At 46.6% G+C, this 121,896-nt stretch overlaps 2 protein-coding genes, 1 non-coding gene and 1 pseudogene across 7 annotated transcripts in view; 3 read left to right on the top strand and 1 right to left on the bottom strand.

The window, feature by feature from the left end:
• Window positions 1-3,397: 3,397 nt before the first annotated feature.
• On the bottom strand, window positions 3,398-65,112 carry Grb2 (growth factor receptor bound protein 2). Of its 2 annotated transcripts, none has more exons than XM_052197829.1 (6): window positions 64,907-65,112; window positions 56,115-56,317; window positions 15,027-15,124; window positions 9,441-9,563; window positions 5,933-6,101; window positions 3,398-5,284 (listed from the first exon to the last, which is right to left on the bottom strand). In XM_052197829.1, the coding sequence occupies exons 2-6, from the start codon at window positions 56,190-56,192 to the stop codon at window positions 5,099-5,101; spliced, it is 654 nt and encodes a 217-aa protein (XP_052053789.1). In that variant the 5' UTR covers window positions 56,193-56,317; window positions 64,907-65,112; the 3' UTR covers window positions 3,398-5,098. The 2 variants fall into 2 exon arrangements, with proteins under 2 accessions (XP_052053789.1, XP_052053791.1); XM_052197831.1 differs by lacking the exon at window positions 64,907-65,112 and adding an exon at window positions 64,420-64,566.
• A 17,521-nt stretch (window positions 65,113-82,633) lies between these two features.
• Window positions 82,634-82,764, top strand: LOC127695660 (small nucleolar RNA SNORA70). The gene has a single exon (XR_007980035.1). It is a non-coding gene; the product is annotated as a small nucleolar RNA SNORA70 (small nucleolar RNA).
• A 3,447-nt stretch (window positions 82,765-86,211) lies between these two features.
• On the top strand, window positions 86,212-87,742 carry LOC127693529 (polypyrimidine tract-binding protein 1-like; annotated as a pseudogene).
• Window positions 87,743-120,142: 32,400 nt separating this feature from the next.
• Window positions 120,143-121,896, top strand: part of Tmem94 (transmembrane protein 94) — a 33,821-nt gene continuing 32,067 nt past the window's right edge. For all 4 annotated transcript variants that reach the window (XM_052197960.1, XM_052197959.1, XM_052197958.1 and 1 more), the window contains exon 1: window positions 120,143-120,244. The gene's annotated coding sequence lies outside the window, so the exon portion shown is untranslated. The remainder of the gene's footprint in view (window positions 120,245-121,896) is intronic.

The raw sequence follows: 121,896 nt of genomic DNA, 5'->3' as shown, positions 1-121,896 counted from the left end.
CTGCTCAAAACCCACAAGGTCAAGTATACGTACAGTCTAGCCTGACCACCCAAGAGAGAACCAGGCCAGGAGATGGGCAGGCCTCCCTACGTCCTAAGCTAATGCCACCTTTGGCCTCTGGTGGGCTTCCCTAACTTTCTTCTGTGAACTTGGTAGTAAGCCGGGTGTTGTAGAACTTGGCTTCCATCTTGACACTGTCACTTGTCAGGACAGAGGAAGCCTCTGGTGTGCCTAAAGGATAAGTAAGGCAGCTGGGATCACAGCTCCACTGTCCCAGCCAGGCTGTCTGCCCTGCAGGGCAGCTCGGGACACTTCTGAGTTGGCCCACGGCATTCAGCCAATTCTCCCGCACACCCCCACCAGCCGTGCTCCATGTTCCCTGCGGGTCTGTCGTCTGGTGCTGGCACGGAACTCAGGGCTTTGACTACACGAAGCACATGCTCCAGCTATTTGTAACTGTCCAAATAACCACGATCTGACGGTGTCTTCTTCCTTAACCACCCATCCTTACCCCATCTGCATCCCCCACTTCCTGTCTGAATTAACCCAGCTCACGGCTCACACCAAAGTTTAAGAATCCGGGTAGAAGAGCACCTCTCTGGCGGTGCACCCAAATGTGGTGATTTCCAGTCTCGGGATGACTCAGCGGGGCAGGCTGCTCATCTGTGGGGGATGAACACAGCTCTCCTCAGCCTGTTCTTCATAGGGGAAGTCCCCTAGTTCCAGAGCAGAAGGGGCTGTGTGCCCTCCGGAGGACTCGGTCCCCAGGGGTCCTGAAGATGCCCCAAGGAGATGGGAGAGACTGATGTGTGTCGGGTCCTCAGGCCTTGAGCCGCACAGAGTCAGGAAGCAGAGTCGGAGTCGGGAAGTGGAGGTAGACAGGTTGCCGTGCTGACTCAGACTGAGAGCTTCCGAGCTTTCTAAGCCCTAAGGCAAGAGTGCTGAAAAGACTGTTTCAGAAGCCCCAAACCCCTTACGGCAGGGTGGGGCAGGAGTCCAGTCTGGATCTTCTCTCAGTGGTCTCTATTTGAACAGGGTACAGTATACCTTATAAACCGGCTTCTTGAATTGTGCTTTTGAGACCTGGTCTCCTCAGGTAGCCAGGGCTGGCCTAGGAGCCTTCGTCTTATCACACAGCTCAGACTGACCTACAAGTCTCCATCCTCCTCAGTACTGGGATTATCAGCAAGTTCCATCTCTCCTAGCTTCTGCAGCCTCCCTATGTAGCTCGGCCTGGCCTGGCCTGGTGGCCGATACAAGGAGCAGGCTGGCCTTGAATCCAGAGATCCCACCTGTCTCCAGAGTACTGTGCTTACAGGTGTGTGCTGTCATGCCTGGTAATTATGTATGTATATGTGTGTGTATATAAATTTAGGGGTGTGTTTTTGGGTGGGAGCACATGAGTGTCATAGTGTATAAAAAGTCAGAGGCCAACGAGTGGTGGTGTGACAGTTCCTGCCCTCCATTAGATGGCTCTGAGGGCTTGGTACCAAGTACCCTCACCTGCTGGGCCAACTCGACTAGGTTTACTTTTAAGTGGGCTGGCTAAACGCCGGTATTCAGTCGTCAGCCCACGGGATTGCCATCTCGACCATCAACAGCCTCCTCCCTTGACACTTGCAGGAGACAAGGGAGTATCTCAGTGCTGTAGCCCAGAGTGGCCTGGATTCAACCTCATCCTCCTTCCTCAGCCTCTGGCGTGCTGGATCGCTCGCAGGTGTGAACAGCCATCCCATGTTTTTCTTAGGTTTGTGACAGTTTCCACCACAGAGAGGCTGGAGGGACCCCAGGACTCCACACTGGGCTCCAGGGTACAGGCCTGTAGCCTTGGCTCTTAGGAGGCAGAAGCATCAGGAGGAAGTCAAGGCCAGCCTTGTCTGCTTAGTGAGTCTGGAGCTAGGATGAGCCAGCATCTCATACGCCTCCTTCCCTAAAGAAGAAAGAAGGGAAAAAGACAGGGGAAAGGGGGGGGGGGAGGGAAAAACAAAACAAAACACCCCACAGGGTGTGGTGGAGTCTTAAATGAGGTGCTCCTAGTGCTCCATGGATATCATCCCAGCATTTGGGAAAGGAAGGGAATAGGAACAGGAATCCAAGGCAGGCTAGCCTCGGCTACATAGCAACTACATAGCCAGCCTATGCGACATGACACCTTCCCTCAAAAAACAGGTCAGGATGTGAAGTGCTGCCCTCTTCCAGGGGACCCTGTTTTCGTTCCCAGGCTCCACATGGCAGCTTTAGAACCGTCTGTAACTCCTTTTGGGTCTGGTCCTGTAGGGCACCATCCTCACACAGTACACAGACATATATTCAAACACTCATGCACATAAAATGAAAACATTTTATAGATCTCTGATTTTTTTGGAAACAAAAGCCAGCATCTAGGGCTAGAGAAATGGCTCAGCGGTTAGGAGCACTGACTGCTCTTCCAGAGGTCCTGAGTTCAATTCCCAGCAACCACATGGTGGCTCACAACCATCTGTAAGGGGATCCGATGTCCTCTTCTGGGGTGTCTGAAGACAGCTACAGTGTACCCATGTACATAAAAGAAATAATTGTTTGCTTGTTTGTTTTGGTTTTTCGAGACAGGGTTTCTCTGTGTAGCCCTGGCTATCCTAGAACTCACTCTGTAGACCAGGCTGGCCTCGAACTCAGAAGAAATAATTCTTAAAATAAAATAAAATAAAATAAAATAAAAACGGCCAGAAGGCCACCTAGCAGGCCCCGGGGACAGTGTCAAGAGGAAGACAGCTGGCTGGTGCTATGGGATGGCCTGGAAGCATTTAGCAGTCCATCCTAGCATTTACGATGACCTCATCCTACACATGGGTCCTTGTGCTCCTGCTCAATGAAGTCTTGGAACCAGGAGGGACCAGCAGGGCCACTATGATGGGCCAGGTTGGTTAGTGGCACCCTCAAGGTCTTGCAGAGTCTAGCCTTTACCACATGTGACAGCTGAGGTGGTCTAGCTCAGTGTAATTCTCCAGCCTTCTAGCTTTAACCCTCACTGCGTGCGTCACAGCCAGTACTGTGCGGTTATCCGCTGTCCCTCCCCCCCCTCGAGACCGCCAGCATGGCTATCACATAGCTGCCTCAGGTACTTCCTCAGAGATTAGCTTTTCCACATCCTCAGCAGAGAGGAGCCTTGAGAGCCCAGCTCAGGGTTCCTGGAAGTTCTTATCTAAACCATTTTCCAGATAATGAACAACATCTTTGGTCCTAGGGTCACAGGATCCGGATGCGCCAGCCAGTGTTCACACACTCTAGGCCTTTATCCCAGCATTTGGGAGCAGAGGCAGGGGGATCTCTATGTGTTTCCTGGTAGCCAGGGCAACCAAATGAGACCTTGTCTATAAAATAAAATCAGACATCATCAGGGAGAAATGAAGATACACGGTTAAGAATCCATTGTATGTTTATTCACAGTTAATCACTACCTACCAAATTGCTATCTGCAGAAGTTAGAGGAGTTAAGTACATAGGTTTTTTTTATTATTTAAACACTGATCTTTAAATATATACACACAAAACTTAGTTCAGCAAGGCTTCATGATATACACCAATTCCAAAATAAAACAATCAAATGGCCCAGGTGTAACTCCAGAGATTATTTCTGTCATCAGCAGGGAGAGCAGCAGCAGAACCTGGAGGGGAGGGAGCACGCTCCGCCCAGAAGGCCGACTCCAGTCCATCTCACAAAGTCCAGGGAGACCCCACCCTCAAGAGCCTAGCAGTCCACAGACTCCGCCAACTCCGAGGGAGGGCCTGGGGGTAGCCTTGCTTCTGCTGTGGGAAGGAGGCTGGGTGGAGAGAGGTGGTGTACAGGCACACCACTACAGAGCTCACAAGAGACAAGATTTAAAAACTGCATGGGTCTGGGTCTTTCCTACCTCAGAAGGCTTCACGGGATGGGGGTGGCAGAGCAGTTGCCAACACAACCCACTGGGAACAGAGATGCAACCGACCCCACAATCCTGCTATCTGCACTCTTGGACAGGGGGAAAATACACAGTTGAGAGCGAGGACTTAATTGCAAGAGCAAGAGAAGCGAAGGGCCAGTCTCTTCAGCTCCCACCTGCGTGGAGGCCGGTGAGCGTGAAGGGTGCCAAGGCTCCTCTGCGCCCTGTGCTGACGCTGGGTGGCTCCAGGCACAGAGAGAGCAGCGGGAACTGTGACCCGGAGGGCAGGGACGCTGATGTCCACTGAGTGTGAGCTGACGCAAGTGTCACAGCTCATGATGTAGAAGCTGAAGCTTCCACACCTCCGGCCCAGTCAAGATGGAAACACACCCTCTGCTTCTACCAGCTCTGTCTCTGTCCTCTTTCCCCTGCCCTGAGAAGAAAATATTTACACAGGATAGGAGACTAATCAACTGAAAAGCTCTGGACTGTCTTTATTAAAAAAAAAAAAAAAAAAAAAAAGGGTACAAACACCACTCATGAACACCCTTGAAATAAGACAAAGGCACTACAGAAAAAAAAAAAAAAAATCAAGACACCGGAAGAGAAGCACTGGAGGGAGGGGCAGGTCTGCAGTCTGACTCTCAAGAGACCAAGGATGGGCAGCGGGCCTCCTTCAGCTAATTCCAACTTTGATGGAATGCTCCAGGCCTGAGGCTGGAGGCAGATGCCCTCAGGCATCTCTGGTGAAACCCAACCAGGGCCCCAGAAGCACTGGCTGCCCCTGGGTGTGAGGAATCCGGCTCTTTTAGTGCATCCATCTCCACAGACATTTTGCATAGAGAAAATACCAGCCCACTTGGTTTCTTTTCTTTTATTATTGGCATCAGCTGGACTATATGTGGCCTTAAACATCATGCACTGGACAGGAAAGAAAGAAAAAGAACACAGGAGGGGAACAGGAGTAGCGGCGAGATTCTGTAATAAAAATTGTAATTCATTCAATAGGTTAAGTTTTGGCATTATGAAATCAAACACCCCTCCCCACCCCCCAAAGTTGCAACCTAAGTGAGAGGCTCGCCCGTGGGACCCAGCCAGGTGTTCTGCGTTCCCTCACAGGCTGTGACAGGCAGCGTGTGGGTGTAATTCTTGTGAACGGTCTCAACTTTTCACTTTCTTTAAATAATCTCTTTTGCTTCTTAGACGTTCCGGTTCACTGGGGTGACATAATTGCGGGGAAACATGCCGGTCTGCCCGTGGCAGGCACCTTTCCACCAATTGGGATCTGAGTTATCCATGACATGAATGAAGTCTCCTCTGCGAAAGCCCAGCTCGCCATCTTCCTGGGGGTCAAAGTCAAAGAGCGCCTGGACATATGTCGGCTGCTGCAAGAGAGAGCAGGGAGTGGTGTTTCTCATGGCGGCCACCTGCATGCCTGGGCAGCAAGTGGGGCTCCGGGCAAGGCGAGCATGTGGGACCCGCCCACTTTCCCACTTTCCATTTTTCTGTCTCACTCCCTCCACTCTGACAAGTTCCCAAGTCCTCCCAGGTGGGCTTAGAGGAGTCCTTTGTTAATATTTAAAACCCACAAGGGCACATACACCCATGCCACTAAGAATAGCCAATATTGGCTATCGGGGAGCAGCAAACACTTTGGGCTATGTGTGCCAGAGTTCTTCCCCGCCCCCCCCCCCCCCAGATGGGGTTTCTCTGTGTAGCCCTGGCTGTCTTGGAGCTCACTCTGTAGACCAGGCTGGCCTCCAACTCAGAAATCCGCCTGCCTCTGCCTCCCAAGTGCTGGGATTAAAGGCGTGCACCACCACTGCCTGGCCAGAGTTCTCTTAATAGGTTTAAAAATATTATCTGTGCTCTCGTCACTTAGACTGTAAGTGAGGCACTCCTACCCAGAACTCCTGCTCGTACGTGAGGAGTGAGTGCAGACAGCATCCCTCACAGGCTGCTGGGACACAACTACCGTGGTGGCCATGCCTGGGCCTTCACACTGGCTGGAAGGGAGCAAAGCTCTTGCTTACCTGTGGCATCTGCTCTATGTCCCTTAGGAATATCTGCTGGTTCCTGGACACGGATGTTGATCTGTGGTAATCCACCAGCTCATTCAAAGAATTAAACTTCACCACCCACAGGAAATACTTTCCGGCCCCGTCACGAAGCACCTTGAAGTGCTGCACGTCATTTCCAAACCTGCAGATGGGGACAACAGGTGTGAGGCAGCCACAGGGCTCCGTGGGGCTGCCCCAAAGCTGAAGGTGTCCAGGGAACTGCTGTCTGGCGTAGCTTTTCGGAGCTTGGGGACACAATAGCTGCACAGCACCCTGAGTATCCGGCTGGAGAGAATGTGGACCATCCCAGGAGCCTCCCCTAAACCCTTCCTGACTGCCGGTCACTAGTGACAGAAAAAAACACAAAGTGGAAGCCACCCGCCAGTCTAACCCTGAGATGTCTGTGGATCTACTACCATAGCCCATCTGTGAAGCTACAGCCTTATCTGCCTTAAGGGTTCAAATAGTGCTGTGATATTGAGACACTAGCTCAGGTTGGCTTTGAGCTCACTGTCTAAGCTGGTCTAGCACTCATGGTGATCCTCCTGAATCAGCCTCTCATTGCTGAGGTTACAGGTATGCCAAAGCCATGCTTCTTACCGAGGAATTTTCATATTGCTTTTCTTTTACAGTAACAAGACCTAAGTATAAAGAAACAAATACTCCATCACTGGAACAACACGCTTTTGCACCAGTCAGCAGGACTGTCCAATGTCACTGACTGTTGCTGATGGCTTTGCCCTGGTGTCATCTGGACAGCACCCTGCTTCCTGTTCACTGCCAAGCCTTTGAATTTCTTGCAGTAGTCTCTTCAGTCTAAAGGCTTAAAGAAGGTAAAGGAGTTCTGAAGGGAGACCAGCAGATGGCAGCACAGAGCCTGCAGCTGGGGCTCCCAGGACCCTAGTGCTTCCAAACACCCAGGGCAGGTGTGAAGCCAGATACCAAACTCCAGATGCACCATGTTCCCCTAGAGACACATATAATCTGATAAAGTTTATTTTCACTAAAACAATTACAACAATATGCCAACACAAAAGTTATCTAAAATCCAGGAGTTGTTTCTGGACTTTAGCTGGCCTGTGGTAACTGAAATGGTGGAAAGGAAGACCAGAGCAGCCTGCAGCGCCACCGTGGCTTCACTGAGAGGTGATAGTGGTGGTTTCCAGAGGACTGTGGCTTAGGATCCAAAGGTCCTGTCTGGCTCCAAAGGCCCCAGGGCCTTCTGTGATGCACCTGCTTCCCATGCAGTGTCACTTCTACCACATCTTTCCACAGACTCTGAAGATCTGGAAACTAGTGCACTGTGTTAACAGTCTGGGCTGATGGAAGCCCCTTGTGAAGACACTTCACAAAGGCAGCAGTTTGTGGTTTCCTTGTTCACGTACCCATGGGGTGTGGATGCACATGTAGGAGCACCTGTGGAAAGCTAATGTCGACACTGGTTGTTTCAAGTGCGTCTCACTGAACCTGGGGCTCAATGATTAGGCCTGGTGAGCTGCTGCAGCTCCAGGGAACCCCCTCTCTAGCGTGTGCACTGTGGACCCTAGCTCAGGTTCTCGTTTGCAAGGCAGTTACCAACTGAGCCATCTACTGCTTATAGTTTACTCCTAAAGTGATGACAAGTCAACATCTTGGAATGTTTTCTGTTTAAGATTACAGTTCTATAGATATGCATGTGCGTGGTAGGCATGCATGGGCATGGGTCAGGGGACTCCCGTGGAAATCAGTTCTCTCCTTCCACTAAGTGGGTCCTAGGAATTAAACACAGGTCACCTGGCTGGATGACAAGTACCTGTACCCACTGAGCCATGCTATTAGCAAGGGTCTCATGTAACCCAGCTTGACCCAGAACTTATAACCGTCCTGTTTCAACCTCCTAAGTGCTGGGATTACACTCGGTTGCTGGAACCCAAGACCTCACACCTGCTAAAGCAAGCACTCTATTCTACCTGCTGCCATAGGTCTCCATCCACCCGGTTTTCTTTGATGAAGTAATAGCTGGTTTTCCTGATGTCATCACATCACTGAACACAGGCTGCTCTCTAGCCCAGCACTGCCCAGGGGTCTGGTCACCACCTACTGACTAATCACTTACCTCCCCCTCCTGAGCTGTTTTACTGCTACTTGGAGCAGTTCAGGCAAAGGAAAGTGGATGACACACATGCTACTGAGAAGCCTAAAAATGCTAATTCTCCAAACCCAGACATGCTGTATGTGATCCTTACTTGCATGTATTTTATCAAAAACATCAAAAAACCTGGTTATAAGAGGAAATTGTTATCATACTCAGTTGAAAAAAGAAAGTTTGAGGCCAGCCTGGTCTACAGATATAAGTTTCAGGACAGCCAAGGCTACACAGAGAAATCTTGTCTTAATAAACCAAGAAAGAAGGAAGAAGGGAAGTGTTGCAGACCCCACCCAAGCCTCAGCCCCGCGCTGACAGAGAGCACATCTGGGCTCTGGTGCCTGGTGCTGAAGGCCTGGCACTCCTCCCTACTTCAGGGAAGTGAAGACAGAGGCCTCAGAGTTCCAGCTGGTCTGGGCCAGTCACTTCTTCACTCGTTTATCATGGTGCTGGCGATGGAAACCTGGTCCTCAGCGGCTACACCTGAGATCCCAGTGTGGGCCATTTAGTGAGACACTGGCTGGTGTATTTAAAAGATAACAGCCAGGACTGGTAGGGTGGTTCGGTGAGTGGGGGCACTTGTGACAAGTTGGGGTTTAAACTTCAGACCCCACAAGGCAGCAGAGAAAGCAAGCTGACTCCTGAGAGTCTGTCCTCTCACTTCCCTGGCACTCACTCGGGTTGAAGACCCTGGGATCCCTAACCTCATTATAGAAAAATAATGAGGAGGACGAGGTAGACACTCATGCCTGTAATCCCAGTGGCCTGAGACAGGCAGGCTGCCATCAATTTGAGGACAGTTTTTGCTGCCTAGCCAGTTCCTGGACAGCCTGTGTACAGAGTCTGTTTTAAAAAAAAAAAAAAAAAAAGATGACTTTTGGGGTAGGCTTATGCAGTAACACATTGACTAGAAAAGGATGATTGGCCAGACTGTGCGAGGTCATTCTTTCTTTTAGTCAGGATCTCACTGTGTAACTCTGGCTGGCCTGGAACTCACAGAGATCCACCTGTCTTTGCCTCTCAATGCTGGGATTAAGGGCATGTGATATCACGCCCAATTCCTGGGATTTTTGAGACAACACCCACTAGGCTCGTGGAAAGCCTGTCGGGTCCAGATGAGCGACAGGAGCAGAGATGCCTGGGCTAGGGCGGCTGTGGGAGAGCAGTAGAAGCTGCAGTGAGGGCGGGGAAGGCAGGGTGAGGAGGGCTGGATTCATCCAGCCCTGAGTGCTGTCAGTCCCACAGGTTAATGCCACTGTGAACCTGAAACTCAGATCTCCTACACCCAGGCTTTAGAGCGAACACTAGGATTTCCACAGGAAAAGACATTAACATCTTCCCCACAGCCTTACTTACTTGACAGACAGGGAGAAGTCCCCGGGAGCGCTCTCACTCTCTCGGATTAGGAAGGCCCCATCGTGCCGCTGTTTGCTAAGCATTTCTTCTGCCTTGGCTCTGGGGATTTTGCCAAAAAACCACCTAAGGAAGGAAGGCAAGCTGGTTAACATCTGCTTCCCCACAAAGAAACGGGATGTACAACCTGGTATGTAAGTGGGAGCGCTCGTCAGTCAGAGAGAGGGGAGAGCTTTACCTGCTGGTCTCCCACCCACGGCTCCCTGGGGCTGCTGTGTGGTTCAGGGGCCTGAGAGCCAGAGTTTTCAAACAGCTTCTCTTACTCCACTCTAGACAAGGCAGTACCACAGGCCACTCCAGTCTACACAGCATGCAGTCTGAGAGCTGGTTCCTGAGGCCAAAGCCCTCCTGCCTCTCACTCACTCATCAGGAGGGATCTAGGAAAGTTCCAACACCCAGGATAAGAGCAGAGGGAAGACAGGCCTTCTGAGGCCACTTTATGTAGGAGTCAAGTGCAGGGGAGGGCTGGGAAGGCCTACAACTTCACAGTTGCAGAAGGCGTGGATTCTGCGAAAGCACAAAGGGGGGGCTTGGATTGTGAGAAAGTAGGCTCTAGGTGTGGCAGTGGTGTAAGCCTTTATTCCCAGCACCCAGAAGGCAAAGGTGGATCTCTGTGGTTCAAGGTCAGCCTGGCCTACACAGCTTCAGGATAGCCAGAGATACACAGTAAGACTGTCTCGACAAACCAAAGCCCCACCTTACCTTATGATATCGGAAATTTTTTTTTTTTTTAAAGAGTCACTCTGTGTAGCCCTGGCTATCCTGGAATTCACTCTGTAGAGCAGGCCTGAAATTCTTTTTTTTTGTTTTTTGTTTTTTTTTTTTTGCTTTTTAGATTTGGTTTTTCAAGACAGAGTTTCTCTCTGTATAGCCCTGGCTGTCCTGGAACTCACTCTGTAGACCAGGCTGTCCTCAAACTCAGAAATCCGTCTGCCTCTGCCTCCCTGAGTGCTGGGATTACAGCCGCCGCCACCACACACACACACACACACACACACACACACACACACACACAGTAAGCCACCAAGGCTGCTGCTTGTCTTGAGTCAGAGTTTATGTCTGGTCCACAAAGGCCTACCAAGTACTGAGAATTATGGGCATTTGCCTCAGGCAGAGCTCATGGCTATTTTAATACCCAGGAAAGTATTTTTAAAAAAAACTCTGCTAGACTAAAACTAAAATTCAGGTAGAAGCCATGAAGTTGCTAGGAGGGGTACCCCAGCAACTGCCTGAATGACTCTAAATACACCCAAATCTAGGTTTCCGATCTTCTTCACTTTGCATCTCTGACTCCACACTGTGGAGATTCACCCCCCTTCCATGAGAATGAAGCCTGCGGAGCCTGCTGTGCTGGGGGGCAGCCACACCAGGGAATTCCTTACTAACAGAAAGAATCACCTGGGAAGACACCAGGGAGGCTCTGAGGACATAGCCCATGTCTAGTGGTCTCTGGCACTCTAAGGGCTCCCTGCGGGCATGCTACAGTGGCAGATGCCGTGGCCACAGGCCGATCCCCAGCCACAGGCCTCTCCCTCCACACCCACCAGGGAAGGGGGAAAGACTCTCCACAGCCGCTTCCTCTCCCTTCCCCAACACCAAGCACATACTTTTGGTTTATTTTTTAAAGACTTCTTTATTTTTATGTAGATGAGTACACTGTAGCTGTCTTCAGACACACCAGAAGAGGGAATTGGATCCTATTACAGATGGCTGTGAGCCACCATGTAGTTGCTGGGATTTGAACTCAGCACCTTCAGAAGAGCAGTCAGTGCTCTTAACCACTGAGTCATCTCTTCAGCCCAGCACATACTTTTGAACAATTACTTTTTTGATAATTTCAAATAATGCTTTCTGGCCATATTCGCCCTCTTTTTTTTTTTTTTTTTGAAGCTATAAAGCAGTGGATTTAAAGTGGCCTAAATGTGCATTAAGGAAGAATAAAAAGGAACACTTACCCCAAACGCCCGCCCTTTGGCAGGAATTCCTGGCAGCAGGCAGTGTGTGCATCTAGACCTTCTCTTACGGCCATGAAGCCTACAGTTGTGTAAGCCCCAGTGCCTTCTTATTCACAGCTTAAGAGTCTATACAATTTTATTTTATTTTATTTGTTTTTTTGGACTTGGTTTTTTTGAGACAGGGTTTCTCTATGTAGCCCTGGTTGTCCTGGAACTCACTCTGTAGACCAGGCTGGCCTCGAACTTAGAAATCCGCCTGCCTCTGCCTCCCTGAGTGCTGGGATTACAGGTGTGCGCCACCACCACCTGGCCCACAATTTTATTTTCAATGTAAAAATTTTAGTTCTAGAATTATACCTGTAATTCTACTGCTGAGAAGGAAGAGGCAGGAAGATTACTGTAACTTCAAGGCTTGTCTGGGTTATATAGTGAAACCCTGTTTCAAAAACTAAAACAGAACAAAAACATTAGTTTGTAAATCATTTCACAGATCAAAACTTTGCCTGCCTGCTCCTGGCTCACTAAGCACACACAATCTTGAGTTTGCAGCAGCAGGAGGAACCACACACAGCGCTGATCACCAACGCTCTTTCACAGGCTATTTACAAGCCCGATAAGCTTCTAAAAGTCTTGCTGGTTTGCAGTGCTAGAGGCAGATACCAGGGCCTTGTGCACACTGGGCTAGTCCTTGAACACCGAGCGACACTCTGAGCCTGATGGTCTCTTTTAATGAGGATATTTATGTATGACTACATGCCTACAGACAAATGTTCTGCTAATCTTTAAAAGACTGGACTGGTGTGTACTACCTAGAAATAGCAAGCAAGGGAGGCAGGGGTAGGAGACATGTATTTTCCAATGCAGTATTTATAGCAAGTCACAGGCCCCACCCACATGCACTTACTATGAAGCGTGTGTCACCTATGGGGAACACAACTCTCACTGCAGCACTGCAGCGGCAGCCACTGTAGCTGGTCTTCATTGGCCCCAAGGGCATCATTAGGTGGCTGGCAGTCTAGTGTATAACTGCCCTCCTCCCTCCTCTCCTAACAAAGGGGGAGGGAGGGCTGAGCTCTGGCCCACTGCACTGTGGTGCCACACTGACATGTACCTTATTAGACCACATGGAAGTTGCAGGGTGGAGACTGAACCTGTGAAGTCACAGAAACAATCAGAAGAAGCAGCCTTCACAGCAGTGTGACCTGGAGAAAGGCTCCAGAATGTCCAACTTCCTTCTGCAGAGTTCAGAGCGGGAGTGGAGCAGAGCCCACCGACTGTCCTTCAGCCAGCTTCAAATACCCAGCCGAGCACACTGGCTTCCTGCTTGGTTAGTCATGGAGAGCAGGAAGGTCTGACCCCAGTGCCCGCCTCACTGGAGCTGCCTAAGTGTTCTAGCACTCAGCTTACACCCCCATGTCCTTCCCATTGTCCAGGCCTCTGACCAATGCTTCTGCCTCAACCTCAAGTGATGGGGTCATACGTACGGATGCATACCCCCACCTCAAAACATTTTATGTAAAGGGGAAAAGGCAAAGCCTGAGTAGCAGTCAGGAAACCATGGCTCTCAGCCCAAGCGTACCCCATCTTTTTAATGTCCCACAACTCAACTGTTCAATTTGAGGCTGCCCTATTCTTTAATTTTTATGGTTGTGAACCTAGCCTTTAACGGCTGAGCCATCTATCTCTCCAGCCCGTTCTTTAATTTTCAAAAATGTATTATTGTATGCCCATGCACATACACAGGCACTCACACGACAGGAAGCACTGTGGATGTCAGAGGACAACTTTTAAGATTCAGTTCCCTCTTTCTGCCCTGAGTTAGAGAGTTTACTTCAGTTCTCAGGCCAGTCAGCCCCAAGGCTGACCTGACATTTGAGGACTGCCAACAGAGATAAGCGCTCACTGCTCCACTCTAGTGTCGAGAATCCAGGGCCTCATTAATTTGAGGCAAACCTTCTACCGTGAAACCACACCCCTTTACGGTCTTCCTTCCTTCCTTCCTTCCTTTCTTTCTTTCCCTCGAGACAGGGTTTCTCTGTGTAGCCTTGGCTGTCCTGGAACTCACTCTGTAGACCAGGCTGGCCTCGAACTCAGAAATCCGCCTGCCTCTGCCTCCCAAGTGCTGGGATTACAGGCGTGCGCCACCACCGCCCGGCTTTTTCTTACCCACATTGGTGGCTCACAACCACCCATAACTTCCCTTCTAGAGGAACGGTCTTTTGATGTCTGTGAGCTCGTGCACACAAAACACATGAAGACACATACACAATTTACTGTTTGTTTTGTTTTCAAGATAGGGTTTGTTTGTGTATCCTTGGCGGTCTATCTGCCTCTGCCTCTGCCTCCCGAGCACTGGGATCAGAGATGCATGTCACTGCTGCCCGGCCAGTTTACTTTTTAAAAGAAGGCAGGACGTATGTGCTGGCACTGACCTTTAATAATAAAAACATTTGGAAGGCAGAGGCAGGCAGATCTTTGAGTTTAAGGACAGCATGGTCTACAGAGGAAGTTTTAGTCAGAGCCACACACATGGTAAGGCCCTGACCTTAAGTAAGAAATAAACAAAGGGAAGGACAGAGAAGAAAACCTTCGCTATCTAGTCCTTTATAAACTGTCTGACCTTCTGTTTTTCTTTCATTTTTATTAAAAAAAGAACTTTATATACATAAGTGTTATGTCTGCATGTTTATTTGTAGCTGGCATCTGGTGACTTTGGTGGCTAGAAGAGGTCTTGGGTCCCCCAGAACTTAAATTATAGATGGCTGTGAGCCCTGATGTTGGTGCTGGGATTCAAACCTACTTTTTTTTTTTTTAAAGATTTGTTTATTATATATAAGTACACTGTAGCTGTCTTCAGACACACCAGAAGAGGGCATCAGATCTCATTAAGGATAGTTGTGAGCCACCACGTGGTTGCTGGGATTTGAACTCATGACCTCGCAGTCAGTGCTCTTAACGACTGAGCCATCTCTCCAGCCTGTGTTTTTCCCATGTATACTTTTTATATTCTCCCTCATCTCCCCCACCCCTTTTTTTAAAGACAGGGTCTTACTATGCACCGCTGACTAATCCTGATACTATAGACAAGGCTAGTTTCAACTCCCAGGTTCCACCTGCTTCTGCCCAGCATCAGAACTTCTTCAGGTTTACCCCATTCAAGTCTGCCTTTGAGTGACCTGGACTGCCTCTACTGTACGTTGGTCCCCAATCTTAGGCTGCAGAGATCTCAGTTAAAGAGCATTCTTAACTAAGGACAGAGATCCAGTAATCCAATGTGTATTTGCCATTTAAACTGATTTTGATTTCATTACTGCTATTATTATTTTGATTCCATTAAGTCTTTAAGCCTTTCTCATAAAACCAAACCAACCCAGGCATGCTGAAACAGTAGGGAGGTAGAGGCAGGTGGGTCTCTGTGAGGCCAGCCTGGTCTACAGAGCAAGCTTAGGAGCAACAACAGCTACATAGTGAGACACTCTCTCCTCCAGCATCCCCTCAAAAATCCAAATCAAAATTGTAGCTTGAGATGAGCAGGCAAGCTCCTTGCATAGGGGGACCATAGAATCTGACTTACGGATGTGGTTTCATTTCTATGTAGTTCTTGGGGATGAAGCCATCTTTCCCATTGAGTTCTGCCTTATACCAGTTCTGATCACATTCTTCATTCAAAACCTGAAAAATAGTAAGACAAGAAAAAAGATCAATCATTTTCCCAATTATGTTGTTTGGGCTTATGGAAGACTTATTTGAGTATCAGAATTCTTTTAACTTCAACAGCCAACATTAAACACTAAACTGTGAAAGTTACAGAAAAAGAAACTCTAGAAATGAAAGGTCAGGCTTTTTTTCTCAACACCTAGAATTAAACCTCGATGGGAAGGCAAAGGAAGGGGGCATCAGAGGGAGCCGAGGAGCTAAGTGCCAGCCAGCCAGCTTCCCACCAGATCCCAGCAGCTTCCCACCAGATCCCAGCAGCTTCCCACCAGATCCCAGCAGCTGCCCTCCAGATCCTAGCAGCTTCCCACCAGATCCCAGCAGCTGCCCACCAGACCCCAGCAGCTACCCCAAGTGCCGCCGCTGCCCACAGACGCATCCAGAGACAGTGCAGGAACCATCTGATAAGCAGGCAAGCTGATGACCACGGTCAGGTCAGGTGCCCTAGAGGCAGACCAACCAGCACAACTCTGGCCCAAGACTCCAAGCCACAGAGGGCAAAGAGCAGCCGGTCTGTGTAGCCTAGGTTAAACTGGAATCTTGTGGCTGGGGCGACCTTGAATTTTTGATCCTGCTGCCTTCATTTCCCAAGTGCTAGGATCACAAGCTGTTTGGGTTGCTTTTTGAGACTGAGGCTCAGCTGTAGAATAGGCGGGTTAGAACTCCCAATGCTCACCCTCCCAAATTCTAGGATTCCAGGTGTGTACCGGTATGCTTGGTTTAAAGTTGGTATCAAGAAAAAAATGGAGCTGGGTGGTGATGGTGCTCACCTTTAACCCCAGACTCCAGAGCCAGAGGCAGGAAGATCGTTGTGAGTTTTAGGCTAGCCAGGGTTACAATGAGAAACTGTATATACACACACACACACACACACACACACACACACACACACACACACACACAAAGAGGCGAGGGGGAGTACGTGGTGGCTTCCACCTCCAATTCTAGAAATTGAAGAGTAGAAGCTGTTACTTCGCTAAAGTTCTGAGGTCCCCAAAAGAAAAAATGGAAGAGAAAGCTCAGGTGTGAGTTCACCTCCAAATGGGAGCAAAGGAAACGCCGGCCCAGACCATGGTGGTTAGCACAGCTACACCAAGACCTTCTAAAAGGAAGTTGGTAAGATTTTTTAAATTTTTTTTAATAAAGTGACTTTGAGACAGTGAACACCAGTCAAGTTAGAAATCAGAAACTTTAATCTGGCTGATGTTTACATGTGACGTTTTAAAGTGACATAAAACATCAAAAGGGGCATCAGCCTGCCAGCTGCAACAGCGCCATGGACATCAATGAAGGTTGCAGGCGGAGGAGCCTCATTGTGCTGCCGCCTGTGTACCACACCGGCCAGCTTCTAGTCACAGGGAATGGTCACTGATTTTCAACATGTGTAAATGTCAATATAGTTGGTGTGGTAGCACCGACATTCAATCCCAGCACTCAGAAGGCAAAGGCGTGCTGAGTCCTAGGAGTCTGAGGCCAGCCAGAGCTACATAGTGAGACCCTCGTCCCAAAAAACCAAAACAAAGCTAACACGGCCAATTTTGCAAATGCTAATAAATTAACGGTAAACATTCAACTCAATGAGAGAGCCTCAAATTCCCAAGTCTCATGCTAAATTCTCTATCTGAAGGTCTAGGCCTGAGTAAATTCTCATACATGCAAGCTTTGGTTGTGCAAACCTCGTTCCTTGATTTAAAACTATTGGGTATATAAAATTGGCTATACTCAATTATTAGATAGACAGGTGGGTTTGAGTTATCTGATTTGGGGAAGAGAGGAGAGATTAGGAGGAGGAGGAGGAGGAGGAGACCATGAGAGGAGATGTATCATAAGCACACGGCCAGGGGAACAGCAAATATCTGGGGTATACTGCTGGGGAGAAACCAGGTCAGCAGTTACAAGAGTATCTCAGGGGTGACCCCCCCCCCCCCCAGTAACTGTCAAAGCCAAATAACCACAGTCTGCATCTCATTCATTTGTAAGCTAGTCAGAGACAAGCTTGTCTCACACACCATAGTGCAGTAGTAACACATCACTACTTTGTTTTATTCCACAGGGGGTTTACAGCCTTGGCTGGCCTTGAACTGCGAACCTCAGGCTGGTCCTAAGGGCAGTCTTCTTATGTTAGCCTCCTATATACTGGAATTAGAGGCTTAAGCTACCACACCGAATTTAAAACTTGTTTTTTATTTCCCCTTAAACAATCAAGCATTTATGGGCTGGTGAGATGGTTCAGTGGTGGGAGCAGTTGCCAGGCAAGCCTGAGGAGCTGGAACTCCAGAACCCAAGGTAAAGCAAACCCAGTACTTCACTCCCAGCACTCGGGAGCAGAGGCAGGCAGATCTCTGTGCATGAAAGGTCCGCCTCGTCTATGGAGTGAGTTCCAGAAAATCCAAACAAACAAACAAACAAACACAAAACAAAACTAAGAGAACCAAATACCTGCAGGTGTTCTCTATATACAGAACCACATTCGCGCGCGCACGCGCACACACACAATAATAAAAATTAAGAACAGGGTTTGGGCTGTGCATGGTGTGCTGGTGCACGCCTTTAATCCCAGCATTTAGGAGGCAGAGGCAGGTGGATCTCTGAATTTGAGCCTAGCCTGATCTACACTTGAGTCCAGGACAGTCAGAGCTGGACAGACGGTTCGGCAGTTACTTCCCACGCTTGCTTCTCTCGAAGGGGACCCAGGCGTGACTGCCAGCGCCCACACCGGGCAGCCCACGCACGGCCTGTGACCCCAGCTCTGGAGATTTGAAGTCTCTTCTGGCCTCCAAGAGCATTTTCATGTGTGTGGACCATGCACGCCCAGGAACACACATAAAATCTTAAAACAAACAATTCACATTTCATTAAAGATTGTGATGATGCACTGTATTTCGCACAGGCATAATTTAAAAGCCTTCATCAGCAAACACTGGCCTGTGCAGTGGCCAGCAGAAGTGTGTTTTGCTGCTCGAACAGGTACACTGAATACAGGATTAGGAATAAGAGGCTCCTGACCCCAACACTCATCTATGAAGCAGAGTTCTCTGAAGCCCACCAGGAGAGGCACTACTTTATTTTCTTCCTTTCTTCCTTTTTAAAAGTAGCTTAAGGCCAGCACTATTATCAACCAAAGCTAAAGGCCTGGCTGGTGATGAGAAAGCAGAGGGCAAGCGTGGGCAAGAGCTGCCGGGGCAAAGCCACACGCTCTGGCGGAGGAACACCGGTAAGCCAGGCTGACAAGGCGCTGACTGTGACCGATCTGTGCATTAGAGAGAAGGGATTCTCTTAGCAAAGGCCAGGTTGACTGCACCCAGAGCCTTGTAGAAAACGAAAACAAAAAACAAACAACAAGACATCCATGACATGCTACGAGTCCCCAAAGCTGAGTGTTCTTACTGCCATCTTCACCAAGGCAGAGGCCAGTGCCCCTCAAAGTATCCTTCTGTTAAAGCACGAGATACCAAGGCAACTCCCAGTTCTGGAGACAAGTTACAGTGGCCACAGTTCTCCTCAGCACTGAACTGTCACTGGGTGTCAGCACACCTCTGTTGCCCAGATGTCAGGGAAATACGATGCTTGGCACAAGAATGATTACAATTTCGGTTATCTGCAAACACCAAATGACCAGGGTCCTACTCTATGTCTGTACACTAGAATTTAAGAACAGCTGGCTCTGCAGGTGGTGGGAGGACAGAAGAAGTCACTGAGAGTCGGAACGTCAGAATAACATTAATTCAACAAGTAACTTTTTAGGCATAGAGAGATGACTCAGTGGTTATGGCCAGTGGCTGCTCTTCCAAAGGACCTGTGTTCAATTCCCAACACCCACAAGGATGCTCACAACAGTCTGTAACTCCAGTTCTAGGGGATCCAATGCCACCTTCTAGATCGGCTGTCACCAGGAATGAATGTGGGGACAGACATACATGCAGGCAAAACATGCATAAACAAAGGAATGAAGGAGGGAATGAGCAAATGAGAGAGAGAGAGAGAGAGAGAGAGAGAGAGAGAGCGCTAGCTCCAAGAGTAAGATCTGTCTCTGCAGAAGGCACTTGGGGATGGCTCATCCATCTCCTCAACAGGCGATCTCAGCAGCCCACACAGCTTCTCTGTAACCACTCCAGGGAGTCTCTCTCGCAGTACCCACAGCTGCACTTGTCTAGCCTCTGCATTGCTTTGACTTACGACTCAACCTACATACACACACACATAGACACAGACACACACACACACACACACACACACACACACACACACACACAACCACACACGCATGCCCACACTTTGGCCTAGCAGAAGCCAACTGATCAAGAGATGAGATTGTGAAAGGAGGAAGAGCCAGTTTCACTCCCCAGCCCCACTTCCAGAGACTCATTCCAGACACATTATGGTACTCAGATGCATACACATATATAGACAGACAGACACACACACAGACACAAAGACACAGACACACACAGACACATACAGACACACACAGACACACACAATAAAAATTTCAACAACCAAGTTAGGCAGTGGTAGTGCATGCCTTTAATCCCAGCACTTAGCAGGTAGAGGCAGGGGGATTTCTGGTCTACAAAGTGAGTTCCAGGACAGTCAGGGCTACACAGAAAAACCCTGTCTCAAAAATTCAAACAATAAACAAAAACAAACCACTATTTAAACTCTCAATCTATAAAAACTAAAAATAACAGATACAGTTAGTCCTCAAATTGCAGAAATTTAACATCAGACGTTCAGTCTAGGTCTTGACAAGCCAACCAATTAAGCAACCTCAACAGAAGAATACTTAGTACCATGACATCTAGACACACTCACTGTATGTTCACTCACACATATACTTTCATGCACACACATGCTCACACTCCCATGCGGAGGCGAGGAAGGAGGGCATTAGCGTCTTCCCTTATCAACTTCCCTATCTCATTCCTCTTAGACAGGGGTCTCACTGTAGCAGAAGTGTGCCATCTTGGCTTAGCTGGCAGTTGGGACCAGAAGCCCCCTATTGCCACTGATCAGTCCTGGGGTTTTAGGCACACACAGCCATGCCTAATATTTTATGTGGGTGCTGGGATTTGAACTCCGGTCCTTGGGTTGGCAAGACAAGTATTCTTACCTGCTGAGCCATCTCCCCAGCCTTACATAGCATACACCTTCACCAGAACACAAACATGCTTTTTAAAGGTTTTTATCTTGCAAACTCTATTGGCCCCTCTCATAAGTAAAAGTTCTGAGAGCTATTAAAAATTAGTTGCTTTCAGCTGCTGCACATACTACATAGAAACAATGGGAACGCTCACCAAGCTCCCAGCAGCACAGCACTGACTCAGTGCTGGGCCACACTGATTCACTGCCGACACTGAGTAAGAGCCTTGCAATCACCACCTCCATCTGCTGCAGGTTTTGCTCAGGAAGAAAACTATCTTGGCCACGTTGCCTGTTATCCTGTATGCCAAACCATGTAAAATGCCCACACTGCAGATAAGCCATTATGAACCTTTTCTATCCCCCCCCCCCAAGACAGAGTCTTGCAATGCACCATAGACACGCTTTGAACTCAAGATCCTGCTGTCTCTGTGGCCTAGTGTTAGGATGAAATGTTCAAGCGTAATTCCCAACACTTGGCTCACTATAGAGCATCAAGTGATATCGAACTTGGAGGAACTGGACGAGAATGGTCCCTGGCTCCACAGCAGCTTCCGCCTGCTTACTAAGCACACAAAGGCCCACACCTCCAGGCTGCCGGGCGGGACTCTCAGGATGACTGCTGCAAGTCCACAGCTCTGTGAGGAGACGCAGAGGAGTAAAGCCAGGCCTTCCACGAACTCAAGTAAAACAAACAAAAAACCCAAACTATCCTGACTGTGGTATTGATAAAATTTTATATATATGTAACTTCGGTAGTTTTTCTCCCAAACTATGTTGTTTTATTAAACAATTTTCAGTAACCTATTCACTAAAATAGGTTAATTATGCAATGTCATCCAATAAAGAAAGAAGAGAGCCCAGAAAGGTGGGATAAAATCCCCACTCTGGAGAGATGGCTCAGCAGTTAAGAGCACTGTCTGTGCTTCCAAAGGTCCTGAGTTCAAAGCCCAGCAACCACATGGTGGCTCACAACCATCCTTAAAGAGTTCTGACACCTTTTTCTGGTGCATCTGAAGACAGCTACAGTGTACTTAGACATAATAATAAATAAATCTTTAAAAAAATGCCCCACTCCCCAAACTCATATATTGCCATCATTTTTGGTGTCTCCCTCACAACTGTCAACTCCCTAAGCAGCCCACTTAGCTGGGCTCAGTCCAGCAAGGCCCACCAATGTTCAGGCATCATGGTGCAAGACTGAACTGGCCCCCACAGGCTCGTGTATGTGACTGGTTAGTCACTAGGGAGCGGCACTACTTGAGAAGGATTAGGAAGTATGGCCTTGCTGGAGCACTGGGGTAGGCTTTGAGGTTTCAAGGGCTAAGAGTTGCTGTGGTCATAGTGTCTCTTCACAGCAGTGGAGCACTGACCAAGCCTCTCATTTTACCCACTAACTCTCCAAATGAATCCTTAGTTCAGACAAACTAGTCAATTCAGCAATCTGTAAGCAAGTATCACCTCTGTTCTGTCCTGTGCTGTGGCTTCCTTGTTCTTATCAAGTTAGCTCTTCCTAGGTGGATTTCAGAGCTCATAAAACATTAACTGGCCTTCTCTCTCAGCTTTAGTTTTACAGTATTTAGTTAAGGATTAGTCAGTAACTACACAATCATTTAGAATGTCTCATTACCACTACTCTGTAATGTGTATTGGCTCAACTGTGTTTCTCTCAGAATGGCATATGGTGTATTTTGAGGCAGTGACTTGTATATATGGGCTTTGTTCTGAGTGGTGCCCAGAGTGCAGAAGAGCCAAGGGACCCAAGGATTACCAGAAGATCTGCACGTGTTCTTCACTAGATAATTGACAAGAAACAAGAATCTCTTTTCTGGGAGTAGAGGTGGGTGGGTGGAAGATTTTGAGACAGAGTCTTGCTATGTGGCCCAGGTTGGCCCTAAGCTCACAGCACCTTTCCCACCTCATTCTCCCAGGGAAGGGCCACAGGGCCACAGGAACCATCATGCCCTGCAGAACCTCTTAAATGCTAAAAAGAAGACACATCCCCTAAATTTGTTCCAAAGAGGATGAGGCAAAATAAAGGAAGAGACAGGTAATCCGCCTGCTTGTTATTCTCAAAAGGTCGCCATGTTCCTCAAAGTGAGAAGTCACAGAATCCTCTCATAGGCTTGCTAGTGTGGTGTGCATGGTCTCTAAAACAGGAAGGACTCAGGGTGGATATGTGAGCATGGAGGGAACTAGTGACTGCGACATGGATAAAGGAGGCAGTGTTTGATTAGTTTAGGGCAGAATAAGTGTGTTGATTTCTCCAGTTCTGATCCCACTTCCTTCTTGGAGCGGGGTGCTGCGTGGACACCTGAAGATGCCATCTTCTACGGGCATGTGTAACCTGTGACTGGCTTTTGCAGTTTTTCCTTTTTCAGTGTTAGAGGGCCGTACACAGTGCTACATCCCCTGCCTAAGCACTTGTATTTTATAGCTACAATTCTTTCAGAAACATTCTCCATCTCCAGTCTGAAAGATCCTGGAACTTTATTCTTTCACTAAATTGCAACAAGATCGATGCAGAGATAGCCGTGCTTCAGATACCCAAGAGTCATCACAGTAGAAGCCCAGGACCTCAGAGGCATCTTCAAATGTGAGGGCCCCTTTAGGTGTTCAGAGACAGCCAGTGGTAATCCCAGCATTCAGAAGGCAGAAAAAGGTGGATCACTTGAGTTCAAGACTAGCCTGGTCTATAGAATGAGTTTCAGGACAAGGGAACATGGAGAAAACCCTGTCTCTAAAATAAACAAACAAAACAATAACAACAAAAGAAGTTCAAAGATGTCCAAGTGGAACAACTAAGAGTCACTGCAATTACTAGAAGATCCGTAAGAAAAGTGAACAGCAGCCCTGTCCAGAGTCACTGTCACCCAGAGTGATGATTACTGACATCAAACTGGCAGAATGGAGATGTTGGCATCTGAATGTGTGGTCTCCATCTCACCAGGTTATAGCTACAGATTGGAGAGAAAAGTGTGTGTGTGTGTGTGTGTGTGTGTGTGTGTGTGTGTCTGTCTGTCTGTCTGTGATGGGTTAGGGCACTAACATAACACATTCTTGCTGTCTCTGAGCTGTCTAAAATAGTTTGTGTCCTGCACTCTTATGGACATTGATTTCATATTAAGAAATAAAAAGGCTTTTCTCTCATGGGTGTCTTTTTGTGCTGTATCAGGCCAGTTCTGGGCCTCTCTTTAACAGCTGGTGAGCCCAGAGGCCCTGGGGACTTCTCATTTGAGTTTTAGGGTGTCATTAAAATAAAATAAAATGCCTGTTATTGTGTAGATTGCTCTCACAATGCTAGAACTTCAACTGCACCGGTGGGGAGGGGGGGAAGGGAGCATCACATCATGGAGACAGCAGCACACAGAAACATCTGGGAGCTTCAAGAGGACAAAATGTACACTGGGAGTCCCAGGGAGCTGGGGCTACAGAGCTCTGTCCAGGCTGGCTGCCTAAAATGCTCCAGACACTTTTTCCAATCTTGCCACAGTCTGTACTAGACAAGCTCTGTACAATCCCAATGTCACACCAGACCAAGGTGAACTAACAGAAGGGACACACTCCGAAGGGCTCTAGAATCACACACTGCCATGTGTACCAGGTAGGGTGGTACAGTAATGGATGCCAGGGCCACACCAAACCTCAGCTAAACCTCAGCTGTTACTCTGCCACTATGCAGAAGCCATGTGCAGACTCCTCAGCTCGCTGTCAAGTGGAAGGACAGACCTCTTGGGCAAAGTTAGCAGCAGAGTTTCCTTAATGAATGGCATCAGACCTTCCTAACTGATGAAAAAAACAAAACAACCACAGTTAACTCCTCAACAGCATTTTTTGTTTGTTATATTTTTGAAACAAGGTCTCTCTGTGTAGCCCTGACTGTTGTAGAGATCACTCTGTAGACTGTAGATCAGGCTGGTCTCAAACTCAGAGATCTGCCTGCCTCTGCCTCCTGAGAACTGGGATTAAAGGTGGGCATCATCATGTTTGGCTTTTAAACATCCCATTTTTAGCTACTGCTCTTTTTCATCTTGCTCCCAAACACAAGGCTTTTGTCTTATGCAAACCTTTTTGGTCTTAAAACATTAAAACCAATCCCACACCAAGGTAAAGGTGAGCAAGCACTTGTTTTCTGACCCTGACAACCTTACCTGTGTCAATCATTTCCTCCACCCTGCAGAACTCCTCCCACCCAATTAACTACAACAGAAACAGTCCATTTAGTTCAACTTGAGATCTTCTTGATTCAAGGGATGAGCTGTAAAATCCATTGATTTATAGTGTGAAACTCAATGATGAGGGTCCTAAGGCCTAACAGCAGACAGCCATCATTTACAACAAAGGGCAGGTAGTTCCACCCAGGAACTGGGACAGAAGTTGTAAATCCCAGGCCAGCCTGGGCTACTGCTAAGGCAGGAGAGTAGATGGCGGATCAGTGCAGGCGTGCTGTGCTCACTGTACTAAACAGAGAAGGCCACTGGCAGGTATCTAGCCCCCTCCCAGGGTGGAGATGAACACGGATGGTTAGCAGGGGGAGACGACACTCAGGTGCAAATGTGGGTCATGGTTAAAACCGAGAACCCATGCGCTCTGGTGAGCTGAAAGACTTCAAGCGTGTCTGAGTCACCCAGAGGGCCGTGAGCTTTGCACCCTCAAACACTGCGTCTGCTGTGAGGTTAGCATCTGGGCACTGGGGTTACAGTCCAGGGGAGAGGTGAGGAGACAAGGGTGCTTTCTGGGGTCTGGGGGGTCACAAGGGGCCTGAGAAAGCAGTTTCTCTTTGAAGAAAATGCCTTACAGAAACTGTATATAGCCAGATGTGGCTTTTTCTTTCTTTTTGGGTTTTTTGTTTTGTTTTGGTTTTTTTGTGCTTTTTTTGGGGATTTGGTTTTTTTCGAGATGGTTTCTCTGTATAGCCCTAGCTGTCCTGGAACTCACTCTGTAGACCAGGCTGGCCTCGAACTCAGAAAGCCACCTGCCTCTGCCTCTCAGAGTGCTGGAATTACAGGCGTGTGCCACCACCGCCCAGTTTTTTGTTTTTTGTTTTTGTAACAATTCCAGTACTAGAGAGGCAGGAGTAGGTGATCTTTGTGAGTTGTAAGCCAGGAAGGCTTACATAGTAAGATGCTATATTTAAAAAAAAAAATTAGAAACCAGCTGTGTAGTAGTAGGACACACCTTTAATCCCCAGCAGTTAGGGGGCAGGGCAGGCAGATATCTAAACTCAAGGCCAGCCTGGTCTACAAAGTTAAGTTCCAGGACAGCCAAGGTTATACAGTGAAACACTGTATCAAAAGAACAAACAACAAAATAAATAAAAATGTAAAATATGTGCATATTTTTAAAAAACCCTATTTCCCCAAACAAGCAGATGGCAGTCGTCTTTTGTGCCCTGGGTCTGTGTGAACCGCACAGGCTCCCCATGATCTCTCTTACTCAGTGCGGAAGGTGGAGCCAATGTCAGGTCTGTCTCCTTCTCCTGGCTCCTTCCCTATGGTGTCTGTGCACAGTGCTGGCTCCTGACAGTCCTGGCCCTTTTCAGCTTTAGGCTGGAAATTCTACCCCATCTCCCCACCCACAGCCTCCATTCCCTATGGCTCCTACAGTGACCCTGCCAACACCTGGCAGCCTTCCAGTGTTCCCTACCAGACCATGGTATGGCTTCTAGAAGGCTGTAAGGATCAACTGTAAACAGTGATGTGTGCTATGGGGCAAGGGAAGTATTGGAAAACTACAGTAGAGGAAAACTATAGAAAAGAAGATTTAAGAGGTCCTCAACTCTTGAGACAGGGGTCTTTCTCTGTTCCCTAGGTAGCCTTGATTCCAAAACCCTAGCCATCCTCAGGCCTCATTCTCCTGAGGAGAGCTGAGACTTCTCAGGCAGCTCCATATCCAACTGCATACCCTCTAACAGTAAGCAGAGCAATGCTGTTTAGGTAACACTTGGAGCTGAGCATGGCGGCTCTTTGGGTGGTGAGATGGGCCCGGAGTCACAGGTCCATTTGGGCAAGCTGGTGAGTGAGACTTCACCTCCCTCTCCAGTCCCCCTGATGCTGTGTGCTGGGGACTGAGCCCAGGGCCTGACACAGGTAGGAAGTGCTGTATCCTTAGAGTATTTTTCTGCCCCAACACCTTGCTTTGTCTTAAAAGAACAAACAAATGAACAAACAAACAAACAAACCCAAAAAAACAAGTTGGTACAGTGGGCCATGCACAAAGATTTGGAAAGTGTAGCCGGCTATAATGGACTGCTGCATTAGGTCACGGTTACATCAGGAAGTGCCTCTGAACTACACTTCAGCTGACATTTAATTGTCTATCACACTGAAAAGGTTCATCTAGGAAGCTACAGTGGCAATGAGGAAGAAGAAAAGCCAATCCTAGTTCTCAGACGCATTTATGAACATGAAAACTAAAAGAATAAACAATGAGATAAATGAATTACTGAATCTGAGCTGAACATGAGTTCAGATTAATGACACCAAATCAGCCAGATAAAGGAACAACTTGAAGTAGTTCAAAACAGCAAGACAGAGGCAGAGCGGCTCAATGAGTGAGGGGGCCAGGAAGCTAAACAGTCACCCCTCTAAGACAGTGCTCCTCAACCTTCTTAACACTGTGACCCTTTAATACAGATAGTCATGTTCTAGTAGGCACCAACCATAATTTCCCCCCCCCCCCCCAGCCCCCGAAGACAGGGTTTCTCTGTATAGCCCTGGCTGTCCTGGAACTCACTCTGTAGACCAGGCTGTCCTCAAACTCAGAAATCCGCCTGCCTTTGCCTCCTGAGTGCTGGGATTACACGCGTGCGCCACCACCACCCAGCTCATAATTATTTTTTTGTTGCTACTTTATAAGTATATTTTTGCTACTGATATAAATAATAATGTAAATATCTGTGTTTTCTGATGATCTAGGACCACCCCTATGAAAGGGTTGCTTGACATCCCTCCAAGAGGGTCACCACCCGCAGGTTAAGAGCTGCTGCTCGGGTACAGAAGAACACAGCTGCCTGACCACATTCTGTTTGCTGCTCTCTGCCAGGCTACACACAGCCGTCCTGTGATAGAGCTACTCAGGGTTTAAATGACAAATTCTGAGTACATACCTTTGGACAGCTGGCTGTGACTGGATCAAGCAGCCAGCATCTCTTACAACTAAATGATAAAACTGGTAATGTCACTGTAGTGCAGAGGCTCCTGCCTAAGAGACAGGCTGTCCGCTCTGTACCCACCAAGGGCGCCACTTCTGCAGGCCAGTCTGGGTAAAGGAGCTCACTTCAGATTTGTCCCCACCACACAGACATCTGAGACTTGTCCCCAGGAGACAATACAGATGAGCAGGAAAACAAAGCAAGAGCAGCAGCACGGCAAGCGCTGTAAGGACCAGGGAGCGCGGCAGACGAGTTTGTTGTCAGGCCTCCCAAACCCCACATGGTGGAAGAAAAGAACATTTTCTGTCCTCTGACCCGGACATGCGCATCACAGCACATGAGTGTATATGCGTGTCCCATAACTGTCTGTAAGTACAAGTGTCCTGGGGACCTGCTGCTCTTTATGGTTCTGAGGGCGTCAGCCATGCATGTGGTACGCACATGCATGCAGGTAAACATCCATACACAAAACATGAACAAATTAAAAAAAAAAAAGGTAATTACAACTTCAGAGGCCAGAGAGAGCAGTAAATAAGTCCTCCTCTCTTTGCAAGCCCTATAGCTAGAGGGCTATCCCCTGACAGGCACATAAAGCGGACTATAACTGATGGGCACATACACCTCACCTCCCAAGTAATAATTAGTAAAAGAACATAGAAACCTTCAGTATAATGAACTCTGTGATGAGAAAGTCAGGGTGTGGTGGAGAGCTTCAGACCTAATCACACACAAAGAAGGGAGTCAAAAGAAATCTCTCCAGAGCAGATGCTGTGAGGATGGTTTATATAGCTTAAGTCTAGGACAGAGGACAGAGAATTTAAGTGTGAACAAAAAGAAAGATCACAACTGAGGAAGAGGGCTGGAGAGATGTCTCAGCAATTAAGAGCACTGACTGCTCTTCCAGAGGTCCTGAGTTCAATTCCCAGCAACCACATGGTGGCTCACAACCATCTGTAATGGGATCTGACATCCTCTCTGAGTGTCTGAAGACAGCTACAGTGTACTCACATGCATAAAATAAATCTTTAAAACAACAACAACCACTACAACAAAAGAAGAAGAGTCATCCCTGGGCAAGAAGGGGTTAGCACAGCACACAGTGGCACCGAGCCGCACCCCTAGCCTCGCCCAGCCTGGGGACCGAAGTGGTAAATCTGAGTGAACAGGCAGCAAGCCAGAGTGGCCAGGAGACAGAGACAGGGATAGGGAACTGTACCGCAGTGTGTTGGCTTTAATACTTTAAAGATTTAAACCTGAGGGGGCCAAGGGGGCATTAGAAAGAAGTCCAGGTTATTAAGTAAGCATCCATGGCAGCAAACTAGGCAAGAGAGAAATCTCAGGGCTGAGAGACAGCTTGGAGGTGAAGAACACTGGCTACTTGGCCTTCCAGAGGTCCCAGGTTCAGTTCCCAGCACCCACTGGGTAGTTTAAAACCATGTGTAACTCCAATCTCAAGACACCTGACACCTTCTTCTGAGTGTAGTGGACACATACGTGGTACACATGCATATATGTAGACAAAACACAAACATAAATAAATCCTAAAGAAGATTTTTAAATGAAAAACTGACTAGGCACCTGTTTTGTATCCACAGCTAACTACATCCACTAAATACATCTGCCCCGTTTAAAGGATCTACAATTGCTTCTCTCCCTAACAAGCCCAGCACACCCACCCTATGACGGGCACAGTGCCCAGGGCCTGAGCACACCAAGCGACTGCTCCACTGCCAGGCGCATGCCCAGCACTCCTCTGTGCTGCACCACTGCAGCGCTTTAGAAAACAAAGCAGCATATTTTAACTACTGCGCCCTGCAAGCATCGTCACACATGACCATATAGTTGGTCATACTCAGCTCCCCACTTACCCACTGTCCCTCTCCCACTCCTGACGAGCCTCCTCTTCCTCTCGCCCAGTCTAGTTTGCTTCCTTCTGCTGTGAGAAAACACTGGCTGGAAGTTCTTTGGGGAGGAGAGGATGCGTGGCGAAGGAAAGGCAGGGAGCTGGAGGCAGGACCTGGAGAAGCATGAGGCCCACTGCTTACTGGCTTGCTCAGCCTTTCTCATACAGGCCGGGCCCACAGGACAGCCTCACTGAGTGTCCCCTTCTCAGGTATGTCAGGCTGACAAATGACACTACCCACAACACCAACTAACCCCAATCCTACTTTCATTTTCTGACTGGGGATGTGGGTGTGACCCAGTGTGTTTTACTGGGATTGGTTCACAGGAGCTTGGGTACCTGTCAGGGCCCACAGCAATGACGAGAATGTCTCTCCCTCCTTAGCAACCATTCGCATAAAGTCTCAGGGAACATGCACATCCACTACACCCATGTTCCTCTTCCTCCTCTACTTACTGTGTATGTACGAGTGCTCTGTCTGCACATATGTATGTATGTCTGCATGCAAGTGTATTCACAGTGCCTACGGAGGTCAGACAATGGCGTCAGAGCCTCTGGAACTGGAGTTACAAACATATATGAACCTTCCCTAGACCCCTGTAAAAACCATCAAGCCATCTCTCCAGCCTTCTGACACTGCTTTAAAGAAAAAGAAGCTGGGCAGTGGTGGCGTACGCCTTTGATCCCAGCACTTGGGAGGCAGAGGAAGGCGGATCTCTGGGTTCGAGGCCAGCCTGGTCTACGGAGTGAGTTCCAGGACAGCCAGGGCTACACAGAGAGACCATCTTGGAAAAACAAACAAATAAACCACACACACACACACACACACACACACACACACACACACACAGAAGAAAACCAATTTTAAAAGATGCAGCTGCTTTGAAATTCCTTTAAAATATATCTCTGAGCACTCCACTTTAACTAGTATACCCTAATCACATTGTGTCTTGTCACATATTCTTTCTGTTTTCAAAAACTAGACACTCAAGGCTTGTAAGACCATGAGCACATACCCTTTTCATGACGAAAATTCCGGCTGTGGCAACCCTTCCTCTGAGTGTCTCCGGAGGGACTATAGACAAACAGAAAGACTACCAGGCAGGTTAAATTACACCTTTTACTGCTGAAGGGGAGGCAGTCCTGCTAATTACCACATTTAGGGCCTCCTGCAGGCAGCTGCAGGGCCAGAAGGAGAGGAAGGAACAAAGTTCCTGATAGGCTGGGGGCAGGGCCACCAGAGAACGCCACACTGTACTTGACGTGTCCCAGATACGACAAGCCTCTCTGCTCCGTCTACAGTTCTAAGCACTTACACATTGGGAAGTGTAGGAAATCAGCACTTTGGGTGCACAGAAATGTCACAACCCACAGAGAAGACAAGGATTAGAAACACTAATAACAGGAGGTGTTAATGCAAACAGTGCTGTGCCAGACCCGCAATTCTAGGCTACAAGAACAACACCCTGATCTCGGGTCTGTCTCAGAGGGAACTGTGTGTGCCATTCCACGCTCTGGGTGGGCTATGGTGCTCAACAGAACAGCCACAAGGCCTGAAAGGCACAGGATGACCAGCACCAGTAATTCACTCTTGACTGAAATGACAAGTAGTCTCCCAAATCATAAGGATCATACAATGACCAACTACGATGAGGCTACTGAGTCCAGCTGCTTAGAACAGTCACTCAGCCTTTGTCACTCAGCCTTTGTCATCCCTCCTCAACAGAAAAGCGTTTTGTGTCATGAGTGTCTATTTTTAGGACACTTAGTTCAATTTTCATCATTAAGCTTATAGCCTACAGCACTGGGAAAGGGAAAAGAGTTAATCTCGTTTTCAAAATTGTGCCTCCATGGCCTTCTGTGCTTTAAGATTTCGAATGGCCTTTTTTTTCCCTGGCCTTATAGTCTCAAGCTATTACAGTTTTCAGGTATGGAGTAATCTTGGGATGCTAAATTTAACTTTTATTCACCCGAAGCAATTGTCTGCTAACCTAGGTTTAGTCCTGGAAGTTTCTAGCCTCTGTACAATCTAATCTAGGCCTAGAATGTTTCAGTCTCCCAAACCTGTGTAAACTCACTCTTCTAGCTCTTTCTGAACTATGGCTGGCTGATTATACTCAGCCCAAACTAACTCCTCTCCAAGTTGACTCCATCTGGGTGGTGTGTGTGTGTGTCTGTCTGTCTGTCTGTCTGTCCTGAACTGCTCTGCTTGGCCTCACACTAACTTTGGCAATCTGTTCTACTCTTCTGGGTCCTTTCCATCTCTGACTCCTTCTGTCTTCACACGTATTTAGCTTCTCTCTTCAAACTGTCTCTGTAAAATTCTCCCAGTAAAACTGCCTCTTCCTTCTTTCTATGATGGTCTCTCATAAGTAGCCTCCTCTTCCTCTCCTCTCCTGAGAGTTGAGTATATCGTATTCTGTCAAATCTTTCTCTGATTTGTCACTTTGCCACTCCATTAAGACATCACTTTCAAACATGGGTGCTCCCTTCTACAAACTAACTTAACCTTCATTGTTTGGAATTAAAATTGTGTATTGAAGGGCTGGAGAGGTGGCTCAGTGGTTAAGGGCACTGACTGCTCTTCTATAGGTCCTGAGTTCAATTTCCAGCAACTACATAATGGCCCACAACCATTTGTAATGGGATCCAACGTCCTCTTCTGATAATGTCTAAAGACAGCTACAGTATACTCACATATAAATAAAATAATTTTTTTAATAAAAGAAAAGAAAAAAAAAACAGAAAGAAAAAAAAAGTATGTGCTATGAGCTGAGTAACACCACAACTAGAAATCGTTTTTTTCAAGTAAATAACAGTCTCGAGGGTTCAGTGTGATGAAACGTCCTACAACAAAGTGAGGCTGAGGCAGGAATATCATCATCCCAAGTCCAAGACCAATAGGAGCTACCTAAAGACATTATCTCAACAGAAGCGCTCACGCATGCCACGCACAGGCACACACGCACACACCACTAGGGGGGCACTCCCACATGAACTGCTGCTTCAGGGGCAAATGTGTACACAGTTGTTTTATTTACAATTGAGAAAATGGCTCCACAGCTTAAATACATGTTTTCAACAGATAATTAATACTCACCTCCAAACTATGGGAAAAGTTTTTTGGGTTTTTTGTTGTTGTTTGGTTTTTTTTTTTGGCTTTTAAATTTTGTTTTGCTTTGTTTCAGAAAGACGTGTTTCTCTATGTATCCTTGTCTGTCCTAAAATTCACTCTATAGACCAGGCTGGCCTTGAACTCAAAGATGCACCTGCCTTTGTCTCTGGGTGCTGGGATTAAAGGTGTGCGCCACCACTACCCAGGGGGAATCAGCCTTTATATATGTTTGGAATACTCTTGTTAATTTTAAGCTCATCACCACACACAGTTTTTGGTTCTCACACATTTCTCAGCTCACACATACCTACACAGTAGCTCACAACCAGCTACAACTCTTAGCTGCAGATCAGAACTCCTCTTCTGGCCTCCTGGGCACTACATGTTGTGTACAGACATACACACAGGTAAAACACCCATATATAAAACAAATACATTTTCAAGGGTTGAAGACATGGTTCAGAGGTTAAGAGCACTTTTTGTCCTTGATAAGAACCCAGGCATGGCATGTACCTGGTGCAAACGCCTACACACATAAAAGTAAAAAAAAAAAAAAAAAAAAAAAAATTTAAAGGAGAAAACAAACTAAGCTGTTATGGGGCCAGGACCAAAGAAGGGCTGTGCTGTGGGAAGAGGAAGCCGTGAAGTGAAGGAGTGGGCCAGAACTGACTTTGTTGGGTTTGTTTGCTGTGGTTTTTGTTTTTTTTTTTTTTGAGACAGTCTCTCTGTAGCCCAGGCTGACTTTGAACTCAGAACAATTCTCTTGCCTCAGTCTCCAGAATGTAGGATTACAGTTGTAAGATGTCTACAGTTCAAACACTCAACTGACAGTTCATTTATTACCCGTGGCCCGATTACCAGGAAGCACTGCTTCCCGTGCAGGTCTAGGCCCATGTAACAAGGACTGTGCTGAGCTGTCCGTCTACAGTGAAGGCTGTGCGCTAAGCATCTGCATGCCCTTACAGAGGACCAAGAGCAAACTGTTCCAAGTCTGCCACAAACCAAGCAAGCTACCTATAAAGACTGTCAGTTAGGGGCTGCTGAACGGCTCACCGGGTAAAGGCGCTTGCTGCCAAGCCTGTGGACCTGAGTTCAAACCTCTGGAACCAACATGCAGGAAGGTGAGAAAGCCCTGAAGTGTTCTGACTGCCATACACACTCACAAACACCCCAAAGCAAGTAAATAAAAACACACAATTATAATGCAGTGACCAGCCTGCACTTCCAGCTCATGGATGGTATTTTTCATCTTATTTTCACAGACAATAAGGAGAGCACCTATAAGCTTGTTTTTTGTATTTACTTTTATGTATGAGTCTTTCGTCTGCGTGGATGGATGTATGTCCACCACAAGGATGCCTGAAACCCACAAAAATTTCAAGAAGTCTATTGGCTCCCATGTACCTCGAACTGCAGGTGATTGTGAGCTGCCATGTGTGGGGTGCCAGGGTCCAACACAGGTCATCACTTGAGCTGTCTTTCCTGTCCATTCATTCACTCAGTATGGTTTTCCCAAACAGGGTTTCTCTGTGTAGCCCTGGCTGTCCTAGAATGGGATTAAACGCATGTGCCACCGCCACCTGGCCCTTGTTTTATTTTTTTAAAGCAAGGTCTGACAATGTAACTTTGGCTGGCCTTGAACTCAGATCCGCATGCTTCTAACTACTAACTCATGGGCTTAAATGTGTATACCATCTCTTATAAAAATCAGCTATCAAAGATATACTCCTAATCTATTTATATATTGCTAGATATGTTATTTATGAATCATTTTTTCCCACCTCCAAACTCTAAGAAACAGATTTCACCCCTCAGTGGAGAACTCAACCTCGCCAAGAAGGCGAGCTCCAACTCATCACTGCCCAGTTACTCAGAACTGGGGTCAGGAAGCACTCCTGGAGAGGAGTTGATTTGACCAAGATGCTATAGCTACAAGCACTGAACGCTGTTCATGTTACAAGCCAAGTAAGTTGCTGGGTGTGAAGATCAATAGAACAGGAACATTGGCTTGGTCCTCAATTTAAATATTCTAAACTAAGCGTGCGCCCACGCACACCATCAACCATCTGAGTTCAGGATGCAGCCAGTTGCCTCTGCTCCAGCGTGGGGACCTAAGTACAGTGGTGTGGGCGCTGATCTTCAAAAGGGCAGAACAGCCCCCCGCCTCCAGTTGGGCTCACCCAGTCACTAATGTGACGACTGCTAACGGCTGAAGTACCACAATTAAATGCCAACTGTTCCCCATGTGGAGGGGGAAGAAGGAAAAATGAGTAAGTCTAGGGGATGGAGGAGAGAAAACCAGAGCTGCGTGAGACAGATAATAAAAGACAGCAGAGGACAATGGTAAAGCGATTGCTCTGCGTGCCCAACGGGGCAGTAGGGCCGTTGTTCCTTCCCCTTTAAAAGCCTGGGTTGGGGGTGCAAGCCCAGGACAGCACAGTCAGTCTATACTCTACCCTTGATACAAAACAGACACTTCACAGGTATAGAGGTGGTTTTCTAATTCAGGAGTCAAGAGACACTTGCAAAGATTTTAAGCATACTGCCTCTGCTAAATGTTCTCACCTGGTCAAAGTGTACCGTAATGCTCAGCCATGAACACATAACTTCAAGTCAACTCCAGAGCAGTGACAAAGGGGAAGTAGCTCTGGTCCCCATGCAGCAGCACCTCTGCTTTTCTTCCTTTGCCTTTTGTTTTTAATTTAATTTTTTATGTGTATGAGAGTTTTACTTGCTTGAATGTCTGCACTACATACATGCTCAGTGCCTTAATATTCAAGAGACGGTGTAGGTCCCTGGAACTAGTCAGACTATGGTGAGCTGCCATGTGGGGGTACTGGTATCGAACTCTTGTCCTCTGGGAGAGCAGCCAGTGCTCTTAAGCACCAAGCCATTAGCTGCAGTACTGCCTCCTCTGAGGCACTGTGTGGGCTGTGGTGAGGACATGGAAAGGCAGGACCACTTGGCTATTGTTCTGGGAATCCCAGAATACAATCAACACAGGACTACTTTTGCAACAAGCTTTACTACATCTTGGTCTTATGAGATCACGGGTATGAATTTCTGAGGAGTTTGTCCCATGAGGGGTGTTGTGATGGGCATAACAGAAAACTATTTAACACAGTGATAACGCACCAAAGAGTCACATGATCTACTTCTATATGATGAACTTTTGACGTGAGGGTAAGGAGGAATAGTCAGTGACACCACTTACCTCTTCTTGACACGTCCTGCGTTCCTCAAGGGTCCCTTTATCCTGTAAGTCCAGGCATCACACTTGCTACAAAGGCTCTTTCTGCTGAGCCACATCACCAGCCCCAGATTCTCTCTTGTGTCATTCTTGCTCTGTGATTTCACTTTGGCCAGGTGTGTGTCAGAAGCACATGCTTGTAATCCCAGTACTCAGCCAGGGAAGCTGGGTAAACTTACGGTTCAGGCAGATACACGCAGATAGATACACACACACACACACGAAAAGGTTCAGCCTTTTACAATCATCCCTTATTGTCTGCACTCCATGTGTGTGTATATGTATGTATGTATGTGCACATGTATACATGTATGTATGTATGTATGTGTGCATACATGTATTGCTCCTGTCCAGCAAGCAGCTCAAGCTTTACCAGAACCCATCGCAAAGCATGACATCCCAAAGAATGGCTATCCCACTGCCTTTCCCAGCTCGCAGTCTCTGCCAGTCTCCCTCGACTCCTTCCAAGACTAATCCTTTCTATCCTGAAAGTAGATGACCTGTTACATCATCTCCACAGAAGAACACAACAATCTTAGTGATTTCCTGCCCCTATCACTCTGCAGCGACAATTTCTTACTTAAAACATAAGTATGTGTTTTTTAAAATGTGTATGTTATCATTCCTATATTTAAACCACATCCTACCTTTAATGAATCAGGACTCAGCCAAGCGCAGTGATGTGCACTCACGACTGCACCCCTCTAAGGCAGAGGCACCCAGGCCACAGTGAGACCTTTTCTTAAAGTGAGGGTCAGTGGGTACCATGAAGAGAACCTCAAATCCTAACACTTGGGAAGCGAGAGAACCAGAGCTGAAGGCACACCGGGCAATAGGGCACAGCAAACAAACTAACTCATCTTGGGACCAGGGAGCGCCTTGATAGTGAACTTCCTGCTTTTCCAACTTCTGCTACCGCTTTCCCAAAGACAGCAGCTGTACATGCTCGGCTGCTGTGCTGCGGCATCTCTGCCTAGAATGCTGCTGTCTTTTCAGTGTTTGTTTAGCCACATCGCCCGTGACACCCACTGTCACCTCTCCCTTCCAGAACCCACATATACCACATTCAGTAAAGTAAAACCAACTGTACGCCACAGTGTGAGTCTCCAGTCATTCTTCCCAGTGCTCCTTATCTGATCATCCGCACTTTAGAAGAATGGGTTGATTTCTCTTGTAATAAAAAATATAATTTATACAGGGCATGGTGGTGTACATGGTAATTCCAGCACTTAAAAGACTGACAGGAAAATTTAAGTTTGGAGATAACCTTGGCTGCACAATTTGGCCAGTTTCAGCTATAATATGAGATACTGTCTCAAACCAAACAGAACACAATTTATTTTTCTCAGGAGCAGAGCTCATGACATGGTAGGCAGTTGCATCCTCAAGCTCTGTAAAGTGGTCAGTACCATCCTGTTTCTACAGATGAAGAATCTAAAATTCTTTGGGGATGGCAAGATTGTTCAACAGGTGAACTGACTGGCCAACCCTGGTAACCTGAGTTGAATCTTGTGACCTCCACGTATGGGCATGCTGAGTGTGCACCTGTGCATGCCCACAAAGGAGAGACATGTCACTCTACCTCCATGGGCCCTGTGTCTGAATACTGCTGTCCACAGGTCACACAGACTTTTGGTCACTAGGTCATCTGGCTGGTTTTTGGTAGTTTTATATTTTTGAGGGTCACAGGTAGGTGTGGGGTGGGGAGAGGGGGAGAGAGAGAGAAACAGACAGACAGACAGACATATTTATCAACTATTCCAAGTCCAACTTGAAAAGGGAGTACTCCTTTCACTTTCGGGAAGGCAAATCAGTCTAATCTATCATAACTAGTGTTTTGTGCTTTCTTTTCCCCATGAACCACTGTGTAGAAGAATTAAAATCCAGCAACATGGCTGCTCTGGCAAGGGATGTGATCCGGATAGAATGCAGACACATCACACACCTTAATCCTCCGCTAGAATCCTAAACAATGACGTTTAATGAAGGGGCACATAAAGTAACAAATCAGAGAGGTTTTTTGGTTTTTTTTTGTTGTTGTTGTTTTGTTTTTTTGTTTTTTTTTTCGAGACAGGGTTTCTCTGTATAGCCCTGGCTGTCCTGGAACTCACTCTGTAAACCAGGCTGTCCTTGAACTCAGAAATCCGCCTGCCTCTGCCTCCCAAGTGCTGGGATTACAGGCGTGCGCCACCACGCCCAGCCAGAGAGAGGTTTAAAAGAATGAGTCAGAAACAGGATATGTCCAACAGTTCTGAGAACAGATAGTTAAGAGGTTAAAGAGCAGTGAGGAAGAGAAAGGGGATGGGAGGGGAGGGGAAGGGCTTTAGTCTTTCCAAGCAGACCAGAGCAATTCAGTTGGAAGCTAAGAGAAGACAATTTGAATCAGTCAGCTTGACGAGGTGTTTGAGCCAGAACAGTTGAGTTGAACCAGCCACCCAGAGTTCAGAAAGAGCTAGAAAGAGAGAGCTTGGAGGCTGAAACATTCTAGGCCTAGGTTAACAGAGGCTGGAAATTAAAACCTTCAAGGTCATGGCTTGGAGAAGATTAGATTGTACAGAGGCTAGAAGCTTCCAGAGACAGAGAGAAACACTCTGGATCATCCACTTCATCTTAGAAAATAAATGCAACATTTCCACTTACACCACTGTACAGCTTATGCAATGCTGGGATGAACTCAGTCCTCGCATGTGCTGGACAGCCACTAGCGTGAGGGAGCTACAACCCCACCTTTTTTGTCATTCTTGGCAGATCTGCACCTGTACCTAAAACTTCTCACAGCAGATCATGAAAAAGGATCAAACTAATGTTTGCTTTTCCTCTCAATTGGCCATCTTTAGTTTGTACATTCTCTGGCAATTCTAGTAACAGGGGATTGCTATAATCAGAGTATGTGAGCCTCACACGCTGCCAGGGGTCTGACATCATCCTACTGCAGCCCTGTCTGGTGTCCGCCCAGATGCTCACACTGAAACTGGAAAAAGTCCAAGGAGAAGGCAGATACTAAGGCTTCACGTGACACTAAATCTGTTTGTAAGTCTCAAAAAAAAAAAAAAAAAAAAAAAAAAAAACCAAAAAACCAAAAAACCAAAAAAAAAAAACTCAAAAAAACTCAAAAATGCTGTTACAACCACCTAACATTATCTTTATCTTTGTGGATAGAGCCCTTATAACCACCAGATTCTAAAACCCAGAACTGTACTTTGTAAGGAGGTGTAACAATAAAGTCAACATTTTCTGAGAAAATATCAAGTTTAATAATCTTTAGGGAAGGTCATTTGAGTAAGATCTGCCTGGTTTCCACGGCCAATTCAAAGCTTGCTGACTGACCTATGGGTGGGACATGAAGAGCATCTGAGAAGTGTGCACGCCATGACTGAGATCCCAATGTTACAACTTATAGTCAGTCGGTCAGAGTTCCATGTATCCAATGGGACTGCGGCTCAGCGCAGAGCGCTATGGGAGGCCCCAGCTCAATCTCATCGACTACCAGGGCTAAGTCATTTAAATAAGGCTTGGCCAGAACAAGGACTGGAAAGCTAAAAGTACAGCAAGGCCAAGAACCAACAATAAAAACATAAAGAGAGCCCCAGCTACTCAAAAGGCTGAAAAAAGGAATGTGAGAGTTCATGGTCAGCCAGCATAACAGAGCACGGACCAACACAGTTTGGACCAGTCCAGATATCCAAAACAATGCCCCCACCCACGGCTGCTTACACTGACTCTGGGGTCCTAAGTTAAGTCCTTCTACAGCCGCTGAGCACCACACACAGGTACGCTAACTCGGGCCATCCACTGAGAAGCATCCAAGCTCCAAGTTTATCAGCAAAACATGTTCACTCCAAGGCCTGGGTCCTAGTAGACCCAAGGATCCTGTAGCCTGAAAGTAGCAAGGTTTTTTGTTTGTTTGTTTGTTTTCAAGACCGGGTTTTTCTCTATAGCCCTGGCTGTCCTGGAACTCACTCTGTAGACCAGGCTGGCCTCGAACTCAGAAATCCACCTGCCTCTGCCTCCCAAGTGCTGGGATTAAAGGTGTGTGCCACCACTGCCCAGCTTGAAAGTATCAAGTTTTGAAAGTACATCAGCTCTTCCTCTGTGATGGTCGAGTGTTACCAAGACAGAATGTCCGCCATATGTCCTTTCCTGGTTCCACTATCTTGTTTCGTATGGACATGGCTCAGGCTGACTAAACCTGTCTGACACAGCAGAGCCAGTCACACCAGGAAGCCGTCAAAGAGCACCTGTGCAAGTACCAGGTACAGCTCGGAGTTCAAACAGCTGTCAACTAACCTCGGCATTGGCAAGGCCCACGAAACATGGGGGAAATCCTTCCCTTCAACCCATCTCACGTAAAGCAGTGAGGTAAGCAACCGAGATTACATGAGAACAGACTCCTCTTCCTTCAACCCAGTCTCCAACAAAGCCGCTCTTTCCCAAAGCCCTGGGCTGCATCTGGAAGCACCTGGGACTGTTCTGATTTGTTTACACCTAAAGGATAAAAGGAAGAAGCTGCCAGGATTGGGGTGGGGGCTACATTTTAGACCCTTGTTTTATAGTTGTATTTTCTCATCTGTGCTGGAATACCACTAAAATAAAATGCTGCCACTATTTGGATCATTGTCCAATATAAAACTGGATGGAAATTGGGATTGTTTATTAAGTAACAAGCTAAAAAAATCAAGAGGCTGGAAAGATGGCTCAGCATTTAAGAGCTGGCTGCTCTTCCAGAGGTTCAGAGTTCAATTCCCAGCACCCTTGTGATGGGTCACAGCCATCTGTAATGAAATGTGATACCCTCTGCTGGTATGGAGGTATACATGCAGATAGAGCACTCATATACATAAAATAAATAAATCACTTAAAAAACATCAAGAGGCTTTTAGAGATGTCCTGCTCTTCCTACAGAGGGTCCAGCTCTGTACCCAGCATCCATGCAGGGTAGCTCACCACCACCGCTAACTCCAGGTGCAGGACATCTAATGGCTCTGGGAGCATCAGCTCTCACAGTCACACAGAGATACACAAACAAATTATGTATGTTTAAACTTAGTAACATTTTCTAACCTTTACTGTGACATGTATGGTATTTTGTTTGTACACATGTGTATGGACCATGTGAATGCAGTGACCAGAGGCCAGAGGTGTCAGATTGCTTGGGACTAGAGTTAAGATATTAGTCTTATGTAGCTCAGGCTGGCCTAGTATTAGCTATATAACCTATATGTGATTATATGGCCTAGAACTGATGACCTGGAACTCCTGATGTACTTAGTAATGAGTGATGTAAAGCATACTTGAATTTTTATTTCTAAAAAAATTAAGAAGAAAAGTAGTGAAGAAGCTAATCAAGGTATTCACAACAACAACAACAAAAAGAGGCAGCAAATTCCAGTGGCCAATATGTGTAACCCTAGTGCTCAGAAGGCAAAGGCAGGACTGCTGTGAGCTCAAAGCCAGCCTATGCTTCAGAATGAGACACACTTTCAAAAGCAACCCCCTGCCCCAAATCTTCCACTCAAAATTCAAGAGTTCTTATTTTATTTGGGGGGGGGGGGGTTCTGGGGGAGGTGGGGTAAGACAGGTATCTCTACATAGCCCTGGCTGTTCTGGAATTCACTATGTACACCTGGTTGGCCTTAAACTCACAGAGATCCACTTTCCTCCTAAGTACAGGAATTAGACAGGTGAGCTGCCACACCCCGAGAGTCCTTATTTCCTGTCTGGTGCCATTCAAACCAAACCCAGACTGTCAGCAACACTGCAGAACATAAAAATGACGACGTCAGCTCTCCATTTAGGCATGCTGGATGGGTGCAGGATGGGTATGCAGATTTCTTCCTTCCCCAAGGGTTAAACTATACCAAAAGGCATCTGACAAGGTTCCAGATACAGGACCTCGATCGCTCATCCAGGGAGAGAAAGAACCGAGGCCGTGCAAAGGCCACTGTGCTGGGGACAGCGGAGAGGCAGCTGAAGGCGAGAAATGCTGCATTCTGTGAGAGAGGAGAGATGTGGTTGCCACAGTTAGTTAGCTGAGTGAAAGGCTAAGCATATAACATTCAGGACGACAAAAGCAGTTTGAAAAGTTGTACAGGCAAAAAAAAAGCAATATGGCTGAAGACTAGAAACATGAAATCACTTGGTGAACCAGGAAACTGAGCACTTAACTGTGAGCATGTGTTGTGTATTGCTGACGCACCACTTCTGAATGACTGACAAAGGTGTTAGTTGGTGACAAACCACAGTCACTCTGGTTGAGAATATGAAACTGCAAATTTTTGGTGCATGTTGAACCCCACTCTAAATGAGTCTACAGTCAGGGTAAAGTTGTGCCTTGTTTTTGTGAGACAGTTCTGGAATAAAAACACAGTAATTATGGTTTTGGTGAATTCAAAGAAATGCTGCCTCTGCTCTCTTCTGGACAAGCCTCAGATGCTGCTGTCTGCACATTCGGCTGAAGACCACACTATACAGGCTGTGGCACATTCAGCTCAAGACCACATTACACTACACAGGCCGTGGCACAACCACCTAAGAGACAGCACTCTCAGGCCACTCCAGAAGGAAGGGCTGCACAGGAAACAACCAAAGAGGGCCACTCGGGGACTCTCTGGTCTTGCCACTTTATTTGGTTGTAAAGATACAGGGCTGGGTGATGGTGAATTTCCACACCAGCTTCTAAACAGGCCCTAGGCAAGAGGAGAGCAGGGCTGGGAGAGGAGGGTGTGAGGAGTTCAATGTCCAAAGGCAAGGAGGAGTGTGGACGAGAACAGACCTTAAGAAAGAAAACACGCCCCTGCTCCACCCAGGCCCAGCAACAGGGCTCTGCAGGGCGTTACCATAGCCATAGCCACCCAGCTAGCAAGGCCTGGCCATTCAGTCAGCACGAGTAAAGAACTAATTTTTATTTTATGTGTATAAATATTTGGCCTGAATGTATGTCTGTGTATGCACGCATGCCTGGTGCTAGGAAGCCAGAAGAGGAAACACGAGGCTGGGAACTGGAGCTACAGGCTGCTATGGGCCTCTATATGGGTGCTGGGAACAGAACTCAGGTCCTCTGCAAAAAAACAGCAAGCATGGCTGCACAGGGGACAGTGGTGGTGGACACCTTTAGTCCTAGCTCCCCACCCCACCAAACAAAACAAAACAAGCCCAGCAAGCATTTTTCAGTACCAAGTTTGAGACACTCATCGTTGCCCAAGCCAGCCCATAGACTCTATGTAGGCCAGGGAGCCCTTGACTTCTTAATAATCCTTCCTCGGCTTCCGAATTACAGGCATGTGATGCTGCGGGCTGGGCTAACAACGAAAGCACATAGCATTTAAAGCACAGCTGTCACAGTTTAGTCTAGAGAGACATAACTCAACAATATGACATTTGGAAATGGAAAAAGACTGAGCAATAGTGGCTGCACCCTCTTAATTCCAGCACTCAGGAGGCAGAAGCAGAGGCAGGCAGATCTCTGAGTTTGAGGCCAGCCTGATCTATAGAGTGAGTTCCAGGACAGCCAGGGCTACACAATAGACTCATCTCAAAAAAAAAAAAAGGAAAGCCAGGCTGCTCAGTCGGTGAAGTGTGTGCTGTGTGAACAGAAGGGCCCGAGTTTAGAACCCCCACACCAGGCCATGGGAAAGCTGGGAATGGCTGTAACCCCTGCTAGAGTGAGTGCGCAAAGACAGGCATGTTTCAGGGGTTAGCTGGCCATTCAGGTTAGTCAAATAGTGAGCTTCAGATTCTGAGACTCTGTATAAAAAAAGTGGAGAACAGTATTGGGGAAGACACACCTGATGTTGACCTCAGGTTTCTAACCCCTCCCCAGAACACACCATACCACACCCCTCCACACCCACCCCTCACCCACACCAAACCACCACCAAGCTCAGCAAGCATGTGCACACACACACACACACACACACAATACCACCACACAGAGAGACACACACCATTACCACACTCTTCACACACATACAAACTAAGGAAGTCTGAGAAGATCTGCATTAACAGTGGCTCACTCATTATATCTAATGAGCTACATTAACCTAAGAACAAGCAGAGGAAGCTCGATGTAAGGTCTACAAAACTGCAATCGACTTTATAAAAACTAAATGTTTGAAGATAACGTTTCTCCTTAAAAATCTATGTTGAGGGCTAGGCATAATGAGGCAGACACAGACAGATCTCTGAATTCGAGGCTGAGGCCAGACAGGGTATTTATATAGTAAGATCTTGCCTCAAAAAATAAACACACTTAAGTCCACCTATGCTCAGGGCCCGGCAAAATGGCTCCACGGGTACAAAGCTCTTCCGGTGTAAGCTGACAAGTTGTGCTTGAGCCCTCGACCAGAATGGACCAGATGAGCTGATGGATGAACTGTCCTAAGCCACACATGCTGACACATGTACGTACACTCGTGCATTGTATGAATGAACACACACACAAAAATTAGATTTAATTACATTTTAAAACTCTGAGTTCAGCCAGTCATGGTGAGTTCGCCTTTAATCACAGAAATCTGGAGGCAGAGGATCTCTGCTTTAAATTCTTGGGATAGCCAGGACTACACAGAGAGACCCTATCTGAAAGCAAAGAAACAAGTCTATGCTCAGAGACTGAGAAGTGATCAGTGGTAAACCATGTACTTCCCGAGTGGCAAGAGAGACACAAACTCTGGGTGCTCTCCTTCCCAGCAGTACTCTGAGGACGTGCTGCGCTTGCAGAGGAGAGCCTGGGTGGACTGCTAAGCAACTCAGACCTTCTGGTCAGCATGGCCTTGGAAGAGTCCACGCTTATACATGATAAGTAGCATTAACTTAGCAAATATGTTTGAGTTTCAATGAGTAAAATTTGGGACTTTTTAATGAACTCTGAGCAATTTCCCCCTTGCAATACTAAGCATAGAAACTAGGGCCTCATACACAGGAACCAGGCACATTCCACCCTGACCACACCCACAGCCCCACCTCCACTGCCACTAATCTCAATTTTGAAAATAACATCTATCTAGGAGTAGCAGAGGCTCATATACCCAGGAATATGAAGTAGGAGGATGCTGTGATTTCAGGAACGTGACAGCTTATTTAAAGAAAGAAAAAGAGAGGTAAGAATGGCGGGAGGAAGGGAGGGAGGCATGGAGGGAGCGAGGGACACTATCATCTACCAGCAGATAACAGGATCTTGGTTTAAACTACTCTGGCCTATGCACAAACTTCTAAAACAGGAAATTCTGCTGATGAAGGAAATAAAGGCTTACTTTTACTCCTTTGCATTTCTGAAGTTACTAAACCATCACTGGTGAAGCTAAATCTATTAGTATTTATTTTTTTAGAAGAGAAAACAGAGATAAGAAAAAAAACTACCAGGGCTGGAGAGATGGCTCAGTGGTTAAGAGCACTGTCTGCTCTTCCAGAGGTCCTGAGTTCAAATCCCAGCAACCACATGATGGCTCACAACCATCTGTAATAGGATCCAATGCCCTCTTCTGGTGTGTCTGAATATATGAAAGGGGGGGTGCTTCCAAGAGTAGGAGAGGTGCCAAGGAAGTTCAGGCTATTTTTGTTTTGTTTGTTTGAGACACAGTCTCACTACATAGCCCTGGCTGACCTGGAATTCACTACGTAGATCAGGCTGGCCTCAAATTCACAGAGAGATCTGCCTCCCCGAGTGTTAAGACTAAAGGCATATGCCGCCACGCCTAGTACAGGATATTTTTAACACAAAGAGAACTCTAGTTTTTAAACCAGCTCCAGGACTGGAGATGTTAGCTCACTGGCAAACCAAGTACTTAGCATTTGCCCGGCATGTGCAGGGCTTCACTCCAATCCCCAGGGACATACTAATGAATAAGTAAATAAATAAATCGCAGTCCCACCAAAGCATTATCCTCTGTTTTCTTCTCTTAAAAGAATGTGTTTGTATGAAAGTGTGTGGGACTGGGAGGTGGCATGTGTGTGTGCCATCGAGTGCATTCGAGGGCCCAGGACCTCTGGGAATAGCTCTCCCCACAGCAGAATCAGAGTTCGAACCCAGGGGGTCCGGCTTGCATAGCAAGAGCTTTTGCCCAGAGTCCTGTCCTAGTCTCTATTTTCTATATAGAAAGTTGTCCCATAAAGCATTTCCTTAAAGAGAGAGCATACGCAGGGAACCTGAAAGCACTGAATGAAGTATTTCTGGAAAACTAAAATAGTATCAAAATAAGTTCAAGGCTCTTGAGTGTACCATGTTATCAAGGGCTCATCTGCTTTCCTAACCACCAAACACGCTTCTCCTATAGAGCCGATTTCACGTTGGAGTGTTCTAGGACAGCTCCAGTAACGCTTCCAAGCTTTGCTAAATTTAGAAGCAAGTCCTTAGTAAGTCACGGATAGCTAGGCAGCCAAAATGCAGTCATGAACACTTCTAAATTAACTCAAAAATTTGTCCAATGCCTTACAAAGTTTGTTCCATTGAAAATATCCAACTATCTTCAGTAAGTTCTTACAACAGGGCATTAAGTATTTATTATTTAGACCTTGAAACCTGGTCTTTGAAGCAATCAGCACTAAATCACAGTACTCAGTGATTTCTTTAATGCCTTTTCAGAAAAACACTCTTCAATGTGTATGCATGCCACCGTCCATGTGCCACGTTAGCCCAGAAGTCAGAGGAGCCTTGTGGAAGTCAGTTCTCTCCTGCCACGTGGGTTCCAGGTATCAACTCAGTTGTCAGAGTTAGCAACAGTGCCTTTACACATCTCACCAGCTCTATAGTCTATGGGGATTTGTAGGTATACTTCATCAAGGTGGGTAGCTTAAAGAATTCATCAAAATGCCAGACTGGAACACAAGTATATAAGAAGGGACAAAAGTAGCTAGCCAGCTAAGTCACCTACAGCTGACCTCCCTCAACACCAAATCCTCCTCTCAATCACAAAGCAGGTCAGATTATACAATCATAAAACAACTCCAATGATCTAAACAGATTAGAGCCATACACATGTGTGACAGCCACAACAGAATTATAAGAGAAGCACCTAGGAATGAAACAGCATGCTCCTCAATAAATAACACACCAAAGAAGTAAGAGAATAATTTTTGGTTTTTAGTTTTTCAAGACAGGGTTTCTCTGTATTGCCCAGGCTGTCCTGGAACTCACTCTGTAGACCAGGCTGGCCTCAAACTAAGAAATCCACTTGCCTCTGCCTTCCAAGTGCTAAGATTAAAGGCATGCACCACCACTGCCCAACTGAGAGAATAATTTGAGATGAGAATAAAAACTAAGGGCCAGTGAGATGGTTTGGCCAGGGAAGGTACTTGCCACCAAGCCTGAAGAACTGAGTTAGAGACCCAGAACACAAGGTTGAAAGAGAATAAACTCTAGCAAGGTGTGCTCTGATGTCCATCCACACCCTTGTTGTAACAGACACACTGCTTTTGTAGAGGACCCGCGTTTAGGTCACAGCTCCAGCTCCACGTATCTGACACCTTCTTCTGGACTCTGAAGGTACTTCTGTGTGTGTGTATGTATGTATGTATGTATGTATGTATGTATGTATGTATACACACACACAACCATAATAAAAAAAAAAATTTTAGGGACAGGTCTTCCCGTGTAGCTCTGGCTATCTTAGAACTCACTCTGTAGACCAAGGTGGCCCAAAATTTAAGAGATCTCCCTGCCTTTGTCCCTTGAGTGCTGGGATTAAAGGTATGAGCCACCTGTGACACTATCACCACTACCTAGAAAAAAGTAAGTATTTTCTTAAAGAGACAATGAAAACAAATGGACACTGCAGTCAGCCATATTGTTAATGCCTGTAGTCCTAACACTGTAGAGGAAAGGCTGGAGTACCAGTTTTTCAGGGCTAACCTCAGCTACACAACTATCTTAGTTAGGGTTTCCACCGCCAGAAGAGACACCATGTCCAAGGCAACTCTTATAAGGAAAACATTTAATTGGGGCTGGTTTAAAGGTTCAGTCCATTTTCATCATGGCAGGAAACACATCAGAGTTCAGACAGGCATGGTGCTGGAGGAGCTGAGAGTTCTACATTGTCATCCAAAGGAAGCCAGGAGCAGACAGACTGTTTCCAGGAAGCTACATGGAGGGCCTTAAGCCCACCCCCAGTGACACACTTCCTCCAGAAGACCACCCCTACTTCAACAAGGTGTCACCTCCTAATAGTGCCACTCCCTGGGCCAAGCATATACAAAACAATAAAACAACCACAACAAAAAATTAGATGAAAACAGAACCCAGCAGACATGGTGGCTGCACTTAACACCCTAGGTACTCAGGTGCAGCTGTTCCAGAGCTGAGCTAACTCATCTAGTGTGCATCTTACTCCATTCAATGCAGACTGGGTTCGGCACAGCATGGGTGCAATCCTAGCACTTGGAGGCTGAGAGGGAGGTTGTGAATTCAAGGTCAGCCTGGGCTATACTTTTCTTTTAAGAAAGGAGAGAATAGTGGCACACAACTTTAATCACAGCACGGAGGAGAAACAGATGGCAGGCAGTTCCAGGCCAACCTTGTCTGTAGAGTGAGATCCAGACAACCCAGTTATATACAGTGAGACCCTCTCTCAAATAAACAGTACACACAAGAACAAAACAAAACAAAACAAAACAAAACAAAAAACAAAAGAGTCTAGACCAGGCATAGCAGTGTCCACCTTTAACCCTCACAGGAGAGGCGGAGGCAAATGGAAGTCCAAGGGCAGCCTGGTCTACATGGTGAGTTTCAGGGCAGCCTGGGGTACACAATGAGACCCTGTGTTAAAAACTAAAAAAGACACCAACAATTTCAGCAGAAGTAAAAGTGTGACCAGTAGCTGAGACCAGTCAGAGATATAAGGCAAGACTATGCTGGGAGGTGGTGGTGCACGCCTGTGATCCCAGCACTTGAGGCAGAGGAAGGCAGATCTCTGAATTCAAGGCCAGCCTGGTCTACAGAGCGAGTTCCAGGACAGTCAGGGCTACACAGAGAAACCTTGTCTTGAAAAACAAAAACCAAACCAAACCAAACCAAAACAAAAATATATCTCAAAACAAAACAGAACCTAGAGGTTCAGAAAGCCAGGTAGGGTGGCAAATGTGAGGGTGCCCCAGCTACCAGGCAGACAGGGCAGGAGGTCTGAAGCCAGTCTCAGATACATCAAGACTACATGCTAGTAGACAAGCGCCTCCAACCAAGCCTAGACCAGAAAATGGCTTGAGTAGGTGGCCTGAGGACCTGCAGATGAGGGACAATTCCTTCCTGCTGGGCCTTTCTGAAGGTGGGAAAGAAATGCGAAGGGCTGTGGTTCACGCAAGTCCTGAACAGCAGCCTGAGGCCAGTAAGCTCATGTCACCCAGCTGGGTGACAGAGGCACAGGTGAGGACTGAAGGAATCTTTAACTCCCCCTTCCCAACTCCAGGAACAACTGAAAGCTCGGCTGGTTCTCCTGCAGTTAACCTCACACAGGAAATGAAATCAATTAAGTAATAAACTTCAAGTAAGATTCATCGGGTCATCAGTGTCTACTTTGGTATTAGGTGAGGCCCTCAGTGAGACTCGCCTGCAAGGGTATCTCATGTAGATGATGTTACAGCGACTTTTCCAAAAACTGACAAATCTCAGGTGTGATCTTCTCTAATAAACCGACAGTCACAAAACCTCTCATTCTCTAGGGAGGTTCAGGACACTTGGTGTGAGGGGCCTGCTCACATTCATTCGTGCATCTGGACTTTGGTTTAATTGGTTTATTTCAGAAAGCACAGCAATCATGATGGTGTGTGTGAAGGGCAATGGAGACTGTACACACTAAAAGCTTTTTCCTGAAGTCTTTTGTTTTGTTTGGATTTGGTTTTTTCGAGACAGGGTTTCTCTGTATAGCTCTGGCTGTCCTGGAACTCACTCTGTAGACCAGGCTGCCCTCGAACTCAGAAATCCGCCTGCCTCTGCCTCCCAAATGCTGGGATTACAGGCGTGCGCCACCACCGTCTGGCTCTTCCTGAAGTCTTAGAAACATCAACATTGATGATGTGGGCGAGACTTTAATAAACTTTCAATGAGAACTTGAAATTTACTTAACTTCAAAAAAGTTATGTGGCCACAGGAGGGAGTATAACCTCACTTTCCTTACATTCTCCAGTTGAATTATTCTAATAAACATTGTAAAAATAAAATCATTTTATTTTAAATGTATTATTGAGAAGCTGTACATCATTCCAAGTCATTGATTACATTTCAAAGCCAAACATGCTGCAAAATTTGACATATAGTAAACCAGGGGCTGGGGCTGGACTAGAACTAAAACTGACCCCAAAAACAAGATAAAGAAACCTCTGGATTTTCAGTAGAACTAGTTGGGCTCTAACACTCATGCCTATATCTCTAGCCCTTGGTAAGCTGAGGGAGAAGTATGTCTATAACTTTCAGTCTAGAGAGAATTATAAGAGAGAGCTACACAGGGATATCCTTTCTAAAAAACAAAACAAAAACCCCAGTCAAACAAAAGAAGTTACTAGTGAATTACTGTCTGGAGAACTGTTAATCTATGCCTTTTTGAGATTACGAAAGTCATGTCCATGGTTAGCATTCTGTCTAAGCTCCGCCCCACGGTTACCTGGCAACAGCCAGGAAAGCCTGGCTCACTATAAAAGGGGCTGCTTGACCCTCTTCCCTCTCTTGCCTCTAGCTCCCTCTCTCCCCATTCTCTTCCCCTCTCTCTCCACGTGGTCATGACTGGCCAATACTTCTTTACTCTCTGCCTCTCTCTGCCTCTACTACCCTCTTATGCGGCTGGTACCTCAGGGGGAAGGGATGCCTTGGCATGGGCCCCCTGAGACATCTCCTTCCCCCATACCTCACCACACCCCCATAGAACATATTCTTTTATCTCATTATCTTTTTATAAACACATCATCCACAAATACACCTACTGTTAGAATGCTGGCCCGAGAGATTAAGAGTCCTCCACAGCCCCAAGCCCCAGCATCCAGACTACTGGAAATGCCAGTGCTCAAGAACGAGGAGGTCTCTCATCATCCTCTAGCACAGATCTGGAACTTTAAAGCACACCTGCAGTATAAACTTAACAAAACCCAGTTTTTTTTTCCTATCTTTTTCTAGGCATGAGCTAGGAGCCTGTTTAGAAGAGATTCGTTTGGTTCGAAGAAGGAAAACTAAGATAAACCACACACAGAGTGAGTGAGCATTAGTGGTCCATACCTTCAGTCCCAGCACTGGGGAGGCAGAGACAGATCTCCAGCCTGTTCTACATGGTTGGGGTCAAGCCAAACAGGTATATATATCGCAAGACCTTGTCTCAAAAACAAACTACAGTAGATAGAGAAAATCACACCAAATTCCTCTAGTATCATAATTACTTATTAACTTAATGTCAGAGCTAAGAAGGTGAATAATCATCTTAACAAACAGCACAAAATAAAACATGCCTCAGGAAACAAGCATTCTAGATCTCAAAAGATGTTTGCACATTTGACAAATCTGGTTATCATAGTCCCATAACACACTAGCAAACTCTGAAATAATGCCTTACTGTTATCCAGAAACTAAATGAGCAGACAGAGGTACAGTTAGATCTATTCTGGCTGAGAATTTAGGGGCCATTCTCTGGAACTGTCTAAAGTACGCATCAGACAACAGGACAACATAGTATTAAATGTCCCCCTGTGAGATTAAAAACTAAATTATTAATAGAAACAATCAAGAAACTGAGTAACAGGGAACTAGGAGAGTCAATTATAGAACATTATCTAGATGTATTATGTAACCACTAAAAATAATCAGTAAAATATGGAAAATACCAATGTATTAAAAGTTATGATTTAGCCAGGCACACGCCCTTGACCCCGGTGCTCAACAGGCAAAAGTAGGCAGCTTTCTGTGAGTTCTTGGCCAGCCTGGTCTACAGAGGAAGTTCCAGCACAGCCAAGGCTACACAGAGAAACCCTGCCTAAAAACCGACAATGAATGAGTGAGTGAACAAATGAATGAGTGTGTGACTGTGTGGTGTGTTTTCCCACAGTACTACAGAGGGACTATGGGGTTCTGCATGTTAGGCACACAGACTGCATGTTAGGCATGCACTTTGCACTGAGCTACATCTTCAGCTACCTGGTGTTTACACACATACTAAGGAGCTGGGTGTGGTGTCACAAGCCTCTAATCCCAGAACTTGAGAGGCAGAGAGAACTCACGAATCACAGATCTCTGTGAGTCCAAGGCCAAGTTCCAGTCTACAGGGAGTTCCAGAACATCCAGGGTTCCAGAGTGAGACCCTCAGTCAAACAAACCAAAAGTAAAACCAAATACCCGTATCTCAGTTGAGCTCTGAGACAGGCAATCCTGACTTTGAGGTAACAGCAGATAAGCATTTACCAGTTTGCTAGGTAGAGGCATAGGATTTAGGAGGTCCCCAACACTGCCTATGGTCCTGAATCATATTAGTAAAACTGACAGCAGCTAGCCAATTACTGTCTGTGTATGTTAGTCATTGCTTTGAGTACACTAATGTGTTAGCTCATCTAAACGTTATGGTGGCCCTAGGATGGAGGGTATTGCTATTCACATTTTACAGATGAGAGAACCAAAATGCAAAACTGCTAAGCAAGCGGTCCAAGATCATAAGTCCAACTGGCTAGTTAGTAAAGAATTAAGACTCAGAAGCTAGCCTGGAGTCTAACTCTTTATAACACAGGGAAACTGTTGTTTTTCATTCCACATGAGGAGGTGGTGAAATCAGAGAGTATCTGCCAAGTAGATCAAGACTTTCATTTTGGGTTTGTTTTGTTTTTTTTTTTAAGGTCTCAGAGTTTTGACAGTAAGCACAGACTATGGTGTTCTTTAGTCTAAAAAAGATTTAAAACTAGGGCTGGAGAGATGGCTCTGCTCTTAGAGTATGCCCTGCTCTTCCTAATGACCAGAGTTTGATTCCCAGCACCGATGTTGGGTGGCTCACAGCTCTAGAGGAAGCAGCACCCTCTTTTGGCCTTAGTTTCTGAGCTGCCTCTACACCTATATGATGGGGCAGCCCTCAGCCCTCACAGGGCCAGAAAACACTAAGAGCTTCACAAACAGTCTGCTGGCAGTGAGTCCAACCACTGTCAGAGGCAGGCTGGGAAGGAGAGCAGCATGTCGGCAGTCAGTTCTTTCCCCAGAAGAGGGAAGTGCGTCTCTCTCCCAGCTCCTCCAGACATGTAGGAACTGAAAGTTCATTCTCAGCACTCATGTGGAAACTGACATTCAGCTGACAAAGTGAACATAAGGGTCAGGAATCTACTTGCCTTGAAAGAACTCAAGCTGAGCATAGTGGCTCATATCTGTAATTCTAACAGGCTGAGGCAGGAGGATTGCCCATGAGTTTGAGCCCAGACTGACTACATAGTAATTTCTGTTAACAGCCTAGACTACAAAATGAGGCAATGTCTCGAGAAGAGAAGAGAAGAGAAGAGAAGAGAAGAGAAGAGAAGAGAAGAGAAGAGAAGAGAAGAGAAGAGAAGAGAAGAGACAGCACAGCTCACATCTAGGTTCTTCACAACTGTAATCCAGTACCCAGAAGGCTAACTCAAGAGGAAAACCTCAAGTTCAGACTATCCGCACTATACCATGAGGTCCAGGCCAAGCTAGATCCCAGAATGAGGCCTTTTCTTATACCTACACACAAAAGCAAAAATAAGTTGCAAAAAGTAAACAAGTCTCCTGGTCAACAAATGGACCAATGAAACAAGCAGTGAGCTCTCAATAGACAACAGGAACAAACCCCAAATGGTCAATAAAAATATGAACAAATATTATTCAACCTCACCAGCCATCAGAGAAATGAAAATTAAAACTGAAGAGATCTGGCTGGGTGGTGGTGGCGCACGCCTATAATCCCAGCACTCTGGGAGGCAGAGGCAGGTGGATTTCTGAGTTCGAGGCCAGTCTGGTCTACAGAGTGAGTTCCAGGACAGCCAGAGCTATACAGAGAAGTTTAGTGTTTTCTGGCCCTGTGAGGGCTGAGGGCTGCCCCATCATATAGGTGTAGAGGCAGCTCAGAAACTAAGGCCAAAAGAGGGTGCTGCTTCCTCTAGAGCTGTGAGCCACCCAACATCGGTACTGGGAATCAAACTCTGGCCATTAGGAAGAGCAGGCCATACTCTAAGAGCAGAGCCATCTCTCCAGCCCTAGTTTTTAATCTTTTTTAGACAGTCATCAGGGAGTGCTGTTGCTTAGAGTCCCTGGTTTTGTTTTAATTTGTTGATCCAGTGTTAACAGGCAATAGGATACATTAACAAGAATATAAACTGTCAGCCCTACAAGTTCAAGTTACTAGAATAAGTTAAATGGGGCCTTTATGTATTTAAGTAAGACAAACAGTGTCAGGCATGGTGGGTCTCACCTATAATCTTGGACTATATAGTGAGTTTTAAGCAGTCCTGGGTTACAGAGAGACCATGTCTCAAAAAACCAAAATCAAAACAAACAAACAAAAAACCCCAAATCAACAAGAACTGGCTCTAAAGAGCTTTTGTACAGGCTGCAGTTGCCTCCTGCCTGAGTAGGCAACCTCATTATGAGACAGCACAGTAACCAAAGACCTCTGCACCGATGGCCAACGGTCCCTCTAAGTTCTGCTCTATGAGGCACACATAGGACATCGGTGCTGTAAAGTCAGGTCTGCTTCTCTTCTGTCCGACTCTCAAAGAGTTTTGTGTCACCACCAAGTCTTCTAGTCTGGGAGTGGCCCTCCAGCACAACCTTCTGTGGCATTCAACTGACATTTCTTAGGCACGGGGGTGACTGCAGCAGCCACATCACAGGTGAACTTCGGAGCCAAGGTCCCTCATTTCAGAGCCCGTTGACTGGTGTGGGAAATCTACGAAATGCTCCTCTGAGATTGAAACATCCCATCCATCAGGGAAGCTCTTTAGGCAGGAAGGTAAACAACTCAAAATAGCTGCAGGAAGTCCCTGAAACTAACCAGATGCACAAGGGCCTCCCTGGCAAATTAAGTAATAAAAGCTCATCAATGTCTCCTTCTCAGAGCTGAGCTGTCAAGAAAAGACTCAAGGAAGAAGAGCTGTGAGAAGACTGAGTCCAGACCAGTTGCCTAGAGGAGGTTTAGGCCAGAGTCACTTTAAAAAGACACTCTCCAACCTGTTGAGCTGCCTGCGGGCTGTGCAGTGAGCTCCAGCTGTTGTGAGCTGTCACCCATGCTGGGGTGGGACCTGATGACACAGCTGTCTTTGAGTCATTTCTGCTCCTGTAAGTAACCCCTCACCCACATTCCTGTAACTCACTCCAATAAAACCCACTGGCTCACTGAGTTGAACTTTAGCTTGTCCATACTTCAGTCTGCTGTGAGCTCCCTATCTGGGCTGAGTGGCTGTGTGCTGCAGCTCCTGGAAAAGCTTTATCACGCAACACTCCCTCACTTTGAGCACTGAGGGCAAATGTTAACTATCGCTAGGCTATGTGAGTCTTTATACTTCTTCCTGAATCCTGCTTTTTCGCTGTCTCCCCCATAAGCAGAAGAGCATCACTCAGGGGTGGCAGTAAGGCAGCTGTTGAATCCCGACAATGTGGACCGAGGCTTCGAGGGAAGAACAGCACAGAGACATTCGCTCAAATTCACATGCTTAGACAAGACTCACCCCTATAGAGGAAACTGCTGTCCAGAAGGGCGACCTGCCCCAGCCAACTGGGGAAATGGCCGTGTGCAGGTGGGCCGCTGACGCTCACGTCAGAGCACGGCTCAATAAGCTGCAAACTGTGAGGTGACTGCTTCTAAACAAGATCAATTCTTTATGCAGTTAGATTTTAATGTGCAGGGATTGCTCAAGCTCCTCTAAAGAAAGTCAAAATCTGATGTGTATAAGGGCAGGTTAAACACTAGGATGTAGAATTCCATTGTTTGTTTGTTTTTTTTTCAGAAATAAGATGCTGAACTCTTCAGTGAGTTTAGGCAAATACTCCCAATCTTTCTAAGCAGCCTCTAACCCAGTAGGATCCTACCATGAAATGCAGATTCTTCTGACTATGCAGTTTTAAGACCAGAGGAATACTCTTACACTAAAAATTTCACATTTAGGATTTTTATTTATTTTTATGCATGTTTTTATTTTTAATGCAATTTCACATGGCTAAGCCTGTCACTCAAACCCCTTTCCTTTGACTTTTCCTGAATCAAAAACAAAAACAAACCCAGACATTCACACAAAGGCAGTTAGGACGACACAGCACAGCGACTCTCTTCTGTCACATTTAATAATCCACACAGTATCTACTGCAAGCTATCCAATCAGACCTGGTGACAAATGCTGAAAGTGTGCACTGACAAAAGAACAACACAGCTGCTTTGTGTGTTGGCACGGTGAGGGAAGGCAGCCAAGCCCGAGAAGCAAGCACACGAGCGAGCTTACCTTAAGGATGTCCCCCCTCTTGAAGCTCAGCTCATCGTCAGCAGTAGCTTTGAAGTCATATTTGGCGATGGCTTCCATTCTGAGCGCCGCTCAGTGCTCAGCAGCCTGAAGCAGGGGGAAGGGAATCTTCCCTCTGAAGAGCTCTGGGCTCAGCCTTTCCTCTTCTGGGGCTATTCTTGCACACTGGGACACACAATGCCACCCTGGATCAGAAGAGTGATGATTAAGAGAAGTGGCCAGATAGAAGGCAGCCCCGCCCTGCCAATTGGCCTACACTCCCAGCCCCCACGCCCCCTGGCTCCGTAGAGCTCAGCCCCCTCCTCCTTCCTTCCAGGCAACGGCTCTCCTTCCTCTTTTCAACCTCAGGCCGGGGCGACTGACAGGTCCAGCAGCCAATAGCAAGAGCTGCCTAAGCTATGCCAGAATACACTTCCTCTTCCTTCCCGCAGGCAGTAAACTCAGGAACCGGCAAGAGCCTCCTTCAGTCTTCAGTCTAAGCCTTTCCTCCAGCAGCCCTTCACACGTCTCCCCCACCCAAGGCAGTTCCTTCAGCCCACTTAACAGCAGGCCCCTTGGAGGTGGGGCCACCCCGTCCCTCCCATCCCTCGCCACCGGCTGGTCTCCTGAGAACCAAGATGCCCCCATATCCTGTCAGAAACCACGTAGGACTAGGGTCTCGAGAAGCTCTACTCTATTGAAATTAAACCTTGATCCGTTCCCATAAAGTGATGAGAGCAAGCGGAGAAACTTTCCGATTCCACTGACTGTGATACAACGAGCACTAGCTCTGTTCATGTCAGACTTGTCATCTGGTCACAGAGAAAGACAGCTTCAGCGCTCTGTGCTGGAGGGGGTGGTGGTAGAAATTCACTCTTGCACAAGATACCCACACACCTGGGGTCTGCCCAGTCCTTCAAATAGATGGCCTGGGTTTAACACCCAGGAATAGCCTGCCTCTACCTTATTTTTATCCAGCATGGCTGAAGTTCTCATTTATATTTAAAAAGAATCTGTTTCTGCGAATCTGGAGGTGCGGTGGGTTTTACAATGTAGTTTCAGCTGGCCTGGAACTCTTTATAAGTACACCAGATTGGTCCAGAATTTGAGGTGATCCTCCTGGATCGCCCCTGGAGTGCTGAGACAAGTACACACTATCAAGTCTCCCCCAAATATCTTCTCTGGGGACAGGTAAATACAGGCTAGTGCTGAATGGTCGACCCCAGCCTCTTCATGTTCCCTTCACACAACTGCTTTCCTCAGTCAGGAGAGTCCTAACCACGTAAGCAGTAGGTGGACAACTGACACTCCTCCACAGTGATTCCAGTGACAATGACCTGGGACAGAGTGATCATGAGCTTCACCTCTGTAGACCTAAGGGAAAATGAAGCCCGTTCCTGTTTGCAGACACAGTTCTCAAACAAACTAAACAAAGGTAGACACGACACCAAGGGCCCGGCAGAATGGGAGCAGATTATTTCCAGTGACACCTTTCTTGGATAATTACCACCACATTAGCAGCTCATTTGAGGGCCTGGGTGACTATTATTCTTGTTCTAAAGCAAACATCTGGGGCATTAGTCAAACATAACCACCAACAGCAAACCCAGGAATATTCAGACCGGTGGTGTGAGTGCTGCCGAGGGAACAAGAGCGCCTGGGAGGAGGTCCTCTAGCAAAGTCTGAGGACTCTGGCTTGCTCTTCAGGGTCATCCCTTGGCTATTCTATGGGTGCCAACTCTCAAGAGAAGAAACGAAAAAAAAAAAAAAACCCTAGCAAGTATAAAAGTATCAAATACAAAAAAGGTACACCCCAGTACCCTTAAATTCCCAATATATTTTCTGTAGTTATTTTTGATATCTACAATTTTCTAAAAACCTCAACTCTATCTGGGTGCCTTGAGTGATTGATGCCCAGTGCCCTAGGAGGCCAGAGAGGCTGTCAGATCCCCTGCAGCTAAAATTAAAGGTGCCCATAAGATGTCTTACATAAATGCAGATCTACACACAGGTCTCCTGGGAGAATTAATGAATGCTCTTAACCTCCTACATCTCCCCAGTCCTGATAGCTTTGCTTTTTTTTAAATTTCCAGTCTCTCTCTCTCTCTCTCTCTCTCTCTCTCTCTCTCTCTCTCTCTCACACACACACACACCTGGAAAGAGTGCCATATATGTGTGTGTGATGTGCCTATATGATTTAATGCTCATGTATCTTAGAAGGTAGCTATTAACACACCTTTCTAGTTAGAACACTGGGTCTTGTTTAAAAGGCTTACTCAGTATTATAGGTGCAACAGATAGAATATTTGAATGGGAGCTATTTCTCCTGTCTTCCCACACCAAGAAGGCTCTACATTAAGCTACGCTGGCCTAGTTCCATAGAGAGAGGAAGAGAGTGGAAGAGAGAAGAGGGGAGAGGGAGATAAAGAATGAGAATGTGAGAACTTAAATAAGAATAAATCTTACAATGTAGTCCTTTAGGCAACTTTTCAGATATAATCCCTATCACTTCAACAATTAAAACTCTTGTCTTAGACTTTACATATGTGCTACACAGTTCAGAGATGCTCTGATGTACTGTTAGCGCGCCCTGCCACTTCACCTTCTTAAGGAGTACAGTGCTGTCGACTGTATAGGAGCTGGAGTAACAGCTCAGTGGGAAAGAATATGCCCTAGCTCAGTCAGACGGAGTGTGCATGCGCCTGAAAAATCATGGCACACACATTTATCTTCAGATTCTTCCTTTAATAACGTTGTGCATAGTGTAGGATTTTTGTCGCCATCTTTAATGGAAGATTGGAATTCCTTTGTTATGGATAATCTAATACATTCGGGTTTTCTAAGTGAAATGCTAATTTTTATATGCTACATACATGGAAGTATTGATTTAACTTTCTCACATTTATCTATTTGTGTGTTTGCACACGTATACCTACCTACATGTGGAAGTCAGAAGAAAGTTTTGGGCAGTTATCTTTTATCTTTCCCTCCCCCCCCCCCCCCACGACAGGGTTTCTCTGTATAGCCCTGCCTGTCCTGGAACTCACTCTGTAGACCAGGCTGGCCCTTGAACTCAGAAATTTGCCCGCCTCTGCCTCCCAAGTGCTGGGATCAAAGGCATGCGCCACTACCGCCCAACGGTCAGTTCTCAATTCCCACCAAGTAGGTTCCAGGGACAGAACTCTCAGGTCACCAGGCTTGGCAGCAAGCACTCTTACTTGCTGATCTATCTCAATAGCCTCTGCTTTGATTTTCTGCATGTGACTGATTACTTAAACAGTTTAAACTTTCACAGGTTTAGACATGTGAGTTTTGGCATTTAAGACAAACTTACTGTGGCTTGTGCTGGCCCTAAATTCAGGTCGACAAGACCTCCCGGGTCTTATCTTTTCAGGTGCTAGGTATAACTCACAGGGCTTAGTGATAACTGCTGCGAATGAGTTGAATGTGGTGACAGATACTGAAAACTACCTTGCCTATGTTTGTGTTGAGATAGCATCTCTTGTAGCCCAGGCTGGTTTCCAACTCTATGTAGCACAGGATGACTTCCTAGTGCTGGGATTACAGGCTTGTATCACCACACCCTCTTAAAAACTAGTGCAGGGACCCACTCTAGAGCTCTTAAGCACTTGGCAAACAGGGTATGTACTAAGCCTCACGCCATGCCTGATCCCGTGGATTTTCTACTGCTGTACAGTTGTGCTGCAGGTGTCTATCTCAGCACATAAAATGTGATTGACATAAAATGTGTGGCATTCTGCTACATGGTATTTTGATAATGAGAGTTTTTTGAGTTTTATTGATTCCTGCTTTTCAAAGACAATGATATAATCCTAGCTCTTCATCCAATTTGTGTAACCTAATATAACACATGAATGTGTGTTAACAATTGTTCTCTTGCCTGGCAGTGGTGGCTCACGCCTTTAATCCCAGCACTTGGGAGGCAGAGGCAGGTGGATTTCTGAGTTCGAGGCCAGTCTGGTCTACAGAGTGAGTTCCAGGAGAGCCAGGGCTAAACAGAGAAACCCTGTCTGAAGGGGGGGTGGAAGGACAATTGTTCTCTCTACTAGTATATAACAAAATACTATTACTTTCTGTGTAGTACCCTTACTATTTTTCCTGTGGTGGTTTGAATCTCCTTGGCCCAGGGAGTGGCACTAATAGAGGTGTGGCCTTGTTAGAGTGGAGAAAGTAAGTCACTTTCTTTAGGGGTGGGCCTTGAGAACCTTCTCCTAGCCTCCTAGAAGCCAGTCTTTTCCTATTTACCTGCAGATGAAGACGTAGAACTCTCAGCTCCTTCTCCAGCACCACATCTGCCTGGACACTGCCATGCTTCCTGCCATGATGATAATGGACAGAACCTCTGATCCTGTAAGCCAGCCTAATTAAGGTTGTCCTTTATAAAAGTTGCCTTGGTCATAGTGTCTCTTTATAGCAATGGAAACCCTAGGAATTTATAGTGAGTTCGCAAACCAAAGGCCTTATAGATACTTTGGTATAATGCCCAGTATTCAACTATTTCTTTAGCATTTGCAAAGAACAGGTGAGGCCAGAGAAGAAACTTACATTTTCTAAATCCCAGTAACACCTCAAATGGAAAATAAAGCTAACGGCACCTAGCTAACAAACTACCTTGATGATTAAGATGTTAACTAGTATCATGGGTCCTTTTCAACTGCAAGTCTACATGCGACAGTAAATCTAGAACTGGTACCCACATATATGAACTCAGAAGAACTCTTATGACAGATACATACACAACCCTACTAACTACAAACTGGGACTGAGCCTGGAGTTGCTGATGACACTCCTGGTAAAGCACTTGCCTATCACACTGAAGGCCCTGGGTTGACGATGTGAAGGCATATGCCTGTCACCTCTGCGGCAGCGGAGTCAGGCTCAGTCTAAGCTATGGGGCAAGTTTCATGGAGAGTGGTAAAGCATTCCTGGGCACTCGGCCTCACACCACCGTGGCAGCAGACCCTCGGATACGTCTTAAAGTTAAATCACCCCTGTGCTCCTTTACATACATGAGAACTACTTATGCTGCCGGGTCGGTGGAGCACTGGCCTCACAAGCACACAGCTCAAATTTTGATCCCCGATGGGGTGTGGTGGTTTACATCTGCAATCCTGGCACTTCAGGATGTAACAGCAAAAGGATCAGAAATTCAAGGTCACACTCAATATATAATGAGGTTATAGAAGATAAACTAATAAACTGAGCCCCAAAAAACTGAGCACTGGCTTGAGGCATACAGCACAGTGGTACAGAGTTCATCTACCATGTGTACACCCCAGCACTAGGATCTAGCGGAACTGGATCATGGTAGAATATGAGCTTGACCATTGTGTATAGGGTTCTAGTTCAATTCTTCTCAAGGGGCCGGGGGAGGGTAGGGAGACTAAATCCAAGTATTTGTATGCAAACCTATTTTTAAACCACCGAATTCAGGGACTAATTTATTGTTGGGTGCCTGCTTGTAGTGTGACAACCTTTTCCTGGAGAGACACAACACACCGGTCTACTCAGCCCAGATAGGGAACCCACCAAAGCCCAACTCGGTGAACCACTAAGTTGTACTGCAGTGAGTTACAGATTGTGGGCGAGGGGTTGCTTACAGGAGCAGAAATGACTCAAAGACAGCTGCATCAACCAAATTCCACTCCAGATTGAGTGACAGCTCACAGAAGCTGGGAAATCTGGCGCTCACCGCACAGGCTGCAGGCAGCTCAACAGGTTGGAGAGTGTCTTTTCAAACTGACTCTGGCCTAAACCTCTTCCAAGCAGCTCAGCTGGTTTCTGCTTCTTCCAAGCACTTGGCGTGGTTGCAAATGTTCTTTGAAGTTTTGTTGGTTTGAAAGTCTTCTTCACAACTTGGAGGGACTCAGCTTCCATTGCTTAGTCTGGCCTAGTGAATCTGGTCAGTTTTAGGGGCTTCCTGCAGTATTTTGAGTTGTTTTGTTCCTGTTATGCAATCTTGGTGGACTTCTGCTGCTGCTTAACGGTGACAGGGTCCCCTACCAAGTAGCAGCAGAAGCACTGAGGCAAGGCTGAAGTAGGACGACTGAAGGCAAAACCAGGGCTAATGGTGGTGCACACCTTCAATCCCAGCACTTGGAAAGCAGAGGCAGGAAAATCTCTGTGAGTTTAAGGCCAGCCTAATTAGTCTACAGATAGAGTTCCAGGAAAGCCAGGACTAAACAGAGAAACCCTGACCCTGTCTCAAAAATAAATCAATACAGATATAGTTTGAGACCAACCTGGACAATATATCAAGACCCTGTCTCAAAAAAAATTGGATAAAAAATTTTTAATTAGCAGGTTATGTTCATACATACCTTAATTTTAAGAATCACTGCTAAAGCCGGGTGGTGGTGGCGCACACCTTTAATCCCAGCACTTGGGAGGCAGAGGCAGAGGCAGGTGGATTTCTGAGTTCGAGGCCAGTCTGGTCTACAGAGTGAGTTCCAGGACAGCCAGGACTATACAGAGAAACACTATCTTGAAAAAAAAAAGAAAAGAAAAGAAAAAGAAACACTGCTAAAATGAGGAAACACTAAACAAATTTTAAAATTTGCATTCCAGATAATGCACTATGTCTGAATGAAATGAAAATTATGAACAATAAATCTCAATAACCGTGGCCAATCAACAGGAAGCTACTGAGTGCCTGTCGGGAGAGTGGCAGGTCTGCCTTGCTGTCTCCTAAGTCTAACACTCTATAACTCTCCATAAGGGCTGCTGTACACATGTGACATAATGGAAATCATGAAAATATCCCTCAGTACCACAGTAAGCAGTGCATAAAACCAACTATTGAGCCAGAGAGAATAGAGCTCAAGCTGAGTGCTGAGCTATTCTGGCTGAGTGCTGGCTGCTCTCCCAAAGGACCTGGGTTCAATTCCTGACACCCATATGGCTGCTCACAACCCTCTGTAACTCCTATTCAAGGGTATTTGTTCTCCTTTAGCATCTGAGGGCACCAGGCATGCACATGGTGCAAATATACATATATATAATATATATTATAAAAATGGAGGCAAATACACTCAAGCATGTAAAAAAAATTAAAAATCACTTTTAAAAGCCTGATTAGAAGCCGGGCAGTGCTGGCACACGCCTGTAATCCCAGCACTCTGGGAGGCAGAAGCAGGCAGATTTCTGAGTTCGAGGCCAGCCTGGTCTACAGAGTGAGTTCCAGGACTGCAGGGCTATAAATAGAAACCCTGTCTCGGAAAAAAAAACAAATCCAAAAAAAACCAAAAAATAAAACAAAGACAAAAACAAACAAACAAAAAAGCCTGATTAGGACTAAATTATTAGTTAGGGCTTTAATTCACAAATACCCAAAGTTCTCTTCTATTTCAATCTCTTATTTCACAAACTGCACATATGATTTCTCACTTAACAGTAGTTGACCTCACTAAAAACTTAAAAAGGAGTCTCTCAGCTCCTGGACTGACTCAATCTCCCTTACTAACAGAGAAAAGAAACGGGAGGGAGAAAGGAGGAAAATACTAGGCACATAAGCATGGTCTGTGAAGAAAACTCCAAAATACAAATAACACAAGCAAACAGGCAGAATTCACTTGTGATCTGGTAGTACTATCGATTACTTAGGAATGAATTCAGTCCTTTGAGTTTCCTAGTTCCCAGGGGGAGAACTTAGCCACCCCCTACCGTCCCCACTACCCCTTGGCTCCCTAGTAGTCCTTCTGGAGGGCTGAAGAATACAGTGGACGTTTAAAAGGAATGCAAACAGGGAAGGTTATCTCCCTCCAAAAGAAAAAGGGGGAATCTTAGAACGACGGAGAAAATGAAGAGTGACCAAACTGGCAGAAACTTGAAAATTATAGCGGAGGTACTGCAAGAAGGGGAAGTAAGTTATTTTTTAGAAGGGGGTGGAGAGGCCAATGACTGGCGTTACAAATGCACTTCGTGTCCCTAGTAGAATGGGGACAGAAGGCAAAAACTGCAGAGCAAAGTGAAAGAGAGGTGAAGAAGCCGAGAGAGCGAATTTCTCTAGCCTCTTTTTGAGTGTCAGCAGCACCAAAAGATGACGTTAAACGCGCCTCGGCTCCCCGGCAATCTGCACTGCCATAGCTTTTAAAAACAGCCTAAAATCATTTTCTTACAAACCCACACGACCTAAGAGGGTTGTAAGCGGCCATGAACCAGCGGGGCTCTCTCCCCAAAAATCCTTCCTACCAGCATTCCCATCAGCTGCTGCTACTCCTCCTCCCCACACGCGAGTTTTTTTTTTCCCCCCTCAAGTACTTCTAAAGAAGAAGCTTCCAACTCTCACCAAGACCCGTTGACGGGTCCCGGTAACAATCATTCTAAGTCACGGTGGATTCCCGCACACAATTCAATCGCAAGATGCCAAGAAATGGTGACGTGGTTGCCTGGCAGGTCAAAGGAGCATCAATCACCACGTTAGCAGCCCGCACCGAATCCCCCGCCTCCCGGGCTCAGGCAGCCTGACTCAGAGCAGCACCCGGTGCCTGTCGGCGGCTCCGGCTCCTCTGCGCCCAGCCGGACGGCCGCCGCACCAGACCTCACAGGCGAGCCGGGTCTCTGCCCGGAGCGGGAGGAAGACCGGCACCAGGAAGGAAGCGCCCCAAAAGGGGAAACGAGGAGACGGCTGCGCAGCCGCTGCGCTCGGGTCCGAGCCTCCCTCAGCCCGCGAGCGGCCCTCCCGACAGCCCCGAGCAGACCGGGCCCGATCTGCCCGCTGCGGCGCGGGGACGACGGAGCTCCCGCTCACTTCCCGCCCGCTCTCCTGCACTCACCGTGACGCGCCGTCCACTCCGTCACCCGACCCGGCCCGCTCCGCGCTGCCGCCCGCGGCCGCCAACCTCACCGCTGCTCCCCGACTGCGGCGCCCGCTGCCCCGACCGCCGTCCCCGCCGCAGCCTCGCTCGCGCCGCCGCCACAGCCGCCCGATCGCAGAAGCGGCAGAGCAACCTAGCTTCCGCTCCTCGCCAGGGTCCCGCGAGAACTTCCCCACGCGGCCCCGCCCCGCCGCGCCCCGCCCCCGCGAGACTTTCCCCGGCGGAAAAGGCCCAGAGCGCAAGCGCTCCTCCTCCGCTCCGCCCCGCAGGTAACTGGGGGGAGGAGGGGGAAGAGAGGGGACTTCGCGCATGCGTCAGCTCGCCCGCAGCAGGTGGCACAGACTCGGCTCCGCCCCTGGGCCCTTGTAACCCTCTACATACAGGAGCAAGTGAATTACGGCTCTGCTCTAGAGGAACAGAGCTTTCCACACTGATCACGTCCTTTCTACCAAAGGAAAGCAAAGAGGCCTCGAGGAGTGGGGAGAGATCTCAGGATGGCTCAACCCAAATAGAGGACCAATTCTAGAAATGTTTGGGGATCTGGTTCGTACAACCTGCAGTGTCCGATGAATTGTCTGATTATTCTGTTCACCGAATGAACCTCCTACTGTAGGTAAGCACTGTGCTGGAAAGAAGAGCAGAAATCCTGGCCTTCAAGCGGTTAAAAAAAAAGAGAGAAGCATGCCAGGCGTTGGTGGCACACACCTGTAATCCCAGCACTCTGGGAGGCAGACAGAGGCAGGTGAGTTCGAGGCCAGCCTGGTCTACAGCGTGAGTTCCAGGACAGCCAGGGCTACACAGAGAAACCCTGTCTCGAAAAAAACAAAATACAAAAAATAAATAAATAAATAAATAAAATAAAATAAAAAAAAATAGGGGCTGGAGAGATGGCTCAGCGGCTAAGAGCACCGACTGTTCTTCCAGAGGTCCTGAGTTCAATTCCCAGCAACCACATGGTGCCTCATCTGAAATGGGATCTGATGCCCTCTCCTGGTGTGTCTGAAGATAGCTACAGTGTACTCATATAAATAAATAAAAATAGATTAATTAATTTAAATAAATAAATAAAGAGAAGCAGCAGAAGAGTAAACAAGTGATGTCTTGGGCTGGAGAGACCTCTCAGAGGTCAAAAATCCTTTGCTGCTCTTCCAGAGGACCTGAGTTCTGTTCGAAGCATCTACACCAGATGGCTCACAACTGTCTGTAACGCCAGCTCCAGGAGATTTAGTGCCGCTGGCCTCTGATAACACCAGAATTTACCTGCACACACCCTCATGCACACACTGGCGCGCACACACACACACACACACACACACACACACACACTACTATAACACTTACACACAGCTCTTAGGGGGAATGCTGAGGAAGTCAAAAAGATAGAGAAAGGCTGACTCTGTTCCTCTGCCCACTGTATAGAAGACTTAACAAAGAAGGTGATTTGGACCTGAGCACTGGAGGGTGAGTAGGAGTTCCACAGCCCAGGAGCCAGGGTAAGCTCATAGCGGGCAAACAGAATGGCACAGATTCCTATGCGGGGCTGCGGGTTATGGGGGAGTGGTAGATGAGGCTTGGAGAAGTATCTCTCAGTTCCAAAAGCTCTTCCAGTTAGAGGAGAGCAAGAACACGGCCAATGTTAATGTGTTCCCTAGAAGCCAACGAAATACAGTTAAGAATACCAAAGCCTCTGCTACACTAATGAGTCCGCTAAAATAAGGAAAGTGAATTTTTCTTTGGCCAAGTGTTTACTGAACATCCTTTGCATCGAAAGTGCCTTTCAAAGCAAAAAATGCAGTCACTGACTGCAGCAGTTTGCAATCTAGAGTTACTTAGGTTCAAAGAGAAGAGCTCTGGCCCTAAGTGCCAGGGACCTACATATTAGAATGACCAGTTAACAGAAGAGGGGGCGGCATTGGGTGGTTGAATGATGAGCGAGCTGTGAAGCCAGGTGACGCTCATCTTAGGTTTCAGTGTCAAGTGATGTACAACCTTGAAGGCTTGGGAGTCGGTATCTGTAGGAAGTGACAATATACCACCCGGATACCAGAGTCACAGCCACTCCACCGGACAGCTAATGTCTTCATTGCATTCTTAGATACAGACAGTGAGAAGATAGACCGCCTGTGCCCCACCACCTCTTAGCCCTTCACCAAGAGTTCTGAGGCATTAAGGATTCTGAGGATTAAGACTTTTGAGGTCATAAAACTAGACCGATGGCTCGGTGGTTAAGAGCACTTCAAAAGACTGAGGTTCTGTTCCCAGCATCTTCATGGCACTAACAATCATCTATAACAACAGTTCTGGGGAACTCAAGGCCATTTTTTTACACCATGCACACATATGGTACACATACATACTTGTAGGCAAAACACTCATACAAATAAAGTAAAAAATAATTTTAAGGGGTTTTGAGTCTATCCTGAGCTGTATGACAAGATCCTGTCACTAAAAACAAAACCATTTTTTTTTTGTTTGGTTTTTTCAAGACAGGGTTTCTCTGTGTAGCCCTGGCTGTCCTGGAACTCACTCTGTAGACCAGACTGGCCTCGAACTCAGAAATCTGCCTGCCTCTGCCTCCCAAGTGCTATTAAAAGCATGTTCCACCACTGCCCAGCCAAAACAAAATTTTCAAGGAAAAGATGTTAATAAGGAATACAAAATATAATATGCCCCAAATTAACCCAGTCCTACCTTTAAAATTGGAAGGAGGAAGAGGAGGACTTAGCTGCTCTGCAGAGAGAAGGGGAAAGAAGGGAGGGTAAGTTTCAATCCATTAAGTGTGTCTGCGTACTGAAGAGCAGCGTGGAAATCTGTCACAAAAGAGGTGTGGCTTGGGAATGAGTAGATTCTCACACAACACTCCAGTGTTAGGACTACTCAGATTCAGGGCATTCCAAATCTTCATCCTGACCAGACCATATTTATAGAGGGCAGAGGAAAGCCCCAGAAACGTGTCCACTGTCATCGCGTCCTGTCATCACATCCACCTGTCATCGCTGGATCCCAAATACTGAAAACTGGAGAAGGAGTATAATGAGGTCATTTGTAAAGTAACACTACCGTTCAGACTTAGAGTCCACAAATTTGTAGGACAGAATATGGGAATATGGGAGGCAGACCAGGACAGAGACTGGCGAGTGTAAGACCTGGGTCCTAGCTCTAACCCAGGGATTAAAAGGGAAGAAATTGAAGTGACATCACATGGTAACATATCTGGGCATAGCTGTGCCTGCATGGAGAAGTCAGGCAGGAAGATCAAGAGTTCTAGGTCATCCTCTACTATCAAACTTGAGACCAAACTGGACTATATAAAATTGTGTGTGTGTGTGTGTGTGTGTGTGTGTGTGTGTGTCTAGCCAACTGTGGTAATAGCACTCAGGAGGCAGAGGCAGACAGATTTCTAGGAGTTTGAGGTCAATCTGGTCTATATAATAAGTCACAGGATCTCCAGAGCTACACAGAGAGACCCAGTATATCAAAATAACTAGGTCTAGAGAAATGGCTCAGTAGTTGAAAGGCACACTGTAAAGAACCTGAGTTTGGTTCCCACCATTTACTCTAGGTGGCTCACGGCCACCTGTGATTCCAACTCTAGGAAGAGCCAATGCCTTTGATCTCTGAGAGCACCTCAGTGCATGCGCTCACACACACAGGCACAGGCACACACACACAGGCAGGCACACACACACAGGTACACACACATACTCAAAATTAAAACTTAACAAAAAACAGAGTCTGGCGAGATGAGCGAAAGGCTAAGGTCACACTCTGCTCTTTCAGAGGACCTGGGTTCAATTCCCGGCACCCACGTGTGGCTCACTCTTCTCTAGCTCCAGCTGCAGAGGATCTAACACCCTCTTTAGCTTCCTGAAGCACTGAGCATGCACAAATTACAGAGACAGGCAGGCAGGCAGACAGACAGACAGACAAAACACATATACACATAAAAATAGTAATAATAAATAATAATAAATTATTACTAGGTGTGTTGGTACACACCTATAATCCCAACACTCGGGTAGTGGAGTCAAGAGCATCTGGAGTTCAAAGCCATCCTGAGATACATAGGACATACAAAGCCAGCCTAGGCAATATAAGACCCTGTTCCAAGCAATAAACAAGAAAAGATCATGCTTCCATCAGACCTTGAGCATTAACTCCTCTTCTGTCTAGGCAAGTGTTTGCAATTATACTTATAGCAGATTGTACTGCCAGTCAAAGAGGATATTAGAGGAAAGGAGAAGTCTCCGAGTGGGCGGGTGGCACAGGAAGGGGAGGGGGAGGAAGCGAGGGTGTGCTGGCTTTTAAATGGAGGATGCAACCCTCCAGGACATACAGGTAGAAAGAGCCAGAATGTGCTTGCGTTTGTCCCCTACCGACATGAACTAAGCATCTTCCTTCGGTGAGCAGGATTTTTTCTGCCTAGGGTTTGACGCCGAATGTAAAAGACAGTTCTAAAAATATGACCCAGGCTGTGCTGGTGGCTTTGGGAGAACGCAACCGGGAACTTCTTCCAGAACCAACGAAGGCAGAGGAACTGGGGTTTAGGCTGGGACTCTGGTTAGCCTAAGAGGAAGTGAGGAGTGTAGGCTAAAGAAGCGTGCATGCAGTATGGGGTGGTCGAGACTGTTGGAGATTCCCCGGGCACCCTGCTCCATGGCGTGCTAAAGCAGGGCTGGGCCACAGCCTGATTTTCATCATCAAAACCACTTTATCACTGTGAGTGCAGAGTGGAAAACCAATTAGAACTAAGATATTTATCATCCACAAGATAATGTTTGAAGTCTGTTGCAAGCCTCTTAAGGCTCAGTGGCTGCCTGTGAGCCGTCCCTGCACAGTTCAAGGCTCCCACCATCTCCCTTAACACCATTGTGGTTTCCGGAAGGTGCCACATCTTTTGAACATCCATATCTTTGCTAATGCAATTTCCTCTCTTCAGTTGGCCTTTCCCCCTATATTTAGGTCCCCAAGTCAGTGTTTTCTTCTAAATTCCTGCCACACCCAGGTACGGTTGTGCACGCTTATAACTCAAGCACATAGAGGAAAGGGATTGGGAAGTTAGTTCAAGTCATTCTCCACTACATAGCAAGTTTAAGGCCAACCTGGGCTATATCAGACCCTTTCTCAGAATTAAATGAGGCATGGGGCTGGGCAGATAGTCCATTGGTTAAGAGTATGTAATGTTCTTATAAAGGACCTGAGTTTGATTCCAGCACCCATACAGGACAGCTCACAGCCTCCTGTTTACCTCTAGCTTCATGGTTATGTAAAGTCTCTGATTTCCATGGACATCCATCCTCACATGCATAAACCCTCCCAGTACATACACATAATTAAAAATAAAAATTTTTTTTAATAAAATTCACCGTTATACTTCTGGCTTAAGTCTACCTGGTCCAGAGCCTTGGGACAGACACGACTGCACACTTCCTTCCTTGTCTTCTTGGTACCCATTGTGAAAGAAGTAAGTGGACAGATAGGCACACGAATGGAGATGAGGGTGGGCCGCTTTTTGTGTGGTGGTAGCAGCTAAAGCTGAGGAAGTGGGTGATGGGTATCTCAGACAAACAGTAGGCACTGAAAAGGATTTTTTTAAATGTCCTTTTAGCTTACGTGCGCTGGTGCTTTGCCTGCATGCATATCTATGTGAGATGGTGTCAGATCTTGAAGTTACAGATGGTCATGAGCTGCCATGGGAATAGAACTTGGGAAGCACATTCAGTGCTCTTAATCACTGAGCCATCTTTCCAGCCCCTGAAACAAAAACAACAACAACAACAACAAAAACGAACTATGTATGTCTGTTTCAACTGTAGTTGTAATTAAAAAAATACTCTGAGGGTGTCTGTATAAAAATACATCTAAATATATCAGATCTGGAAAATAATATTTGAAAGGAATAGTAATCGTGCCAAAATGGGACGTGAAAACTTTGGCTGACCAAATCAACCACATCTGAATGTAAATTAGTCACCAGAAGTGTGTCTGCTGTGTCCCTCATGCCCTCCAGCTTCTGTGCACCCCGAACTTTGTTGCTGGAGGAGGGGCGAGGGGGGCCTTTGGAACCCTTAGAGAGAAAAGGTTTCTACCTGTGACTTTTATGAGTTATCATACTGCCACCTGCAGGTGAGACCTAGGCATTGCCCTGAAATTTACTGTTTTGTTGCCTGTCTCTGACCCTTTAGGAGCTGGCCTACATTGTACCAGGCGTTCAGGGGAGGCCGCCACCCCCACCCCCCAGACACCCACATCACCTTGCTTCTGTTTAGTGGTTGTTTAAAAATTCTGTTCACATTTTCTCTGCTGACCCTGTAAGCTCGACTGCCTTAAGGATCCCCCACCCCCACTCCTCCCATTCTTTCTCCGTGTTTCTCTACGTTCTGTCACTGAACCAGAAGTTTACAGTTCTGGCTCAGCTGGCTGGCCAGTGAGCTCATGGGATCTGTCTGACTTTACTCCCCAAAGCTGGGCTTAGAGACACAAAAAGCTATGTCCATTTTGCACGTGGCTGCTGGATGGAGATTTGATCTCAAACCCTCCTGCTTTCCTAGAAAGTGCTCTTGCTCATGAAGCCATCTCCCCAGCCCCACTATGCTTTCTTATGAGTCACTGTCCCCAATTACTTTGTGTGTGTGTGTGTGTGTGTGTTTGGTATTTTTCGAGGCAGGGTTTCTCTGTGTAGCCCTGGCTGTCCTGGAACTCACTCTGGAGACCAGGCTGGCCTCAAACTCAGAAATCCACCTGCCTCTGCCTCCCAGAGTGCTTGGATTACAGGTGTGTGCCACCACCACCCAGCTCCCAATTACTTTATTTTTTTTTCAAAGATTTATTTATTGTTTATATGTTAAGTACACTGTACTGTAGCTGTCTTCAGATATACCAGAAGAGGGTGCCAGATCTCATTACAGATGGTTGTAAACCACCATGTGGTTGCTGGGGTTTGAACTCAGGACCTTCAGAACTGCAGTCAGTGCTCTTAACCACTGAGCCATCCCTCCAGCCCTCCCAATTACTTTATAAAGTAGTAATAGTTGTAATAAAGTCTCACTTCCAAACAGTGGGCTACAGCAGAGCAAAGCTCTAAGAGCCCTGGCAGGATGGAAGTCTCACACACACACACACCTTTAATCCCGGCACTCAGGAGGCAGAGGTAGCCAGATTGAAGCCAGCCTGATCTACAGAGTGAGTGCCGGGCCAGCCTGGGCTACACACTGAGACTGGGTCTCAAAAAAAATTATTAAAAGCACAAATAGCCGGGCAGTGGTGGTACACACCTTCAATCCCAGCACTTGGAAGGCAGAGGCAGGTGGATTTCTGCATTTGAGGCCAGCCTGGTCTACAGAGTGAGTGCCAGGACAGCCAGGGCTACACAGAGAAACCCTGTCTCGAGAAAAAACAAAACAAAACACAAAAACACACACAAAAAAAAGCAGAAAGAAGGAGTCAGGTATATATAGTCGTCATGTACACCTTTAATCCAGTCCTCAGGAGGTAGAGGCAGGTGGGTATCTGAGTTAGAGGACAACCTGGTCTACAGAGTGAGTACCAGGCAGCCAGGGCTACACAGAGAAACCCTGTCTTGAGAAACCAAAATCAACCAAACAACAAAACAAAGCATAGAGAAAGAAAGGAGAGGCTGATGGTGTAGGCTCTGCAGAGGAAATGGGGCCTGAATGTTTAGAACAGCAGGCAGAGCCAGGCTGGAGGCCCTCTACACAGAGCAGGAAGCATGTAAGGTGGAGAAGAGGGCCAGTAATTCTTTTAAGTGCAACAAATCTCTAATGGAGGGTGTGTGCTGTGATTTGTTTGAAGTTCCAGGATCCCATAGATTTCCAATTATTAGTTCTGAGAAGGTTCCAGAAATATGAACTTAAACAGTTTCAGGTGACTCAGGCTTGTCACCTTTGTCACCTTTGGAACCGCCCCTGAATGGCAGTGCCTTCTGAATACTTCGGAATGACTCTTGGGAATCCCATTACAGGAATCAAATGTTAATAGCCCCGGATGGGAGGGAACTTGAGGGAATGACACTCAAGTGCTTCCCTAGGACTTCTTGCTGCCTGCAACTGGGAAATGCCAGGAAAGTGGTGTGGAGCTGGGCGGCTGATGCTTCTCAGTGCCAGAGTATAAATAAATTAATGCGTAAAAGCCTAATGAACAAGCAGACTTTGGTCTTGACAGCTCTCTGAAGAGAGAGGTTCCAAGGTCAAGTTTGGAAGAGGCTTGCCCTTTTTCTGTTTCTGGGTCCATAGCTCTCCAAGGACTCATTCTGATCATTAAACGGATAGAGTCAAGGGCTTAAGAGATGGCTCAGCGGTTAAGAGCACCAACTGTTCTTCCAGAGGTCCTGAGTTCAAATCCCAGCAACCACATGGTGGCTCACAACCATCCGTAATGAGATCTAATGCCCTCCTCTGGTGTGTGTGAAGACAGGTACAGTGAACTCATATATAATAAATAAATCTGAGAGAGAGAGAGAGAGAGAGAGAGAGAGAGAGAGAGAGAGAGAGAGAGAGAGAGATGGCTCACTATCATCTGCCATCACTGGGTAGTTCAGAAGCAACCTCTGCCACCATGCCCAGCTCAGAGTAGGCTGTGCATACTAAGCAAGCACCGTGCCAACGGAGCCACATCCCAGTCTTCAGTGAAGCAATAAACTCAAATGATCCTCCTGGTGCGCTAGGGGAACCGGGACACAGGACACGCTCAGGTTGCCCTCAGAGGTTTTCCTCATCTCTAATGGAAACTCTGTACCCGTTAAACACTGAGGCCCGATTCCTCCCTCTCCTGCTTTTTTCTCTTCTTCTAAGACAGAAGTAGGTTTTAAAATGCACTCAATAAGCTGAGTGACCCCCCCCCCCCCAAATCTGCAATTTCAAAGGCCAGAGAGATGGCTCTGTGGTTAAGAGCTCTGGCTGCTCTTGCAAAGTAACTTATGTTCGATTCCCAGCACCCCCCCTAACAGCTTACAACATCCAGTTCCAGGTGCTCCAAAGCCCACTGAAGACACAGATGTAGAGTCAGGCAAAACACCCACACTCATAAAGTAAAATAATGATAATTTAATTTTTTTTTAAATTTTCAACTTCAAATTTGAGTGGAACCTCATCCCTGGCTGTAGAACCTGTGGATCCTCTGCTGTTTCCTGCTTTGGGCTCTCAAGCTGCCATGTCCTCTCTTCTCATTCACAGGTGCTACTCTCTCTTACTCAGCTGAAGGAAAGAGCTCAGCCATGGGAGTACAATGACAACTCAGGGTGTCTCCCTGGGCTGCCTCCCTTCCTCCCTCCCTGTCTTCATCCTCTCTATCTGAAGTCCATGGAAACTGATAAAGAGTAAGGTTTTCCTCACTGATGCCCTCCCTCTCTCCTGCATCAACTTCCCCTTTCTCCAAGGCCATCATTTTTTGCGCACAAAATGCCACATTATCATCTTGCATTTAAAACCTCTTCCCTCCAAATCTGACAGAGCAAAACGATGTTCTGTTTGAAAGTCGAACTTCAGAAAGGTTGCTGGATTTGGAGAGATGACTCAGCGGTTAAGGTCCTGAGTTCAGTTCCCAGTAACCACACTGTGGTGGCTCACAACCATCTATACTGGGATCCAGTGACCTCTTCTGGCATGCAGACACAATACTGTATACATAATAGATAAATAAATCTTTAGGGAAAGAAAGGAAAAGTTGCCCTGGGTTTGGGGATTTTGCTCAGTGGTCGAGTATCTGCCTAGCATGCACCAGGCCCTGGGCTTGGTCCTTAGCTCCAGAAAAAGAAAAGCAAAGCAGTCTGCTGCTGATTCGTGTCCTCAATTCTGTGTGTGTTTGCCTACATGTATGTGCACCTCATGTGTACTTTGTACCTACAGAGTGGAAGGCATCAGATCCCCTGGAAAGGGAGGTAGAGATGGTTGCAAGCCACTCACACCTGCTAACTGAACCCAGGTCCTCTGCAAGAGCAACAACTGCTCTTAACCACTGAGCCACCTCTCCAGCCCTCTGATGTTGTCACTCTGTCTCTTTCTTCAAGCTCTCTCTGATCTGAACTATCAAGATTTTTTTTTTGAACCCTATCAGGGTAATCAACAATCCCCACTGGGCCAAAGCAGGTGGCTCCTTTTCCATTCTCCTCTTAGGCATCCTCTGTAGTAAGACTACACAGCAGTGAGGGACCCTTGCTTCTAGGAATAAATTTCCATCTACAAAATGAAAGACTATCTACTATGTATAGTTGCCAAGAGCTTTAAATGAAACAATGTATCTAAAAATCCTTAAACAAGTTCTCAACCTGTGGGTCCCAACTCCTTTGTGGGCCCCATATGAGATATCCTGAATATTGATATTTACATTATGACTCATAAATGTAGTAAAATTATACTTATGAAATAGCAACAAAATTATGTTTTTGGTTTTTCTTTTTTCTTTCTTTTTTTTTTGGGGGGGGGGAGGTTGGATTTTGTTTTTTACGAGACAGGGTTTCTCTGTATAGCCCTGGATGTCCTGGAACTCACTCTGTAGACCAGACTGGCCTCAAACTCAGAAATCCTCCTGCCTCTGCCTCCCAGAGTACTGGGATTACAGGCATGTGCCACCACTGCCCGGCTAGGTTTTTGCGTTTTCAAGACACGGTTCCTCTGTGTAGCCCTAGCTGCCCTGGAACTCACTCTGTAGACCATGTGGAACTCTGAAATCCACCTGTGTCTACCTCCCAAATACTGGGGTTAAAGGTGTGTGGCACCACAACAAACAAGAAAATAATTTTGGGGCTGGAGAGATGGCTCAGCGATTAAGAGCACCGACTGCTCTTCTGAAGGTCCTGAGTTCAAATCCCAGCAACCACATGGTGGCTCACAATCATTCATAATGAGATCTGGTGCCCTCTTCTGGAGTATCTCAAGACAGCTACAGTGTACTTACATATAATAAATACATTACAAAAAAAAAGAATTTTAAGGTTAGGGTCACCACAGCAGGGAACTGCCCTAAAGGGTTGTAGCACGAGGAAGACTGAGACTCTGGTTTTCTCAATACTTAGGGAGAGAAGGCAGGGGAATCATTTGAGTCCAGGAGCCTGGGTAAAAGGACAAAGCATTGCCTTAAAGAAACAAAGCAGGGTTGGCAAGATGGTTCAGCAGGGAAAGGTGCCTGCCACCAAGCCTGACCACTGGGCTTTTTAATACCTGGGACACAAGTAAGTGACGGAAGCAGAGACTCAGCTCCTACAAGAGTCCTTTAACACATGCATCCACCTCCCTGCCCCCCCCCACATCACACACACACATACCACATACACACATACACACCACATACACACATGCACCATACATACACACAAACCATATACACACACACCACACACATACTATACACACTACAAACACCACACATACACACATGCATCATACACACCACACATACATACATACATACATACACACACACACACACACACACACCCTAGTGCTTACCATTTGAACCAGACTGATCTGGAGCTGACGGTCATCATCACGCCTCTGCCTCCCAAGCACTGGGATCACAGGGCTGCCCTGCCACACCCAGCCGAAGACCACTAACCTGGATACATCTTCACCATCCACCATCCAGGATATGTTCATGGAATACTTGCTAAACTCTGATTCCCACATAAACGCTGTGGTATAAGTCCACATGTAGGAGCCCATATACAGGGACACACACATAAAATAAATGTGATAAAAACCAAACTGAAAATGTACAGGAGGCAGAGGCAGGCGGATTTCTGACTTCAAGGCCAGCCTGGTCTACAGAGTGAGTTCCAGGACAGCCAGGGCTCTACAGAGAAATCCTGTCTCAAAAAACCAAAAATGCAAAAAACCAAAAAAAAATTTACAGGTGACAGCACAAACTTTTTTCTTAAACCTCAATCATCGGATGATTGCAAATAAAACAGTTACACAGTTTGCAGACTATCACTATTGTTGCTGCTATTTTGGTGCTGGGGATAGACCTAGAGCCTCCTGTGTGCACTCGTTTAGGATTACCCACTGAGCTTACACCTCTGTTCCAGTTTTCTTTAGAAAAAAAGCACTATTTATTTACAGTGTGTGTGGAGGTCAAAGGCCAAGTTGTGGGAGCTGCCTCTCTCTCCTTCTACCCTGTGGGTCCCAGGGATCAAACTCAGAGGGTCAAGCATGACTGTAAGTTCCTGTACCCCATGAGACACCTCACTGGGCACCCCATTCTTTCATTCTACTTTCTTTTTTTTCAAGATTTATTGTTATATATGAGTACACTGTAGCTGTCTTCAGAAACTCCAGAAGAGGGCATCAGATCCTATTACAGATGGTTGTGAGCCACCATGTGGTTGCTGGGATTTGAACTCAGGACCTTCAGAAGAGCAGTCAGTGCTTTAACCACTGAGCCATCTCTCCAGTCTCCTTTATTTTTTTCCTTATTCCTTGTCTCTTTTGCTGTTGTTTTTAGACACAGTATCACTAAATAGACCAGGCTGACCTAGCACACGGGTGGGGCGCACCTGCCTCCCAAGCACTGGGATTAGAGGCGTGTGCCACCATTCTCAGCTCCATTGTTTATTATTTTCCCATGTCTCTCTGAGAGGGCACAGTCCGCTGCCAACCCACAGCCAAGCAACCTGCTTCCAGCAGACAAACGACTCACATAAAACTCAGGACAGTCACTGCCAAGACCTGGAGTTAGGTCTCTCTCTCCCTCTCTCCCCCTCCCGCCTCCCCTTCTCCCTCCTCCCTCCCTCCTTCCTCCTCTCCGCTCTCCCTTCTCCTCCTCCCTTTCCCCCTCCCCCTCCCCCTCCCCCTCCCCCTCCCCCCTCCCCCTCCCTCCAGCTCCTCCAGACATGTAGGAACTGAAAGTTCATTCTCAGCACTGATGTGGAAACTGACATTCAGCTGACAAAGTGGTGTGCGGTATGGGGTGGTGCACACCTTTGATCCCAGCACTCAGGAGGCAGAGGCAGGTAGATCTGAGTTTGAGGCCAGCCTGGTCTACAGAGTGAGTCCAGGACAGCAAGTACTAGGAGGAATCCTGTCTCGAAAAGAAAGAAAAAAAAAAAAAGAAGAAGGAAGAACAAAAAATAAAAATAAAAATAACGAAAGAAAGATAAGGAAGAAACAAACAAAAATAATTTCTGCAAGTCTGTGGATGTCATAGTACATACCATTAATCCCAGCACTTGGGAGGCAGGAGCAGATGGATCTCTGTCAGTTCAAGGCCAGCCTGGTCTACGAGTGTTTCCGGACAGCTAGGGCTACCCTGTCTCAAAAAGAAAACAAACAAAAAAACCAAAGCAAACAAAAATGTCTTAAAGCACACTTCAGGTTTTCTTGTGGTCTTTTGTTTATTGAGTCAAACTCTCAGGAGGTCACCAAGGCTAGCCTCAAACTCATGATCCTCCTGACAGCCTCCCAAGTGCTGGGATGACAGGCATGTGTGGCCACACCTGGCAATACAGCCTTTGTCTGTCAGTGTTGAGGTCTGTAGGCGGGAAGCCATGAGAGTCTTCCAATCAGCTAAGTCCCCAGTCCCTCCAGCATTCCCGAGGAACAACTTCAAGATGCTTACTGTCCAGGACAGTTTTATGTCAACTTCATACAAGCTAGAGAAGAGAGAACGTAAACAAACAGATGGCTCGGGTTGGAGAGATGGCTCAGCGGTTAAGAGCACTGACGGCTCTTCCAAAGGTCCTGAGTTCAAATCCTGATTAACACATGATGGCTCACAGCCATTGTGGTGATGAGATCTGATGCCCTCTTCTGGGGTGTCTGAAGACAGCTACAGTGTACTTACATAGAATAAATAATTTTTTTTTTAAAAAGAAATGTCTCCATACAATTGCGCTGTAAGCAGGCCTGTAGGGCATCTTTCTTTCTCTCTTTTTATCTATTCTTTTTGTTGTTGTTGTTTTGTATTTGTTTCAAGACAAAGTTTCTTTGTGTTACCTTAGCTCTCCTGGAACTTGCTCCGTAGACCAGGCTGGTCTTGAACTCAAAGAGATCTGCCTGCCTCTCTCTGCCTCCAGCTGGGCATTTTCTTAATTCACGATTGATGGCGAAGAAACCAGCTCAGTGAGGTGCCACGCCTGGGCTAGGGGTCCTTTCTATAAGAAAACATGGAGAGCAAGCCAGTAAGCAGCCCCCATAGAAACCCTAAGACATCATCAATTAGAGTGTAGTGAGGGATACAATCTGTCCGAACACGGAATTTTCACCTGTCTGGGCAATCGGGACAGTTCCCTTTGTTGCCGGTAGATGTCCCTCTAGACCAGGCGGGCAGGAGCGGCCTTGGCGGTTGTAAAGCTAACTAACTGTAAAGGAATGCTGCTCTTTGGCTCCAAAAATGGATTTGACCTCGCTGCTGGGACTTGCGGCTCTTCGAGTGCCAGGAAACAGTGCTTGCCAGGTCCCAGCCACGGAGGACGGAGGAAATATCCAGTTGCATCCCATGCAATGGAAATCCGATTTCCCTGGAACCAAAACAGAAACAGGATGAACAGGCCCCTCCCCTCTCACCTCAGAATCTTTGTTCCCCACAGTTTCAATACTTGGCGGTTCCTAAAGAACAGAACTAATGTTTTCCCCACTTGTTTAATAAGCCCCACGGCTGCATTTTCCCTGCCTGCTTGAGTGAATGAAACACAGCTTTGTTTGGTCTTTCTGGCTTTCGGGCCCAGAGCAGGGTCTCAGTCATTACAGGGTCTAGAAACCGCAGTGGCAAGATGTACGCCTATTGCCCTTTTCTTTCTCTGTCTGACATTTTTTTTGGTTTTTGGTTTTTCGAGACAGGGTTTCTCTGTATAGCCCTGGCTGTCCTGGAACTCACTCTGTAGACCAGGCTGGCCTCGAACTCAGAAATCCGCCTGCCTCTGCCTTCTAGGGTGCTGGGATTACAGGCGTGTGCTGCTGCCACTGCCCTGCTCATTCTCTTAAGAAAAGTTTCTATATATGTATCCATACACACAGGCATATGTCTATACAAACTGGCCTCAAATTTGTAGTTTGCCTTGGTGGAAGTGGTTGCTGTCTGGCAGGGTCTCACGTAATCCAGCATGACATCACACTCACTACGTGGTACGAGGAGTTGACTTTGAACTTCCCATCCCCCTGCCTCTACCTCCCAAGACCTGGGATCACAGGTTCGTACCACCATGACTAGTGCCCTTTTCTCTGGCAAGGATTTTCAGTGTCTGAAGGTTTTATTCCAAAATGAAATAATACACATTATGATGTTCATTTAGGATGTCACCCTGACGCAATAGAATGAAATAATTCATATTATGATGTTCTTAGATTATAATAATGATGTTCGTATTATAAGTTCTTTAAAAAGCTGTTCCTGTCCTCCCCCTGTAGCTTGGTTGGTAGGATGTTTGCCTGGTTTTGATCGCCAGCACCACACGTGAACCTAGCCATAGTGGTGCATGCCTATAATCCCAGCACCCAGGAGGTAGACAGGGAGGATCAGAAGCTCACGGCCATCCTTGGTTATGTAACTGGTTTAAGGGCCAGCCTGGAATACATAGATCCTTGACCACAAAAAAGTGAGGGGCCTCAATTAAAAAAAAAAATAGCACCAGGGGCTAGAGAGATGGCTCAGCAGTTAAGAGCACTGACTGTTCTTCCGAAGGTCCTGAGTTCAAATCCCAACAATCACATGGTGGCTCACAACCATCCATAATGAGATCTTCTCATTCTGGGGTATCTGAAGACAGCGACAGTGTGCTTACATATAATAAATAAATAAATCTTTAAAAAAAATAGCATCATTATTATTACAAGTAGGTCACGACAGGGACATGGCCAGTCAGGACCCTAAGGAAACTGAGCAACCTGGATCAGGCTGTCGCTAGGACTCACACCTGCCTGAGCAGCTCCATCACAGAGCCTGAGGTGACATAAGGAAAGCCAATCCCTTGGTGGTAACAGACATGATTTGTTGGCTGAGCTTTCTATAAAATATGGCTAGCGGCTTGAATTAGCAGCTAGAACGTCAAGTCCATTCCGTCTGCCTATGACCATCGCTATGGCTACAGAACCATTAAAGGAGAGAACTAACTATAGCAGGCTCTAGTGTGGGTGTATTTTTAAAAGTTTTTTCAAAGATTTATTTATTGTTATATCTAAGTACACTGTAGCTGTCTTCAGACACACCAGAAGAGGTTGTCAGATCTCATTACAGATGTTTGTGAGCCACCATGTGGTTGCTGGGATTTGAACTCAGGACCTTTGGAAGAGCAGTCAGTGCTTTTAGCCACTGAACCATCTCTCCAGGCCCTATTTTTGGCTTATGTGCATTCCTGAGGCCTTCAGCATGCAGAAGAGCACATTGGATCCCCTGGAGTGACAGACTGGAGTTACTGACAGTTGTGAGCCACCAGGTGAGTTCTGGGACCAAAACCCAGATCCTCCGCAAAGCAGCAAGGTTTCTTAACTGCTGAACTTAAAGGCTCCTTTTCACCAGCTTATTTTCTTTTAACCCTTGAGAGTCTCACAGTGTAGCCCTGACTGGTCTGAAAGTTATTATATAGATGAGGCTGCCTGAAAACTCACAAACATCCACCTGCAACTGACTCTTAAGAGCGTTGGGATTAGGGACTGGAGAGATGGCTCAGCGGTTGGGATCACTGGCTGCTCTTCTGAAGGTCCTGAGTTCAAATCCCAGTTCCACAATAGTGGCTCACAGCCATTGTGATGAGATCTGATGCCCTCTTCTGGAGTGTCTGAAAGACAGCTACAGTAGACTCACATATGATAATAAGTAATCTTAAAAAAAGTTTTTAAATAGAGGGTTGGGATTAAAGGCCCAGTACCTTGTTCAGCCTGTTTGTTTTTGTTTTGTTTGTAGGTCTGTTTCATCTGAAAATAAGCTAGAGGTAGGTATGGTGATAGAGGGATAGAGGCAGGGGGATTAGGAATTCAACATCACAGCCGGAGGTGGGGGCACACGCCTGTAATCCCAGCACTCTGGGAGGCAGAGGCAGGTGGATTTCTGAGTTCGAGGCCAGCCTGGTCTACAGAGTGAGTTCCAGGACAGCCGGGGCTATACAGAGAAACCCTGTCTCGAAAAAACCAAATCCCCCAAAAAAAAAAAAAAAAAAAAAAAAAAGGGAATTCAACAACAAGGTAAATTGAAGGCCTGGCTGAGCTACATAACACCTTTCACCTTTGCTTCAAACACAAAAACAATAGCAAGCTTGCTTACCTATCAGCTCCGAGGCTTTATGCTATTCTAACCCTCCAGTTTTTATCTAGCTGAATATTTCAGGTATCTTAGGAGCCTCCACAAACCTTTGGAAATTCAGGAATCCCCTCTCCATTCTGCCTCAGTTTGCAAGGGTGGAGCAGTTTGCCCCAGAGTTTTGCTGGCAGTTTTTCTGCAGCTACAAACCAAGCGGCTCTCAGATGTTTGGCTCTGCGTAAGAAATGGAGATCCTCTCATATATTAACACGAACATTAGATTTCTGGGATAATTAAATCTCTAAGTATCACGAGCTGAAATCAATATAAATACTAGAACTGCCTGGCAACCTGAAGGGACAGAATTAGTCAGCCTGATATTTACGTATGTCAGATGGGGATAACCTTTCCCTTTATATAGCTTATATATACACAAGCAAAGATGCACCAGGCAGCTTCCTTCTACACATGGAGGATGAAAGATGTGAGATCTACAGTCCATGTCTGCAGCCAATGAGGTCTCCAGGTTCCTTTCCTCATGGGGGCCTGGTATGCCATGGCTACAAGCAGAGACCTCCTTGGTACTGTTGGTACCCTATTGCCTGAGTTGCCCCTAAGGGAACTTGGAGACTTCAATGAATGTTTAGCTCTCTGATCACAATGCTGTCCTAATTTAGATTCTAGACAGGTATTCAGGGTCTTTGGGAGGCTCCGGGGCATGGTGGTTGGGCCAGGTCATCACATCTATCTCCACTAAGCTGAAGACTAAGGAATGTAAGACTGAGATCTTTTGCAGATCCAAGTTCAAGTTCTCTGGCCACCAGAATATCCATCTCTCAAAGAACCGAGGCTTTTCCAAGTTTAATGTATATGAAGTTGAAGACTCGGGAGCTGAGAAGCAGTTCGACTATCCTATGGACGAGTGGTAGCCCTGCACTTCAGAGGGCTTCCACTGTGCTGAGTCCCACATGCCACCAAGCCATGTTCACTAATAAATTTCACATCTAGTCTGCAAAGGAAGAGCACATGATCCTGAAATTCCGTCATTCAGGATGCTGCATCAGGAGGATTACTGCAAGCTTGAGGTTGGCCTGGGATGTATAATGTGATGTTTTAGATTTATTCATTTTATGTGTGAGTGTGTTTTGTCCATGTGTCTGTGCATCACCTGCTTGCTTGGTGTCTGCAGAGGTGAGAAGAGGCGCCAGACCTCCTGGAACTAACATTACAGATGGAGCTGGGTGCTGGCGCACCTGGGGGAGGGGGGTGGGGAGGCAGGTGGATCTCTGAGTCCGAGGTCAGCTTGTTCTATCAAGCAAGTTCCAGGACAGTCAAGAGTATACAGAGAATCCTGTTTCAAAACAACAACAAATGAGGGAAGGAAGGAAGGAAGGAAGGAAGGGAGGGAGAGAAGGAGGGAGGGAGGGAGGAAGGAAGGAAGGAAGGAAGGAAGGAAGGAAGGAAGGAAGGAAGGAAAGAACTTACAGATGGTTGTGAACCACCATGTGTGCCCTAGAAACTGAATCCAGATCCTCTGCAAGAGCAACAAGTGCTCTTAACCACTGAGCATTCTGACCTGTGCCAATGAAGCTAGAGTGTGTGCATGTGTATGTGTGTGTGTGTGTGTGTGTGATATGCTATAAGGTGTAACTCCGTGATAGAACATTTGTCTAGAATGCATGAGATTCTGGAGAAAAGGAGGAAAGAAAGAAGGAAGGAGAGAGAGCTATGGAGGAGGAGAGGCCTGATCCATGGGAGTTAGTTAGGAGTTAGACATGGCCGTCAATGAAGGACAGAAGAACTGGATGGGATTTCCTTCAGCATTAAAGGGAAAGGGTGCTCTGGGGAGATAGCTCGCCTATTAAAAAGAGCTTGCCACACAAAAAAAGAAGACCTAGGTTTGGATCACATATAAAAATCCAGGCAAGGGCTCTCTCCACCAGGTCACCACTGTCATGGACACGAGTCACAGGCAACCCATCAAGCTGGCTAGGGTAGCCAAAGCGCTGGGCAGGACCGGTTCGCAGGACAGTGCACACAGGTGCAAGTGGAACGACACCAGCTGCTCTATCATCCAAAATGTCAACGGCCCCGATCCAGAGGGTGATGTGCTCACCCTTATTGGAGTCAGGAAGGGAAGCTCAGAGGCGGTGCTGACCTTGCTGTTGGGTCCTGGATATCCACCACTTAGCCCATTGGAATGACCTGCAACTGTTAAATAAAGCATTTGTATTAATTCTTGTCTAGGAAAAAAAATCCAGGCAAGGAACTGCGCACCTATCACCTCATACCTGGAGAGGCAGGGACAGGAAGAGCCTGGAGGCTACTTGCTGGTTAACAAGGCCAGCCCAATTGCACTCAAGTGGCTCAAAGACTCAGTGTCTCAAAAAGGTGGAGAGCAACCTGAAAAAGGCATTGACCAGTGTCTTGGTGCACGCCTTCAATTCCAGCTCAGGAGGCAAAGGCAGTGAGTGGGAGCTCTGTGAGTTCAAGGCCAGCCTGGTCTACATAGGGAATTCCAGAACAGAAAGAAAGGGAGAAAGGGGGCATTTAGCATTAACCTGTGGCTTACATGTACACACACACATGAATAAATGCACAAAGCTTTAACCAGCATGTACATGTATAAGTAGTTGATAAAGAGGATCAGCACTCGTTCTTTTTCTGTTTGGCTTTGTTTTTGAGACAGGATCTCTCTATATAGCCCTGGCTGTCCTGGACCTCACTTTGTAGACCAGGCTGTCCTCAAACTCAGAGATCTTCCTGTCTCTGTATCCCAAGTGCTAAGATTAAAGGTGTGTGCCACTACTGCCCAGCCTATTTCTTATTGGGAACTAGACATAATCTACCTTAGTGGGTCAGGACAACTCTAAATAGGTGTTTTAGTCAAGGTTTCTTTTTGCACAAACATGACCAAGAAGCAGGTTGGGGAGGAAAGGGTTTATTCAGCTTACACTTCCATGTTGCTGTTCATCACCAATGGAAGTCAGAACTGGAACTCAAGCAGGTCAGGAAGCAGGAGCTGATGCAGAGGCCATGGAGGGATGTTCCTTACTGGCTTGCTTCCCCTGGCTTGCTCAGCTTGCTTTCTTATAGAACCCAAGACTACCAGCCCAGGGATGGCACCACCCACAGTGGCCTCCTCCCTTGATCACTAATTGAGAAAATGCCCCACAGCTGGATCTCATGGAGGCACTTCCTCAAGGGAGGCTCCTTTTTCTGGGATAACTCCAGCTTGTGTCAAGTTGACACAAAACCAGCCAGTACAATTGGGCTCTTGTCAACTTGACACACAAACACATTAAGCCTCAACACATACTTTCTCATTAATCCCCAAGATCTAAAAAGCTTTAAAAGTCCCACAGTCTTTGCACATTCTTGGATATTACATTTTTCTTTTTTTTCTTTTTTTTTTTTTAAGATTTTTTTTTTTTTTATGTAAGTACACCGTAGGTGTCTTCAGACACTCCAGAGGAGGGAGTCAGATCCCATGACAGATGGTTGTGAGCCACCATGTGGTTGCTGGGATTTGAACTCAGGACCTTCGGAAGAGCAGTCGGTGAGTGCTCTTAACCACTGAGCCATCTCTCCAGCCTCCCCCCTTTTTTTTGTTTTGTTTTGGTTTTTCGAGACAGGGTTTCTCTGTATAGCCCTGGCTGTCCTGGAACTCACTCTGTAGACCAGGCTGGCCTCAAACTCAGAAATCTGCCTGCCTCTGGACCTCCCAGAGTGCTGGGATTACAGGCATGCGCCATCACTGCCCAGTGATATTAGATTTTCAATCCCTTTAAAATATCCAATCTCTTTTAAAATTCAAAGTCTTTTTACAACTAAAATTCTCAGCTAGGGCCTGGAGCGATGGATCAGCAGTTAAGAGCACTGGCTGCTCTTCCAGAGGTCCTGAGTTCAATTCCCAGCAACTACATGGTGGCTCACAACCATCTGTAATGGGATCTGATGCCGTCTTCTGGTGTGTCTGAAGAGAGCAATGGTGTATTCATATATAAATACATCTTTTTTTAAAAAAAGTCTCAGCTATTCCTGCACCTCTGCTCCATGCCCCGTGGTCTCCACTGTGCGCCATGTATGGCATTGTCTCAGACATAGTAACGGGTTCAAAGCGGGGATCCGATGAGTTGTCTCCGAGTTTTTCAGCAACGGCCTCTTCATCAAGAGCAGCTCTGCCTCAGTAGCCAATAGAAATAATAGCAAGAAGTTCAAATGTGACAACAGGAGCTCCTTCCAGAGTCATCCATGTCTGCAAGCTACCCAGTTATGTCACCGAGGGCGAGGTCATCTCCCTGGGGCTGCCCTTTGGAAGGTTACCATCCTCCTTATGCTGAAGGGGAAGAACTAGGCCTTCATTGAAATGAACCCATCGGAGGCTGCCAATACTCTGGTTAATTACTACACGTCAGTGTCTATATCCAGTTTTCCAACCACAAAGAGCTCAGAAGCGATAGCTCGCCCAACCAGGCACATGCCCAGGCAGCCAGCCCTGCAGGCCGCAAACTCCCTCCAGTCTGGAAACCTGGCCTTGGCAGCTTCCACTGCCCAGTGCTCAGGATCGTTGTGGAAAACATTTTCTACCCTGTGACGCCGGACGTGTGGCACAGTCCTGAAGATCGTCACATTCACCAAGAACAACCAGTTCCAGGCGCTCCTGCGGGATGCTAACCTTGTGAGCACACAACGCGCCAAGCTGGCCCTGGATGGCCAGAACATCTACAATGCCTGCTGCACACTGCGCACTGACTTCTCCATGGTCACCAGTCTCAACGTCAAATACAACAATGATAAGAGGCAAGATTACACTCCTCCTGGCCTGCTCTCTGGAGACAGCCAGCCTTCACTGGACTAGACCTTGGCAGCAGCCTTTGGCCTCTCTGTCCCTAATATCCATGGAGCCCTGACTCCCTGGCCTTTCTATCTGCTGCTGATGCTATGGCTGTGCTGGCCACATTGCTATCCCAGGGCTGGCAGGCGCTGGGAATTCCGTCCTTTTGGTCAGCAACCTGAGCCCTGAGAGGGTCACACCCCAAAGCCTCTTTATTCTCTTCGGTGTCTACGGTAATGTGCTACGGGCTAAGATTCTGTTCAATAAGGAGAATGCGCTTGTGCAGATGGCAGACGGCAGCCAGGCCCAACTGGACATGAGCCACCCGAATGGTTACAAGCTTCATAGGATGTCGGTGCCCAGAGTGTGCAGCTGCCTCACAAGGGACAGGAGGACCAGGGCCTGACCAAGGGCTACGGCAACTCACCACACCACTTCAAGAAACCAGGCTCCAAGAACTTCCAGAACATCTTTCCACCATCAGCTACCCTGAACCTCTCCAACATCCCGCCCTCTGTGCCAGAGGATGACCTCAAGGGCCTCTTCTCCAGCAATGGTGGTGTGGTCAAAGGCTTCATGTTCTTCCAGAAGGACTGCAAGATGGCTCTGATCCAGATGGACTCCGTGCAGGAGGAAGGCAGGTGCTGATGGAACTGCACAACCATGACCTGGGCAAGACCCACCACCTACAAGTGTCCTTCTCCAAGTCTACCATCTGGGTGCCTGTGGGCCGGCGTCAGCTTTCACCATTCCAGAAAAAAAAGCAACTGAAGTGACCTTACAGACCAGAGATTTTTATTTTAAAGAGATATCAGTTTCCTGTTGTTTTTTTTAAATTAAATCTAGCCCCCTTTGCTGTGATGGGAAATGGCTTGGGCCATAGAGGCCCAGTCAGTCCCTGCACCATGACTGGAGGGGCTCAGGCATGAGGCCAAAGCAGTGCTCCAAACACAGCCACTTTCTGTGCCTTATAAACCAGCATGCCTCACGGCCGCATGCCCACCCTCTAAGGCCACCAGTTGTCTTTAGACCTGCAGGTGAGCCGGGTGGTCTATACATAGGCTCTGTGCCAGAGCTGGGGCCACTCCCCTACACCCTTAGTGACACGATTCTCCCATGCCCCTGGCCAGCCCAGAGAGCCTAGGCCACCCTCAGCTGCCGAGCCTCCTGTGACCTTTGTATTCTATTCCATGTGATCACAGACACCTGTGCTTAGCAATATTTCTACTTGACCAAATACCTGAATCTTTTCCATTACAGTTTTGTGGTTTTTGTTGTTTGGTTTTCGGTTTTTCAAGATAGGGTTTTGGGGCCTGGAGAGATGGTGGCTGACACGCATCTATCTTGGCATCTGATGACCTTGTCTGGCACGCATCTATCTATATACAGATAGAGCAATCACATACATAAAACGCATAAATCTTTTAACCAAAAAAAGACAGGGTTTCTCTGTACAGCCCTGGCTGTCCTGGAACTCACTCTGTAGACCAGGCTGGCTTCGAACTCAGAAATCTGCCTGCCTCTGCCTCCCAAGTGCTGGGATTAAAGGCGTGTGCCACCACTGCCCAGCCAAGAGATACAGTTTTAAGCCACTTTATATAGCAATGATAGATACAATCATAAGTGTGTACCCTAAGCTTCTGTGTCCCATGTGGTCCTTCCAGTGACCAACTTGCAGGTGGGCCTAGGACATGGCCAGAGAAAAAGCTGAGACTTGTGGATTTCTACCTTCAAATTTTGGACCAAAGTTTTGTTTTCTGCCCACCTCTGACTATGCCCAATTGAGGGGTTGACCTCTAGGCCTTAATGTCCCTCCCAGACACCCACCTCCATCCTAGCCTGTTTTTATGGGAGGGGCTCCCTGCACCCTGGTCCTATGAAAGGTGTGGAAGAGTGTAAATATTTATGACTTTATACCTGTGGGACTGAGGCAGTGCAGCAGTTTTTTTATGGTGACAGGTGTGTATTTTGGTAATGACCACAGACTCAGTATTGTCCTGAGGCCAGACCCTGGCCACATCTACCCCATCCCAGATGGTGTATTAGGGAGAGGGGCAGACCTTTCCATTAAATCAGTTTTATAATCTTTTAAAAAGTCTCTTAACTGTGGGCTCCACTAAAATACTTTCTTCCTTCAAGAGGGAAAAATATCAGGGCACAGTCACAATCAAAAGCATAGTCAAACTCCAACCGTTCAGTGTCTGAGATCTACTCACAATCTTCTGGGCTCCTCCAAGGGCTTGGGTCACTTCTCCAGCTCTGCCCTTTGTAGCACACACCTTGTCTTCTAGCCTCCAGCTGCCTGTACTCCACTGCTGCTGCTGTTCTTAGTGGTCATCTCATGGTACTGGCATCTCCAAAACATTGCTGTCTTCCACTGCAATGAGGTTTCACCAATAGCCTCTCACAGGCTCTCTTCATGGTGCCAAGCCTCAGCTCCTTTGCATGACCCCTTCAGTCCTGGGCCATCAATTCCAACTAAGGCTGCACCTTCACCAATGGCCTTCCATGGTCTCTCACAGTGCCAAGCCTCAGCTACTCTTCATGACCCCTTCATGCCTTCAAAACCAGTACCACCTGGGCAACTCTTACACAGTACCAAGTCCAGCCACAGCATGAAGTAAAACCTTGGCTATCTCTGGAACACAGCCTCTGTGTTCTCAGAAAACACTTCCCAGAAGAGGTCACTTCAATGATGCTGGTCACTTCTTAATCACCACTAAATTTTTAGCTCCAGATAACCAGCATTAATAGTCCCAGTAATACAAATGTTTCACTTTAGTAGTTCTGGTATCTTGTTAATCACAGTTGATTCTTCAGCTCCAGCTAATCAAAACCACAGAAACTTCACAATCAAAATAGCAATAGCCCTGATTAAGAGTCTTTAATCTTCCCTCTGAAATTTCACAAGCCAGGCCTCCATCTTCTGCACTGTTCTCAACATTATCTTCCAAGCTCCTACACAACATCCCACAGAGCTCTTAACATCCCAGTGGCTCTTCTAACTCAAAGTTCCAAAATCCTTCCACAGTCTTCCCCAAAACATGGTCAGTTTGTCACAGGAATACTCCACTATGCTGGTAATAATTTGTCTTAGTCAGGGTTTCTATTCCTGCAGAAACATCATGACCAAGAAGCAAGTTGGGGAGGAAAGGGTTTATTCAGCTTACAGTTCCACATTGCTGTTCATCACCAAAGGTGACAGCGCCCGCGCTGCCATGGTACTGAGTATCGGGCGTAGGCCTGGGGGATTGACAGAAAACACAGACACGGGTCATTCAGTAAGGAAAATGCCAAAGCTTTACTGAGAGACCTGCAATATATACTAAAGGCCAGGAAAAACAACAGGAAAAAATAATCATAGCCATAGGTCAGGCACCTGGGAAATCCCTACCACACCAGGTGGGAAAACAGGAATCAAGCTGAGGGCAGGATGTTCTTCTCTCACGAAACCTGTGCAAACAGCTCAGCTGGGGGTGTTGAGCTAAGCTCACTGATGCCTAACAGGTCTCCCTTTTTTATTTTATGAAAAGGAATAGCGTCTGTCTTAGGTCACCTTCCATCCAACTCCCATTACCCATCTCTGAGACTCTCTGCCAGTATCAGAGCCCCTGTCTTAGGTTGGTGTGGACTGCAAAGGAGTTGCCCGTCATAGACTATTCTTGATACAGGCTGAGCCAAATTTGAGCAGATAGATTATCCTGTGCCAAAGACATAAGCATTTTTTTTCAGTTACTGCTTTGGACTGGTTTTGTTGTTTGCACATACGGTTTAGCAGGAACAATCCCAACGCAGCAGCTCCACAAGCCAAAAACCCTAGCGCCATGGACCCAGCCTGTTCTTTACTCAGGGGTGGCAGTAATGCCAAAGTCTCTCTTATGGTGATACAAGGTGACAGGGAGTCCTCTTTCATCATTTAGAGGCATAGGCACAATTCCAGGAATTCTCATAACCACAACCGTATCTTCATACTCTCAGCAATTTGTCAATACAATCTGCTAAAACAACTCAATTTCCTGTCTTCTCCTGGTTCATTAGAGACTTTTCAAACTACAGAAAAGAGGGGGCTAAAACACATGGTTTAGTATTCAAGGAAGCATTGCAAAGCACAAGACAGGAACCAAAAAGTGAAGTTCTATCTAACTAACTCCTATTACTATTTTTAATAAAACAAACTATTCTCTAATGTAAAACGTAAGGTAATATTACTCTGTTATGCTTCCCATAGAAGAGCTGTTTATAAATACAGTAGATATATTCTTTATGGAATACATGTATAAATCTATAGGAAATATAAAAGCATACATGGAAGCAAATTTTAACAACTTGTCTTTTGGAGAACAATTAACAATTTTGCCTAAAAGGCTTGCCATGTAATAGGCCAAGTATCAATACTCTGCAATGACCAATTTGATAGCTGATTGAAACAAGGAACAAATGTTTCATCAGGTTCTTAAGACATTCTTTTCAAAATACTTTCATGATTCTATCCAACAATACTTTATTAATACACCAACAGCTTTAGAGTAGGATGTTAAAACTTTACCTGGAATTGAAAAAGGCTGACTCTACATTAATGCTCTCTTTGCTAAGGAACGGCTGTGAGCACATAACACAAACAACGGATCGCAGTAGCCGTCTCTACTATCTGTAAAGTTATTTGTCTTTTGCCAGTCAATTTGCATCCACCTTGAGAACAGAGGTTTAAGTCCTCCTGTGAGCTTAGAGCAATGTCTTAGCCAAAAACTGTTTTACAATTATCAGGATGCACAGCAAAAAACAACCTTCTGAATCCATAATAATTTTGTATGGAGTAGGCAGGCCAGATTTTAATGTCTTCATAAGTTTTCCATAGCCTTATTTTTTGTTTTGGTTTGGTTTTTGGTTTTTTCAAGACAGGGTTTCTCTGTGTAGCCCTGGCTGTCCTGGAACTTACTCTGTAGACCAGGCTGGCCTCGAACTCAGAAATCTGCCTGCCTCTGCCTCCCAAGTGCTGGGATTACAGGTGTGTACCACTACGCCCGGCTTCATAGCCTTATTAACCTTTGATAGATCTTAAGTTTGCATTATATTTTGAACCACACCTGGATAGATCTGTCAATAATGCTGTTTTTATCTGAAATTTCCTAGGTGGGGTTTGCAAGACAAAAACAGTGCCTCACAAGCCTCCATTGAGGCAGCTCTGAGCTTGTCATTTACTCAAATTTAAATTATTTTCTAATATGAGCCTCTTGCCCAAGACCAGGCCCAACACCCACCTGTCCTGTAGGGCAGTAGCCTGCATCTAGACCCCACTGTATGAGGGTTGAATAACAAAAGAAATCTGTAATTTGAGGGTTCCCGGAAAAATTCTACTAGCTGTTTTTAGTAGTCATTTCTCCAGGGGCTGGAGAGGTGGCTCAGAGGTTAAGTGCACTGATTGCTCTTCCGGAGGTCCTGAATTCAAATCCCAGTAACCACATGGTGGCTCACAACCATCTATAATGAGATCTGATGCCCTCTTCTGGTGTGTCTGAAGACAGCTACAGTGTTCTTACATAGAATAAATACATCTTAAAAAATAATTAAAAAAAACTTCTAAGTCAATACTCTATAGTCAAGACATGCAAAACATATTTATACCTTTAAGACCAACCAGAAACAAAAATGAAGCAACTACACAAATCTTATAAATTTAAACCAATTTTTTTCCTAGCTGTAATTTCAAGAGAAAAAGTACTTTGTACCCAATAATCACAACTGCAGAGATTTTTCTAGGAGAAATAACCATCAGCCTACTTGTCCTAGAATTTGAGAAGCTACTAGCCCTTTTTTTTTTTTTCTTTTTTTGGTTTTTCAAGACAGGGTTTCTCTGTATAGCCCTGGCTGTCCTGGAACTCACTCTGTGGACCAGAGTGGCCTCGAACTCAGAAATCCTCCTGTCGGGGCTGGAGGGATGGCTTGGTGGTTAAGAGCACTGACTGCAGTTCTGAAGGTCCCGAGTTCAAACCCCAGCAACCACATGGTGGTTTACAACCATCCGTAATGAGATCTGGCACCCTCTTCTGGTGTGTCTGAAGTACAGCTACAGTGTACTTAACATATAACAATAAATAAATCTTTAAAAAAAAAAAAGAAATCCTCCTGCCTCTGTCTCCCAGAGTGTAGGGATTACAGGTGTGCACCACTACTGCCTCCTGGCTGCTACTGGCCCTTCTAAAAGCAGCTTTTTCTCCAGCTGTGCTTGGCTCCTAGTTGAATGCAGGGCAGCTTAAATCAGCCTCCGCTGTGTAAACTGAGACTGGATCAAGAGATGGAATGCCAGCAGCTAAAGATTTTTACCAATTTTTCTTTTCAACATGAAGCATAGAACAACAATCTTTCAAACAACGAAAACAAGAACATACACAAATTACTTTTTATTTTATTTTATTCCCTATTCCTCTCGCCTGATGCAGTTCTAGACTGTGGATAATTTGCCTAATAAAATTCCCCATCCTGATTTGCTGTCACACCCTAGCTAATCTCAGCCTAGGACCTACACTGATTCAGTCTAGTCCATATCCCTTTTGCATCCCTGCAACAACAGCCTTCAAAAGATGACATAGTTAGCCGGGCGGTGGTGGCGCATGCCTGTAATCCCAGCACCTGGGAGGCAGAGGCAGGCAGATTTCTGAGTTTGAGGCCAGCCTGGTCTACAGAGTGAGTTCCAGGACAGCCAGAGCTATACAGAGAAACCCTGTCTCAAAAAAGCCAAATCCAAAACAAAAACAAAAAACAAAAACAAAAACAAAAAGATGACATAGCACTAACATAATTGCTGTCTGTTGCTTACCATGCTGGATACATAACTTTTCTCATTCCTGTGGATCTCCACCCAAGACAGCGTCCCTCAGTTGGTCTCTCTGTTTTCAAGCCCCAATTTCAGGCACCCATCTGTAGCTGCTGTTTCACTTTTCTCCCAGCGCCTTATTTTCCCCAGTGCGTTCCTCTGTCTTTGCCGGCAGGCCTTTCTTGGAATGATCCCGTCAGGAGCTCCTCTCTTTCCCGATCTTGGTGGAACCTCTGGAACCTCGGGTGTAGGCCTGGGGGATTGATAGAAAACAGACACGGGTCATTCTGTAAGGAGAATGCCAAAGCTTTACTGAGGGTCCAGCAATATATACGAGAGGCCAGGGAAGAACAACAGGAAAAAACAATCATAGCCATAGGTCAGACACTTGGGAAGTCCCTACCACACCCAGTGGGAAACAGAAATCAAGCTGAGCTGGGTGGGGGGGGGGGGGGACCTGTGCAAATAGCTCAGCTGGGGCCATTGAGCTAAACTCACCTATGCCTAACAAAAGGAAGTCAGGACTGGAACTCGAGCAGGTCAGGAAGCAGGAGCTGATGCAGAGGCCATGGAGGGATGTTTCTTACTGGCTTGCTTCCCCTGGCTTGCTCAGCCTGCTCTCTTATAGAACCCAAGACTACCAGCCCAGGGATGGCACCACCCACAAGGGGCCCTCCTCCCTTGAGCACTAATTGAGAAAATGCCCCACAGCTGGATCTCATGGAGGCATTTCCTCACCTGAAGCTCCTTTCTCTGTGATAACTCCTGCTTGTGTCAAGTTGACACACAAAACCAGCCAGTACAATAGGATTTTGGTTTTTGGGGATTTCTTATTTATTATTAGTGTGTGTGCATGTGTGCACATATTTGTGTATGCATGCATGTGCCACAGCTGCCCTTTAAATGTTGAATACTGAAATATGTTTCTGAGATAGCAGACCCTCTTTCAGTTGGGGTGATTAATGTTTTAGTAGCACTCGCTTAACACACACACACACACACACACACACACACACACACACACTAAAATCTCAAAGAACTGCATTCTGCCCAGCAGAAATAGACCCTGACAGCCAAGGAAGGGACCCTTGGGTTTTTTTATAAGGTCTCCGACTGGTGTCCCCTCTACCTCTCCTTGGGACCCTCAAGCAGCTGAAGGAGACTCTATGCAACCTCAAGTCTGTGTCCAGCAGGCAAGAAGAGAACCTAAACCCCGGAGAATGAAGACAATGTGGGCTTGGCGAGTGGAGAATGTCGGGAATGAGCCGCAGTCCAGAGTTCAGATCTTCGAGCTCGCCTCGGCCCCTCCCCGACACCCTGCGTGAAAGATGAAGCCCAGGAGACTCCCTGAGAGGGGCTCTTTGCTTTGGGAGTTATGATTCCTGCTTCTGAATCATATTGCTTTTCTGAGCCCATGTGTCTTATTATAGCTGAAAAGATTGCACCCAGCCTGGCACAGGCTGCAGCCGAGTAAATACACTGTCAAAATACTCCCTGCGCTTACGGCCCAATAGGACTGTGTAGGGAGCTGTTTTTATGGTCAAACCTCTCTGCCATATACGTGGACAGGCTTTCTGTTTGTGTCTCTGTTTGTCTGGTACAGGGGGTGGAACCCGCGGCCCTGGGTATGGTTGCCAAGTATTCGGCCACTGAGTTATGACTGCAAATTCCTTTATACCTTTTATTTTTGAGACAGCATCTCTTTAATTTGCCCAGGCTGACCTCGAACCCTCTGTGTAGCCCAAGCTAACCTTGAACTTGAGATCTTCCTGCTTCAGCCCCACAAATAGCTGAGATTACAGGCCTGTACCCCAGCCCCAGTTTAGAGCAGGGAACTTGAAAAAATACTCTTATCCGGTGCTCTTCAACAGTGATTTCCTTCCAACGTTGATTTTATTTTTAAACTCGGTGATTTAATGTGGTGTATTGTGAACCTTTTCCCCAGTGGAAATCTTATTTTCAATAATCACAGAGAATTCATTAAATAGAAGGTCAGATTTCTGTGGTTCATTTGACTAACTCTCAGTTGATGGGCAGTTTGGGGTTTCCAACTTTTAACTTTTAGTATGCTTTAAAAAAAAATTTTAATGAAAGCCACATGGGGTGGTGGCAGCAGCAGCAGCACAGGCCTTTAATCCCAGCACTCAGGAGCCAGAGGCAGGGGGATCTCCGTGAGTTCAAGGCCAGTCTTGTCTACAAAGCAAGTTCCAGGACAGGACTATAAAAAGAAATCATATATATAGATATATATAATGAGAATATGAGAATATCTGGATGGACAGGCAGGATATACAGGAAATTTATATTAGTGGACCTAGGGGACAGGGATGAAGAACTAGGGGACAGGGGAAGAAGGGAACCAGTCTTCTAGTTTATTTTTCTTTTGGGGGGGGCGCTTCGAGACAGGTTTTCTCTGTGTAGCCTTGGCTGTCCTGGAACTCACTCTGTAGACCAGGCTGGCCTCGAACTCAGAAATCTGCCTGCCTCTGCCTCCCAAGTGCTGGGATTAAAGGCGTGAGCCACCACTGCCCGGCCTACTTTATTTTTCTTGAGACAGGGTTTCTCTGAGTAGATTTGGCTGTCCTGGAACTTGCTTTGTAGACCCTGATAGCCTCAAACTCAGAGATTTGCCTGCCTCTGCCTCCCGAGTCCTGGGATTATAGGCAGGCCCCATCACTAGCTGGCCAATCTTCCATACTTTACTTCTTTGTATTTTAAAATACCTAGTTTTAATATTATAATCATTGTTATTTATTTGACTTATTATTGTTTAATAAAGAAAATACTTAGTTTAAAATAAATTTAAAGTATTCATTCCAAAATAAGTAATACATTTAAAATTACATTTATTTAATCCGTGTGTGTGTGTATGTGTGTGTGTGTGTATGTGTGTGTGTGTGTGTGTGCCCACATGTGAGCATGGTGTGCTGTCCAGTCTATAACTGGAGGAGCTTGTTCTCACCTTTTATCCTAACATGTGGATCCTGGAATTGAACTCAGATCATTGATTGGTGGTGACAGCGTTCTTCACGTAGCGCCTCAGCAGCCATGTAAAACTGTCTTCTGTGTCTTGTGATACTTGTAAAACTCTGTGTGATGCCGGGCGGTGGTGGCACACGCCTTTAATCCCAGCACTTGGGAGATAGAGGCAGGCGGATTTCTGAGTTCGAGACCAGCCTGGTCTACAGAGTGAGTTCCAGGACAGCCAGGGCTATACAGAGAAACCCTGTCTCGGAAAAAACAAAAAAACAAAAAAACCAAAAACAACAACAAAAACTCTGTGTGAAATCTACTTTAGCTCTTTTTCTACCAGATCACACTCTGCTCCCTTCCTCCCTCCTTCCTTTCCCTCTCTCTTTTCCTTCCTGTTCCAGCTCCTTGCTTCACTAGTCACCACAACACATCTGTCCTTTGCTGACCACTGACTCAGTGATTCGGATCTTATTGAATAGTCTCCTAGGAAGGCCCTATCGTCACCCAGGGTCTCAACTATAAGGACCCAGAGGCTTAGAAAGATGCCTCACAGGAATATCTCACCTAAAATTCAGACTCGGATCTGATCAGCCACCGCTCATACCTCCCACAATCTATTAACTCAATGGCTATAAATAAATAAATAAATTTATTTATTTTTAACATACATATTAACTATATTGGGAAATTTCACATAAATCTAGGCGCTTGTATTTGTCAACTAAACCTCTAAAAGCACTAAAGAGAGATTGCCCAGCAGTTAGGAGCACGAGCTGCTCTTGCAGAGGACCTGGATTTGATTCCCACACTACGTGGCAGCTCACAACTTTCCACAAGTCCAGTTCCAGGGGCTCCAATGCTCTCCTCTGGCCTCCCTGGTCATCAGGCACAACACATGTGGTGTATTTATATGCAAGCAGGCAAAACACTCATACACATAAAGTAAAAATAAAATCTTTTTAAAGAAGCATTAAAGCTGGATGTAGTGGTGCACACCTTTAAGCCTAGTACTCAGAAGGCCGAGGCCTTGGATCTTTGTGAGTTTGAGGCGAGTATCGTCTACATAGTGAATTCCAGGACTGCCAGGGCTATGTAATGAGAGTCTTCTCAAAAGAACAACAACAAAAAAGAGCATTAAAATTATGAAACACGTTATCTAATGCAAGCTTTCTGCTGGACGACATAGCCAGAACTTGTGCTCTTCTTTTTTCTTTTTTCTTTCTTTTTCTTTTTTCTTCTTTCTTTCTTTCTTTCTTTCTTTCTTTCTTTCTTTCTTTCTTTCTTTCTTTCTCTCTCTCTCTCTCTCTCTCTCTCTCTCTCTCTCTCTCTCTTTCTTTCTTTCTTTCTTTCTTTCTTTCTTTTTTTTGAGACAGGATTTTTCTGTGTAGCCCTGGCTGTCCTGGAACTCACTCTGTAAACCAGACTAGCCTCGAACTCAGAAATCTACCTGCCTCTGCCTCCCAAGAACTGGGATTACAGGCGTGTGCCACCACCCCGCGGGCTTGTGCTTTTCACGTTGTCTGCACAGTCTATAAAAGTATGGGGCCTCTGACCCCTGTGTAACTACATCTTGAACGCGGGCCTTCTCAGGGGAACACACTGTAAGCCATCAAGGATGGCAAAGGGACCTTTGGATTCAGCTAGAAGACACCACCCAGTGACCTGCCAGCCCTGGGTCTGGTTTCAGGGCAAAGCTCTCAGGGTCCCAGAAAAGCTATGAGAATCACGGGGACTCCACACAGGGCAAGCATTCCTGGTCGTTTCTATGGACACCAGAAGAAAGGACAGGACTACAATAAAGAAATAACCGCACAGCCTGCAATTTGAGATGAGACTGGGAAGGCCAGGTGGAGTAACAGCTGATGGCCCGCCATGCACTCCCACAAAGCCCCCGCCACCCCAAGATAGAAAAGGCATGTTATCAACAGCCGCCAATCATGTCAACTTTTTTTTTTTTTCTGGTGACAACCCAGGCAGGAATGTAGAAATCATCTTTAAATAAACCTGTCCCTTCTTCATGTAGCTTGCTGCCACTGCCAGGATGTCCCTGATAAACTGTGCTATTCTAAAGCTTTTGCCGCATGCACACAGCAAGCAAGGGCTGAGCTGACCTCTGTCCCCCACCCCCACCCAATCTGGCTGTCGATATAACCTCTCTCTGCATAGGTCCTTACCAAGCATCCTGGGGAGGGAAGCTGCCTTTGAAGAGCAGACCCAGTAAGGGGGTGGGGAGTGAGGGGTGTGGGAGGAGGTGAGGGGGTGGTTCTAGGTCTGCTGGCTCTGTTCACGGTAGGGTGACACATACTTGATGAAACAGTCTTAGTAAACCAGGCCAGGTGTGATGCTTTAATCCCAGCACTAGGGAAGCAGAGGCGGAGGTGGCGGAGGAGGAGGAGGCGGAGGCAGAGGCAGATCTCTGAGTTCGAGGCTGGTTTAGTCTCGATATTGAGATATTGAGTTTTAGGTTGGTCAAGGAAACACAGTAAGACACTGTCTCAACAAAATAAAACAAAAGCTAATTATGGTAATTCAGTTGGCACCAGAATAGAATATGAGAGAGCTTTCTTCTACCTTCCTTTCCACATTTGTATTCAGAATTACTATTATTATTGTTATTGTTGTTATTATTATTATTATTTTAAATTTGGTATGTATGGGTATTTTGACTGCCTGTGGTTTAGCACCATGTGTATGCAGTGCCCACAGAGGCCAGAAAATGCCATCTGATGTCCTGGGACTCAAGTTATAAACATCATGAGTCACCAAGTGGGTGCTAGGAATCCAACCCAGGTGCTCTGGCAGAACAGGCAGCACTCTTAACTGCTGAGCCATCTCTCCAGTGCTGCATAACGTGCTAAAGTTAGCCACAAAAATCTGGGGTAGGGGAAGTGGCTCAGGGGTTAACTGCTTGCTGCAGAAGAATAAGGACCAGAGCTCAGATCTCTAGAATCCACATAAAAGCCAGGTAGGCCTTCTATAATTCCAGCTTCAAGGAGGTGGAGACGGAATCCCCAGGACAAGCTGACTAGCTAGACTAGCCACTTCAGTGAAAGACCTTGTCTCACGAGTAAGGAGGGAGAGCAGTTGGGGTGGTTCCTTACATCAACACTGGGCCTGCACATGGACCACACACACATACAAACACATATGTGTGAGAACACACACACAAAAGTGTGTGTGTGGGGGGGGGGAATGAACCACATACAGGCTAGCAAGATGGCTACTAAAAGTGCTTACTGTTAAAAGATTTGTGAGTTTGGAGTTTGAGGTCAGCCTGGTCTACAGAGTAAGTTTCAGGATAGCCAGAGCTACACAGAAAAACAATCTCAAAAACATTTTTTTATATTTGCTTTTTTTTTTTTTTTTTTGAGACAGGGTTTCTCTGTGTAGCCTTGGCTGTCCTGGAACTCACTCTGTATACCAGGCTGGCCTCGAACTCAGAAATCCACCTGCCTCTGCCTCCCAGAGTGCTGGGATTATAGGCGTGTGCCACCACTGCCCGGCTCAAAAACATTTTTTTAAAGCCACAGGATCTAAGGTCAAATCCATGCCTATGGGAAAGCTATGTGTTCCTGCAACCCTGGTTTCCACAGGCCAGCTAGCCTAGCTGAACAGGTAACCGTTAGGTTCAGTGAGAGCAAATAAATAAATAAATAACTAGTAAAGAGATGAAGAGCTATGGAAAACATCTGACCGGCTCTTCTGGGTTCTTCACATTAAAAAACATGTGCTTGCCGGCAGTGGTGGCACATGCCTTTAATCCCAGCATTTAGGAGGCAGAGGCAGGTGGATTTCTGAGTTCAAGGCCAGCCTGGTCTACAGAGTGAGCTCCAGGACAGCCAGGGCTATACAGAGAAACCTTGTCTCGAAACAAAACAAAACAAAACAAAACAAAACAAAAACAAAAAACAACAACAAAAACAAAAAAAATGTGTTTTCTTTCTCTCTCTCTCTCTCTCTCCTTCTCTCTCTCTCTCAGAATCAACTACATCCTGGCACAAGCAGCCATTGGCATGAGCTAAGTGGGTGAAATGTTCATGGGACGAGGACTGGGTCTCCACACGATAAATCTCCACCTCCAGACACTGTCATTCTCGTGACCCTGGACATCTGGCTTTCAAGTCACAGCCTAAGTGTGTATGTGTGTGTGATGGGGGAGGAGAAAGAGAGAGAAAGACAGACAGATACACAGATAGATACTATCATTCTCATGACCCTGGACATTTGGCTATTTATTTATTTATTTATTTATTCATTACATGTGATTCCCCTTTGCTCTCTTCAGACACTCCAGAAGAGGGAGTCAGATCTCATTACAGATGGTTGTGAGCTACCATGTGGTTGCTAGAATTTGAACTCAGGACCTTCAGAAGAGCAGTCATTGTTTTTGTTTTTGGGTTTTTTTTGTTTTGTTTTGTTTTTTGGATTTGTTTGTTTGTTTGTTTTTTCGAGACAGGGTTTCTCTGTGTATCCCTGGCTGTCCTGGAACTCACTCTGTAGACTAGGCTGGCCTCGAACTCAGAAATTTGCCTGCCTCTGCCTCCCAGAGTGCTGGGATTACAGGCGTGCGCCACCACTGCCCGGCTTCAGCCTGCTTTCTTACAGAGCTCAGGACCTCCAGGTCAGGAATGGCACCACCTACAATCTCTGGCCCCTCCCCCATCAATCACTAATTAAGAAAATGCCCTACAAGTTGGTCTGCAGCCAGACCTTAGGGGGGGGTATTTTCTCAGTTTAGGGTCTCTCCTCTTCAATGACTCTAGCCTGTGTTTAGTTGACCTAAAACCAGCCATCAATACAGACAGATAGATGGCCATTTTCTCCTCTTCCTTTTCCTTTGTAAGCATGCAAGAACTTTACTACTGAACTATACCTCCTACTCAATCTCCTCTCTTTCTCTTTCTCTCCCTCTTCTCTCTTCTTCTCCCTCTTCTCTCTTCCTCTCCCTCCCCCCCACTCTGTTGTCCTTGCTTTGTTTTTTGACAAAGCCTCATGTAGCCCAGGATAGCCTGGGCTCTCTACATAGCCTAGAGATTACCTTGAATGTTGGGTCTCCCTGTCTGTACCTTTCTGAGTGTTGGGTTTACAAGCACACACATCCAAGCTTGGTTTATGGGGTGCTGGGCTCAGACTCTGTGTATGCTAGCATTTACCACAACTGCAGCCCCCAAACATAAACCATTCTTTTTTTAAATTTTAGTTTATTTTAAATATTTATTTATTTATTTATATATATTTATTATATGTAAGTACACTGTAGCTGTCTTCAGATGCTCCAGGAGAGGGCATCAGATCTCATTACGGATGGTTGTGAGCCACCATGTGGTTGCTAGGATTTGAACTCAGGACCTCTGGAAGAAGAAAAGGTGACATCTTGTACCTTCAAGATAAGCTTGGCTTTTCCTTAGTAGTCTTTAAGCTGGAATGGTACATTTGAATCTTCTGGTATTACCCAGGATGGGTGTTGTAGGCACTTGTTCCCCAAATAGCAATGCTCTTCCCTTGCAAACCCAGACACAAAAGAAATCAACTCTTGATCTCTCCCACCATGAAGGGGCGATGAACAATGGGTCTAGAGTTTATTTTCAACCCACGGTCTGCTTACTCCGTGAACCTGAGTAAAGCCCTTTGCCTCTCTGCCCCATATTCCTGACTTCTAGAAAACAGATACAGTGTCCCTAATCTGTGGCTCAGGGATGCTGGGGCAGGGAAAGGGAGGAGAAACCAGCTTTGGCAAAGAGCCTTGGAGGACCTGAATGAAATGTGTGTAAATTCCAGGATTTATTCGGAGAATTGTAAACGGACCTGAACTTCAGCCCTATAAAGGTACTCAGGAGCTGTAAAGTTCCTGAGGTCCTGAACAACGCGCTAGCCACACCCCATGATAAAATCAAAACAAAACCACAGCAACGAGTATGTTTGTTGGCCTTCTCACCTAAGAAAACTGCTCCTCCCAAGGACACGCATGTGCTCTGGTGCTCTGTCTCCCAGCAAAACCCCTGTGTTTATTACAGACACTGATCACACAGTCAGTACTTTACCAAGTGGCCCTCGGGTCCAGCCCTTTTGGGGGGAGAAAGTGGCAGAACTGGAGAAAATATTGACAGTTTAGACGTCTGACACCAGCTGGGCAGTGGTGGCGCACGCCTGTAATCCCAACACTCTGGGAGGCAGAGGCAGGCAGATTTCTGAGTTCGAGGCCACTCTGGTCTACAGTGAGTTCCAGGACAGCCAAGGCTATACAGAGAAACCCTGTCTTGAAAAAACCAAATCCAAAAAAAAAAAAAAAAAAAAAGATATCTGACACCATCAACCTGGCAAGGGTAAATGTCAAAATCTAAACGGGACAACCTTCAAGGAGAGGTCTCAGGTACTGTCCTTGAACCTGTCCCCAGAACAGGTCCCTCTCTCAACTTCCTGCCCCTGTTCTGAGACACTCTGGTCCTGCAGATCCCAGTGCCAATTATCTGGAAGGCGCAAGGGGCTCTCTGGGACTCCCATCCCTCTGACCGATGCAGACTCAATCCTAAAATGAGGTGTCGCAACAGCTGAAGAGTCGGGAAAGGTAGTCATTAGCCTTTGGGTTACTTGACTTCTGAAATTCTAATTGTTTCCAATATATCATACCCCTAGGTATTGACAACACCTCTAGCCCTTGATTAGAAATCCTGCAGGGTAAAATAGTGTGAAGGGGGCATGGGGGTGGGTGAGAGGGGAGATGGGTGGGACACACTGACTGGCTCTCTTAGGAAAGGAGGTAGTTCATGGGAATGAGGTTAGATATAGCCTGTCACTGGCTACAGTGTCTCCTCTGGGGCTATCACCCGCCAATTCTCAGAATAAACCCTGGAATTTACACACATTTCGTTCAGGTCCTCCCAGGGGCTATCTCAGAGGCCGTTCCTCACTACTTGGTGCATTCCATGCTGACTGGACTCCTGGGTCATGCAAGTGCTGACTCTGCTACTCAGGATGTCTCTGGAGAGTCAGACAGCTATGCAGTAAATATGCACATAAAGTAGATTACTGGGCTGGAGGGATGGCTCAGCAGTTAAGAGCACTGACTGCTCTTCTGAAGGTCCTGAGTTCAAATCCCAGCAACCACATGGTGGCTCACAACCATCTGTAATGAAATCTGACGCCCTCTCCTGGTGTGTCTGAAGACAGCAACAGTGTAATTAGATAAAAGAATAAATAAGTCTTTAAGCCAGAGTAAGAGGCTTATATACACATGTATATATGTGTACTCATATACACAAAATAAATAAATCTTAAAAAAATAAATAAATAAGTAGATTACTGGTTGCCTAGAGGTGGGAAAGTAGGGTGTGTGGGGAGCAGACATGAATGCTAAGGATATACTGCTGCCATTTTGGGTGGAAAAAAAAGATTGTAAGTTGGTTGTGTTGAAGGCTAAACAATCTTGAAAATATTGAAATCTATTGAATATATGCTTTAAGTGGGAAGTTGTCGCTGGGCAGTGGTGGCGCACACCTTTAATCCCAGCACCTGGGAGGCAGAGGCAGGCGGATTTCTGAGTTTGAGGTCAGCCTGGTTTGTAGAGTGAGTTCCAGGACAGCCAGGGCTACAGAGAAACCAAAACCAACCAACCAACCAAACAAACAAACAAGCAAAAAAACAAAAACAAACAAACAACCCCCCCCCAAAAAAGGCGGGAAGTTGTCAACTCCTCCTCTCCAAGCCCTCCTCACCCCGCCTCCTTCCCAGGAATCAAATCGAGACCTTCTACACACTGTGGAAAAAGCCTCCAGTCAGGAATCCTGGAATATATTCCTAATCTCAGCACTTGAGAGATGGGGGGATGATAAGAAGAGACAGTCTAAGTTCTCTTCAGCTGTACAGTGAGTTTGGAGCTAACCTGGAGTACATGAGACCCTATCTCAGAATAAATAAACCCTAAAAAAGAAATCCTAGGAAAGGCTCTCTGGTCCTGAGGCAGAAGCAGAGGAACAGGAGATGCCATCCCCCAGGAAGTATCAGGTGCATGTGCGCGGCAGCCGCTTTCGGAGGTCAGGGTGTGGTAGTGTGGCTTCCCCTACCAAGGCTGTTAGACAGAGTACTGAGGCCAGCAGGGCCAGTGAGATACCTAACACCTGTCAATCATCGAGTCTGTTTAGGAACACCTAAATTCAAGAGGGCGGCTGCTGCAGCGCCCATTCATCTTGAGGATTTCAGATCATCATCAAATGAATGCTCTGGTTTAAAAAAAAAAAAAAGCTGTATAACTAACCACATTTTTCTTAAATGACTACCTGTTTTATTTTGCCGGGGGCGGGGAGGAGGCAGGTGCTATGGCAATGTGTATGTGGAGGTCAGACGACGGCCAAATGGCGCCATTCTCTCCGCTTACCACATGGGTCAAACTCAGGTCACCAAGCTGAGGCAGACACCTTTACCAGCTGGGCCATCTCACTGGACTTATATTCTTTTTTTTTTTTTTAAGATTTATTTATTTATTATATATATGTACACTGTAGCTGTCTTCAGACACACCAGAAGAGGGAGTCAGATCTCATTACGGATGGTTGTGAGCTACCATGTGGTTGCTGGGATTTGAACTCAGGACCTTCAGAAGAGCAGCCAGTGCTCTTAATCACCGAGCCATCTCTCCAGCCCTGGACTTACATTCTTGCTTTGTTTTTGTTTTTGTTTTTGTTTTTTTTTTGAGACAGGGTTTCTCTGTGTAGCCCTGGCTGTCCTGGAACTCACTCTGTAGACCAGGCTGGCCTCGAACTCAGAAATCCGCCTGCCTCTGCCTCCCAGAGTGCTGGGATTATAGGCGTGTGCCACCACTGCCCGGCTTGGACTTACATTCTTATTCTTGTTTGTTCTGACCATAGTTTTCTATGTAGCCCAGGCTAGTCCAGAACTCAAAATCTTCTCATCCCCGACTCCTCACTGCTAGGGTAACAAGCCTGTACGATGCTCTGTGCCAAGAAAGCGAGCTGTATGGCATGTGAATAATATCTCCATTGCAGGTGGTTTCTTTTTTCTTTCTTTTTTATTCTATTTATTCTATTTATTTATTTATTTATTTATTTATTTATTTATTTTTGTTTTTGTTTATTGAGACAGGGTTTCTCTATGTAGCCCTGGAACTCTGTAGACCAGGGTGGCCTCAAACTCAGAGATCCACCTGCCTCTGCCTCCCAAGTGCTGGGATTAAAGGCGTGCGCCACCACTGCCCGGCTCCTTTTTCTTTTAGTGACGTATTTATTTTTATTTAATGTGCATTAGTATTTTGCCTGCATGTATGTCTGTGTGCGGGTGTCAGATCCCCTGGAATTATCATTAATAGACAGTTGTGAGCTGCCATGTGGTTGCTGGGAATTGGACCCAGGTCCTCTGGAAGAGCAGCCAGTGCTCTTAAATGCCGAGGCACCTCTCCAGCCCCTCAGTAAAGGCATTTTACCGACAGACAGACAGCCACACCGTCCACATGAATAACCCAGGCCTCTCATATCACACCGACTAAGCTTCCATTTTCTCATCTCTGACATTGTTAGGTAGGCATTTGGAACATGGTGTAAGGACATGGTAAACTCATAATAAGGGTTTGACTATGCAGGGACAAGACACAGAGTCAGCCTCGTGCCCGCTGACAGATAAAGAAAATGTGTTATAGTTACACTAGTGGTGGGTTCTTATTTAACTGGAAAGAAGAATCAAATCCTGTCCTTTGCCTCAGAGTTGAGGGGGCAGACAGTATGCTAACTGGAACAAGTTGGTTACAGAGAGACAAACGCTGTATGTGGAGATTCAAACCAGATTGATCTGAATGTGGAAGAGTGATAATTGTTAGAATTCTGTCTAAGCTCCACCCCACAGTTACCTGGCAACAGCCAGGTAGGGCTGGCCCACTATAAAAGGGGCTGCTTGCCCCCTCCTCCCTCTCTTATTCTCTCCCTCTCTTAGCTTCTCTCTTGCTCTCTTGGGCTCTTCTCCCTTCCCCCTCTCTCCACGTGCTCATGGCCAGCCTCTACTTCTCTCCTCTCTGCCTCTACTACCTCCTTAACTCCCCTCCCCATCCCTGAATAAACTCTAGTCTATACTATACCATCATCGGGTGGCCTGTCACTCAGGGGGAAGGGTAGCCTCAGCCTGGGCCCACTGAGGCACCTCCTTCCCCCACACCACCATAGAACATATATATATATATATATATTTTTTTACCTATTTCTCTTTTTATGATCACAACAATAATTGCAGGTAGCAAAGGAGAAGAGGGGAACGCAGGATATTGGTGACATCGTGGGCTGGATGTAGAGAGTCCACCAACTTGTTTGAACACTTGGTTGTTAGCAGGTGCCATTGTTTCGGGATTTGTTTATTATTTATTTTTGAAACAGGGTTTTACACTGTAGTCTGCATTGGTCTGGAAGTCACTGTATGATCCAAGCTGTCCTGGAACTTATAGTAATCCTCCTGCCTTAGTCTCCCAAGTGTTTAGATTATAGGAAATAGCCACCATGTAGATTTCCTTTGCGTCCAAACTTAGAAAGCCTGTTAACTGATGCGCTTGCCAAAGTTATATGACTGTGTGCCGGGCACTGCTCTGAATTCTGGGAAAAAGCAATCACTAAAATGCTCATAATTTCCCGTTCATATGATGCTCAGATCCCAGTGGAGGGGGACCGGCACCCCATGACTACACACAAAAAAACATATGGCAGGCAGAGATCAGTACTCTGAAAAAGAAAAGGTTAGCCTTAGGGAGGCTGGGGTGCCGGGGTACACGAGTCAGGAGGTCAAGGGAGGCATTTCGGAGACAGGGGAATTCTGAGTATGGAAATCTCCCAGGGAAGGCTGCAATGGTCACAGGAGCAACTACTGCAAAAAGGAAACAAGCCGGTGGCTGGAAGCCGGAGGAGCCTTGGGGGATGGGCAGGAAGTGTGGAAACACAGCGGGACCCCGGGGTGGGAGGATCCTCCAAGGAGAGTGCCTCTGGGTCCTGGTTCCCTGAGGGGTCCTCTACTGCACCTGCAGGGATTGTTCTGCGACCAGTGACAGAGTGTAACTCCCTAGGGTGGATCCTAAGACACCCTGACCTGCTTTGCTCTCCCTGACTCCTCGGATTCTCAAGGGAGCCTGTAGCTCTGTCCCAAGGTCAAACAGTTCTACAGAGGGGCCATGAATGGAACAGAAGCTTCCTGCCGTCCAACTGCATCCAGTTTTCATTTTACCTGGCCTTTCCAGCCTCCACGAGCTGGAGACAAGGCTTGGTGGTTAACTGCTTACTGCTCCTTACAGGATACCCAGGGTCTATTCCCAGCACCCACCCGGGGTGGCTCACAACTACCTAGAACTCCAATCCCAAAGGATCTGGTGCCCTGTCCTTACCACTCCAGGCTCCCGCATGCACAGGGCACCCAGACACAGAAAACATCTTTTTTATTTTCCAGGAGTAGCTTTCACACCATAGCCCTGCTAGCATCTTATCATTTGGCTTTTGACCTGAGACAGGGTCTCCTGTAGCCCAGGCTGGTCACAAACAAACTCCCTATAGCTGAGGCTGGCTTTGAGTTTCTGAGCTTCTTGTTTCCATCTCTGAGTTGTTGGGCTTATAGGCGTGTGCCACCCACTGGGCCTTGATCTTGTTAGTGTGTTCGTGGTGTGTGTGTGTTTGTGGTGTGTGTGTGTGTGTGCACATGTGTTCATGCACTTGAGCACCAGTGTACATTAAAGGTCAAAGGACAACCTCTGGGGTCATTTGTTCCTCTGGTGCCATCTGCCTTTTGATTTTTTTTTTTTTAAGTCAAGGCTTCTCAACACCCTGGAACTCAACCTAACAGGCCAGACTGACTGGTTAGCCAAGAGTCCCAGGCATCCAGCTGTCTTTGACTGTTCAACACGGGGATTAGAACACACTGCTACACCTGGGGTTTTGTCTTGTGTTTTCACTTTTTTTTTTTTTTTGTCTTAAATGACTGAAGGGAAGGAGCCCGGGATATCACGTTTCAGCTTCAGGGCTGGGTGCTCGCAGTGCCATTTATGGAAAGGGGAGGGCCAGAGCCAGCTCTTCCGGGGAAGAAGCTGTAAGTATGAGCTGCTTAGTAGAGACACAAGTGTAGATGCCAAAGAAGCGGCTGGACAAGTGAGAAATCTGGGCTGCCGGGGAGAATACAAGAGCCACGCGTGCACGGCACACACATCACCTGAAGAGCAAGGGACTAGAAACAAGATGTGGTGGCTCGCACCTGTAATCCTAGCACTGGGAAAGCTGAGGCAGGAGGATTGCTGTGTATTTTGAAGCCAGCCCGGGCTACATAGCACATTCTAGGCTAGCCTAGGCTACAGAGTGAGACCCTGTCTCCAAAATAAACACTTATAAACACCCAGGAGAGTAGATTTATTCAATAAGAGAGATGACAGCAGACAAGAAGGGGACTGGAGTATGCTTGTATCTTGAAGACAAACACAGGATTGGGGGGACAAGTGGTACCCGGAAGTTAGAACCAGGGTTAGTGTCATAGTTCAATTGGTCACATGCCTGTTGTACAAGCAATGGAAACCTGAAACCCAACCCCTAGAACCTTGCTGTTGTTGGCAGTGTTTTTTGTTTTGTTTTGTTTTTGTTTTTGTTTAAAAAAAAAGCTGGAGTGCCAGAAAGGTGGCTCAGTGGTTAAGATAGTGTACTACCCTTGCTGGGGACACAGGTTCAGTTCCCAGCACCCATAGAGGGTGGCTTATGATCACCTCTAACTCCTGCTCAAGGAGATCTGACCTCTGCAGGCACACACACACACAGAGAGACTCATACACACAGACATATACACACATGCAGACACATACAAGCAGAGAGAGAGAGAGCAGAAGCTGTGGAGGGGTGCTTGCTCAGCCTGCTTTCTTACACAACCCAGGACCATGGTGCCCAGGGATGGCACCACCCACCGTGGTCAGTGCCCTCCTCCATCAATCGCTAATTAAACAAATGTCCTACAGGCTCGCTCACACAGCCCGGTCTAATGGAGGCATTTCCTCAATGGAGGCTCCCTCCTCTCAGGAGACCCTGTCTTGCCATCTATTCAGCCCCCAAATAATGGTTTTGGTTGCAGAAACGATATCTGTCACGTTTTGGTTGCAGAAACCGATATCTGTCACCCAGCGTGGATCACATAATTCACCGACAAAGAGCACTAGAGCACTCCACGGCAGGATGTCTCATTGTTCCTTTGATGTCCTCCATCCTGTTTTGACTAGCATGTCTCCCTTTAGAGATGACTCAGAGTTTCACTGGACTGGGAGGAAGCTGGCTCCCTCTTTCAACGAACACATCTACCAGGTTAGACCCACTCAGTTTTAGAGGACCCACTTCTTTTTTTTTTAATTTTTTTTAAGTATACTGTAGCTGTACAGATGGTTGTGAGCCACCATGTGATTGCTGGGAATAGAACTCAGGACCTCTGCTTGCTCCGGCCCCCTCGCTCAGGCCCAAAGATTTATTTATTATTATAAGTAAGTATACTGTAGCTGTCTCCAGACACACCAGAAGAAGGCATCTGATCCCATTACAGATGGTTGTGAGCCACCCTGTGGTTGCTGGGAATTGAACTCAGGACCTTCAGAAGAGCAGTCAGTGCTCTTAACTGCTGAGCCACCTCTCCAGCCCCCAAGAGAGGACCCACTCTTTTTTCTTTCTTTCTTTTTGTTTGTTTGTTTTTTTGTTCTTTTGTTTTTTTGAGACAGGGTTTCTCTGTGTATCCCTGGCTGTCCTGGAACTCATTCTGTAGACCAGGCTGGCCTTGAACTCAGAAATCTGCCTGCCTCTGCCTCCCAAGTGCTGGGATTAAAGGCGCAGCGAGGACCCATTCTTAATGTCAAGAGTGCATAAACAGCTCTCACAGCACAGGGGAATCCCTTGGGTGTTTTGTTTTGTTTTGTTTCTTTCTAAAGATGTTTCTGAAAGGTCTTCTGTACCTTCAGCAGCTGCTGGCTCCCAGCTAAATTGGCTGCTTTACGAATTCTCCCACAGCCGGGCAGTGGTGGCGCACGCCTGTAATCCCAGCACTCTGGGAGGCAGAGGCAGGCAGATTTCTGAGTTCGAGGCCAGCCTGGTCTACAGAGAGAGTTCCAGGACAGCCAGGGCTACACAGAGAAACCCTGTCTTGGAAAACAAAAACAAAAACACAAAAAACGAATTCTCCTACAAACCCTTTGTTAGAGTTATTGATCCAACAGTGTTGATCACAATATGGTATACATACATCTCTGTATCTCTTTTTAATAAACCAGCTGCTCACACAAGGGGCCTGCCTAAGTGACTTGTCTCTACAGAAGGACAGGGGAGATGCAAGGATTTACATAGTCAAAACAGAAGCAGAGTTTTTTTTGTTTTGTTTAGATTAATTAATTTTTTAATATTTATTTATTTATTATATGTAAGTACACTGTAGCTGTCTTTAGATGCCAGAAGAGGGTGTCTTTATGGATGGTTGTGAGCCACCATGTGGATGCTGGGATTTGAACTCATGACCTTTGAAAGAGCAGTCGGTGCTCTTACCCACTGAGCCATCTCTCCAGCCCTAGATTAATTAATTTAATGTATATGAGTGCATGTACACCTGCAGGCCAGAAGAGGGCATCAGAACCCATCACAGATGGTTGTGAGCCACCATATAGTTGCTGGGAATTGAATTTAGGTCCTCTAGAAGAGCAGCCAGTGCTCTTAACTGCTGAGCCATCTCTCCAGCTCCCAGAAGCAGTTTTAAATTCCATTTCAGAGAATTTTGCTCTGAAAGCCTCTGCCATTTCCATGTTTGAGACTCCAAATTCCTCCTACCAGCCTCAGTGTCCCACTCTGCTCTTTCCTTTCTTCCCAATAAAATTTTAGGTGAGTCAGGTGGTGGTGGTCCAAGCAGTGACTACTTATACGCCTTTGATCCCAGCACTTGGGAGGGAGAGGCAGGCAGATCTCAAGTTCAAGTCCAGCCCGGTCTGCAGAGTAAGTTCCAGAACAGCCAGAGCTACACAGAGAAATCCTGTCTCAAAAAAATCAAAATAAAATTAAAATAAAATTAAAAATTAGATGTATTTACTTATTTCTAGATTTACTTTATGTATATGAGTGCTTTGTTTGCATGTTTATATAACCATCATGCCAGCTTGGTGTCCCGTGTCTGTATGTAGACCACACACATGCCTGGTGCCTATTGAGGCCAGAAGAGGGTACTGGGTCTTCTGGAACAGGAGTTATAGGTGGTTGTGAGCTATCTCCTAAGTTCAAGTTAACCCCACCTGGTTCTTCTGCAAGAGCAACAAGTGCTCTTAACTGTTGAGTCATCTCTCTGGTCCCTGAGGGGAACTGATTTTTCCCCCCTCACTTTTTATTATGTGTATGGTTGAGCACACTTTTGTATATGACAACAATGCACCAGAAGACAACTTGTGGATGTTGGTTCTCTCCTACCGTGTGGTAAGCACTTTAACGCACTGAGCCATCTCACCAGCCCCTTGGGATTTTATCTACTTACTCACTGCTATGGTCAATACTCCCTGCACATACATGTGCACACAGGGCTTTAGAATTCTCTCCTCAAGTTGTATTACGGTAAAGAATGATAGTCGTGACAAAGAGTTGATCACTTCCTGGTTTTGTTTTGTTTTGTTTTGTTTTTGAGACAGGGTTTCTCTGTGTAGCCCTGGCTGTCCTGAAACTCACTCTGTAGACCAGGCTGACCTCAACTCAGAGGTCTGCCTGCCTCTGCCTCCCAAGTGCTGGGATTAAAGGCGTGCGCCACCACTGCCCAGCTCCCTTCCTGTTTTTTCTCTGATACTGGCTTGCTCAGCACAGAGATTCTTACCCTGCCCACTGCCCTCAGTACATCACATGTTAACATGCCTTTTTTTTTCCACTATGGTTCCGGCATTGATCAGTTTTATTTTTTCATGTATCTGAAGAGATGGGAAATGGACTCTGCATTCTTTCTAGCTCAATGTTCTTTGTTTATTAGGAAAATAAAACCTTTTCCTCCTCCCAAACAACGCCTTACATTTTCACATTCTCTCTCTCTCTCTCTCTCTCTCTTTGTTTTTTTTTTTTGTTTTGTTTTGTTTTGTTTTGCTTTTTGAGACGGGGTTTCTCTGTGTAGCCCTGGCTGCCCTGGAACTCACTCTGTAGACCAGGCTGGCCTTGAACTCAGAAATTCACATTTGCTTTCTTGTCTCAACTGTCTGATTGTCCTTTGATCATTTGAACCATCATTTTAAAGAGCCAGAAAGTGTCTGAAATGTTGACTGTGATAATAGGCACGGTATCAGCAACCCGGGCCGTGGAGCCTCGCTCCGCTATTTCTGGCCAGGGATCTCCTTGTTTTAACTAGACTGAATTAAAAGCATTTCAGCATGAAGATCTTTAACATAAACAAGGATTTATTTTTATTTATGAGTGTGCGTCTGTGTGTGTCTCAGTGCCCTTGAAGAGGGTGTTGGATCCTCCGGGGCTGAAGTTATAGGTGGTTGGGAGCCACCCAACGTGGGTGCGGGAAGCCCCACTCAGGACCCCTGGAATGGCAACAAGTGCTCTTACCTGCTGAGCCATTTCTGCAGTCCCTCAGCACAAAGATCTTAAACTATTCCTGTTTCCTCCTGTCATGTTTTAAGCAAATGACTAGGTGGAAAAGATGGCTCAGTGCTGAAGGAGGGGAGGGGCTTGTTTCAGCTTGCCTTAGTTCAGCATGTTGGTCCTTGTTAAAATCCCTGAATCAGGCCTGAATCACTCATGTTTTCTGACTCATTTCTTAACTCCATGTGGTGAGGTCTTTAGGAAAAGGGTGTTCTCTACCTGATGCACGGCTCACCGTTTTCTTTTTGAGACACTTGTTTCTGAGTCTCTTGTTTCTGTTGAGCTGTGAATTCCAGGCCAGCTGGTTCCCAAGCCTCTGGGCAGTTTTCCTGCCTTCCTCTCCTGCCTTTCTGTAGGGGCTAAGCTTGTGCACCACAGCTTTTTCCCTGGGTTCTGGAAACCCGGGTCAACATGCTGTGTGGCTAGCACATCTCAGCACAGAGATTCTCACTGGGTGCCATCTCTCCAATCTGTCTTTTTTTGGAGACAGGGTCTCAACCACATAGCCTTGGCTCACCTAGAACTCACAGTGTTGACTAGGCTGGCTTCTAACCACATTCTACCTGTTTCTGCTTTCCAAATGCTGGGATTAAGGGTGTGTACTGCTGCTGGTTTGAGGTCTAGAGTTTAAGAGGTCTTCCAGAGGTCATGAGTTCAAATCCCAGCAACGACATGGTGGCTCACAGCCATCTGTAATGCTATCTGATGCTGTCTTCTGGTGTGTCTGAAGACAGCTACGGTGTCCTTATATATAAAATAAATAATTTTTTTTTTTAAAAAAAGGCTTATTTCAAATCAGCCACTAGGTTTCGCCCAGTAGTTTTTTGGATACACCTATGTATGTCCTACCACCCAAGCGGCTGCCACCTTAGCACGGGGCCCAGACGGCTCGCCCTACAGGTCAGTGCCGTTCTTCCCAATGCTGTTCTTGCTTCTTTGCAACCCATTTTCTTTTTTTTTTTTTTTTTTTTTTGGTTTTTCGAGACAGGGTTTCTCTGTGTAGTCCTGGCTGTCCTGGAGCTCACGCTGTAGACCAGGCTGGCCTCGAACTCAGAAATCCGCCTGCCTCTGCCTCCCAAGTGCTGGGATTATAGGCGTGCGCCACCATGCCCAGCTTTGCAACCCATTTTCTATTCCACGCCCAGCCTGAGTACTTTTATAAACGCCAATCATAGTGCACTCAAGGTCTTCCCACTGCTTTTTGCTGTTCTCAGAACAGAGTTCGAAATCCTTGACGGGGAGGTGGGAGTGGGGGTGGGGATGAAAGGGCTGATGGGCGCCTTCGGACTTTCCCAGCCTCTAGAACTTTCTCTTGTTTGCTCCGGTCAGGTGGGGATCTCTTCGGTGTTTCAGACCCTTACTTCCCTCTTGGGACCATCGCTGATGTGTCCTCTGCTGGTGACGGCTCTCTTTCTTCCAGTCACCATAAACACCACTGCTTTCGGAAAGCCACAGCCACCTGAGGAACAGACCTGGGGAGGCTGATGCCATGGCTTCTTTGCAGCGCTCTGCACGTTTGCTATGACAGAACATTGGTAGCTTAAGGGATTGTCGTTTCCACCAGAATATTAATAAGCAGGAGATAGCGTACCTCTTGGTTCTGTTCACTACTGGATTCCCAATGTCTAGCCTCTTGCTGGCACTTCTGAGGGATACTAAATGCATGTGCACTCACTGACTGACTGACTGTCAGGTGGGACAGCAAAAGATCCCGTCATTAGACAGGTTTTTTGTTTGTTTTGTTTTGTTTGTTGTTGTTTTTTTGAGACAGGGTTTCTCTGTATAGCCCTTGCTGCCCTGGAACTCACAGAGACCCACCTGCCTCTGCTTACCCAGTGCTGGGATTAAAGACACATCCTGTTCTGCCTGAAAGGAATTCTATTTTTACCTGTCTCTTTTTAAATAGTGTGTGTGTGTGTGTGTGTGTGTGTGGGCATGGCAACATATGTGTGTATAAGTTTAGGAAGGGAATTAGAACTTGAGTTACATGGGATATGAACCATCATGTGGATGCTGGGACCTGATCTTCCGTCCTCTGTGAGAGCAGCAAGGACTCGTAACCACTGAGCCATCCTTCCATCCTAACCTACTTGGTTCTTAAACTGGTTACAAACAGTTATAAGCTGTCCGGTGGTGCTGGGAATTGATCCTGGGTCTTTAGGAAGAGCAGCAGTGTTCTTAAATGCTGAGTCATGGGACTGGAGAGATGGCTCAGTGGTTAAGAGCACTGTCTGCTCTTCCAGAGGTCCTGAGTTCAATTCCCAGCAACCACATGGTGGCTCACGACCATCTGTAATGGGATCCAATGCCCTCTTCTGGTGTGTCTGAAGACAGCTATAGTGTACTCATATGCATAAAATAAAGAAATAAATCTTAAAAAAAGAAGAAGGAGGAGGAGGAGGAGGACGAGGAGGAGGAGGACGAGGAGGAGGAGGAGGCAGGTGGATCTCTGGGAGTCTGAGGCTAGCCTGGTCTACAAAGTCAGTTCCAGCACAGTTCCAGGGACGGTGACACATCAAAACCCCCAACAACATTCTCAGCTCTTGAAACTAACCACTCCAAAACTGCAGACCTCCTACCTGCTAGAAGCTGTCTATCCTTTTCCAGGTCGGTCCCGTCACCCAGGGGTGAGCCCTCCTCAGTTCTGCCTCTATCTTGTACTGGCCCTGGCCCTGGCCCTGGCAACACTGTCCTCAGCAGGTGGGCAGAGGGAAGGAGACTGTATACACTCATGCATTATTAATATTGTTTTCTGCCAAAGATATAACCCAGGTGGGGCGGTGAGCAAGGTGATACAATTATCCACAGGCAGTTGTGAGAAAACAGAGGAACAAGGCCTACCTGATCTGAGAGGGTGATAAGGAGCCAGTCCTGAAGTGAGGAGGCCAGGAAAGGCATTTCAGGGACAAGGAACAGCACCAGCCTAGACCTCAAGACCTCAAAGTAGCCTTTGAGGTTAGATAGCAAGGGAGTGAGCAGACAGGGGTGGCTCCTTCTTGTGTAAGAACGCCGAGGGGTAAGAAAGAGACAGAGATGAGAAACTTCTGCTGGAAGGCCTTGGACCTCTTCCCGGGGCTATCTCAGAGAGAAGGAAGACACTTCAGAAAAATGAAGGATAAATGTAATGTTAGCTGTTTGGCTTAAAATGGCTAGGCTTAAAAGACACAGCTAAAAGGCTCATAGAGCCACGGGAAGGCTGACCACGGGTGCTCTAGAGTATGTCACTGGCAGGTTTGGACATGAGTCATTTACTCTTTCAGTGGGTTTTTGGGGGGGGAGGGGAGAGAGATTGACTTGGGGAGAGTGTCAGGAGCAATGGGGTGTCTCACAGACACTCGGTTCAAGTTCAAAGGTCTATCCATGGTGCCCAGAGACATAGACGACTCAGAGGGGCCAAGGTACACTAGGAAGAGGAGCTGGGCATGGTGATGCACACCCTTAGCCTCAGCCCTCCAGAGGATCCCTGGGAGTTTGAAGCCAGCCTGGTCTCCATAGTGAGTTCCAGGCCAGCTAGGGCTACATAGTGTGACCCTATCTCAAACAAAACAAAACAAGTGGGGTAATATATAGGCTAGTTTAATGCCAGTTTGATACAGGTAGAGTCATCAGAGAGGAGGGAGTCTCAATTGAGAAAACGCCTCCATTAGAGCAAGCTGTAGGCAAGCCTGTAGGGCATTTTCCTAGTGATTGATGGGGAAGGCTCCAGCCCATTGTGCCTGGAGCCATCCCTGGGCTAGTGGTCCTGGCCTCTATAAAGAAGCAGGCTAGTAAGCAGCACTCCTCCATGGCCTCTGCCTCAGCTCCTGCCTTCAGGTCCCTGCCCTACTTGAGTTCCTGTCCTGACTTCCTTTGATGATGAACTGTGATGTGGAAGCATAAGGTGGTGAAACCCTTCCCTTCCCAGTTACTTTGGTCATGGAGTTTATTATTATTATTATTTTGTTTGTTTTGTTTTGTTTTTGAGACAGGGTTTCTCTGTATAGCCCTGGCTGTCCTGGAACTCACTCTGTAGACCAGGCTGGCCTCGAACTCAGAAATCCGCCTGCCTCTGCCTCCCAAGTGCTGGGATTAAAGGCGTGCGCCACCACGCCCGGCTCGGTCCTGGAGTTTTATCACAGCTACAATAACTCTAATTTAGGGAGATGGCTAAGAAGTTAAGAGCAGGCTGGGCAGTGTTGACGTACACCTTTAATCCCAGCACTTGGGAGACAGAGGCAGGGGGATTTCTGAGTTCGAGGCCAGCCTGGTCTACAGCGTGAGTTCCAGGACAGCCAGGGCTATACAGAGAAACCCTGTCTCAAAATACACAAAAACAAAAAAACAAAACAACAAAAAATAGATTCACCCAGGTAGTACTGGTTTTGAAGGCACAAAAGGGTTATGGAAATTGCCTCTGTTGCTTTTTTTTTTTTAATTTTTTTTATTCGATATAATTTATTTACATTTCAAATGATTTCCCCTTTTCTAGCCCCCGCCTCTGTTGCTTTTTCCACGCAATCGCAATGTGCTAATTGTCGCCTATATGACGTCACAGGTCTCGGTACTAACATCCTCAATGGTAGTTAAAGGCCCAGGATTGAAAGGGTCATACAGAGAGGTTGAAACTTGGCACCAGGAAGAATAGGAGAGGCTATTGGTGAAAGTGTAGCCCAATTATAGCAGAAGATCCTACAGCATTTTGGAGATGACAGTACCACGGGATGACTATCTAGAGCAGCAGCGATCTTGGAGCAGAGCCTTGAAGACCAGTTGTGTGTGCGGCAGAGCTGGAGCTGGAGCACTGACCCATGCCCTTTGGAAGATCCCGAGTGAATCCCAGATACATGGACACTGAGTTATTTATACTGTTGGAGTTTGGTTTTACTCTGTTCAGACTGTGCCTGTGCCCTGGTTCTTCCCTCTTGAAGGAAGAAGATATTTAATTTTGTTTTTTTGTTCTGTTTTGTTTCATGTACTGGAGCCTACAGCTGAAGAGTCCTGAACTTTTAAAAGAAATTTTGGATTTTTTAGAGATAAAGGACATTTTAAAGAGAATGAAGTTTTAATGTGTTTGAATCTGTAAGGACAATAAGATTTTGGAGTTTTTATGCTTTATATATTGATATTGGTAACATGCCACCTTAGGGATAAGCAAGAAAGGCAGGGTTCTAGCTGAAAAGTGATGTGTTTGTGAGTCAAGCTGGCAAGGGGTCAGTTGTATGGGCTAGTTTTATGTCAACTTTATATCAACTTTCTGATGACACTAGAGTCATCAGAAAGGAGGGAACCTCAAATCAGAAAAATAGCCCCGTAAGATCTGGCCGTAGCAAGCCTGTAGGACATTCCGAGGAGGGCCCACTGTGGGCAGAGCCATCCCTAGGCTGGTGGTCCTGGGCTCTCTAAGAAAGGTTGAGCAAGTCACGGGGAGCAAGCCAGTAAGTGGTACTTCCCCACGGCTTCTGCATCAGCTCCTGCCACCAGGTTCCTGCTCAGTTTGAATTCTTGTCCTGACCTGACAAGTTCTTATCTTGACTTCCTTGATGATGAACCCAACAGTGATGTGGAAGTGTGAGCTGAATAGACCCTTTCCTCCCTCAAGTTTCTTTGATCATAGTGTTTTATCACATGGAAGAGTAACCTTAATTAGAAAAGGCGGGATGAAAGTCCACCATTGCCCAAGGGCTCCAAGTTTTGTGGAATAAAATAGAAAAGACCTAAGACACGCGTAATTAACCAGTTCTGGTTAACAAACAGGGAAGTAGTTTGGGAAAGGAGTGTAAGGGGTAAAGTTTCAGACAGACAGACTTTATTTGCATATTGGCTGAAACATAAAAGCTCACAGAGCTGTTGAACCAGGTTCTCCTGCACAGTTAAGACTGTAGTGAGTCCATGTGGCAGGGAGGCCTGAAAACAGATACGGACCTCTGTCATGTTATGAGCATCTATGGTTAAGTGGAGAGATTTGGATTTCTCCATCTGTAATGAACCGAGTGTTTAAAAACAGCTGAACTGGTTTAAACAGAGTTAAATCAGTAAATGGCTTCTTGTCTAGCTGAAAAGAGGAATTTTAATTGCATGATTAAATTCATTAATATAAGGAAGGGGATCTTTTTTTCCCAGGACCAGATATGACCCTTTCTGACTTCACAGAAAAAAAAACAAACTTTTTTTTAAAAAGCAACCCTTCGAGACTTAGATCTCTGGGAAAATGGAAGTAAATACTGACACAGGCTTATTTTGTTTTCCCAAGAGAGGGTTCCCAAGTGATTTCTCTAATTAGTCTAGGAAAAAAAAAATGTTTTCAAGCTTGTTTTTCCTTTTAGATTTCAAATGAACTGAGGGTGAAATAACAGTATTGCTTTAGGTTCTCCAGCTTTGGTTTGTACATAATATTAGTCCTAAGGGACTTTTAAAAAATAAGGAAGAGTTGAAGAAAATATAGATAAGGCGATTTTGCAAGGGGCTTATTAAAAAATAATAAAGGACGGGAGGTATCCCCTGGCCATGGCTTTAGAGAATTAGTGGGGAAACTAATGGGGAGGAAATTGTATGATCTCCTGTAGTCTGGTTCTGTAGAAGCTGAAAACACGGGAGCTTCGTGCCCGAGACAGGACCCAGGCTTCCCCGTTTCACTTTGGAGTAATAGTCACACAATTCCGCCAGGCTCCCGGAGGGGCGGTGAAGGTTACAGCTGAGCGCCCAAACAGCCAATAACAAATCAGAAACATCCGCCCATCTCGAATTTCAACCAATCAGCGTCGGGAGCTTTGGCTTGTTAGCCCGGCGCGTCTGTTGCTGGGGGAAGGCGGCAAGGCTGCTCGGAGTTGCCCACAACCGACATGGCTGCGGCCCCTGGAGGCGGGGATGTGAAGTGAGGAGGGGGCAGGGAGGGGAGAGGACGCGGGCGAGGAAGACCGTCCGAGGGGGCCCCGGTAAGTACGGGAAGGCCCGCGGCCCGAAGTGGGGAGCAAGGGGGCGTGGGGCTCGGCCTGCTGCGCCCTCTTGAGTTCTTACCCAAGGCGAGGAGCGTCTGGGGTGTGCACCTAGCAAGTGGCACCAAAGGGGATGTCCCTCTGTGGTAGAGTAGAGGGGCCGGCTGGCGCCTGCTTCCAACTCCTGGCCGGCTCCTTCCCTCAGTCCTCAAGGGTTTTTGTTTTGTTTTCTTATTTCCCCTCTCTGTCCCGGCTCGCCCCTTGCCGGGGTCCCTCATCAGAAATAAAGGTTGTGTCCAACAAAGAAGCCTTGGCCCAGGTTCGCCGCGCCTGGGCCCCGGGCCAGAGGACTGCCAATCCTGATGCCACGAGTGCTTATTTGTAGGCCTCTGGGTGTCCCCGGCCCCCCCAAAGACGGTTTTCTCCCACAGCGCGCGCTGTGCTCGCCGCCCCGAGCTGACGGTATCTATGCTCCCGCCTGCCCGCCAGCTAGACACTCTGAGGGACTTCTAGTTCACTGCAAGGCTGTGATGTTGCACTTGGGGTGTGCTTCCCCGATTTTAGAATCACATAAAGATGCTTCGGAAGCAAGCGTAGCACCACAGCATTTGCGGTTCTGTAAAGCAATTTCCGTGTTTTTTTTCCCTACTGCGGAAACCCTAAAGTTAAAAAGCCTCGGGAAGGTTCAGTACCTGAAACGTCAAATCAGAGTGACTACGGGAATGAAAAAGTTTGACAGTCACTTTCAGAATCAGACCATTGTACAATACAGGCTCACCCTGGAGCAGCAGTTCAGACGGATTCCACGGACACTCTGCAGTGGAATTTCACCGGCTTTATTAGCTGTCACTTCTATTAGGTTCTCTCTTGGCAGAATGACAAGCTGGGAAACCTAGATTCTGGTGAGGACTGCACTGACAAGCCGTCCCTTTGATAACCAGCCCCCCTCCAGGTAGTTTGAGAGGTAACTGCCTTTGAATGCCCACCTCTGCTCCTTCCATTTGGTATAAGACCTCATAGATGATTAGAAGACAGACAAGAGAGACTGACCAGGCCGGGAGATGGAAAGAAATCAGAAAACACTTGGCATTTCTATTTTGAGTGGCTAGGGAGTGCCAGCTTCCAGGGAAGAGAATCAACCGTTTGGAAGGCTTACCTCCTGAAGAACGAAATTAGCAATAAAGGTCACAGCCTGTGGGCTCCTCCCTGTTCCTTTTCCCTAAATTAGACTCCAGAATCAATTTCTATACAACAGTCAAATGCTTACTGCCTACACCCAAGGTATTATTTAACCTAGCCTGGTCAGTGAGCTGGACAGACCTGCAGGGCCTCTAAGGACACCCCTGGTTTCCGAGTGAGAAGGTTTCCAGTCTCCCTCTGCATCTTGAGGTAACCCGTGACCCCATGTTGGTGTTTTTTGTTCTGTGGCTATTGTGTCTGTGTTCTGTTCACTGCACTGTCTTCCATGGCTGCAAAGAACGGCTTCTTTAATACGTTTTGAAAGTCTAGTTTGCAAGCAGGCCTAGGTGAAGTAAAGTTTAAGCCACTGTTGAAGCCAGAATGTTTTCCTTCCAGAAGACTCTGCCGTTGTGGTTTTGTGATCAGGAGTTTGTATAATAATCAGCTCGCCCTGAGGCTGGATTGTAGTAAAC

This window comes from Apodemus sylvaticus, chromosome 10, assembly GCF_947179515.1.
Source record: "Apodemus sylvaticus chromosome 10, mApoSyl1.1, whole genome shotgun sequence".
NCBI lineage: Eukaryota > Metazoa > Chordata > Mammalia > Rodentia > Muridae > Apodemus > Apodemus sylvaticus.
This window is presented reverse-complemented; position numbering and strand designations above follow the sequence as displayed.

What these genes read in the sequence shown, in the direction of transcription:
- Grb2 (XM_052197829.1), bottom strand. Translation starts at nt 56,192, where the DNA reads ATGGAAGCCATCGCCAAATATGACTTCAAAGCTACTGCTGACGATGAG. An exon ending in ATAGAAATGAAACCACATCC is followed by an intron (nt 9,564 to 15,026) that starts GTAAGTCAGATT and finishes TTCCTTCCTTAG; the next exon opens with GTGGTTTTTTGGCAAAATCC. An exon ending in GACTTCTCCCTGTCTGTCAA is followed by an intron (nt 6,102 to 9,440) that starts GTAAGTAAGGCT and finishes CCCCATCTGCAG; the next exon opens with GTTTGGAAATGACGTGCAGC.